Genomic DNA, 144,179 nt, shown 5'->3' with positions numbered 1-144,179 from the left:
CACTCCAACTGGGACTCCTCCCCCAATCACCATGACGACCGCAAGCTCCATCTTCACACCTCGCAGGTGCTGCGCAATGCTACAGGCTGCCTCAGGTAACAGCAGCACACACACACACACACACACACACACACACACACACACACACACACACACACACACACACACACACACACACACACACACACACACACACACACACCTATAGTTGACAGTAATGGCAAGGCACTGTTTGCCTTCCTTTCTCTTCTTTAATCTCCCACTCATTCATAACAGTACAACACTGAGCCGTGAACTCTGTATGTGAATCTGCCTTCTTTGTCTTCTTCTGTTTCTCTGTTGCTAAGATTTTCCGTAATGAGACAATTTTTTTGTGTGTGATAATGAATGTTGTCTCCTTTGAATGTTCACCGCTGTGTGATTATACATGCATTTATTCATAAACTCTACACAATACTCTGTGCACAGTTGTTCCCCTATCTCCCTTTCACTCATTCACTCCCTCTCCCTCCCTCACTAACTTGTGCTGGGAGCCATAGCAACAACTCCTCCAATTGTACGAGTTCTTTGTGCGTCAAGACTTTTTGTTGCCGATGAAGTATGTTCGTTTTTTAAAGCTGGAAATAATGAAGGACAACTCACAGTTGTGTAGAACACTGTGAGTTGTCAGAGGTCGGAGGAGTTCAAGCCTCACTGATAAACACACTTAAAATGGATTCATCAGATGGAGAAACTCTAACAGTGTGCAGACAACAGGCCAGTTTTACATAACCTTTTAGAAGACATTTGTCTATTTGAGTCAAAGAACAAGTTTGTATTTGCATTCAACTGTTTAAAGAGTACATCCAGTATAACGTTAATCGATACACCTTTACCTCGTAGCCACATTAGCTCTTTGTATGGTCAAACATGTCAGTCATCCTTTGTTAAATCTAGAACAGATAATCCCAATTATTATTTGACACAAGGTGAAATTCAGCCTTTTGTGGATTGCTCTGCGCAGACTTTCAGTTTTTTACGAGTATGTCCCAAGTACAGAAGGAGCTCTTGATCCCGTACAACAACATCTGTTCTCCTACGTACAGTACAGACAATAACAGCAAATCCACAGAGGACTGAAACTGGTTTAGAAAAAAACCTCGGCGGCCGCCTGTCTTTGAGCCGGCCCTCCATCACCTAGCAGCAGCAGCAGCAGCAGCAGCAGCAGCTCTGGATTAGACCTCACCCCGCTCGCTTTGCAGAGCTTCTCTCAAGCTGTATGCATGCTTATCTCAAGCTATTGAGTGTCTCTCAAAGGCATTTCAAAGCTATTCTGAAGATGTTACAAACAGGTTTTGGTATGTTCTCCAATAAGTGTGTGTGCAAGGTGCTACATTGTGTGCATGTGTGTGTGCAAGCAACATATCAAAGCAAAGGCTCCCAGGTGCTCAGGTAATTGTTCCATTTGTAATCACTAAGAATAACCGCTTGGAAAATAATAGTATTTCCAAATGTCTTTTGAGGCAGAATTCTCTGGTTGCTGTCTGACAAGTCAAATATAAATCTCCTGCGAGTCAACGAGAGACTGAGTGAACACTCGCACTATTCTAAATGTTATTTATTTCAACAGTATAACATCCTCAAAGCTCTTGTAAATGTCTGTATGGTTTCTGCACTACAATAGTTCCTCACCTCAGAGGACATACAGTCGTGCACCACTTTGATATATATTCTAATTTCTAACCACAGCTTGCAGTGCCAGGTGCATTGCTTCGATGCAATTAAATAAGCGCTTGGAAAGTAAAATCCAGGCTAGTTTTCTGTTACAAACCTCTCTGCCTTTTGTTGTCAGCACTCTAATGGATCAGAACAGGAACTGCCATGGGGCCCGTGGTACAGGACAAGATGATTATACATAATAACTCAATATCACAAACACCTGTATAAATCGAATTCAGTCCACTAATAGCTTGCAACAAATATTACATCGAAGGGAAAGTCCTAATGTCGGTGAGTGTTGTGCTGGGATGAGTCAGAGCGCTGCAGTGCTGATATAACTCTAGCTTTGCATTTTTTACATTTGTCTAAATGTTTGTGGGTGGAATTGAGAGGATAAGCCAATAGGTTATTGTCACTGGAAAATCAATACTAAAAGTGAATGTAAACTGTCCAAAATTCAAACTGATGCGTTCTAATGTTGAGTAAATTCATACATTTTGCTAGTCATATATATCATTAAATGACACATTATTAAAAATAATCCACAAAATAGTTAGCAATGGTAAGAGAGAGTCAAAATCAGTTAGTTCACCCAACGCACGCATTCCCATCTAAGCCCCCTTGATATGCAGATGGGAAAGAGTTTCCTTTTGAGCTTTTTGAGTTTTTCAAATGTCTCCTTTCAATTATTTACATGTCACAAACTAAATTTAACTCTGCTGAACTGTCACTGTCAAACTCTTGAAATAAAATCTCATCATCTGCCTGGCTAGATACCAGTGGGGGCAAAAACGAAAGAATTTTTTTTTCCTTTTCTTGAAACAACTCATTTTTTGAAATGAATGTGTTCAATGTTGTGCAAGAGAAGACTGCAGATGCTTCCTAGGTTTTGTGAATAGTTGTTTAACGCGTAAATGTCAACATTGTTGATGTTTATTATATTTGTTTGTGTATTCCAAAGCCTAAAACTTTTAAGACCTAATAATCCGTTTTTTTCCAGTGAGATGTGTAGATCTTTAACTGTTGTATCAAAACTATTAAATCCTCACACACTAAGGAGTCTATAAGACTTTAATATGTGTGTGTTTGTCAGTGTGTGTGTGTGTACCTGAAGATGTAGGGGAAAGATAAATGATGCTGTCAGTGCTCTGCTTCACATTGTGAAGCTACAGATCAAATTTTAAAAGCTGTTAGAGGAGAAGAAGGCCAGGAGGAGAAGATTAGAGAAGAAGGGAAGTTGGAAAGATAAGAACAGAGAGAATGAAGAAGTGGTGAACAACGAGCGGGAGAGACTAACAGGATCTCAGAGAACCTAGCGGAGACACAGAGAGTAATGAAGGTGTTTCTGCTGCTCTCCAGGGTTGTTTTCTATCTCACGGTCTGTTGTGGGGGGGTTAAAGTGACACGAGGCCACAGTGTTCAGGTCCCAGTGTGCCTCAGCTCAATTTCAGACCTCTCACCTCTCCCATTATCCCTGTGCTGTGTCTGTGTGTGTGTCTATCCTTCTTCAGTGTATACAAGCCCTGAAGGCTGATATATCTCTGTTTTGTGTATGTCTACCGATGCACTATATGTGTATGTTTGTACACGATGTGGTGGAATGTAACAAAGTACATTTACTCAAGTACATTTTGAGTTACTTGTTCTTTACTTATTTAAATGTTATGCCACTTTATTATTCTTCTTTACTCCATGTTCTGTACTTTTGTTCTACTACATTTATCTGGTTTATCATTTACATGTATCCTTTAACTTTAGTTAGACTCAAGTTATTAGCTGATAACAAATATAAATCAACTAATACATAAACATGTTAACACATCATTATAGGTTTAAATATACAACAGAATGATGTAAAGTAATTAAAATAAGTTCTACATTTACCAGCTGGGATGAAATTAATGCATACATTATTATATTCCAGTGTTTTTAATTCATATTATTTGGAAATGGGCCATTATGCATAACGAGTACTTCCACCTTTGGTACTTTAAGTATATTTGATGCCATGTACTTTTGTACTATTTTTACTTAAATAAACGATCTGAGTACTTCATACATCCCTCTAAACGCGTGTGTGTTCACAGGCAGGCACACGTTTCCCTGCCTCGAAAAGCAAAGGTGTTTAAATGAATCAATCTCAGAGATCACACCCGGCAAGGGGGAGATGCATATGATAATGGGAATGAACTGGGTTAGGGCATCAGGTGTTTCAAACACGTTGTGTGTGCTAGTGTGTGATGCCTTTCATGTTTGTTACTTTGCGTGTGAATATATAAAACGTGGGCCAAGCAGCTAATGATGCTGATGGATCCATATGCTGTCTAAACAAGTGGTGGGCATTTAAGGCCCCTCCCTATTCACCCGTTTGCCCGCTCACACACACATGCCGTGTTATCAGGCCAGACACATGGTCTCCTGTTTAGGGTTTCTATATCCTCCATTCAGTGGCTGTTTACCTCCCTGCAGGTTGTTGGTTTACAGCCAACCTGCTGTCTCTATACACTGGTGTGTGTGTGTGTGTGTGTGTGTGTGTGTGTGTGTGTGTGTGTGTGTGTGTGTGTGTGTGTGTGTGTGTGTGTGTGTGTGTGTGTGTGTGTGTGTGTGTGTGTGTGTGTGTGTGTGTGTGTGTGTGTGTGTGTGTGTGTGTGTGTGTGTGTGTGTGTGTGTGTGTGTGTGTGTGTGTGTGTGTGTGTGTGTGTGTGTGTGTGTGTGTGCGTGCGTGCGTGCGTGCGTGCGTGCGTGTGGGTGTGTTCTCTGCTTATCGGGATCACCCACTCATAAACACTTACAGTTTGCTTCCCTTCAGACACCCACAATGAAGTGTTGGATTAGATGATTCAAGAATAAGTAGTCACAAATAACTTTGTATTCCATATTTCCTTTATTGATATTAATAGTGTGTTTGTCTGTTGATTACCGACTGCTGCCTCACACACACACACACACACACACACACACACACACACACACACACACACACACACACACACACACACACACACACACACACACACACACACACACACACACACATACAAGTGGTCAGATACTTGTGCAGAGCTACCACACAGCAGCTGTTTGAGACGAAGTCACTCAGTGGTCATTTGTTCCTTGAGCAACACTAGAGAGCCATCTGTCTGAGACTCACTCTTGTTCACTTCCTTCCCATACATGTTGCACGAATCCTCAACAAGTAGAATTGTACAGAGTGACTAGCGTGTGATTTGCTCTGTGACTCCCAACTGATTTCTTCAGGTACACTATACCCTGGAGAGGAAAACAACGTCAATGTTGACCATGCTTTAATGACTGTAAAGAAAAAATCCTGCAGACACCAGGAAGCTTGTTAGTGAACTTTTGGGCACTTCGCTACTTTTCATAACGTACTATTGTTGTTTACCATTTGACTGTGATTCACCAATCAGGCTACTAGAACATTTGACAATCTGATTCAGAAAAATGCTGTTCTTTAGAGATAGATTCCCTAAAAAGACATGTGTGAAAATATTTGTGAGTCTAAACAAATTCCAGCATCTGACTCTTGATGGATATTAGATGATGAGGTCATGTTTTCTTCTTTTTCTAGGAACATGTAGGGAGTTTGGAAAATGGCTTTTGCTTATTTGCACTGGCAACAATGGACCTCTCCTGTTATTTAACTTCAGCTAAGTTAACAACTTTTAAATTCTGAATAGGATGCTTAATCAAGTTCTGTGTTTTTTTGCTCAGTAGGTAATTATTTAACGAGGTAGGCTAATGAGTTAGGCTGAATTAATGAAGAGTGACATCAGATGAAGTGTTAGCCTGTAATGGACTCATTAAATAGTAGAGATTACCGGTTAAATCTAAGGACGTCATTCACACACACACATACGCACACACGCGCTTTCAAAGTAAAGTGTTTTTAGTGTTGATGCAAAGACACACTGCTAAAAATGTCACCATCCATACTCATCCTTCATTTGCTTATGAAATATGCCGTTTGATCTGCTCTCTATCTCTCCATATCCCTCTCTGCGAGCGATAACCATATGCTCAGATTATGTTTCCAGGGTCCATAAATCCCTTATGTTAGAGTGAGGAAGCTGACTCAAACAAACAAGCTAGCAATATATACATATTATTTGAAGCAACACAGCGAGATGTGAGGACACCTGAGAACACATTACACTCGGAAAAAAAGTTTGCAGGCTATTTTCTGCACAAGAAATCCTGGCCTGTGTGCGTTTGTCAGTAACTAGCACAGAAGGAGAGGCGTATTGTAGAAAGGCACAATATGTCATGCTTCATTACAGAACCACTAGACCAACAGGCACACAAACAGACACAGGCACATCCACACCCTTTCTCACCATACACACAAACACACTCATGGCAATGTTCCTCTCCGTGGGGTATTGTGTCCACACAGACAAAAGCAGAAAATGTAATTGCGGACATGACATCGTACAAGAACATCAGAATATTTGAATGTCTAAGTATTTAAAAGATTGCACATAAATTAGCATGAACTGTCAGTAACTAATGCGCTCTAGGGACCTTGAATCTTTTGAGAGTAAATGGACATCTTTATAGATATATTGAAAGCTACCTATGCTATGTGCCACATTATGTCTTCAAACTTGGAGCATAAAAGTATTGAGAATTGCTTTGTATTTTATAAACGTCATTGCCCAGTGCTGTTTAGCAAGGCCATGAATGAAATCAGTCAACAAATGTAGCCTTTCCTTCAACTCATTGATGCACAATCCACATGGATGTCATTGGTCTAAGTTTATAGCTTTAAGTCTGAAAAAGAAAACATTGTGTGTTGAATACAATTAAGGAAAGTAATAGGACATACAGTTTCAGAATCATGCTTCTACATCCCATGGTCTGAGAAAATTAAAGCCACTTTTTCAGCAAAGTTTGACTAAGTGACAAACTGAGCTTGCATGAAATGGTGTGGTTAGTCTAATAAAAGATTAAATGGAAAGCTGATTGGGAAGGCCTTACAACTGCACCCTTGTATCTCTATGTAAACACAGAAAGAGAAAACGGCATGTAAAGCATGCTTTAGTCAAGAAGCAGCAACTTGCAAAGTGTTGGTTCATCAGTAAAAGCTCCTTAGCGTTATTTATTTGTTCCCTTTCTGTACTAAGTCGGATCATTCTGTCTCTAAAGTTAACATTGGCATATTTTGTATCATAGCCGGGTCCCTTTATCCATCCATTGATAAGAAATCAGATAAAAAATGTATGGAAAGCTCAGAAGTCAGCATGTTTAAGGCGAAGCGTTAAATAAATAACCCCCACTCTCTTTCTTAGGTACTTAAACATCAGTCAAGGGGAAATGTTTTCACGGAGGAATCCTTCTCTGTTAAGCGGGATTTGCCTCGTGTGCTTGTTTGCACATTAGCATTCAAGGCGGGTGAAAATGACTTGACCTTCTCTCAAAGTTTTAATTGAGTTGCTGTGTCTTCGTCGCTCTCGCTCGTTTCTCTCTTTCTCATCAGTACAATAAATGATTGACCTCATCTCATGGAGTGGTGGCACAGCTGTGATCTCTTTATAATGCCAATGTGATGGATGATCTTATTCATTCATACCATAACGTCGTCTGCTCGTTCACACCTCCATTGTCTGCCTCGTCTGTTTTTCTGACATTTCACCTTTTAAGAGAGCTGTTTAAACTCGTGAACAAACTTCAGTAATTGGTTTGTTAATTCCTTTGATTTCTTGGCCTCTGTTATGCCAGCCGTCTGCACCTATATCTCCTCCTGAATAAGGCGGCATATAGTGTTAAAACCAAATATAATATACATCAACGCCATGGCAGTATATTCACACAGTTGTATTATACCTATATATAATGACATGTTTGCAAACTTTGCTAAATGTGCTACAGCATCACGGGACATTTTCAGGAAACCTTTAAGTCATTTCTTTATGTGTGTCATTTACATACGGTACCTCTTCTTTTACGTCTAAATGTTTGGCATTAATACTTTTTCTATCTCTTGTCCTATTTATTCTATTATTATTTGAAGTATTTATTTAATTTATGTTTTGTCTCACAAAATGATATTCATTGTAGCACTGAGCTACACGACTGTATGAAAAATAAAGACAAGTTCAAGTACAGTTAGCCACAAAATATTAGCCTCTCTGCAATTCAAATTAAAGAAGTTAGGCTACAAACGTATGGATCAATAGTGTAGTTTAACAAGTAGACATCATTAAAACGGGACCTGAGTAGGGTTGCAAAATTCAATTTTCAAAGATGGAAACTTTCCATGGGAATAAACGGGAATAAACTGGGAATTTTCCAAATTGAAGGTTGGCTCTTCATAGGGAACTTAAATATACTTGGAGAAAGTATATTTTAGCATAATCTTGACTAAAACAAACAGATGCCATTCAAGTACACTTAAATATCCATGCCATAGCACACTGCTTACTGCATGGCTATTGAGACCACACCCCCTACAGGCACTGTGCATTCCTCCATCACATGCAGGGAGAAGGGCTCTTTTCATTTAACATTTTGAATGGGACTTTGTGGGGATTTTTGGATGGGGGGTGCATTTTTGTTAATTTTTTAATCGGGGGATGAGTAATATTTAACTCAACATTCCTGTTTTCGTTCTTCAATGAAACAAATACATCGGAAACTTTCCGGAAATTTACCGGAAATGTTCCGTCCCTTTGCAACCCTACTCCTGAGTAATACATGTCTTGTATTCCGTTAAAAGCAGAAAATAAATGAATACTGAGGCAGCCAATAGTTTTCTTTTCGTGATCTCTGCAACAATTGGAGCCCTCCATTCTGGCCCCCAGAGGATGTACCGTGAAAATAACCTCATCCACTTAAGTGCACCTGCCTCACCTTAGCAATGTGTTCCCATTCTACAGCCATCAATACACTAATGGTGACAATATTGTGTCATAAACATTTTAAAGGACGCCTCTCTTCCATTGTGACTCAGAACAGAATTGACAAGAATTGATGTTGCACATTGCGACTTTGCTAAGGAAATATGGTGAGTGGTTTTGAGTATATAAAGACACACAGACTGTGCCGTTATGGCTCTTATATTGATTTCCCTAAAGTCTGTCTAACATGATACACGCTCTATTCTCACACAGAAATATTTCTTGCCTTTGTGTTTCAGTGATGCCTATTTTTGAGCAGTGATTGAGGGAGTTTATAAAGATGTCTTTGAAAGTGAACTTGAGGAACTTCTAAGACAAAAACCTGTGTGTGAAGTTTCCTGTGTTTGGAGTACAAACCTGTCGTATTATATATGTAGCACAAATACAAATTCATTTTAAAAATGATCTCCCCTTTCTCTGGCTTGTCTCCTTTACACGCATGTATTCAGGTTGAAAATGTATTTCCTTTTTATACATGCATATTTTATAGTATCGACCGTCGTAACTAGTTTTAGTATATGTTAATGTGTAAGTAATTCCTAATGAATTTACATTAGTCATACAGATGTATAATTAAACCCTGTAGATTCAGTCACTGCAGTGTAAGCATTCTTATGCTATGGTCAACGGATAATAAATCATGTTATTTTTGAAGTTACATACAAATAGCTGTGTCTATTTTTTATTTTGTTGAGGAAATTAAATCCAATATTGAGTCTCTCGTGCAACACACCTCGGTTTCATATTTATTATATTGATACAGGAAAATTAGTCAATGTCTTGGACTGAGTGAGCCTCAGCTCCACGTTGAAACCCAAACAAAACCCAGCGCCACCCTTCAGTTCAATTACAATTCTGCATTAAAAGTGCATTATACTGGCAAGTGTCCTAATAATATACGGTACAATATTGTGAAAATGATCAAAGCAGCGTTGGTGTTTGTGTCGGCTGGGAAGTTCAGGATCCAGCCGTCTGACTAAAGCGGCTTTTTCTTTGGACTCTAGTCAAGTGCTTTAAATTGAAGCGAGCCTTCAGGGGCATAGATTGAGATGTATCCCGAATTGCAATGTTCCAGTTTCAATTGTTTAGTTTAGGGAGAGCTGCCAGTGTTCCCCGGTTTGCTCTCTCTTTGTCTGCCTTTGTCTTTCTACACTTCTCGTTTCCAGCTTTCTTTCTTTCGTTCATCTGTCTTCCTGTCTTATCTTAACTCCTCACCAACTCTCTTAGCTTTGCCCATTTGTTTTTACTCTTTCTGTTTGGCAAACACATACACACATATTCTGACCAGTGTTTCTGTGTGTGTGTGTTGCAGGAATGTAAGCTCCGCAGGTGAAGAGGCGAGACGAAGGATGAGGGAGTGTGACGGGCTGACAGATGCTCTGCTCTACGTCATCCAGACGTCTCTGGGCAGCAGCGAGATCGACAGCAAGGTGTGTGTGTGTGTGTGTGTGTGTGTGTGTGTGTGTGTGTGTGTGTGTGTGTGTGTGTGTGTGTGTGTGTGTGTGTGTGTGTGTGTGTGTGTGTGTGTGTGTGTGTGTGTGTGTGTGTGTGTGTGTGTGTGTGTGTGTGTGTGTGTGTGTGTGTGTGTGTGTGTGTGTGTGTGTGTGTGTGTGTGTGTGTGTGTGTGTGTGTGTGTGTGTGTGTGTGTGTGTGTGTGTGTGTGTGTGTGTGTGTGTGTGTGTGTGTGTGTGTGTGTGTGTGTGTGTGTGTTCCTGGACATTTGGCTTGTGTTTTTATGACGTACTTGACAGTGACTGCATAAATTCATCCATTCTCTTATCTGTCGTTCCACCTCGACCCATTCTGCACTGTAATAAAAAACGGTTCTAGAGTAAATGTGTATTTCCACATAAATCCTGAGGTTTTGCTGCAAGAGAGAACATTGTTCCCTTCTCTCACTTGTAGACACACATTTATCTTGCTCACAGTAGGTGAGAACAACCATGACTGCACTTCCTTTCATTGGCAGCAGCCCCAAGGGAGAGGAGTTTTATTTTTCAACTCTACTTCATCAACATGTATGCAAAGTTGAGCGGGTTTATGTTGCCGTTGTGATTTTCCTTGTGAGGATGTAGGCGTGGAGTGTATATGTGTGTGTTGGTGACGTAGTGTGCGGGCCAGTCAATACTATGTACACAGTGTTATGGATGGCTGACTCCTCAAGGTCTCCCCGTCTCACAGCCTCTTTAAATGACCATCCTTAATCACTGCTTAACTGCCAGCCCCTCTTCACCATCTGAATGCAGTCACCATAAGAGTACTGCTGTCGCCACGGTAACAAAGACTGATTGGCAGGTGAACCAGTATGTGGTCACTGCTGAAACCGTTCTGCACATTAGCTGTGTGTTCATTTTGTACTGGCTTTAAAGTAAACCTATCATGCTTTATTTGAATAATATATTGTAGGGCCATACCTATATAAAACAAGTTTGCGAAGTTTTAAAAAAAAACACCAAACAGATCATTCATTTTAGCGATGCCTCATTTTGCTCTATTTACTCTTTTTTTAGCCCTGTTTTTGCAAGGGCTGAATCTGTGAGAAGTCTTCTTTGCTGCTTTTGTGGCAGACTACAGCACCACCTACAGGCCTGGCATATGTACTACCGCATCTCCAGCGCTTTCGAACGGCAATGGCCGTGGCTGTCTCCTCCTGATAGGTGGAGAGTTGACCATATAGGCGGAGCTCCTCGTTTCTGACGTCAGAGATATTTCAAATCTGTATTAGTCTGTATCAAATCCGTTGCAGCCCCCGTTTTTAGAGATTTGGGTATGGAGGAAAATAGAGAGGGTTGTGTTTTCTGACACTTGGTGAGTTCCCTGGAACACCGGGGACACATATTGATGTATAAAAGACGTACAGAAGTGCATTTTGCATGATAGGTCCCCCTTTAATTAACAGACAAATAGAGCCTTAGAAGTCAAAGGCATATGATTGATAACCACCAGCTCCACTTTACCTTTACTTTGTGCAATTACAAAAACATTTTTTATTTCTGACATTGGTCGAAGCAGATATTGCTGAAAAGCACCAGATGAGGTTGTTAATGCAAGTTTGGCTTACAAGTTACATTATACCTGATTGTCTGCCAGTTTATGTGCCCATATTACTATATAATCAGTTTGGTCTCAGTTTGTGCTTTCACATAAAATCCCTTCAGCAGCACTCTCAGCATTCTCCACGTTTCACATTTTGATCATTGAGACGGTCTCGGCTCTTTCCTCTTTGCCTTTCATGTTCACAGATCCAGACATAAATGTGGAAGATCAGAGGAATATGCACTACATGTAATGTGACAATTATGTTTTATGGTCGATTGTGCCATTACACACAATCCACAGATTACTACTATTATGCTTTAAGGAATTACACAGATGTGTGAAAGACTTAAATTGGTTTCACAGTATGTACTGACACACAGCTAAGAGACAATTAACTTAACAGATACAGTCATTTAAAACGATGGACCTATTGTACTAAGCACATCAATCTACTTACAAAACCAATATAATGCTGACATATTATAGATTATATGATGTTGATTTTTAACATTAGATGTCTTTTACTACTGCAGGAAGAAGTATGCTGCAAGACCATTAATGTATGTCGTTAAGTGCCCCAGATGCATGTTATGGACACAGACATTATAAAAGCTCAGTGGGGAAGGAAGCACAAGGTCAGAAGGACAAATCCTTTCTTAAACAGAAATACATTTGGTCTTTTATGAGTTTAATATTGTAGATTCTTACGCAATCAATGGCAGTGGAATTTCTATTTTCTGGCTGATGTTCGGTAACTGACCTCAACCACTGACAGAAAATAAATGCCACATATTCTTTTAAAAAAAACAATCAACAGTCTTTTTAGCCTCTAAACCACGTAAGGTGAAAGAGCAGAGCGTAGCGAATAAATGTGAAATACCAAATCGAAACATGAAATGTCAAAGTAAATTGTAAATAGATGATATTACTTCTCCTACAGTACACCCTTCTATAATAGCATGTGAATAGTATTTCAGACATGACTGCAGCTCACTGGAGTGAGACATTGTTTTGTTTGGTGCGTCTCTTGAGGCTGTTCAATTATACTCCTTAGTTGTTTTTGTGTGTAGCGACGGTCAGACAAAGAGAAGATTGATGATTTGTCTTTGTTAATTTCCACTCTGTTGACTCTGTGACTCCCCTTTTGTCAGTGACACTAAACACACGCAAGGCAGCACACACACTCTGTGGAAGTACACACTTAAGCCTAGACACCATACACTGTAAGGATTTTTTTTTGTCATGTGCACACATCCTGGTGGGTTCGCAACTAAACTTACTGTTTAACGGGGCGTGACAATATATTGGTCTTGTTATTTTTCCTCATTTACCTGAGTTTCATATAATCTCATTTCAAAGTCAAAGCTAACAAAACACAGAAGCACATTTCCCGTAACACAATGGCTCTTTTTCTTTTCCGTCTCTCACTTGCTCCATCTGTCTGGCTAGTGGGTGGGGGTGGAAGGCCAATCAAATAAGAGTGTGAGAGTGGGCGTTTTTTTTATCAGCACGCTTTGACTTTCAAGCGAGATGTTTCATTAAATGGCATCAAACACAAATCTCAAACCCAAAATGTATTTCTATTTAATTTTCATTTCCTTTTCCTCCTCCCCCTCCTACCTTGCTTCATCTCTCCTGACCCTCTTTATCTCCAGACTGTGGAGAACTGTGTGTGCATCCTGAGGAACCTGTCGTACCGTCTGGCTGCGGAGACGTCTCACGGCCAGCAGGTGGGGCTGGAGGAGCTGGACGGCCTGCTCTGTGACGCCAACGGCCGCGACGGAGAGAGCTCTGGCTGCTGGGGCAAGAAGAAGAAGAAAAAGAAGGGATCTGATCAGGTAAGGACATAATAAAACAATGGATATCTAAATGGATGTCATCGACACTAAGAATAAAATATATGCACCTTCAATAATTCCAATAAAGGCAAAAGGTTTTGGTGTTGGACGACTCAAAAAGCCTTGAGGTTTCTTGGCACAGATTCCAGAGGTGTGTAGTACTCTACTGGGGTCACAGTACTCTTCTCCTTTGGTGTTTTGATGATGGTGGTGGAGAATCTATCCCAATGATCCCATAGGCGGTGAATTGCGTTGGGATGATGTTATTGCAAAGCCTATAGCAAGTATTCAAATACATTTTGTACTAAAAGTATTCAGGGAGCCCCTTGTGCATTGTATGGAAGCATCTGCATTCATTATGTGTCTCCACTTGTTTATCCTGGTTTTTACTTTCATTTGTCCCCCCATCTGTATTTATACACATGGGTGCAAAAAGAAGACCACTTTCATGATGAATCAGGAACGCCAGGAACGTTAGAGTGGAGGAAGCAGTGCCTTCAACAGGGACATGTCTAAATGATGGAAACAAAGATGAAAATCACTCACTTGTTTGCAAGCTGAGTTGAAAAGCTTTGGCTTGTATGCCAATCTTTGTACTGTAGTTTAAAATGTATTTGAAACTTTTTAACTATATTTTTTTCATAAAAAGCTTCTTCAATCTCAGTTTATTTTTACCTTCCCTCTTCCTTGCTTTCAAGTCTTTTATTTTTGATATAAAGTTGGACTTCTCTCTCCAGGGAGCAGACCTCAGGTTTTCTCCTGCAATCAATCCCCTGCAGACTTCTTAGACTAGACTGTGAGTGCGCATTATCCACCGTCCAGAAACCAAGACAAAAATACAGAGTGTAGTCGAGTCATTAAGACCCAACGGACTGATATTTGAGACGCTGTGTCTTTTTCCCTCTTCCCAATGGGCTTTTTGGTATCTTCTTAAAGGTCCCCTATTATGCTGTTTTTCATCAATATATTATAGGTCTCAGATAAAAAACATGACTCTGAAGCGTTTGGCTCCAAATACCAAACACATCATTGCAGCATTACCCATAATCCCCTCTGTTTCAGCCCTGTTTCAAAAGTGCTGATTCTCTGTCTGTTACTTTAGATGAAAATAAGGAGCCCCTCCCCACGCCCCTCTGAGAGATATTTGGTTAAAAATAACACAATGGTGCTCTAGGAGGAGATTCGGGTGATAAGGGGGGGGGGGGGTTACCTTGGTTGGTGATTGGCTAATGGTTACACGAGCAAAAACATCGTTATGACCAGGGGTGCACATAACTTTTTTGCCCTGGTTCTCAAAGGAACACCTGGCGATGTTGCTTGGTGCGTGTGCATCCTTAAAATGAAATAAACCGTACCTTTTGAGGGTTTCTTGACTTTATGAACGGGGGGGGGGGTAGTGAGCACGCTCATGAACTGTTCGCTGGAGCCTCGCAGTGGGGTTACTGTGCAGAGCGCATAAATCTATGCCTCTATGGCATACCATCCAACTTCCTCAATAAACTCCAACATATCCAGAACTCGGCTGCCCGCCTCCTCACCCACACCCGCTCCCAAGACCACATCACTCCCATCCTCCAGAACCTCCACTGGCTCCCCGTCCGTCAAAGAATCCACTTCAAAGTCCTCCTCATTACTTACAAAGCCCTCAACAACCAGGCCCCCCTCTACCTCACAGACCTGCTGCACCACCACACCCCTTCCCGCTGTCTCCGCTCATCAGAAGCCAATCTCCTATCCATCCCCACCCGCACCGATCACCGGACCTGGGGGGACAGAGACTTCTCCGTCGCTGCCCCCTCCCTCTGGAAATCACTCCCACAACCCATCAGAGACTGCACCGACCTCACCACCTTCAAAAAACTCACAAAAACTCACCTCTTCAATCTGACTTTTCATGTGTGATTGTTTTTGTATTATTTGACTTTAACTTTAACTATATATTTATTTGTTGTTCCTTTCTTCTCTTTTCTTTTCTCTTCACTATTATCTGTAAAGCGTCTTTGAGCACCTGTAAAAGCGCTAACAAATTAAATCTATTATTATTATTATTATTATTATTATAAAGCAGACACTTCACGCGATAACGAGGGGTAGAGCGAGGGATCGCAGATGCCGTCGTGCTTGCGGACGGATAAAAAAATCAACCTAAATGGCTCGCGAATTATACTTTGGTGGCCGTTAATATAGCCTACCTGGTCGGCCCGGCCAAGTAAAGTCTATGTGGGAAACCCTGCTATCTTACCAGTTCTTTATGCAACTCGCAAATATCTTTCTCTCTCTCTTTTCTCTCTTCTCTCTTTTCTATCTCTCTCTCTTTTCTCTCTCTCTCTCTCAATGTTGGTGCGCAAATGCGCCTTTTTTGAAATGATCCGGTGCTCTTTTTTTGCGCATGCGCACCAGTTGTGTGCAGCCCTGGTTGTGACATCACGAAGTGGCCAAAATCTGATCAGCTGATTTTCAGACAGGTTTTTATATAAATGGATCAGAACAAAAAGTATATAAACGTTCAGAATCTCTTTAAACAGAGGGGACACATGGTTATGTATAAAAGACAAGAATAAGTGGATTGTGCATATAGGTCCCCTTTAAAGCACATGACACACATGGACACACACCATGTACACAGACAGACGGAGAGAGAAGAGACAGGAAGAGATTCATTATTTATAAATAACGTTTAAAAAATAACCAAACCTGAATCCCACCTGAGCTCCAGCTTTACTCAAAATAACGGCCAATTCAGAGCTTAATCAGGTCAGATGATAGAACTCTTTGTCTGTGTTTGCATGTACGGTTTATACATTCATTTTTGCATCCATTTAGGAATAGACAGTAATACAGAAAGAGCACCATGCCAGTAAGAAAAGGGTAGGAGCCAAGAGACTATACAGAGAGAAAGACTTGTGGTACGATGTGTGCTCGTAAAGGATGACGCAACGAGAGATGGATAGAGGGACTGAAAGAGAGAAAGAGACTCTGGCAGTTATACGCTAATGTAGCCTACTTAATAATTTATTAGAGGTTCAGATACCAAAGCCAAGAGCAGCATGGGAGCCTGAACTGCACCTAAACACTCCTAATGGATACTGGAACACACACACACACACATTTTGACTATCCGGAATATTCTATATATATTCTATTTAGAAAGACGGTATGGAATTTGCCTTTTTATCTGATTTGAGTTCTGCCCACACTAATGAAAAAATACATTTAAAAAAGTTTGCTATGTTTAATCTTTAGAGAATTGTAGATACGCAATTTAACATTATACATTCCTATTTGGTGTGTAGGATGTCTCCAGGCAACAGAGAGTACTCCAATGTGAACGAGTTGATATCTCTTATTATAGTGCCTCTACACACTTCAACTTAAAATATGCCTTTGATTGTACGATCAGAGAATCTATGTATAGATGAAAACATGTACACACACGCACACACGGCCTCACACACTCCACAACACCTCTCCGAAGACACACACTAGCATAGTTTACCTTGAGACGGGGGCGGGGGGGAGGCAGCAGAGCGAAACAGAGAAGGTCGATAGGGAGAGGAAAAACTGAGAGCTGGAGAGAGAAGGATGGAAATAGAATAAGAAATTAGGGAGTGAGCGAGGCAAGCAAGAAAGAATTCAATGGAGAGTTGGAGAAAAGGGGGACAAGATATTAATGACAAGCTGGAGAGAAAAGAGCGGAGAGAAATAGAAATAAAAGAGGAGAGAGAAGGAGAGTTAGCTGAGAGGTGTGGGCATGTCACTCAACAAAGAGGATCAAACATCAAGGGACTCCATTCTAGTGGAGAGGAGGAGGATGGATGTAAAGGGGAAGAGGGGAGTGGGAGCTTTACGTTGATTTCTCAAAGCGAATGTTGGAGTGAATCATTCTCATATATTTTCTGTTTTCACATGCATCTCCTTCTACTGTTTGCCCTTTCCCACCTCTTTCTTCATCTCCTTTCTCTTCTAAATAGCAGGGCAACAGGGAGCGATTTACTCAGTGTCTCTTTGACTTTTGAAGAGGTCAGGGTGTACTGAGTGGAGATGTAGTAATGCATGCACTTAGACACATGAGAATACTCATCCACAACTATCTTTCTTTTGTGAATGCTGCTGCATTGGTCTGGAATCCCAGCTTCTGCTTGCTGTGGTCAGAGTTGAAACGCTTTAAATTGCCATTGCTGGAAATAATGTTCCATTGATAGAGGTTAGCTTTAAAACACTAAAACCCGCTCATTCTGTGTGCTCTTTCCCAGTGGGATGGCGTGGGCCCCTTTCCGGACACAGCGGAGCCCCCCAAAGGAGTTCAGATGCTGTGGCACCCCACCATCGTCAAGCCCTACCTCACCCTGCTGTCTGAATGCTCAAACCCCGACACCCTGGAGGGAGCAGCCGGCGCTCTGCAGAACCTGGCCGCAGGCAGCTGGAAGGTAAAGGATTATTACAAAATGTCCCAACCTTTCTGTCTTTCACACATCGTTGGATACTAGTGGTGAAATCATAGGAAATATGATTCAACATGAGGTCCTTCGAACAGGTAATCAAACCACACTGTTATGAATGTGTGAAATATCTGTGGAACCAGCGCATGTGTATAGGAAAGAGGCGTGTACAGTATGTGGGTTTTTTATGCAGATAAATATCTGGTGAACAAATCATGGTGACAATTAGGCAGATTGAGTGTGTGTGCAGACACAAACATTTTCAACCCTGATCATTCGGTTCATTTGAGTTTTAATTCATATTCGGAGGCTGATTCAGTCGCAGTATGCCGCATGCAGAAGAAAAACAGCTCAATGACCGAATCAAACAGAATAATGTTCTATTTGTTCACTCCACCATCCAGCTGACTTTGAAATATTTCAAGCACAAACCCATGATTTTATGTGTTCCATAGTATATCATATCGTTCAGCAGCAATGCAATTGCTGTAATAATGTAAAGGCTCAAAGCCTGAACACACAGGGGAGTAGAGCCAGGGTTCAACAGCAGCTGAGTGATGGAAACAGCGAGATGGTAATAATGAATGAGTCAGGCGGTCATATTGGAGAGTATTGCTAGCTCTTGCCTTGAGGGAGGTGTATATAGGGTAAAAAGCAGAAAGTGTCATGGCTTCATCTTGGCATGACCTTGGGAAAGTGCATCAGACATTGTTGGTTGTAAATAGGCTGTGTGGGAATGTTGATGGACGTGTTTATTGGATCAAAAGGTTGTGGTTGTGTTGCTGTACGTGATAACTTTGACTGTGGAAGCACACTGTGGGATGTCTCTGTGGTGCTGTTAATGTGTGTGGGAACTGTCTGTATTTGATTGTGTGAGTGTTTCCATCGGTAGTGGAATCGACAAAGAATGTGTGTGTGTGTGTGTGTGTGTGTGTGTGTGTGTGTGTGTGTGTGTGTGTGTGTGTGTGTGTGTGTGTGTGTGTGTGTGTGTGTGTGTGTGTGTGTGTGTGTGTGTGTGTGTGTGTGTGTGTGTGTGTGTGTGTGTGTGTGTGTGTGTGTGTGTGTTGGAGTATATGGTGACTTTGAGGGCTTACTTATCTCTTTTTACTGAGCTTTTGGCTAATAGATTGTGATTATTTTCCTCAAAGGTATTTTTTTCTAAAATGATTAGTTTGCCCATTTAAAGCGATAAGAAATTGTTTGAACATTGTTTAACCCTAAACACACCCTGAATCTGTAAGCTTTACACGTCACTACTCTAGATTGATAGATAGATGGACTTTATTCTCACCAAAGAGAAATTCAATAAAGAGACCAAAATAGACACTACAGTAAAACGCATTATTATTTAGGTAGATTATATAGATAGATATCCAGGTCTATCCAAACTTAGCACATCCCCTTTCCTCCACAGTTGACCCACAAGGCACAGCACTTGAGCCTTTAAGGTACGAGTACTCAATTGAAACGTACCTTGATGGTAATTGAGGGAGGATAGAGTGGTCTCATAGCTCAGATCTCTTCTCTCTAGTTCACGCAATTCTCCCTCTTCCAGTATATCACTTACTAGCCTGTGTAATGCCTCAGCCTCTCTTATAATGACCCTGAATATAACATCTCCCACTCGACCTCGCCCATTGTGCTTCATCCGTCTCTTTTCCCCTTTCTCTCTACGGCGACCACTTGATACACAATCTGCTGGTCTGTCAGGATGAAAGAAAATAGTCAGCATAATGAAAATAAGACAGTTAAAGAATGAAAATGTCTGGATAGAAAATAAACAGACACACAGGGCACAGGCATGGACTCAGTGAGTTCCTAACAAGGGGAATCCGACAAGTGTCATAAGCAAGTAAGGATGATGGTTTGAATATTGTTTGATGCCTTTCCCTCTCTTGTCTTTACCAAGCGGTGTGTGGACACTATTTTATTTCAGATTTTACTCTTGCCAGGCTACTTTTCATGCATTTAACCATCTTTCCACTGATTTCCCCCCCCCCCCCCTCAGTGGTCAGTGTACATCCGGGCTGCTGTGCGCAAGGACAAAGGCCTCCCCATCCTGGTGGAGCTGCTGAGGATAGACAACGACAAGGTGGTGTGTGCCGTGGCCACCGCTCTCAGAAACATGGCCCTGGACATCAGGAACAAGGAGCTGATAGGTGAGCAGTGGAAGCACTTCCACACAGATGATATCAGCCTGTTGTCACCTCACTGGCATTTTTGATCTTTTCACTATCATGAATATGAACCTGCACTGTTTCTCACATATACTCTCTAATTTCATTCTCTCGTAGCCTTTTTACTGCTTCTCTTTCTGTCACATTGTTCTCATTTAGAGTATGCATGTCAAGCTTGCGTTACAGTGATGTAACACAAGGGTGAACCCTGTAGCTAGTTCCACCAATTAGTCATGATTCAATACTAATGTCAGCCTGTAGTCACCTCATTGTAATAAAGCATGATGACTCACCTGACTAGGATCAGCTCTATATAATGAGCTGTAATTTTTAACGAGGCTGTACATGTGCTCATGGTGTCTAAAATTAACCTGCAGCTGTCAGCATTCACATCATCTTGGAAATAGGATGGCTGTGTAGTTTCTTTTTGAGAAAACTCATCTTAAAGAAGACCAAGTTGTGTTTGTTGTAGAAGCTAATAAGTAAAGACATCAGGGGGTAAGTTAGGGGATAACAGAAATATCAATATGTGTGCTTAGAGGAAATGTGTGAAGAGAATGTGAGAGACACTGAAAGCAATAGATATGATCAAATCAGCAGCTTGCTTTGGGCTGTAAAAAGCAAGCTGTAGTCAAGAGTCAGCCTCATTCAGGCTGACTGATAGCATCAGAGATCTCAACCTCCCACATTAGGAAACTTTTGTATTGTGTTCCTTTCTTTGTCTAAAAATGTGTGTGTGTGTTCACGTACAGTATGTGCACATGTGACATCACCTCTCTCCGTCGCTGGTATCTCCGATTATCTCGTTTTCCTGGTGGGCTCAGTGGTTTCTATAGCAACCCTGATACCCTTGTGGAGCCTCTCTGGGTTTTTGTCTGCTGTAAGAACGACAGGGAATGCCGCCGGCAAAGCTCAACACGCCCATAATGTGAAGGTCTCTCAGGCACACAGCAGTAGATTACAGGATAATGAAGCCTTCACAAAAAGACACTTATCAGTCTGATCTGAAGGGTCTTTGCTTATGTTTGTTTGTTTGTTTGTTTGTTTGTTTTGTTCTACAATGCACCTGCAGATGTGTCGGCAAGTCAGTTGAATATCAAAGGAGGTGGAGAAATCCTTACAGGTGCATCATTTGTTTAAAAGGTTGAAAAGGACCTTCACATGTCATCTCTAGGATTGCCATTCCGTTAAATGCAAACTTACAGATATCTGGGTTTATTTAAAAGTATTTCTTTTTAATTAAAACTATAATACAGTATTATATTCCTACAGCAACTTCCTCTTTGAGGTGGCTTTTTTAAAGTCTTACTGAATCACTTGCTCAAACTGAAAATATATTATTTTTCATTTGAATTTAATCATTTTTGCCGTGGAAATCATTCAATTGTTCCCATATTTGATTAAAATATTAGAGCTAATATGTTATTAATTATTTCGTATTTTAAAGCCATTAGCTAGAGAAGAGACAAATAAAGAGGAGATTAATACAAAAGAGAGGCAGAAAATGTAATGAATTTGTGCGTCGTAGAGAAGATGGCATGCAAAACACACAGGCTAATTGAATAATGTAATTACTTGTACATTCACAGAAAAAATAAATTCAAATTTGTTTGGCATTTTCATTCGAATACCGATTGAGTTATTCCGCATCAGAATAACATGGTTTAAATCCTGCGTGTGATAATCTCTCCCAGTGTTATTTCCCAGAGGTCTCAGAGACAGACAATCAGATAAAGATAGGCTGATGAAAGAGAAAAAACAAAAAGAGATTATGGACAATCATTCCCATGTATAGTTTTGGCTGGCATCATCTGTGCTTTGTTGGCAGATTTGATGAAAATCAGATACACCTGGACAACAAATCTGAGATCTTGAGAGAGATTATTGTGGATTTGACAGTCTTGAAGTTAACATTATTATTAACTGACTTATAAAGCCAATAGGTAGTTGGGACACAGGAATTTCTTGGGTCAGTTTTCTTCAAAAACCAGAAAACCTCTTAAGCCATTTGAGTATGAAGTGTTTGAAAAACTCCTAAACTGGCCTTTATCATGTTCTTATGTCCAGCAGACAATATTCCATACACATTACATCCAAACATCTTGTTTGTCATCCAGCTTTTCTTAACATTTCTGGATATTCAGTTTCATCAGACACTGTTGAGTTGTCTCTTCGTCTTTTTGGCCAATAAAAAAACAGCATTATTTTGATTTTACAGTAAACACAATTTTTTTATTTTTTTTATTTAATCAGGTGAAAACATTGAGACAAACATCTCATTTACAATGCTGACCTGGACATGAAGGCATCAACGTCACACATTCTTACACATAACACAGACATATAAAATACAGAGAACACAACTAAGTAAACGAAAAGACGAGTCACTACATTGTGCACATTTGGGACAGTAAGTAAGGTACACTACTTATTACTGGTAGAGCAGCTGGTGGTAAGGACCTCAGACAACTTCAATTTAAAACAGGATATAGGGACAAGTGCCATCAGTCTGAGGCTTGATTGAAGGTCATTCCAAGACCAAGGACCATAATAACAAAGACTCCTTTCTCCAGCCTCAGTCCGCACAGCAGGTACCTGGAACCGTATCCAGGCACTGGTTCTGAGGTTGTGAGACGTAAGAGTCACAAACTGGAGCAAATATGGCACATATGTAGAGTGGAAGCTTATCTAAAATGGCTTCATACATTAATAAAAACCAATGCTGCATCCTACGCATGCTAAGTGAGGACCATCCAGTTAGGCTATACAGTGTGCAGTGATGAGTCCTATAGGGTGCATTTGATATATATCGCAGTGCAGCATGGGAGAGTTTGGCCAAAACAGTGGGACAGGCAATTCTATAGATTGTATGCCCGTAGTCAAGCTGGGACAGGAATAAGTTGAAAAACAACGTTTAAGTCTGTAAAGGAAGCCAAGAGTGAATTTACATTTCTTAGTTAGAACTTCAATTTGGTGTTTAAAGTTTAGATTTCTGTCCAACCAAAAGCCCAGATATTTCTAGGTATCGACAAACTCAACAGGGACGCCATCAAGGGTGTCAATGGAGAGGCAAGAGGACGCTGACTTGGGAGCAAAAAGCTTAACTAATGAGATACATTCAGGAGCTGCAGAGTGGGCTTTTTATTCTCAGTGGGATTGTCTTCTCATGCATCCATTCATTCAATATAAATTGGTAACATGTCTCTGTTAAGCTAGATATAATTTATTATGAAATCAAGTAAAATGTATCAATATTAGTTCAATATATTCTGTTTACTTTCATAATCAGCTGGGATATTGTATCTGTTCCTATATGTTGTTGGTTAATGAGGCAGAAAGCAACAGTTAATGAAACACAAAGTCAGAGAAACACAGAAAGTCTCAGAGATGAAAATGGAGAGGGGGAGGGGGGGGGTGAGAGAGATCAGTTAGGGTCGAGCCTTTGCTCTTGGCAAGGTTTGATTTGATACATGTCGACAGTAAAGAGATAGAGGCCAGGGGTTCCTAAGAGACAAGCTCCATTTGGCCCGTGTTCACAAGCTTTATTCACCACAGTGACTCCAACCTCAGAGCAAAACACCTTTTTATTCTGCAAAACAACAGTTCAACACCAAGTGACAAAGCAATTTCACAGAGCGGTTTGTGTGTCTTTGTCAGATCAAAGCTCCACCCTATTATAATATCGTTTTGCATGGCTAATTTCGCGTAAATCACCTTTCTGAAAATGACTGGCTAAATCCTTGTCTCTTAAAACTTGTGCGATAGTGTGTCAGAAGCTGTTAGTGCCGGTGTGTTTGGCGGCATCGTGGGGGAATAGTAGTTTGCATTTGAGCTCAGCAGAGTGAGTGGAGATGAGAATTATCTTTCGCACACAATAACCTCAGTGTGTCAAATCCTCTGGAAAGCACTGTTAGACTGGAAAACAGGAGGGAATAAGCAAGAGAGGCACATATGATGAAGAAGAGCAGAGAGACTGAATGGGTTTGAAGATGAGAAATAAAGATGTCGCCACATGTGTATGCTTATATTCCAATTCCTCTTTAATGTGATTTAGTGGCATATTGATGTCGCTGAGAATGATTCTTCTCATCTGTCACCGTTTTTGTCTCTCTCCTGATTTCACCCCCTTCATAGTTTTTGATTTGCATAATGCACTGTACGCCTGTGTAGCAATAAACGAGTCCCATTCACTGCTACACAGTCTGTCAGCGCAATTCTTCCCTATTTACTTACAGATGGTAATTTGACACACATGAATTGGGAACAGCACTGGAATGCCAAAGACTGCAGCCATTCACTACTAAAGGTCCCAATAAACACATGCTGTGGTCGCAAACACATCCGAACAAAGCTTACTGTTTAATGAAAGGTGAAGAATGCACAAAATAGATATTAATCTTACAGTATACTGGGGATTGTACTGAATAAGAGATGTACCAGAAAAATACCAGATTTGCTGGCTACTAACATGAAACAAAGCTCAAAATGGTTTCCTTTGGCTTCACACCACCTTTCATGTTTGGGTGCACGGCAGAGTTTGAGTAGATGTAGAATCTCATCGGTTCTGTTTGCATCACAGCAAATAAAAACACCTTCGGATGACTGTGCTTTTCCTGAATGCAGAGAATAACCTATACATAGTAATTGTTTGACTGTTGTAGTACTGGTGAGCACTAAAATAAGGAGTATTATTTTGAAAATAAGCCTCCCCCTTTCAACATCGTAGGGACAGTCAACGAGCGAGAGATTCAAACGCAATCAGCTGTTTCTGCACGCCTCCCCCTGCTGCTGATTTTGACTGATTATCCGGACTGCGCTGATTAGTAAATACAAAAAATGCCTTCTTTTTGATGACAGTTTTATTTCATTGTCTTTACTTTGAAAAACGAGCACCTAAGCCTTGTCAAATGTTCTCCAGGCATTTTGTTGCCTTTCCGTGACTTTTTCCACCCCTCTTACCCTCTAGCAAACCCATCAAAAACTCACTAAGACACACCTTAATGATCACACAGACACTGAATTAAAAAAGGATTCTAAGGTGGTTGATATCGCTGGTGTGGAAGATGTAATGTAATGTAAAAAAAATAAAACATTCCCACATCTAAATAATGGCGACCCCCAGCATTTATCTTGCAAACCCCTCATGTCTGGACCCCAGGTTGAGAACAAAGGCTTTACCTTTTACATTTGATTTGCCTTCTTCTCTTGTCACCACACCGCTTATTGGCTGCAACGTCCATTCCCACCCCCCTGCCCTCAGTTTCACTTCACAATGTTGTTCCCACCTTCTTGTCTTCAACATGAGTATTATCTCCATCTCATTTAGCTTCTTCCTTTCTTTTCCTTCCTCCTTTATCATCCTCTTCATCAGTTCATCCCCCCCCCCCCCCCCCCCCCCTCTCCATGCTGTTTCAGACATGAGCTCATAACGCCCATCCTTCCCGCTCTCGCAGATTCCCTCTTTGTGTCTTGCATTGATGACATCAGTGCTAGGGAGTGTTACTGTGGAAACTGAACTAGTGTGCGTCAAGGATGTCACTAATTGCATGATTTAAATTAAGTGTGTGTTGTGTGACAGCTGTAACACGCATAGCTGGGCTGTTGAATGGTTGATCAAGCACAGGGGCAAAAAAAGACATTCCACGTCTCACATATGTTTTGTTTTTGTGACCCGCACCAAGATTGCACCTTGGCGAGCTTAGCCAACTTTGGAAGACTAACAAGCCAAAGGATAAGAGTGGCCACTGACTCACTAAGTTGACACACACTTCTCTGCCCCTGTTGCATTGGTAGTTTATGAAATATCTGTGTCGCCTTCAGAATGACTCTCTTGTGAGCGAGCGTCTGGTATGTCTTTTATCGGCACACTTTGTCTCTGGCATTCTCCGTCCTCTGCTCCACTGTGCCAGACTGGGAGCATGACAGACAGAGGAATAGAAATATTGAAAAAAGAAAAATAAATATAGGGGAGGAAGAGAGGGCTGTCATGCGGCGATGATTTTTTTTTTTGGGTCTAACAGCTGTCCCTTGAGGATCCGATTTATTCTCTGGCAAAGACACATCAAGTTTTTCTCAGTTTTCTATTTCAAAGGACTTTATCATATTCAAAAGTGTGCCCGTGTGATTTTATTCAACAAAATGCATCCACTCACTAATCATCATAGTGAAGTTGTGCTGTGTAGCTTTAACCAACCATCGAAATGCAACCACCCTTTGACAGTGTGTGCATCTACAGTATAGGTCTCACCAAGCAGGCTTCTTCTTAGTGTCAGTCTTTAATGAAGCCACAAGTTACTCGCAGAGGGGAAAGAAATCCCTGCCTTTCTGTATCTCTCCCTCCTCTGCAGTTCAGGCTGTAAACCTGTCACCCACAAACATCAAAGAGACACAGAGGGCGAGATATAACTGGTGTGAAAAGCAGCAAACACAAGAAGGCAGAATATTTTACGACAGGGAAGGAAGCGACGCCATGCCGCTTTCCAATTTACCTTGATTTCTGACCTGCTTAAACCTGCTGTGTTTCATCTGTTAGTACTCTCCTCTGCATTTCTTTTAGTTTATTATTCATTTAAACATTTATTTATTTATCTATACATAAATTAAAAAGGAACTCCTCACTATGCAGACTATGGAGGTCATTCATATATTTTATGACATGATGAGGATGACAGGTTGTTGATAATTGATTCCTGCAGTGTGTGTGTGTGTGTGTGTGTGTGTGTGTGTGTGTGTGTGTGTGTGTGTGTGTGTGTGTGTGTGTGTGTGTGTGTGTGTGTGTGTGTGTGTGTGTGTGTGTGTGTGTGTGTGTGTGTGTGTGTGTGATACTTCTTTTTGGCTGCATTCCAACTGAGCCAGAACTCATTAAAATACTGTATACTGTATTTTTTCATGATTTGGATTACATAAATGGGGGAAAAGTCAAATGAGTGCCAATCAAATGCTCCTCCCTTCCCCTAACTGACCATTTTGATGTTTGAGAGCATCTCCAGTGTTTGTGTGTTGCTATAATTCTGGTGTACAGTTTGAGCTCTCACGGGCTGACATCCAAAGCTCATAACTTTTATGTTTTCAATAAAGCAATTTAACCGCAAATCATAAACCAACATCTTTGTTGCTTTGAATCTGGCGCCCCCTCTCGACAATGTGATGAACTACTTAATAAATCACTCCCGGGAAATAAGAAAGGCATTGAAATTCTCCTTTTGTCGCTGAATATTTTAACCGTAGCTACAGTATGGCACCTCCTAATTGTGTTATAGTAAAAATGTCGCTGATGTCGACCTAACACATTGGGGTTTCATTATTTTGAGTGCTTCACCTTTTAAGAGATACACTCAATACCTCCACCTGGCTTCACCTGAGAGTATAAATCAGATTAGTCCTTGAAAACAGCATTCTCAGTTTCTTTCATAGAAATCAAAGATTATTTCCCTTTGAAACTACCCTATTATTACTGTGGTACGTTCCACTGTACAATAACATGGCTTTGATCCAGCCTTAATCACACCCATATAACCCAGAAAGGCTTCATAAAAACAGATCAGCCAGAAGCTTTTGGTACCATAAGAGTACAGAAGACGACTTCAGGGACCCAAACCCCGATACCTTTATCCTCCGAAAGCCATTTCATCTTGCCCCACATCTCCCTCAGACAATTACCTCCAATTTTACTTCAATAACACTCTCCCTTCTCCATCAGTAAACAATCAAATCACTCTATTGTTGAGGGTAATTGGATCTCTTTAAATCAAATCAGCCATTATGGCCCTGATGAAGCTCGCCCTGCTCAGCGGGGGTTAGCTGCACATGAGGGAATGCTGCACAGGAATACATTAACACCTCTGCCTCCCTGGTGAAGATGGATATATTGGAGGAGCCGTGTAATACAGGTTTATTAGACTGTGCCGTGATCAGCGCAGGGCTTGTTTCCCTCCTTGAGGACATGTTCCAGGTGAAGATCACATTTCAGCGCCACGGAAAGAAGAAGTGGCGAGATTGCACTCCAACATGCAGAGGTGCTGTCTGTGTCAGACTTTTATGTAGAAGGTGTCGACACCACCTCATAAAAAGTCAATTTTAATTTGCTGCACAGATCTTTTATTTCTTTCCTCCCCGCACGACTACCTATGATCACTGTGAGAGTACATGACAGTTAGTACAGGAAGTTCCTTGGCTTTTAGTTATATGTACAGTATGCTGATTGAATGTACAACACATTCAGATCAGTCATGTTTCAACTAAATACCTCAAATCTTCAATGTGGCCTTCAGAGTAATTCTATATTTAGTAGCTTTTTAAAAAAAAAGTCTTCATCAGGGTAATGAGAACATCAAAAAGATTTAGCTTTTAAGGCATCTTAAATTTTGCATTGACGTTAGAAAAGTGCAGCAATTCCCACTTGTTTATATACATCTATAATTAATCAATCTGCTTCTTCTGCAGGCTCTGGGTATCATATCTAGACGTAGGAAAGAGGCCGGATGTTATTTCACTGGAGTGGTGTTTTAGCACAGCTTTGCTTCAGTTTGGTTAAGTGAAGTCTTTGCTTTTATAACTCTATTAATATTTGTTCTGTGATAAAACTGTAAAAAATAAAAACATGAGGCAAAAAAAGACATTTCAAAGTTAAGATTAAAAAACATTCTCAAGTGTCTTACAAAAACATCTTACATCAAAACAAACGTAATAAATATCCCCAAAACAAACAACGCGGGAGCCAGATACTGAGCAATGTTCAGCTGGGATGTTTATTAGTGTGCATGCTTTGCTGTGTGTTTGTGTGTAGTCAAGGTGAGGTGTGTGTGACACCATCAGTCACGCTAGCAGTCAGTGATTACCAGGAGGCAGCGTCTTCCTCTAACAAGGTTTGTTATTAAAGTGTTGGAAATAAGGATGGCCTATTTCTTTGATTCTTCAGTTTTTTGCAAAACTTCAGATTGCATTTGTTTGTTTTTGTATTTGCTTTCTTTCTCCTTCAGTCATTCCCCCTGTTTATATTCCCACTATCTCTAACATGGGTGCCCACTATGCTGTTCCCCCTCCTCTTCCTCTCTTCTTCCATATCACCGTCTCAGTTACTCGCCCCCCTATGGGAGGAATGTGACGACGTTGCAGAGACCGATAGGGATATGCTTGCTGTGTGTGTGTGTGTGTGTGTGTGTGTGTGTGTGTGTGTGTGTGTGTGTGTGTGTGTGTGTGTGTGTGTGTGTGTGTGTGTGTGTGTGTGTGTGTGTGTGTGTGTGTGTGTGTGTGTGTGTGTGTGTGTGTGTGTGTGTGTGTGTGTGTGTGTGTGTGTGTGTGTGTGTGTGTGTGTGGGGGTGTGTGTGTGTGTGTGTGTGCGTGTGCACGTGTACACATATGCGTGTAAGCATATTTCATCTAAGTGCTGACAGCAGACTATTAGAGAATCTATCTGTAAGCAGGAAATACTATTATAATAAACAAACACATACACGTGGATATATCTCTACAAATGAAATTGTTATGTATACTCATCACCTTCCTTTTCTTATTACTTAATTCCCTGTAGTTAGTCAGTTAATAAACTAGTCACTCACTATATCACTCAGACAGTTAATCAATTAATTGTCAGCCATTCATGCAGTAAATTATCTGGCAGTCAGTCAGTAAATTAGTCATGCAGTCAGTCAGTAAATAATTCATTCACTCACTCAAAAATGAGCCGGATCATTAAATCATCAGTGTATGAATCAGCCGGTAAATCAGTCAGCAAACTCTGATTCAAGTCAGTCAAATAATGAGTCTCCCTCTTTGGATGCAGCTTCATTTTCTCCCCACAGCCAAAAGACAATGACCGCTTAACCTCTGCTCAGCCTGCCAGCCTGAGATAACACTTTGCCAATTAACTCACAACTCCATCCTTACGGAAAGAGTTTGCGTGTGTCTTAGTGTGTGATTGTGCAAATCTGTATGTGCGTGCGCTGCGTATGTGTTGAAGCCTCCATGTTTTTTAATGAGTGTGCCGTTGGTATATTCAAACGTGCACAACAACAATGTTTGTGGAACAAGGGCACAAACTGTATATAGTCATGCATCCATCTTCTGTTTCGTGAGTGTGTGTTTTTGCCTTCCCTTACCCCATGAAGGTTGAAGGTATCATCTGATTTTCCTGCTGTGTATAGCTTGCAGCCCAGATCACTTCAACTATTTAGAGGTAAGACGAGCGAGGGATTTAGCACCAGCCTGTAAGGGCTCATCGGATGTCAGCGATAGATTGTTCGGGGAAAAACATTCAGTGTTATGAAAAACGGTAACACTTTATTTTGATAGTCCATAATTAACACTCTATAAGTTGACATTCAACAACACTGTTTCAACAGACAAGTAACATGCATTTAACTAACTGCCAGTAGGATATAAGGTACATCTCAAGTGTTGATCTATAGATTTTACAAAAAGTGTCTGTTGACTGTCAACATGTTTTTTACAACAGGTTATTAACCGATATTCAACCTTACTATCTGTTCTGTTGATAGGTTATAGACTTTCTACTGTTCTCAACTGTTTTTCACTTGAATTGGATAGTCTTAACACATGCCTACAAACGCTTAGTGGAGAATGCCTACTAAAAGTATCCTGATAGTCAACTCTAGATTAGTTGGCGATCAACAGATAGTTAACTAAACTCTAAAGTTGCTTATCTGTTGATCATCAACTAATGCTTAATGTAATCTTTATTTGACATCTTGACTCTCAACAGATGATCAACAGATAGTCGACATTACCCTGTTGACTTTCAACTGACAGATTGATTTTGAGTAGTTGATTGTCAATTTTGAAGATGTTGACACAATCTACAGATAGTAAGGTTGAATATTGTTAATACGCTGTTGACATGCTACTAAATGTCAACTGATGACTTATAGAGTGTTAACTGTGGACTATCAAAATAAAGTGTTTAGGCTCTGATTTGGTTGTGATTGGGTCATATAAAGGAAGGAACACATCTGTAAGCAATAAGGATGTCTTACCTTTACTTTTATTTTTCACTGAGAATTAATAAATCCAAAGTAGCACCATGGGATGCAGAAGATTATACCGTCTGATGCATAGTGGCAGTTCTGTAGGTTTACTGTGAAAATGAGTTGTTATAATACGAAGGAAAACCCATAACTGTTTTTCGTTTATTGCAGATTGAGCATTTTGGCTTCACTTTTTCTCCGCTGCCAGTGAGGATGCAATGGTTTACCTTAAAGAGATTTGACAGTTGATTCAACACTTACAGTAGCACTTATTTTTTCTTTACTCAATCTGATTCAACGTTTCTGTTGAGGATTGCGTTTGCAACATTGACTCACTTAGCAGCTTTTCAGTGTTGTACACACACAAAGTGGCATGCTCTTTAAATGGCATGCTTAGGGGTTTTCAAAGTGTGGATAGGTGAGCCTCCCCTCAGAGAACATAAGAACAGCCGCGCCCCCCCTCCCAATTATTATTGCTGTTATTATTATTATTATTATTAGTATTATTATTGTTGTTGTTGCTATAATGCAGGGGTATTCAATTGCATTTCAAAGAGGTCCAGTAAGAGAAAATGTAATTAAATGCTCTGTTTTCGCTGTCTACCTTCCGACATTTGAAATTACTCCGACTGTTTCTCTCCTCTTGTCTCGTCTCTGTGTGTGTGTGTGTGTGTGTGTGTGTGTGTGTGTGTGTGTGTGTGTGTGTGTGTGTGTGTGTGTGTGTGTGTGTGTGTGTGTGTGTGTGTGTGTGTGTGTGTGTGTGTGTGTGTGTGTGTGTGTGTGTGTGTGTGTTTGAATCTATCGTGCTGACTGCATCCTTAAAACATTAAACAATCACTTTTTTAAACCTTTTTATTTTTATGTTTTAAACATATTGTATAAAACTCACCCACTACTTGGACTATTCCTTGCACCCCTCTAGAATAAGCCCGAATGGTCTCAACCATATTGCATAAGTAACGTGCACTTGTTATTATAACAAGATCGCAAGGACGCTGGTAGCGATCGGAAAATTGAGTGTTGTTCAGTTTGTGTGTTGTGGAACATGCGTGTCCGTGCATGAAAATATACCACACACCCAATTACAATTGCATGTTCAATTCACTACCCTGGAAGTTAATACAGTTGTTAAAGTTGGAACAGCCTGTGGACAGCCGTTCTTCCTTGCATGTCAGTCGCCGACACCTTCTTACAGAGGACAGGCACATCTAGCTGCAGCACGACCCGTATATTTCCGCACGCCGTGTTCTCAAGACATTTTTTTTTTAACATTTTCAACATGGTGGATAAATCCTTATATGCTCCCGGCAACACACTGAACGTCAACTTTGCCTCCTTATTACACTCACCCCTACTTTAGTGGGAACAATGAGTCTGCGTTTTTGATGCACACAGGAATAAACGCAGATCATACTCTGGCTGCAGCCTTTACCGGTACTTGCTTTTGATCAAAGTCAATGCGGAAAACCTGCACTCACACAGGTAGGTGGAGGTGAAGGGAATAAGCACTTTTACAGCCTTTTTGGCGAGTTGGGGGAACTCGGTCTCCACAGACAGCCACAAGTGGGCAAGTGTCACTTTACTCGTCTTTTTCTCGTTCTTTTGCGTCTCACGCTGCGCCTCCCCTGAAGCTCTCTGGCGCCCCCCAGGGGAGGCGCGCCTCACACTTTGAAAACCGCACATACTAAGCACAGAGGGGAAAGACTGATTCATTCATGTGGAGATGCTCAGCTGACGGACTGAACCTTTTGAATGTGCATTAGAGAAAGAGCCCTTGTCCTAGTGTTTCTATTGAGTGTTCAAAATAAACCCAATTTAGCCATTGCTCATTATTCAACAATCACCTCTGTATCCAATTTCCTAGAACATGACCTGCGGGGCGTTTTCCCAGGGGGCCCAAGATGATTCAAGAGTAATTGACAGGTTTATGATGGTCAGGGCATTTCTTACCTTTTGACTGCTGCTCATGTTTGATGAATCTCCACAAAGCACCTCAGTCAGCACAATCTCTTCAATTCCTCTCCTCTCCTGCATTCTTCCACTCATCACCCACTGGCTCTGATCTCTCCCTAATTGGCCCCTGTCCTCAGTCATTTTCGGGGATCTCACTTTCACTGCAGGAAATAACAGTTACATGTTTCCTGATTACAGTACAATAAAGTCCCCTTGCCTCCAAATGCTATAGCTTCCATTTTCTCAGGACTCTCACTTACTTACTTCCTGATAACATCTCCTACATTTGTTAATTACCTCCTCTCTTATTTCAATCTCTCCAACAACTCATTCTCTAAATGTCAGTTTTTTTTCATTTTCTTCATATGCCAGCCTCTCACTAAAATACCACAAGTCGCCATGTTTATTGGATTCTCAGGATGTTTGGATTAGTGAGTGTGCGTCAGAGGATTTGCAGTGTACCCCCTCAAACTGAAGATTTATTAAGTTATCTACACCGCTCACTTGCTGGACCAGACTTTCGCTGTAAAAAAAATTGTAGAAGGGCAATTTCACGTTCATGTCAGAGGTGGTTTGAAGGATCTTTACTGTACATGGGTTTTATCATCGTACAGTCATTACGCACACTAAATATAAATGCTTGTCTAAACCCATCCCTCTGTGTGAGTATATATAAACCCTGATTCCCATGCATTGTTTTTCACTTCATTTGGAGAACATTTTTGTCAAAGCTTGACCCAGAAGCCTCTGTGTCTCTACTATTGTTCACAAAAACAATACAAAAACTATTTTTAGAAAAAACATTAATGTTTCCAACTAAGTGTTTACACTGTACAATGTGCACACACGACCATTTTGACAATGTTTTGTGTTCCTCTCCTTCATTTTCTCCATTCAACAGGTAAATATGCCATGCGAGATTTGATCCATCGGTTACCAGGCAGTAGTAGTAGCAGCAGCAACAACAACGCCACCAGCAGTGGGACCTCCGGGACCACAGGACCTCCCAGCAAGGCCATGTCCGACGACACGGTGACTGCCATCTGCTGCGCGCTGCACGAAGTCATCACCAAGAACATGGAGAACGCCAAAGCCCTGCGTGATGCTGGGGGCATAGAAAAACTCATCGGCATAGCCCGCAGCAAAGGAGACAAGTGAGTCGGCAAAAGTTCTGAAACCATAAGAAGTTATTGATTTGTTGAATAACAGGTTAGACAAACTCATGTATCATTGTATAGGCACTTATCCAAAGATACGCATTTGGAAACCCTTAAGGCACATTCACAGGTTTTGCAGGTGTGAAGTGGCTGAAAGTTGGACGATTTCTCTGTCAATGGTAGATCTCCAAAAAGACCTTACAGTGCTTCGAGTGGCTGTAATCTTTACAAGCTCAGAACCAGAGAGAATATAACCTGCATTACAGTGTTAGTGGCACGCTACTGAGTTCATCCCTACGACTTAAAATAAATACATTCGCATGAGCCCCAGAATGGGTTAAAAATCAAATCCTCATGGGATGCTAATACAAATCTGAAGAAAAAAAATGTATTGTAGGTTTACAGAAATGTATGCCATGTGTATTTATAACCCCAGAGCAGATGTGCCTGTGCTGCTGTGAAAGTGGTTGTTAAGTCATGATGATGATAAGTACTACTAGATTTTAAAACCGGGATTCCTCTCAGGAAAGGTGAAGAACACTTACTGTAACTCTCACAGCAAAAGCATTGGTTTCTGACACAGAAATGAAAACAATCAGGTGGAAAGTGTACTAAATGCTAGATATTGTTTATGCACTTTTCTCTGGGTAATGTTTTAATTTGATCTGTCTTCCCTCATAATCAAGGCCAACCAGCCCTGAATAACTAAGCCTGAACCCCGATATGTAAATCCCAGAAAAATATATAATGAGATTCTCAGTGTGGTTTTGCGCCATACCTGTCAACCCATCATTCAGCCCATCATTCAGCCCACCCTGTAGCCTCAGTAGTGACCAGGTCTTTAATGTGGCCCTGCATCCATCACTCATCGCTGCACCTGCCTCCCTGTGACCGCTCATCCACAGACGCTGGTCAGAGAACATGGAGCAGGAATGTAACCCCTGTCGCCATGGGAGACCCTGCAGGGTGTTCTGCCTCGCTGCTATGGCAACTACTATGTCAGGGTTTGCCATGAGGCCCGAGTGTTATCAGACGCAGGTCAAATGTTTATTTACGGTTATGGAGAGAGACTCAGTCTGCTCAGGGAACGGTGCTCAAGGGGGCCATTACAGAGAGAGATGAGGTGCTGGAAGGAACCTTCTTACAGCCAGCGCACATCTCACAGGGAGGGTGGGTAGCTGCTAATGCTCCCACACATCTTCATTTCCCCACGATAGGTACACCGAGGATAAAAGCTCCTTATCAGCAGAGCCATAATAGATTTACATAATCAGACACACTCATTTTGGGAAATTGTCCATTGCAGCATTTTCACAGACACTGTTTACTAACTTATTTTCAAACTGAAAAATACAATTAATAGAAAAAAGAATGATACACTTGTAAATATTGCCTCATTCTTTCCAAAAGCTGACACTTATTGCATCATTTAAATACAGCTCATATCATAAATTCATAATCTTGCAAGGATTACAATAGTTAATAACATTTGTGGTTGCATGTTATTATCTTGTTATCGCCTTATTCACGCATTACTGTGATTCATTCCAGTGAAATTGGAGAAAGCTCTCTGTTGATACTATAACCTCAGACTGGATTTAAATCTTTAAAACTATTTTCTTTTGTTCTTACTGGTGGTAAAAAAGAAGCCTGTTTTCAGGAGGACTTTTGTAAGCGTGGTTGACAAATGTAAAATGAGCATCCTTTCTGCTGCCATCTGTAGCTGTTAGAAAGGCAGGGTTTCTGAACTGGCTCCTACTGGAGTCATTTGTCAGCTAAGTGGCAGCGTTGGGACCATTAACATGGCATAGAGGGTCATTTTAAACTCATCTGGAAACTCTCTGTTTTCCCCGAAAGAAAATCATTCTCTGCTGAAATGAGCAATGGCCCCCTTACTCTTAAAGTGGTCACAAGTGCCACAGGCCTCCACAGCTGGTAAAGACAGGGGACAGAATAACAGAGCAACATTATCCACAGGGAAAGTCCTCAGAGAAATAACTCTCTCCTCCTCTACCTATCTCCAGACACTCGGCCAAGGTGGTGAAGGCAGCCTCTCAGGTCCTCAGCAGCATGTGGCAGTACAGAGACCTGCGCTCCCTCTACAAGAAGGTAGGACGAAGCACAAACTGTGTGCCCAATTCATCTGACCCTGTTTGTCTCCTGCTAAACCTTTTATTATATTTCCTGTCACTCTCTACCCCAACAGTACTATTTAGTGCATAACAAATCATTTTTTCACTTTCCTTACCACTACTTTTTGTCACACACTCCAAGGCAAACATTAATCTTCTACTTACTCTCCCACTGTCATAGACAGCCTAGTATGGCTTCTGGCTGAAGGTATGAGATCCATTCCTGCAATAATAATCCCATTTCTAAAAGATAATATTAACATAAAACATTATTGTAAAACAGAGAAATGAAATCAATCTTCATATCGTCAGATAATCAGCTTGAAGCATAATATCTTGGTTAAATTGACACCATCTATGAATTAATTAGTGCTTTGCAAATCTCCTGGGGATCTGATACAGAGTCATTGATGTTTCATCTCAATAAATTGCACTATGTATGTACCTTGCTATGTCTGGATACCCCTTTGTTGTAAAGAAAAGTAATGCGCTTTAGTAAAAAAAAAGATCTCAATGTTGCTGGCAGTAGCGCTCCTGCTGATTATATTAGGCTTTTGACAGACTGCCTTTACCATTAAACAAGTAATTCATTTATAAGGTGAACTACCTGCGGATGAACTATATTAGGATGGGGACTTTTCCATTTGACTGCGGCAGGTGTTGAGGATGAATCTCTGCCGGTACTGTATAATGAAGCACTTAAACACAACTGATACATAGTTAAAGTTAACAGTTACTCCTATCTGAATAGAAAGCTGAATTTTTTTTATTTGGACTGCTGAAGATTTAAGAACAACCTGTATGTTCTAATATACTAAGCTGAAACCTCACTGGATGAATTCCGCCTTGTTTTTTGCCCAGGACTATGCCTTGTCAGGATTTCCTGTTGTCTCCAGACTCAGTGAGAAGTGATGCCGCTTAACTAATTTCATTCTGCTATCGACAACCCAGCCAGACCTTGGCACAAACTCCCACTATCAGTCAGCGTTTTGTTGAGGTTTATGGTATTGATTTGATGTTTACAAAATATACAACTGGGAGAAATATGACCATGAAACTATCATCTTCATCACTGTGAGGGTCATTTATTATAACCGCAAAATCATGCCTAATGTGCTCGATTATGAACGCCCTGAGTCATGCAAGACAGTATAAAGAGTTCATGACTGTCAACCAGGAGGCCGCAATTTTTGAGCTATTTAAATTTACATTACAAAGAAATTAAGAGATTTGAACCCAATATTTTACATAACCAAGTAGTTTAGTTGGCTTAACATTAACGAGGTGTTTGTTTTGAATCCAAAATGTTAACACAGGTGTACTGCAAAGGTAGCAGAGCATTATGGTTTGACTCGTAGTTTGATACAAAGTTGGGAATAGGAGGGTTGGTTGTTTGCGGTTGCTTTACTTTTTAATGGTTTTGAGGTTTGTTTTGTGCAGTATATTTAACCATTGTGTGTGAATGGAGGGTTTTCTTTCTTTGTCTTGAACTGTGTGCGCACGCTTTGGCCTTGAGGTCAGTCATAACCACCTCCACACACAAGAATAATGGAGCTCAGTTGGGAACTTTCACAACTCAGCAACAGTGTTTACAGAGGCAGGTGGATCAATACCTTTGTGTTAGTCTCTAGCCCATTGTTGGGTTTTTCAACACAGACATACAAACAAGCTAACATTGTTCTAACGGTTATTTAGTCCATCAGCAAGACTGAATGGCGTTAATGCTGCTGGCTACAGGGAAACTGCAGCTCATTATTCAGTAACTTGTAACTCACGGAGAATGGCACAAACAAGAAAGTAGTGAGAAAACTGAATAAGGTGTAGAGAAATGATGAGCTGTGTGTGTGCTGCTCCCACTCAGACACACTCTTTTATCTGTCTCTTTCACACACACAAACACAGTTGAAAACCCACTTTCTCCTCCCTTGGGATCTTTTGTTCCTATATAAATGACAAAGGTCCACACACTCGTGCATCGTGATTAATAGGTAATGACAGATGTTCTGTTCCTCTCACTTGTAATGAGTGTTTTGAATGAATAACTTCAACCAAGGTTATCTTCCATTCAGCCCGCCAAAGCTTTAAATGTGCATTCCATTAAGATGCAGAAATATGAAGTAACACATTCCAAGTAGGTGTCCTTGGCTTTGTATGTGTTATTTCATCTCTGTGTGAAGGGAACAAAAACACTAAGGAACTTGTTTTTTCATGTCTTGGAGATGCATGTGTGTATCAACAACTTCAGCTCTGCGACAAAGACATCTTTGTATATGCTTGCAATGAGGTGTTCTAGTCGACTACCTTTCGAAGCCCTATTCCCAATTATTTAATCTGTTTTGTGGGCAAGTATTTATATATTAAGTATTGTCCCAATTTCAGCTTTTAATGAGAACTTTGTGGAAAGACATTCAGGAGAACACCAAGAGAGATTCATCGAGAACCACTACTTGCTTCACTTCAACAAGTAATTTCTTCTTCTGTTGCTTCCTTCCTCAGATACTCTTGAATATCCCGCAATTCAGTTTTCAAAGATCTTGTTAAACCTCTAAAAATGAGGAAGACTGAGCCCTCATTCTACAAACTAATGAACAAAAGCAACATTTTTCATGGTATAATTGCATTAGAAAGAAGAGAAATCCATTCGTGCCCACATGAAATGGTCTTCCACCTGATTTTATGGAAAAATAGATTCGACCCAGAATGAAATCCAGCGAATTCCTTGCATGATGACTCTGCAGTGGGCTGTCCGAGCCCCAGACTTCTGACTGCAGTCACTTCAGGACAGGCCGCCCCGTGGCATCAGCCTCTGCTCGTCTCATCCTGACGACTGTGGCCTCTCTCTTCATTCGTCATCCTCTCGTCCCAAGTATCCCACTGAACACTATCCCCATGTGGCCCCTTGGCGCCTCATCTGCTTCAAACTTCTCTAACCATTGCCACAGAACAGTGTTACACTCCACTGGATGGCATACACTCCAGCTATCAGACATGAAGACTTTTCTTGGCACCTAGAAAAAGGTTGCCAACTACTTATTTATTTGTACATGTTTTACCCCACCTATCTTTACCTTAGGAGCCTTTTTTTGACGAAAAAGGATTTGATAAAGGCAGATATTAAAAGAAAGACTTGCGTAAGATTGACACACAATCAATCTCTTTGTTTTGGATCTGTCTCATTTAAACCAGATAATTACTGAAAGACAAGACTTCTCACTCCCAAAAAATATATATCCATCATCTTTAAATTGATGTAAAATATCGTCTGCAGCCTGTCCTGTTTTAGCCACCTGTACTTTATCATCATCTAGATCAAAAGCCTGCTTAAATTACGCTGTTATCTAGAACTACTTTTATTCAAAGCAGCACAACTTCAATTGTCTGACAATGTCGCTCTAAAAATGATTTTAAAATCCTGATGGACACCATACCTTACTGTTTACTTCCTGAATTCTTCCATGTACACAGCTCGGTTACTGACCAACCTTATTTTAAAACTGTGGAAAGTGTTGTGCGTCACACTTTGACTTTATCACACAAGTCCAGAGCTCGCAATAAATGACTGCTCTATCCCTGCATGACGTATTAGGTCATTACATTACATTACATGTCACTTGTTAGACGCTTTTATCCAATCCCCACAGGAGCAATTTGGGGTGAAGTGTCTCAGGGACACAACGACATGCTGACTGCAGTGGGGTTTGAACCTGTGACCCCCTGACCCCAACACCAATGCACAACCCACTGCACCACACGCCTCCCTAGGTCATGGGTGTTAGCTGCAGCAAAAATCCTGTTAGTCTCCAATCCAAACATGGATTAGCATATCATTTAGACGAGAGTGGAGTCGGAGGATGTCTCTGCAAAATGTTTGTGAGCAAAGGCGAAGAAAGATAGATCCACCAAAGAGGAAAGAAAAGCGAGAGAAGTAAGGATAGAAAGTGAGGTGAATGCTTGAAATGTAACAGTTCAAAAATAAGCATTTCTTAGTTATGTGTGTGTAGTTTTAGAAAAGGGGTGTTGGGTCAATTATGAGACAGTTTGAGCTGTGTTGGCGAAGGGTTGTTTGCTTTTGAAGTCCTGAAGTAATGAGAGCATTTTGAAACATACAACTGTGTAGTGGTAATAGACTGGGGTACATGTTTGTTTCTGTGTGTGAGTGTCTGAAAAAGTGTGTTTTTGTCAAACGTTAGTAAGAAGAGTTAATCACTTCCTACAGCAGTGCCATGGGAGCAGTCTAGTCTGGGACAGATGGAGAGAGAAAAAAATAAATGCAACAGAACGGGGCTGCCCGGCAATACAAAACCAAAAGTTGAGAGCCCATAAATAAACAGTAAGTCTGTATTAAAATAGCGTCTGAGATGACTTGAAAGATCAGTGGTGTAGCAATCATCAATAAACCAAAGTGAAAATCTGTTTGTAGCAACACTAGCACTGACTTTAAGATAAATCATGTATTACAGTCTCTGGAGTGCAGTAAAACTTTTACCCAAGTTTATTTGGATTTTTGACAGGATGTGTGTGTGTGTGTGTGTGTGTGTGTGTGTGTGTGTGTGTGTGTGTGTGTGTGTGTGTGTGTGTGTGTGTGTGTGTGTGTGTGTGTGTGTGTGTGTGTGTGTGTGTGTGTGTGTGTGTGTGTGTGTGTGTGTGTGTGTGTGTGTGTGTGTGTGTGTGTGTGTGTGTGTGTGTGTGTGTGTGTGTGTGTGTGTGTGTTTGTGTGTGTGTGTGTGTGTGTGTGTGTGTGTGTTGTTTCATCTATTTCCTAGGAGGGAAGCCACAGGTCACTTTGTGAAAAAAGAAATTAGGAACACAAGGAGAAAATGATCCGTTTCCTTAAACTAACATTCTTTTTCTCCCTGGCTCAAACCAATGAGCAGAACACAGATTGTAATGCTCTATATTCACACATTTACACTTTGTCATATCAGCACGTCATTTCGGGCTACCTTGCCTCATTTCTTGATAAGAATAATCTTTCTTGGGGACTTAATCAGACATACTCTCTCTCTATTTTCCACACACACACATTATTCTCATGTCACACACATGTCAGACAAATCCCAGAAACAGAAACAGGCGTATGACAGACGGGGTTCTAGGTCAGAGAGATGCTGTTTGTCACACGTGATAGATTTACAATTTGTTCCAGGGGAGTGTAGTTCAGTATGTGGGTGTGTTTGTGGAATAGGATTGAGCGATACATTTGTGTGTGTTGTGAATGTGTGTGTTCATTGATTGCACAGCCTTGCCATTCGCAGAAAATTATTGAATTCAAAATGCCCCGAACGTTCCTGTAAAATCAAAGGAATACATTCTTTAAACATTTCTTGATTTTTGAACGAATGCTCAAAAACATTTTTGAATGAATGCTCAAAGACTAGAAAAATAAACACCTACTTTTTTGATAATTAATTAATTGTTTAAGTCATTCTGCAAAAAATTGTAGATTTTGCTATTTTCAGCCTTTCATTTGTGGTGATATTCTGAGTTTGTTTAATTTTGTTTTAAACTTAATATCTGTAACTTTTATGCTCACAATACCAGACATTTAAAGAGACGACCTTGTGCATTGAGAAACCAGGTATACATGTTTCACTATTTTCTAACATTTTATACAATTTTTCTTCCAATATTTCGTTTGCACAATCATTCGCACAGTTTGAGTGTGAGCCTGATTTTATTAATTTTTAGACTGTAGAATTTGTGACAATCGCTCAAATACACAGTGCTTTTAATGATTTGTTGCAAGAATGAAAATATGACGTGCTTTTCGTCAGCTAAAACTAATTCATCATCCACTGCCACACAGCGTAAACAGGGAAATCAGCTAGGAAGAGAGGAAAAGCTTCGGTAGACATCAAACCTAGCTGAGGCCTCAGAGGCTGCCTCACTCTGATGTTCACCTGTAGGAGACAGTGATAGACAGACCAAGAGGAGATGGGGGGATAGTTGATATAGCCTTCTCAGTGGAGGCTAACAACAGTATTTACGGATATACTAAAAGCAGAAATGCAGCACACGCTTATGGTTTTCTTGCCCTTTCCAATAAACATAACAGTAGCAGAAAGGTCAAATCCTAAATCAACAGAACCACAAGCAACCAAAATAAAGAAAGCAAAGGTTAAGGTTACATTATTCCAGGGGGGGTAGAGGGATCACGTGTGAGTGAAGAGCTCGCTGCTATAAATCTCTAAATCTGAGTGTGAAATAAGTGATAGAGAGAAATGGATTGAAGGGCTGAAGAATGACAGTGTGCAGTGATGGCCAAGGCCCAGAGGGGAGCCCCCCCACTCATCATGTGTAACCTTTTACAGTTTCTGCCATAATTGCTGTCTGGCATGAGCGCCGCCAGACACACACACACACACACACACACATCTCATTTGTTGGGGCAGTAATCGCTATTTTCCCCCGACCTTCAACTTACCATCCAGTGATGGTGAGAGCAACAGGCGAAATGGTTGCTTGGCAACACTTTTTTTCTGCTCTCATTTTTGCTGTAGGGGCAGAGTAGCATTGTTAAAGGGGGTGTGAGAGATAAAGGGGTGGGGGTGGGTGATGGGGCACCAGAGAGCTTACAGGTGTGGAGACACATGATTAAGTTACAATGTGAGGTTACACAGTATGCACACATTGCACCTCTGACAGAGTGCAAAGTGAGGGGGGAAAAGCTGCTGTCGGATTTGGTCCCATATTAAATTTTGATGTTGATTTAATATTTATTGAACAAATTAAACCTTACTGGCTGGTGGGCCAGACAGCACACACTAATTTATGTGCCAGGAAACAATATTGTTTTACATTTGAGTGGATTCCACAAAGAAACTGAATTATGAAGAATAATGGATTTGACTATTTTACCAAATAAACCTGATAGAATCAAGAGCTGGAACAAGCTGGTATAGCATATACATTATCCTGTGTGCAATACAATGTTTTTCACAACCTTAAAGTAGTAGTAGTACTCGTAGGCAAAGTTATGCACAAAGAACATCTCTCTGACATGTGTGGCTGTGACAGAACATGTTTATATATCCTCCTCTGTACGCTCTTCTCCAATTAGTATCCCTCTTGTGAATTCATTTATTGTAGAGTTGAACTATTCCCTGTTTTGCTCGGGGGCCCCCTTAAGGAAGCCTGCGGATCATTACTGGCCCCCATTTGTGCGCCACATTTATGGGCGGCAGACAGCACACCTCACTCTGCAAAATACATTTGTCATTCAATATTCAGCGACCGTGTGTGAGCAGCAGGACACTTTGTCCAATTGCGTTGGACCCAGTGTTCCATAAGGAGGTTACATGGTGTATAACGAGATGTGTTCGGGGGGGGAAAGGAGAAAGAGAATGTAAAACAAGGTGAGTGAGTCGGAGACCAGAGGAGATGGTGATAAATAGATTAAGCTGAATGAAGGAAGGGAGCTACCTTTGAACTACTGTGTGTCAGAGGATGCAGCTTTCTGTCAGTCCTGTGCCAGGAGTCAGGGGAGGACATGGGACTCAGTCCAGCCTTCCCTCTCTCTCTGCCTCTCCATCTGCGCCTCTCCCTCTCATTACCCCTCTCCTCCTCTCGCTATCTTTGCTCTCCTGTCATTACTCTCCCTCCATCTTCCTCCTCCTCATTACTTTCTGTCATCTTTTGTCTTTCTCAGCTTCTACCCCGTCTCTCCCCCCCTCCCTCATCTCTCTGCCCCGTCTCCTCCATCTCTCATCCTCCAGTCTCACTCTACTGAAGTGATTCACCTCTCCTTTGGACTCAGTCACAGCAGCCTAACCAGTTTTCCCACTGCAGAGCCCCCAGGCACTAAATGTATGATGGAACATGTCTGCATTGGCTTTTATCATGTGCATGCGCTGTCCCTTCAGAGGTACCCAATCATCTAAATGCTAAATTGAATTTGGTTCCAGCTCTGTGATTGTTGTTGACTTTCATAATCCATTTATATGAAAAGGGCTTTGCTCCAATCACCGCTAAACTAATACAGAAACAAAGCTATTGCTTTAGCTATAATTATGCATGTGGATTTGTTAGTTGTTTTTATTTTGTTCTACAGCGACAGTGGGATTTTTACTAAGCTCAGGCTTGATGCAAGTGTTTCAATTGGTGGTGTATAAAAAGTGTGGGTGTTGTGATGGCTAGAATGCATGGTGGATTCACCTACCCCAGTGGTAAACCCAATAAATATAATATTGATATTTCTCAACAAAATATTCATGTTTCAGTTAAACATGCAGACTTCAGATTTAGCTCTTCAACTGAATCAAGAGCAAAACCCATGAAAACTTTCCATTTCCTGCCAGGTATAATTTGTCATAATTTTCATAAAAAAACATATATTTGTTTCAAATGTTGCAAAAAGAATGGACCATGTGACCGTAGACCTCTCTTTGTACACATCGATGTATAATGTGTTTCACTGTGAACACTAAACAAACACTTCTCCAAATGTATATTGGTCTTGAAGACGAATGATAAACAGTTTCTTCTTTGTTTGTGTTTGTTTTGCAGGATGGTTACTCCCAGTATCACTTTGTGGGCTCTGCCTCAACGATAGAGAGGGACAGACAGAGGCCCTACTCCTCCTCACGAACTCCCTCCGTCTCCCCCGTCAGGACGTCCCCCAACAACCGCTCTGGTGAGGAACACATATGACATTTACTATGAATAGTATATACTGTATTATATGCTTCAGTGTTTGCGTGTATCCCTTCTTCTACCTCAGCTTTCTAAACGTCACATGTTGCAAAGTGATTTTCCCCACCTAAAGAAGATTAAAATTAAGAGGTTAGAAAAAATAAATAATGATCTGGCAATGGGGCCTTAAGAAGTTCAGGTGCCGCAGTGGATGACTCTAAAAATTGTGAGAAAAATAGACCATAGTGCTTTTTACCCAAACAGCAGTTTCCATGGCAGGAGTTTTCCACAGCAAATCATCCACCTGCCCTCAACTGATGTAACGTCTTGTAATAATTTGTATTTGAAAACTTACATTTGGATGAAGGTGAAGCAACATTAAGATAAGAAAATTAGAAATGGTTCCTTTGGTGAGTTTCTATTATTTGATTGATTTAGTTTAACTTCTAATGTCAGCATGTTGGTAGATGTGGCATGGTACATATTAAAGCAATCGATTAATAATGTATAGGCTACGTTGTTTCTTTAAATCGTTCAACAACAGAAGTGTTAATCAGAAAATTGTGTTTTTACGGTCAGTTTCATAATACATTCTAGATACGGGTCAGTTATAAATGATTTCCCCTTGTGAAAATGGTCCACCTTTTTGGAATTGAGTTAAGCAAGAGGTGCAAAGATAAAACTAACTAAGACTTAAGATAATGAACACATGTATGTTGGACATGAGTATAGGCAGAAGGTACACGTCACACATGGATTCTAATGAGCTCTAACTTCAGACATTTAGCCACTAGCATCAACATTTACCAGTCGATCAGTCTAAATAGCTGTGCTCTCCTCACTCAGGCTTTCATGCTGTATAATTATGGTTAGCCTTTAGCTGGAGCCCATTGGCCTTCATGCTTAGCAAAGGGCACATTAGCATTAGCTGTTAGCATCGGTAGTAGAAGGGCCTTCAGCTGAGCTTTCTCCTCACCGGGCTTAGCAAGCTGATGAGGCAGAAAAGTGCTTTTCCTTCCTCCCGGCTTAGAGAGGTCTTCAAGGACCCGGCTGAGAGAGAGACAGAGGGAGAAAAGTGTGTATTTGTGTCTGTGTGTGAGGAGACAGAGAAAGAGGGAGGGAGAAGATAAACAGCGAGGGAGATAAAGAGAAAAAGCAAGGAGGCAAGAAGAATTAGGGATTGAGGGATGGTTAATGCGGTGAGAAGGATGTGAAGCATGAGGATTTGACTTTGGCAAGCGACATTGAAAATAAGGAGTTTTGAGATTGTAGTGCGGAGAGAAATGTGTGGATGCCAGTGGAGGAGGTCAGAGAAGGTGGGAAATATCTCCCATCTCCTCTCCTCGCCTGCCCCCTCGTCTTTCCACTCTACCGCCCCTTATCGTTCACCCGTTTCATTCTTCTCCTCCTCTCTGCAGTTCTCCTACTTTCTTCTCACCTCTCCCTCTGATCTCTCACTCTCACTACAGGCTGCCTCAATACCCATATACACACACCCACCCCCGCATGCATCTGTATCTCCTCTTTGCATACGCTCCAGACTGCAATCCGGCCCTTAGAGATGGATCAAAGCAGAAGGAGTAATGATGGCGTGCAGGCACACTGGGAGGGGAGGAGAGGAAGAGTCAGTGTAAGGACAGAGTGGAGAAAGAGAGAGGGATAGAGAGGAGTAAGGGAGGTTTGCAGGCTAAGAGGAAGACAGAGAAACAAAGGAGGGGTGAGACCTCTTTATCGATCATCCCCCCACAGGGTCCTGCTGTGTTTTGCACTGATAGAACGAGTCTCCCAGCTTCTTATATCCTGCGGTTAAAGCCAGGTCCCCACGGTAACCAAAACAAGTAGTGATGGCGGTGTCTCCCGCGGTGTGTGACAGCTCTGAGCATCCGCCTTAATAGAATTCGCTGCAGAGGTGACAAATGCTGAAAATTAAATGTCAAAAGTGTCAAAACATTATAAAAGCCTGTAGCTCCTGTCTCCCCTGTTTGCTTTGCTAAATGTTTGAGATGTAATTCAACACAGCCATTTTGTCGGACAAATGTGCGTGTGTGTGCATAATAGAATATCTCGGTACAACACGAAAAGGCTGAGTAACAGAGACAAGGTTAGGATGCTACTTTGCTTTTTAATGTCAAACTTGAAGGGCTGGTTAAAGTCATTTCTTTGAAATCTCACTTTATCTGTTTGAATACCAAAGTCCCTCCTGAAATATTAAATCCTTTATTATATCATGCCAGTCACATTTGTCACACACGTGTTTTGCCCTGCCTCTATTATCTGGCTATAATAGAACAGCCAAAGAGAACAAAGACTTTTTTATCCTGATCTTTGGCGAGCCTTACATCTCTTTTTTTGTCCAGAAACGTGGGAAATGTTTCTGCTTAGGCAACTGAGAGTAGTGCACTCCATTAACTGTGTGTGTGTGTGTGTGTGTGTGTTGGGAAGTCTCACACACGCATGCACACACACACGCATGCACACACACACACACACACACACACACACACACACACACACACACACACACACACACACACACACACACACGCATGTATTGAGTATTGAAGCAAGTGTTTCTCTCCAATAGCTACAGTCCTCATCTGCAATCCTAAAAGCTGAGTTAAACGGGGGCCTAAACAGCTTGTGTTTAGAATGTCCTTCACTTCTGGAGGTATATATACTGTGTGCATATATTCACTGCATGTGTGTGTACAGCAGGCAGTTACAGGAATGTTTAGCTAAGCATGGCTAAGGGTCTGATACACAGGTAGGCAGGATTCTGGCAATTCAATGTGTCAAGATAGCAGGGTAAGCACCATAAGTATGCCATAAGGGGATTACATTGTGACATGCTGAGTGTGTATGTGCGAGAAAGTGGAATAAATACAGTGCATATATATTATGTGTGCTGGGTCTGTCCTCCTGTGCATGTATAGGTGCACTCAGGCATGTGTGTGATGATGCGTTCATGTGTGTAAATTATATGAGTAGATCTAAACGCTGACAGACAGAAATAGTGTGAGGTTTTAAAACTGAAAATAGGAAAAGGAATAGCATTTATTGTCACAGTAACCGATAAACTAGCTGCAACGATTACCCGACTACATGAAACACCTCCCATCAGTTATATCTTGGATGACATTGAGAGTGCATGGAAACTATCAAATACATTTAGATAGCAAAAAAACTCACACATTTCCACCATGTATTGTATAAAACATTTTGTAAGATTTATATAATCAACACTGTGAAATAGTACCATCTATTTTTAAGTCTGTTGAAAAAGAGCACCTAGGGAACATGATGCATGGGGTTGATTGCAGCGTACTTGAGCTCATTGGACTGGGAGGTTGGGATTACTCACACAGAAATGGAAATGAACATCTACTGCGATTTTCCATCCACTTGCCATCCAAAGTGGATCGGTAGCAGCACTATGATTTTCTGTCATTACTTATTTTGGTCCAGAAATTTTGCGTAAATCCCGACAGTATGAGAAAGAGAAGAGAGACAGACAGAGGCAAGAAAAATAAGCAACAAAAGGGGAGTGAAAGAGAAAGAGGGTGAAACTTGTCTGACAAAACTGGTCATTATTTGGCCTCAACTTGAAGATCTGTCAGCCTTTATATTTGATCACCATGACAATTATTTTTAATATGGCTTAGAAAGTACTCCATCATTGGCGTACCTGTATGTCTTTTTTGTATTTCTATTGCCTGAGAACTCTACTTTTTGGGTTTACATTACCGGTCATGCCATTTGTCATCCTTTATGAGGACCAAAGAATAAGTGTGTGTGACGGAACCATGTCCAGTGATCACAAGCAGATACGAGCTGACTGTATCAATCTGTGTTCCACCTGTCAAGTCTCAGATCTGGATATATCTTTTGATATTTGGTTGTGGTTCCTGATTTGAGAAAATATGTACCACATACAAATTTGATATTCAAATAATGTATTCAAAACCTGGTGTGTGTATGAATTCCCAAAAGTCCTTGATGGAGGTGACTCCTTATGCTGACAAGCTAAATGATGAATAATGACTGTGCATCTTGAAAGACCGAGACACACACACTGAATGTACATGCTGTCCAGGGACTATTGCTCATTATTGTGTGTGTGTGTGTGTGTGTGTGTGTGTGTGTGTGTGTGTGTGTGTGTGTGTGTGTGTGTGTGTGTGTGTGTGTGTGTGTGTGTGTGTGTGTGTGTGTGTGTGTGTGTGTGTGTGTGTGTGTGTGTGTGTGTGTGTGTGTGTGTGTGTGTGTGTGTGTGTGTGTGTGTGTGTGTGTGTGTGTGTGTGTGTGTGTGTGTGTGTGTGTGTGTGTGTGTGTGTGTGTGTAGCGAGCGCTCCAGCCTCCCCCAGAGAGATGATGAGTCTGAAGGAACGCAAGTTGGACTACGATTCCACGGCAACCAATGCTGGTTTCCATAGCAACAAAGGAGAGCACACATCCCGGAAAGACGGCATGGCAGGTGTGTGTGTGTTTGTGTGATGGAGAGACAAAATGAATGAAATGATTCCTCTTTATCCTTCTTTCTCTTCTATTTTCACTCTCTACTTCTCCTCTCGTTTTCTCCCCTTCTTTTGTCCCACATAATTGTTCTTCTCTTACTCACACACTTTGATTTTTCGTTATCTTTGCCTGTCATTCTTTTCCAGCGTCTTTCTCTCACTGCTTTTTCACTATCCCTCCTCTCTGTATTTAATTTTTAATTTGAATTATTATTATTAGCAGTGGTTATCCTTATCATTCATTCACTTAACAGTGTTTTCTTTCTCTTTCCTGTCCATTCTGCATCCATCCAGTTCAAGTGTCCTGTGGAACATCTACATTGTTCCGAAACTCTTACCTGACCGCCAGCGATGACATCAAGCAAAACCAGGTGGGTTAATAAGGACTCTATAAATATACTTCAAACTTTACACGTTGGCACGTACAAACAGTCACACACCAGCACGGCAGGTTTTAGCAGTGCATGCTTGTCGTCAGGGCTCTCATAAATTGGCATATGCTGTCATGACAAGGTGGTTATTAGGAGAGATAGCAGCAGGAAGGAAGATGCACACACACACATTCACATAAAAGGTGTCCCACTGTGATAAGAGAGCGTGCAGCAGAAACCACCCCCCCCCAGCTCTGGCAGCGTTGGGATACTACAACCTGAAGCCCCACCCTGCGGGCAATTAAAATCATCACCTTGGTTGGTTGCGCTAATGATTTGCTTCTGATTAATGACTCCGCTGGGGAGGAGGGAGGAGTCACAGACAGCAGGATAGCCTCTGAATAGGATTATGACATTGTCAAATTCGTATGTTGGATCTTATGTATTAAATACATAATTCCTCTATAAGTTTTTTTTTTCTATAAGTCCACTTTAGGTTTAACCAAGGATGGTTAACTCAACTAAATACCTGACATTTCTGAGAAAAGGGATTTTAACACATACAGTATGACTTCATTTTGAAAAACACACACACACACACACACACACACACGCACACACACACACACACACACACACACACACACACAATCACTAACCTGTGTTACAAAGTTAGAGATGAATTGCCCCCTTCAATACCTGCATGTAATAGAGAATTCACAGTAAGAGTTCCTTCCTTCAGGTCTTTCCTATCTTTGTACAAGTACTGCCTGCCTTTCTGAAACCTTCTCCCCCATGTGCTCACTCTCCTCCCGCCACCCTCCTCTCCATCTCTCCCCCTCATCTCCCTCTCTGATGACTCTTCATTTCTGCCTGCTGCACTTAACCCCCACCTACCACTTTTCCGCCACTTCAACCCCCCCCTCCCCCGAACCAGGCTCCAGCCCAGCCCTGCGTCGTGCTCCCTGTGCCCCAGCAGGACAGCCCGTCATCAACCTTGCTAAAAGACTACGACCCCTACCCTCCCCCTCCTTCCTTCCCCCAGCCCCAGCCGCCGCAGCCTCCCCCTCACAGCCAGAGCCGGAGCTTTAATGAAGTGTACTACGAGGACCAGGGACCCCCAGCTCCTCCCTCCCAGCCCCAGCCGCAGGTCCAGGCTCAGGCCGAGCCTCAGGCCCAACCCCAGCAGCCCCCAAGCTCCAGCGCCGCCCCCCGGGACCCGCGGGAGGACCTGCGCATGCATCTGGGCCTCAAATCTACCGGCAACTACGTGGACTTCTACTCGGCCTCTCGGCCCTACAGCGAACTGAACTACGAGACCAACCACTACCCGGCCTCACCCGACTCCTGGGTCTAGTCAGACCTCGACCATGGGGGGGCAAGAGAGAGTCTGTGTGTGAGTGTGTGAAAGGGATCATTTTTGAAAGAGATCAACAGCAGATTATCACAAGTAGACAGCAAGTGGCGTGATGAAACTGGATCTTGTAGCCAGTGGCAGCACATGTGTGTTCACCAGAAGAAGGGGGAAGCTAGACGGGGTTAAGTAAGGAAGTCAGGTTGAGTGACAAAGAGAGACTGTGCATGTGCATGCGGACATTTTCCCTTTTTCTTTTTCCCCCAGACAGCTTTATTTCTTCAAAGTCAGCTCCATTGCGCCGGTGAGTGGATAAGGGGGAGTAGGTATGAGGAAGTGTGTTTGAAAGGGTGAGAGAGGAGTGGGCCGGAGAATATAGAAAGAGATAAGAGGACCAAGCAGAGACCTAGAGAGAGGAACGAGATGGGATCAGGAAATAATGGGGAGCAGATGAGGGAGAGCTCTTACTCTGTAGGAGCAGAAAGGGTCCTGACCTTTTTTCTGAAGACAGAAGGAATGTGAGGGAGGCAAAGATGGCATGAGGGTTCTTGAGTAGGTCAGAAGGAATGAAAGCACAGAAAAAGATGAAAGCACATGAGGCACAAGGCAAGAAGTGGATGTTTACCATTTCACCCAAGTGACAAACGTAGCACTGCTTTTATCCCCCCCTTTTTTGTTGCGATAGCCTTGCCGCCTACAGATGCTTCTCCAACAGTTTTCAAAGAATGTCATCTTCAAAAGACTTTTTTTTTAATCATTATTTTACATCTTTTTTTATTTGTACTTTTCTAAATTTTCACAAAAGCATTTTTATTTTATGTGTACAGTTCAAAGGTGATATAGTGTGTATATTACACATGTTTTTGATGGGGCCACTTGTGAAAACATGATTTATTTCCCCCCCATACCCGACTACTGACTGAATCAACAAAGCAACAAAAAAGAGTGCGAGTGCGAACACGAGAAGCAGAACAGACATGCTCATGATGGATGTCAGTGGACCCTTTTTTTTTTGCCCTTTTCCCCGCCGGAGAGGAAACCCTGCAGTGTTTGTGTTCTTCTCCATCAAATGAATTTTGTTGTGGACATGTTCAAACGTCAAGAGCCGTTCAGGGCTGCCACAGCATCCGATAGGCAGAACAGCACCGCTCCAGAGTCCCTGATGACAAAAGTGCTTTTTCACTGCCTAAAGAATATTTGTGTATGTTTAAAGCACACTCTCTGTCTTTGGAAAATCTTTTCCTTTTTGGGAGCTGATCTGTTTGACTTTGTCAACTTTCAGTGGTTTCTCATCATCACTTGTGCATAACAACTGGTCCGTCTCAGAGCCACCGTGACATTTCAGTGTACAGTAGAGAGAAAGAGAAAGAGAGAGACATGACATTGTGCCAAACTTTGACACCTAGTGGACTGGTCCTAAAGGACTTTAAAGGGACATTCTGTCGAAGTTTACAGACAATGACTGAATGACTCCCTCTGCTGTTTGTATTTTCTTGTGTTTTGATCAGGTGAAGCCGTAATTATTGCTGGGGATCATGGGTAACATCTCCCTCCCATAGATGTACAGACCTGCCTCTCTATGTTGGCTGAGCATGTGTGGGCGTGCTTGTGTAGGGACACATGTGTGCGTGCGTTTGTGTACGTGTGCATGTATGTGACAGGATGTGTGGCCCGTGTGTGTACACGTAAACTTGAGCGAGCGTATCTATGCATGCATGTGTGTAGTAGTGTGTGTGTGTGTGTGTGTGTGAGTGTGTGTGTGTGCGTGTGTGCCTCTGTTGCGTGTAAGTGCGTGTGTGTTCCTGTATAAATCAATGTCCAAACAAGGCATTCCTACCGACAGTTTGTCCAGTTTTACAACATGAAAAACCAAGGTAAAAATCACTAGAATGAATTGTTGATATAGAATGACAAATCTATGAATATATGAATATAAATATAAATATATATATAATTTTTATGTGCAGATGTCAGTGTCACTAAATGCAACAAATGTTCGCGGAGAAAAAAATGATTATGTGGTATACAACAGAACTCTTGTTCACTTGACCTGTACGTGGAAGCTGCTGATCGGGCCCCCCCCCCCCCAACCCCCTCTCAATCGAGACAAAAGAGAAATCCCACCTGAAGATGCTCAGGCTCTGGTGCGAGTTGTGTGTTATTGTGTGTCCATGCTTCTTAGATGACCCTACTGAGAGACGACCGTACTTGAACACAAGGAAAATAAAAAGACTCTTTGCAATCAAACACCATTGTCTCCGCCACTGTTAATCATTTAATAACTGATGAAAATGTGTCAAACCCTTTCCTTAATTAGAAACTATCAGATGTTTTCTTCACGTGTACACTATAAAGTGTTTTCCTCTCAAGCAAATCTGAATCATGTGATGCATGGTGTAGGTTCATCTGACACACTTTGATGTGTTTTAGCTTTATTCCCGTTTGTGCTCGTTCTTTCAGTCTCTTTTTTTGTTCAAAAGGACTTTAGTGGGCTTTGAAGAGTTAATAGCATGATGCCAGAACCATTACCCTCCCACGACTTCCTATGGTTTATGAGCATGACTTTTAAAAATGGTTCTGCAGAACACAAATTACAGGTATCAAAGTCATGTGCATATCAGGTCAAACCAAGATACACTTACAATTGATGTCAATAAGAAGACAGCGTGGATGAACATGACTCACATATATAAAGCAATAATCTAATACACTTACCTTAAACAGCAGGGGTTTAATATTTGAATGTTACGCTGCCTCTGAGTGACAGCATTGAGACTCATAGCGGTGTTAATAGTATAAAACATGAGACGTAAAGCTAATAGAAGGGCTGCTACATCCATCAGCCTCTATTGTCACGTTAATGACAGTGGACCGACATGAAAGATCCACTAATGGAAATTCACATGTTCCACAATACCCATTTTTGTATTTTTCCCATGCTTTGTTCCCTTTCTGCGTCGCCCCCTCCGACTTTGATCCCATTCATCCAAATATCCTGAGATTGAAGTGAACTTGAAGCATTAAATGAATGAGGCTGAGCAGCATTTGTTACAACCCATTGGAATTCATGTCTCCCCCTTCTCTCCCCCTGCCTTCTCCCTCTTTGATGCTTTTAGGCCTGTGAAATGTAGTGTTGGGTAATAACTCCATTGCGTTGATTATTAGCCTTCACAATAGTGGCTAGCCTCTTCTGTGTGAGCACAATCCCATAGTGGAAGGCCGGTGTAACTTAATGTGGCATGAAAATAGCTCCTCAATTTCCCTCCGCACAGCCTCTCCAGAAAGCCCCCTGTTTCACCCTGCTGATGCCTCCGGCCTTCACTGTTTCACTCCTTCTCTCCCAGCTTTCTCGCCCTCTAATTCTCATTGCATCCCTGCCCATTCAGCTGTCAAACACCTCTGGCAGGACTCAAAGGTGTGTGTGCGGGTGTACACGTGTATGTGCGTGCAGGTGCTTGTCAGCAGAGAGCCAGTGGGGAAGATAGGTGAGACACAAAGTGAGATGTTAGGGAGACTGAGGTGTAGAGGGGAGCAGGTGGAGGGTCTGTGATATATACTCTGAGGATTTGAGTGTGAAATCAATTTGTGTTTAGGAAGAGGTAAGGCTCCATGGAGCCACTGTTTGCCACAGATAGACCTGGAGAAACTAATGTTCTCATTTGAAAGGGAAGGGTGCCTGAAGGAGAAGGAAGGTGAAAGAAGGGAGAGGTTGGAGGATAATGGAAAGGTAGGAAAGGACAGGGAGACTTTTAACAGTACGGAGAAACTGTAGGAATTATATACCGAAAAACATTAGAGGCATCAGTACTCAAACCATGAACCTTAATAACCTTATATTATAAAATAAGTATGTGCAAATCAGCACATTTAAAGAAATCACATAGCAGTAAGAGCAATACGTTGATTTATTACTTACATTTTAACTAAATTGCAGGTCGCATAGCTATTTCAGCGAGAATAACAGCCTGGTTAATAAAAAACACTTCCAACCAAAGAATAAAAGCACTGATCCGGCTTTCCACCTACAAATAACCTGTTTTATACTGCAGGCAATGATGGTTGGAATGCTAAAAAGAAGATGTTTGGCTCCTGTTTTACTGGCCAAGTGTGTGTAGTGAGCTTTGCCTGTTTATGGAGATGACTGAGAGGCTGCGCCCGTAGGTAAAGAGAAGGATGGAGTGAAGAGGAAAATTACAGAGGACTAAGATGAGAGACGATTGAAGGGATCAGGTACGGAGAGGAGAAGTAATAAAAACAGGATTTTTCAGACAAAAAAAGCCCAGAGAGAGGTCCTCCCAAATCCCCACTTATCTGAATCGAGTACATGCACTTTTCATTTCTCGTTCCCTCTGCTGTCATAAAGTCTGCTGCATTTCCTTTCTAAGCAACAGAAGAAGACGAAGATATGTCAGCGCCTCCCCACAGCGAGATGTTAACTGCTGTTTGACATGGGTGTTATCATGGTTCACTTACACCTGTGGGATGTGGCAGGATGTTTTAATTTGATCCTTGCCAAGAACTCTTTCACACAGCACTGAGACTGAACAGTGCTGATTAATCCATCCGAAAATAGCCTCAGAAAATCAGCAGTGAGAAATCTTTGTGAAGAACTCTGCAGGAATAACAAGTCTGAATAAAAAGCTCACAGTTTTGATTACACGTTAGTGGTTGAAGATATTTTATGTGAGAATGTGAAAATTACATGTAGGGATGTTATTGATTTTAATTAGTTGACACTGTGTTCCTATTTCCTGTATTTCCCTTGTTAATCCCAGGGACGGACAGTCATACCCCATTCTGCGGAAAACTTAGGTGCACTGCCTGGTGAAATTAGCTAAATGCTAACATCAGCATACAGTCAAGCTCACAATGACAATGTTAATGTGCAGTAAGAAGAAAGCTAAGCATGGTCACTATCTTCAGGGCCTTCTACACATGCAATGAAAGCAACTACACATCACCCTCATTCTATGTGAGAACGTACTTCACCCTACCGGGTCCTTAGTAGCTTAGAAACTCTCTGTAATATCTGATTGAGCTCATGCGTGGGAGCCGCTCAGTGTCACATTGAGGGAGGGTGTGTTTATGAGATTTTTGTTACGGCTGGCATGAAAAGAGAATAAAACAAACATCCAAAATTCAGAAGAATATGCATTTGCAAATGTCTTACTTGAAAGACACAACATTTGGGATTTCAAAGAAAAGCAGGAGACACTGTTTAGATACTAGGCGTCATTGGAACCGCCATGTTGTCGGCATCATGTGCTGTCTCCTGCAGTCATACCCCTCACCTAAACCACAAAGTACTTCCAGCTACTCAGAACACTTACACATGGACAATCTCCTGTTGTGCTCTACATATGTGGAACAGAAACTCAGGACATTGGCTACAAATACAATATACCTTAGATAGCATGTCAGCATTGAATGCAAAAGTTAGAGTGGCTTTGTGAACAATTTATAAATGTAGAGAACCTGTTTCAGCACACAGAGAGATAGACAGTAGATTTGTCCTAATTTAACACTGCAGGCCCTGATGTCGATCCAGTATGCAGAACAAAGCAGAACCAGGACACCTTTCATCATGCTGAACAGAACACATCAATAAAAGCTAAAACCATACTGAGATGAATGAGTATTTGAACTCTCATGTCTCTGTGGTGTCATTAAAATGATGGCTACCTCGGGTGCACCTTGTCTTGAAGCAGCTTGAGGACTACTGTCACAGTGAGTATGCTCCTTTTCTAAAATGAGCCAATTTAGCATTTGATGTACTGCTTCACTAAACTTGACCTCAGACTCCTTGTGGAGGAGGACCACAGCAAAGGGAGAAAACCTGTGCTGATCGATAAAGCATTGCATTATTGTTAATCAATCTGCTCTTTGCAGCGCTTCTTCTTCTCTTTCCCGACCTGACTTTTCACCCTATGTCAGTTTGACTTTGAGATACATGGACACATGTATCAAAGTGTACACTTATGGAGTGGTTCTCTGTCACACACACACACACACACACACACACACACACACACACACACACACACACACACACACACACACACACACACACACACACACACACACACACACACACACACACACACACGCACACACACACACACACACACCATAAGGCGCCCTTGTCAGGTATCGAATAGTCAATGCTGGAGAGCAGAGAAGAAGCCTTGCTTATTCATGTGTGATAGTGCAGCAGAGGACCCAGCTGGCTCCCACAGAGCTCCAGCAGTGTGTGTGTGGTGTGTAAGAGAGGGAGAGAAAAGCAGATATTTTGTATGTGTCTGAGGCATGATTGCATGTGTGTGAGAGAACAAATATATATGTGTGTGTGTGTATACACACCTGTCAGTTTGAGAAAACTCACTCACCTGTGACGTCCTCATTCTGTCTCTCTGTAAGCCGTCTCTGAGAGTGCTCCTCTCCAAGGCCCAGGCAACACACACACACACACACACACACACACACACACACACACACACACACACACACACACACACACACACACACACACACACACACACACACACACACACACACACACACACACACACACACACACACACACACACACACACACACACACACACACACAGTCATATCAGCCATGGGCAGGTGTTGAGATCACTGACTTCTAAAGGGGATTTCACCTATGGCAGTTTGAATGTGTGCCATGTATTTTCACACTGAGTAATGAATGCTCACCCTCTTTCTAAGTCTTGCATGTGTGTGTGCACATCAGAGGGAGACAGGTCGGAGGGAGTCTGACAAAAAAAGAAAGTCTGAGAGGGAGGGAAAATACGAGCTGCATGTGGAGCTGTGTATATTTTGCGTCGGAGCTGTGCAGTTTCTAACAGTGACTCGTCAGTTTTTCTGGGACATCACAGGTCGGGCTTTGTTGGAGGGACAGCGGTGATGAATCCTGTAGGACACAAACTCCCACACACACAACTGGAGACGCTTCTGTGATGCAGTAAAGCTTCATTCTTCCATCTAGTGGCCACACATGCACACACATACAATGGGGCAAAAAAGCCTTTCGTCAGCCACCAATTGTGCAAGTTCTCCCACTTAAAAAGATGAGAGAGGCTTGTAATGTTCATCCTAGGTATACCTCAACTATGAGAGACAAAATGAGAAGAAAAAAAATCCAGAAAATCACATTGTCTGATTTTTAAAGACTTTATTTGCAAATGATGGTGGAAAATAAATATTTGGTCAATAACAAAAGATCATCTCAACACTTTGTTATATACCCTTTGTTGGCAATGACAGAGGTCAAACGTTTTCTGTAAGTCTTCACAAAGTTTTCACACACTGTTGCTGGTATTTTGGCCCATTCCTCCATGCAGAATCCTCTAGAGCAGTGATGTTTTGGGGCTGTCGCTGGGCAACACGGACTTTCAACTCCCTCCAAAGATTTTCTATGTGATTGAGATCTGGAGACTGGCTAGGCCACTCCAGGGTTGCGTTCCAATAGTCCATTTAGCTTGGGAACCTTCCTAACCAAGTGAAATGACCCGGAAGTCCCTCAGTGGCAGCCATGTTAAGTGCCGTTCCAATTCTCCAAATGAAAGGAAAGGAGGTTTCAAACTTCCTTTATAACCTCCTTTAGCTTAGGAACCACTGGACCTCCCTTACCGTAGGAGAGGAGAAAATGCTGCCCCACAATGCCTTGCAGCCGCAGCATTTGCGTCACACAACAGTCGGCCGGTCACGGAAACAAACGATTATGACAGAGAAATTATATCATGAAAGTTACGGTGCTTATTAAGCATTTTAAAACATATGTGGTAAGTTGCCAAAGTGCTTTGTTTTGAACGTTCATCAGTATTATAATCAAAAAGAGAAATTTGAACATTAGTTTTTACTGAAATGATCAAATAAAGTCAACATTTCACTGAGCTGTGTGGAGTTTGTTCAACTTTTAAAAGATGTTTGAATGGTGATGTACAAAGTGATAGGTGTTAAGGACTAACGTTTATAATAAATACATTTGTATTGATTTTAAGATATTTTCATGCAATCATACATATTGGGATCATTTGTATTAATGTGGACCGGAGGGAGAGGGTGACGAGCATACATTTCACTTTCCTTTTTTATTTCAATAACAACTTTGGTCATGAAGAATATGTTTCTCTGTTGTCCACGTTCATAAAGCATAAAACAACAGCATCAGAGCACGGTGCAGAGTCTCTAGATGAGTCCCTCGTTCTTATTAAACATCCATGTTGTAGTCCGTTGTATAGAACACTGTAGTTTCCATAGTTTCCCCACAGCAGCAGACGCACACAATGAAGTCCGCTGGCGCATCATAAACACGTCGGATAGTGAAAGTGCATTCGGATTCTCTAAAGTACCGCAGTCTCTTCTCCTAAGTCCTTTTGAATTCTCCTATCCACTATCCCTTAACCCCGTGACGTTTCACTCAGAGGTCAAGGAATAGGAAATAGGGTTAGAATTTAGGAGCTGATTTTTGGATTATCGGAACGCAACCCCAGACCTTGAAATGCTTCTTACGAAGCCACTCCTTCGTTGCCCGGGCGGTGTGTTTGGGATCATTGTCATGCTGAAAGACCCAGCCACGTTTCATCTTCAATGCCCTTGCTGATGGAAGGAGGTTGTCACTCAAAATCTCACAATACATGGCCCCATTCATTCTTTCCTTTACACGGATCAGTCGTCCTGGCCCCTTTGCAGAAAAACAGCCCCAAAGCATGATGTTTCCACCCCCATGTTTCACAGTAGGTGTTCTTTGGATGCAACTCAGCATTCTTTCTCCTCCAAACACGTCTACTTGAGTTTTTAACAAAAAGTTCTATTTTGGTTTCATCTGACCATATGACATTCTCCCAATCCTCTTCTGGATCATCTAAATGCTCTCTAGCAAACTTCAGATGGGCCTGGACATGTACTGGCTTAAGCAGGGGGACACGTCTGGCACTGCAGGATTTGAGTCCCTGGCGGCGTAGTGTGTTACTGATGGTAGCCTTTGTTACTTTGGTCCCAGCTCTCTGCAGGTCATTGACTAGGTCCCCCCGTGTGGTTCTGGGATTTTTGCTCACCGTTCTTGTGATCATTTTGACCCCACGGGGTGAGATCTTGCGTGGAGCCCCAGATCGAGGGAGATTATCAGTGGTCTTGTATGTCTTCCATTTTCTAATAATTGCTCCCACAGTTGATTTCTTCACACCAAGCTGCTTACCTATTGCAGATTCAGTCTTCCCAGCCTGGTGCAGGTCTACAATTTAGTTTCTGGTGTCCTTTGACAGCTCTTTGGTCTTGGCCATAGTGGAGTTTGGAGTGTGACTGTTTGAGGTTGTGGACAGGTGTATTTTATACTGATAACGAGTTCAAACAGGTGCCATTAATAAAGTTAACAAGTGGAGGACAGAGGAGGCTCTTAAAGAAGAAGTTACAGGTCTGTGAGAGCCAGAAATCTTGTTTGTTTGTAGGTGACCAAATACTTACTTTCCACCATAATTTGCAAATAAATTCTTTAAAAATCAGGCAATGTGCTAAATGGACTATTGGAACGCAACCCTGGAGTGGCCTAGCCAGTCTCCAGATCTCAATCCCATAGAAAATCTTTGGAGGGAGTTGAAAGTCTGTGTTGCCCAGCGACAGCCCCAAAACATCACTGCTCTAGAGGAGATCTGCATGGAGGAATGGGCCAAAATACCAGCAACAGTGTGTGAAAACCTTGTGAAGACTTACAGAAAACGTTTGACCTCTGTAATTGCCAACAAAGGGTATATAACAAAGTGTTGAGATGAACTTTTGTTATTGACCAAATATTTATTTTCCACCATCATTTGCAAATAAAGTCTTTAAAAATCAGACAATGTGATTTTCTGGATTTTTTTTTTCTCATTGTGTCTCTCATAGTTGAGGTATACCTCGGATGAAAATTACAGGCCTCTCATCTTTTTAAGTGGGAGAACTTGCACAATTGGTGGCTGACTAAATACTTTTTTGCCCCACTGTCCATGCATTCATGGCTGCATGTGACAGAGAGAACCACACAAACACAGGTGACTGGGTTTCAGTTGCAGCATGGTTAACATGCTTGAAAGCTATTGAATGATATTGAAACTATTGGCTGCCTTTATAAGAAGAGTGTTTCCTTATGAATCGATAATCGAACCAAATACTTTCTTTAAAGTTCTGTTGTGTTTATAAACGTAAGTCAAATGTGTCGGAGTCAGACAATCCTTTAACACAAGTGTTGCATATCTCAGACAAGACTAAAGAATGTGGTGCCACAGCAGTGTCTGGACCTAAACATGACAAATCAAAATAAGATTATTATCTATTAGGGCCAGAATTACTCCTTAGGCCATTGTTGAATTTGAGAATGACATCTGTTAACTTATCTTTTTAAATAAGAGTTCACAAAGTCTGAAAATGTAAAGTAGAATGAACTATTCCTCTAATTATCAGCAGACTGCTTCCTGAACTGCAAGTGAACTCCTGGCCTTTTGATTGGTTGTCAACACCCTCCACAGGGACACTAATGCCTTGGCAACAGATTATCTCCCTTTGAGGATAAATGTGATGCTGGGATCCCCCCCTCCTCCGCCAAATCACATGCATCATCAGCTGTGTGTGTGTGTGTGTGTGTGTGTGTGTGTGTGTGTGTGTGTGTGTGTGTGTGTGTGTGTGTGTGTGTGTGTGTGTGTGTGTGTGTGTGTGTGTGTGTGTGTGTGTGTGTGTGTGTGTGTTGAAAATGATCTGATTGCATCTGTATTCTTAATATTTGTTGTCGTGTGTGTCAATGAATAATTCAAATGTACTAAATTAAAACTGGTGTGTTTGTGTGTGTGGACTGTGAGTGCAGCAAACATCACTTCTTCTGATGGTCCGAGTGAAAAAGACAGCTGCCACTTCACACTGCAATTATGCCATTACAGAGTTGATGATGGTCTGCATGCCTCACTGTGACCCCACACACACACACACACACACACACACACACACACACACACACACACACACACACACACACACACACACACACACACACACACACACACACACACACACACACACACACACACACTCTCTCTCACATAGTGTAATCACATGTCCCCACATGTAAATGTAAGCACACTCATCAGATTGATTACTCTTAGAACATACCACATAAAGCACATTGTAGTGCAAACACCTATTAATTAACAGCTGCTACACAAAGACAAAAACACACATGGTGTCCTATATAGAAACATAATAGCTATATGTACACTGAAGCATACGGTCTCAATATTCTAATGTATTTGTTCAATCAGGAACATCATTCGTATGTCCTTTTTCTCAGCTGCCTTAGTACCTTTTGGCTTTGCAGCACATCTCAGCTCTGCCCAGGGACAGTGTCACATCAGCCTATCACTGACTTGATTTAGGAAAACAGAAGGGGGTTAAAAGTTCCCACTTTAACGCACATACATAGAAACCCTTTCTCTCCCTTTTCGTACTGTTGGATTGTCTAATCCCACTGATGCCCGGCTGCTGCTTTTTTTAATTTTTGAGACATTGCGCTATAAGCGAGACTTTCTAAAATACTTTCAGGTTAGCGAAGGAAGCTGACTATCAGAAGGATTAGCTTAATAAATGTTTCGGTCTTAGAAGCTGTAGGTTGACAGCTGGTAGCACTTAAAATAGTGTCTTTCTAAAAATAAAGTATCAGCGAAACAGCATTTATTCCCACCATTAAAATATACCTAATGGGTTATTAGAGTCAGACATTAAGTAGTGAGTTTAACTGGATCCTAAAATATATATTTTTTATAACACAAAGCACCTGACTGTTTGATACAGGCTTTTTGGACATCTCCTTAGTGGACTCTCACATTGTGTTTGTGTATGAGACAGTCGTTTTGCAAACATGCATTCAGTATGGTCGTTCTTGTACTTTATATGATTTTTGGGGATGATGGGATGAAATAATTCAGATGGATAAACAATTGGACTACAAATAACTAAATAATCATATCATAATAAAAAGTAATACAAATTCAAATGCATGGATTCAGAAGCAGAATACTGTAATCCTGGGTGAAAGCATTCATTATATAATGAATCCAATAAAAAATAAGAAGATAATTGCATTCAAATAAAATCAATAAATACAAATATGTATTTCCAATAATAAAAATAATTAAAAATATTTATAATCAAATAAAGGTATCTTCGATCAGGATATTTATTATCAAATTATAATTTTTATTTGGTGACTCATTCTTTTTGTTTCTTTCGTGGTCCATTATAATAATAAAAAAGTAGTTTGGATCCATATTGCACCATGGATCTATAAATAGAAGATTGCACACAGAGCCCTATAATATAATCTATCTATACAGCGCTGATTGCTTATTATTTGACTTTAACTTTAACTATATATATTTATTTGTTGTTCTTTTCTTTTCACTATATCTGTAAAGCGTCTTTGAGCACCTGTAAAAGCGCTAACAAAAATAAATCTATTATTATTATTGCACACGGTCTCTACGACTGACGTCAGCGCGCCGCTCACGTTGTTTCTCCTCCTCCAAATGACGTCATCACGAATGGTTTTCCAAACAATTCTCAGGACAAGCCACGTTGACGTTCCAGGCTGAAGTGTAGTCCAGAGTTAGGCAGAATAAAGCAGGATTTGAGCTCCACGCCGCTGTTTGCTCTCTCTTCAGACTCAGGATCACAGCAGACATGTCGTCCCCTCCGAAGGAGAAAATGGAGAAAGTGGAGACAAAAGGAGGACACCTCCCTGCAGGTAAACCCCCACGCTGCTAGCCTGCTGTTTCTGAAAGCTTCCTGTAAACTGAAGGCCTTTGTTTACTGCAGCCTCTCAAATCAAAATGTCACATGACGGTGAATAAGGCTTGTGCAATCACTGCAGTTGAACGCTGTTAGCATGTACGATTGACAGTAATCTGCTATGTTGCTCAATTTCGCACATTTCCTTACTTCCGGATTGGTGAAAACACACATTGTAGCGTGTGTTTATCATGGCAGCTTTTAGTAACATAGTGTATCAAAGCTGGATGGCGATGACGTGGTGGTCGCAGTGTCCAGTGGTGTAGGGCATGCTGAGTTTAGGTGTACGTGGACATGAGGCGATCACTGGGCCTCTGCTGCTGCACAGAAAGATAACATATGGCCCTTTGCCCCTACCTGTGACAAGGGTCCGTCCCCCGCACATACAGCTCACTGTGCTACAGCTAGCAGGTGTGTTCATGGAGGCCAGGGGTTGAACTGCTCTTAGCTCAGGGGCCACATGCAGCCAAATGTGATCTCAAGTGGGCAGGGCCAGTAGAATCATAGCATAATAGCCCGATGTTTTAGTGCAAAGTACATTCTGAAAATGTCAACATTTTTTAACAAAACATTATAAACATCCTCACATTTCTTAAGTAAAATAAGTGCAAATTCAACAATTGTATGCTTCTGTTTATCATTTACACTATGCAGATCACAGTGTATCAACAAAGGCTTAAAAACATTTGGTCACAACCGGCATCTGGAACTTGACAATATAGTGAATAATATTTGACTTTATCAAAACAACTTGTCAACATTATTTTTTACAATCATTTCCACATGTGTGTTGAAATCCTGACACACCACCGTACAAACTGGGAACTATTAGGGAAGAAGATTAAGTTATCCACGTGCCTTTTTAAATGTATAAAATGTATACATACAAGTTGTGAGAATTACAGTTAATGTCTTCTCTGTCATTTTTACACTTTGCAAAGTCACCCCACCCTGCTCTGCAACTCTAAAATGTATCCATCTATACATAAAAATAGTTCAAATATATTCTAGTGAAGTGCCATTAGTAACTTTACAAAATGTATATTTTTCCTAACGAGACAAAAACAGTATGGCTCTACTCTCATATATCTTTCTATTCACTCAAGTCATCGATAATGAACGTGTGAACTAATGTCTCTTGTCCCTCTGTGTGTTGCAGTAAAGGCAGGAGGGATGAGGATAGTGCAGAAGCACCAGCCGGTTGCTGCTGCTGCTCCAGAGCCTGTGCCCAAAGATGATGATGAGGGGGGGGATGAGGAGGAGTACGTCAGCAGCAGGTAAACACACACACACACACACACACACACACACACACACACACACACACACACACACACACACACACACACACACACACACACACACACACACACACACACACACACACACACACACACACACACACACACACACACACACACACACACACACACACACACACACACACACACACACACACACACACACACAAAAAGAGTACTCAGGTCCTACTGGGCATGGGTCCAACAGGATAGAGGCTCTGAGCTGTGACTTGGCTTTCTTTTTGCAAAGTCCATCACATGACTTCAAAGTGATGCAAAAATATAACTAAAATAGATCAAGTGCAGTGTATAAGCTTGCTCTTCCTCCATGTTCGTGTGAGCCTTTGTAATCAAATGAGGGGTATAGTGTAGCACTGCTAGGGGACACAAGTATTTCATGGTGGGTGTGTTGCTCAACCTAAGGAAACTCATTTATATATATATATATATTGGATTCTCGGGAAAACTTCAAAACGTCTGCAAAGAGATACAAACTGACTCCAAGTGAAGCTGAGTCCTGCCATTTTGTGTCTCTTTTGAGTCTGAGGCCCAATCCGAAACCGCCCCCTACCCCTACACACTACCCCTCCGTTCGCGAGGAGGGTCCGCCACATTAAGTGCTGTTCCAAACCAACAAGTGTGCAGCGGTGTGGAGGGGGAGTGGGCTATCAAGCCCTCAAACAGCGAATCTGCATCAGTGCTGACTGGAGACCGGTCTCTACCTGACCGGAGTGAGTCAACACTGTGTGTGTCCGTCAGGAAACACGCTGTGTACAAGTAGTTCCAGCAAACATCCACTGATAAACTGCGATGTTAACAACCTCATGATAACCTCATATGTTTTAACTTAGGATCATACCTGTGTTTAGTCTAGAAAAAGGTAAATGTCTGCATTTTATTATAAAGTTGTGTATATTTACAGACTGTTGCAAAAACTAAGAAGCTTATAAACATCAGGTTTAAAACTAAAAGAGCTTTACAAAAACAATTAAAGATGTTTGGAGTTTTATTTGAGTAATTAATTTACATTTTTTGTCAAAGAGATGCTGATTTGAAACCGCAGTTACGGCATTTCCTGTTTCTGCCGGAGAGAGGGGAGTTTGTCCCAAAGCTTGCCGCTGTATTTACTCCCTCCATCTGACAGGAGGGAGCCTCATGTGCCACTCCACGGAGTTCACTCCGTCACGGAGGGGGAGTGTGTAGGGTGTAGGGCGTGGTTTGGGATTGGGCCTCAGTGTCTCTTATTTTGGTGGGACCTTGGACAATGGAATGCAATGTTTTGTTGTTTTTGTTTGTTTTTGCCTCTCCTTGTTTTGTCTACCCTCCCTCACACTGTAAAGCGTCTTTGAGTCCGAGAAAAGCGCTATCAAAATATCATTCATTATTATATCCAGGCCTCGGTGGCCATTGTGTCTTAATCCGTCCATGCTCACAGTAAAGACAGGCAGCTACATGCAATCACTGCTGAGCTAAACCTGTTTCAGTACTCTCTTCCGTTAAACTCGGTGGTGATTTTTGCGGTGTGAATCACACTTCCACACGCCCTACAAGTTGTCAAGTAAGCAATTTAGCCACTTCCACATTTCCATACGGCTGTACTGTAGGCAGTTTCGCAGCAGACTTGTGCAATGTTGCCAGCCAATTTGGTAAACAACATAATTACTGCATAATTACAGCATTAACTTGAACAGCCCATTCAGCAGTCGCTATTGTTTGCTATAAGCAGCCGCGGTTTACATGTTTTACATCTCACTGGCTCTGAATTCAGAGAAACAATAACTGTTCTCCATGATTATCTATGTTGGCATGTTCGGCTTTGGCTTCTTGAATCCATTGTTTCTACTGATGTCTGAGTTCTGCGAGGTGGGGAAAGTTGATGCTTATGTTGTACTGTCTGTTATTGTGTGTATGCCACATACTGTATGTCAAGAGCATTGCCAACTGTCAATAAATATTGTGTGTGTGTACACTTTAACACACAACCTCATACACACACTGAAGTATATAGGCTGTGTTACATGTTCTTCAGCTACTGTGTGTTTGAGTGTTTGCTGTAATTAAGAGCAAGCCTGTCATTGGCAATAAGTCATTTCCTTTTGCTTCCGTTTCATTTGTGTCAACACAAGTGACATAATAGACAAAGCATAAAAGTGAAAGAGGTAGATAACGATAATAGAAAAGCAACGTGCAAGCCTGGCTTATTCTTCTCATGGTTCATTCCTGCTCTAGAGGCCGACTCTGGTCAAAGTGAACATGTAAGGGATGTTTTGATGAGATAAAGATAAGATGTACTTTATTAATCTTGATTTGGGATTTTTCGTTGTTGCAGCAGATCAACAAATCAATTCAGTTCAAAATGAAATATATACTTCCTTATTTGCCCAATATCTAAGTGTTTGTTCAGTGAAGATATACCAAAGGGTCCAAGCTTCCAAAATGTGCATTCAGACTTCCAATGAATGTCTTTGTGCAGTTTGTATGTCTTCATTTTTGATTTGCATTGCAGTCTAATTTAAAAGATGGTAGAAAAACCAAATCAATGTCTGCTCTGTGATTTAACATTTTTGGGGGGTGAAATATCTGCAACTCTTTCCCCTCATGTAAACGAGCCACATACCTCCCCAGAGCCATACAGGGTTTAAAAGTTGCCCTAGTATTTATTCCCCTTGAAGTCAAAGAAGAGGAATCATTACTTGGGTTGTGTAAATAAATTAAGCAAATGGTGATTTTGAATCCCTGAGGAAAACCATTTCAATCCTTTTACTTGATAAACTCCTCTTGGCCCGGCTGTGTGAACGCCTCCTCTGAAATATTTATCTTTAACTAAAAATGACCCATCCAAAAGAGGGGCTGAGTCACTGCACACATCAGTGAGTGCAGTCGGCGAAACACACACACACACACACACACACACACACACACACACACACACACACACACACACACACACACACACACACACACACACACACACACTGTCGGTCCCTGTCCATGTCACGCTGATGGACGTCTAGCAGGTGGCTACTGGGTAAATTTCGCATTAGAAGCAGCCAGTGAAGCGTTGTAGTCAGGGGAACACCTGCCGTACCCAATCTAGCCGAGATGGACAGATGGGGCAAAGGCAGAGAGATAGGTGGCTGGGATTACTGCGAGGAGAAATATTATGGTATGGAAAGCGGGGGATGCCATGGCAATATAAAGATAAGAAAAGGAAAGGTTTCACTTAGTATGAGAGGGAGTTCTAGGAGATGGGTAGGGTTGATAAGACAAGAAAGAGAAGCTTATGTCAGATTAAGCTGGTGACTGGGCTAACGTTCAGGTGAATCCATGTGGAAAGGGAGGTAAATGCATGCTTGTTTCATCACTTAGCATTTCTCACTAACAACACATGGAAGGTAGACTACATGTCACCTCTCCACCATGATTTGGCGAGAGGTGGATATGTTCCAGAGCCTCAGAAAGAGGAGTGGGTGGTGCCGCCTGCACGCTCCACTTCATCGCTGCACACGCACGCTGGATGTATGTGAAACGTGCAGGAAGCTGACAGCTCCTGGTGGAAAGTTGATGGAGAGAGGGTGTAGGAAACAGGGTGAGGAGGAGGAGGAGGAACAGAGGAGCAGGCATCAGTTTCTATGGCAACCACCACCTCGCCCACGGCAACAAACTTCCTGCTCTGTTGAAGCAAATAGTCACGGGTGGGGTAGTGTTTGGTTATGGTGAAGCGTGGCTTTAAAAGGCGGAGAATAAACAACATGACATTAAGGTTTATTTCACTCTTTGAATTTTTTGTTAAAATTAGCATCCTGTATCTCCATCTGTTTCTTCATCCCTCGTTCCACCTCTCCTTTCCTTAAACTCTAACTCTCCTGACACAAAGCGACTCCTCCCAAGGCCTCCCTGCAGCTCCATACTGCCCCCTGCAGGTCTCTCTACACCTTAATCATAGCAGAGATCCCCGTCACCTTCTTTCTCTGGGTTCCTCCATTCTATCAATTGTTCTATGTGTATGAATGCCAGGCTGAAACTCTCATCTGGCTCTTTGTCTAACTTTAAGATTGTATTTACACTTCTAGAGGCGTCCGATAAACAATCTGCAATAGGCTTGCCACCTTTCATTCCTGTCTGTCTGTCGGTTTGGTCTTATCTGTCCCCCGTCTCTCGATCCTTCATGCCCAGTCCCATTCAAATCAAGCAAAGTTTGATTCTTCAAAAGAATCCAGATGTCTTTCCCCCTTCATCCTTGGTTGTCTTTCATACCTTTGCAGTCAGGTTTTCAATATTTCCGGATTTATCTTCTGATTGCACAATAGACATTGAATAGAAAAGAGACCTGTGACAGCCCAGCCCACGCTCTCTCAGTGTGTGAATACACTTCCTACCTTTCCTCAACCCCACTGCGTCGCACCTCGCTGGAGCTTAAACTGAAATTGAGATCGAAGCGGCTTCATGTGCTGCATGTCACTGCGGCAAGGTGCGAAACACAAGTAGTCGTGCTGAAATGTGTTACGTTTTTTTATTTTAAATAAAAGGTATTCAAAGAAAGTTCCTTCATTTTTGTTTCAGAAATATTGGCGTAGCAGCTGAACGCTAGCGAGCTAGTTAACAGCTAGAAGAGCTTGTTAGAAGAAATCTGCTACCCTATAATGCTAGCATGTTATTTATCAGTTAACTATCATTTGTGTAATGGAAACACATCCTTCTGCTATAGCACCCGCCAGATGTGTATACGAGGAAACATATAAGCTAGCAGGACCAACTCACTACTTAATGAACTGACTTGCTAATAGAGAACCTCTCAACCCTGCATTATGTGAAATCAACAGATCCACGCATGAGTTTAATAGCAAGGTGTAAATCTTCTCATAAAGGTAAGCGGCAGAAGGCTTTTCAGTGCCACGGCGTTGATTGCAGAGATGGAGGTTAGCCAGATGTGTTGAAAAATCCATAACTGTTAATTGATGGTGATTAAAAAGTTGTGCACGGTTCATAAAATAAATAAGGAAGTAGCAGATGTTTTGAAATGATGCTTTCTGAGTGCTTCAGTTCTCTCTGCTGAGGCTGCAGAAACGCTTGGTCTTTTCCACATATTTATTCTGTTAATGAGGAAAGCCAGAAGTTGGTCACACTAGCTAATGCCTTTGAGTGGACTTTTGAAGGTGCCGACCACAACTGTACTCTTCTGCCGGGGGGGGTGTACAAATCAGACGGCACTCGTTTGTCATGTCAAGGTCGATACTTACCTCGGGTTCCGCATTCCTCCTCCTCATCTTTTTCTCTGCCTCCACTCTTTCCCTTTCTCTATGTCTGAGTGAGCGCTCGCCTGCCTCCGTCTCTCCTCCATCCTTCCCTCCTCTAACAGTCTATTATTATACAGGAGATTTGTTCCTCTGTCCTCCCCTCTGACCTGCCTTCACCCTCCTCCACCTCCTTCCCTTCTTCCCAAATCCTTCCCTTGTATCACCCCCTTCCTCTTTAACTCTCCTATCCTTTCATAGCTTCTCCCCCCTCCTCCTCTGTCCTCCCATGCTTTCCATCCAGGAGCCCCGGTGTTTGGCCAGGATGAATGGGAGCTATTTAAGCTGCTGGTGTGTGTGTGTGTGTTTGTGTGTTACCAAAGAGAGTCAGTCTGTGGGTGTTGTGTGTTTTGACAACCTGAGATGTTCAAATGTTGGAAGTTTTGAAGTAACCAGATTGGAAAAGTTTTATAAATGCTGCCATAAAGCTTCACTCTTGGCTTGCACACATTACACACACACACCACAGAATAAACTGGACACACACTCGGCGCTCTGTGTAATACAGTGGGGGGGAAATTATTTAGTCAGCCACCAATTGTGCAAGTTCTCCCAATTAAAAAGATGAGAGGCCTGTGATTTTCATCCTAGGTATACCTCAACTATGAGAGACAAAATGAGAAAGAAAATCACATTGTCTGATTTTTAAAGAATTTATTTGCAAATTATGATGGAAAATAAGTATTTGGTCAATAACAAAAGTTCATCTCAATACTTTGTTATATACCCTTTGTTGGCAATGACAGAGGTCAAACGTTTTCTGTAAGTCTTCACAAGGTTTTCACACACTGTTGCTGGTATTTTGGCCCATTCCTCCATGCAGAGCTCCTCTAGAGCAGTGATGTTTTGGGGCTGTCGCTGGGCAACACAGACTTTCAACTCCCTCCAAAGATTTTCTATGGGGTTGAGATCTGGAGACTGGCGAGGCCACTCCAGGACCTTGAAATGCTTCTTACGAAGCCACTCCTTCGTTGCCCGGGCGGTGTGTTTGGGATCATTGTCATGCTGAAAGACCCAGCCACGTTTCATCTTCAATGCCCTTGCTGATGGAAGGAGGTTGTCACTCAAAATCTCACAATACATGGCCCCATTCATTCTTTCCTTTACACGGATCAGTCGTCCTGGTCCCTTTGCAGAAAAACAGCCCCAAAGCATGATGTTTCCTCCCCCATGTTTCACAGTAGGTGTTCTTTGGATGCAACTCAGCATTCTTTCTCCTCCAAACACGTCTAGTTGAGTTTTTACCAAAAAGTTCTATTTTGGTTTCATCTGACCATATGACATTCTCCCAATCCTCTTCTGGATCATCTAAATGCTCTCTAGCAAACTTCAGACGGGCCTGAACATGTACTGGCATAAGCAGGGGGACACGTCTGGCACTGCAGGATTTGAGTCCCTGGCGGCGTAGTGTGTTACTGGTGGTAGCCTTTGTTACTTTGGGCCCAGCTCTCTGCAGGTCATTGACTAGGTCCCCCCGTGTGGTTCTGGGATTTTTGCTCACCGTTCTTGTTTCTCATTTTGACCCCACGGGGTGAGATCTTGCGTGGAGCCCCAGATCAAGGGAGATTATCAGTGGTCTTGTATGTCTTCCATTTTCTAATAATTGCTCCCACAGTTGATTTCTTCACACCAAGCTGCTTACCTATTGCAGATTCAGTCTTCCCAGCCTGGTGCAGCTCTACAATTTAGTTTCTGGTGTCCTTTGACAGCTCTTTGGTCTTGGCCATAGTGGAGTTTGGAGTGTGACTGTTTGAGGTTGTGGACAGGTGTCTTTTATACTGATAACGAGTTCAAACAGGTGCCATTAATACAGTTAACAAGTGGAGGACAGAGGAGGCTCTTAAAGAAGAAGTTACAGGTCTGTGAGAGCCAGAAATCTTGTTTGTTTGTAGGTGACCAAATACTTACTTTACTGAGGAATTTACCAATTAATTCATAGAAAATCCTACAATGTGATTTCCTGGATTCTTTCCCCCCATTTTGTCTCTCATAGTTGAGGTATACCTAGGATGAAAATTACGGGCCTCTCTCATCTTTTGAAGTGGGAGAATTGCACAATTGGTGGCTGACTAAATACTTTTTTTCCCCACTGTATATTGTCATGAATTTAGCAGTTAATTTTCTATTCATTTATTTCTCCTTTTCTTTTGTTCTCCTTTTAGTCCACCAAAGGTTCCCGTGATTGTGTCTGGAGTGGTGACAAAGGTAAGACACACACACACACACACACACACACACACACACACACACACACACACACACACACACACACACACACACACACACACACACACACACACACACACACACACACCCACCCCTACACTTGAAGGACTGTTGAAATAAGCATGATAAGGTGGTTTATATCTGGGACATGAGTTCTACAGGGAGTGGTAGCGGCTTAGCCCAAGGCAGAACAGGGGGGGAGAAGAAAATGGAGGGACTAGCAGGGCAGTCCTAAACATGTAAAATAACTATTTTTATCTTTAAATGTCAATTTCTCAACCATGGATTGAGACAAACATCATTCAACTCGTTGGGAGTTTTTTGATCATTTTGTTTGTGTGTAAGGCTTTTCACAGACTAACCTTTGAAAAGTGGGTCAGAGTCTGTGAAGAGCCTTGTTTGTTTTTGACTGTAGGTCTTGGGAGTTGTGTTGGAGCATGCGTGTGTGTGTTTATGTGAAAAAGTGCCCTTGAGTATCCTGCAGAGTGTGTGTTTGTGTGTGAGTCAGATTGTGTTTGGGAGATGGCTGCGATATCAGCAAGGTGGCAGGCATTCATCTATCCCCCGATCCTCCTCTCGCCCCCCTCTCACTCCCTATCACTGCCATCAGACCCCGAGGCTAGCACAGCACAAAGCCTCCCAAAAGCCTTTTAGGAGCCAAGTGAAACACTTGTGTGTGTAGAGATTTTTAAATGTAAAAAAACTAGCTTGGTATTCTCTGTTATATCTGTCTGTAAAATGACAACATACAATTCTCTCCAGAATTTCTTATTCTGTTCCCTTGAAAAACGTACACTGTTATCCCTAAGTCATCACACCTAAGTATAAAGAGTAGGTGATAGAATTTTAAATTAAGAATATTTTTTATTTTATTGTACTGCCATTGCTCAAAATCAATATGTCGTAATACATTGTTAAAGGGTCTGCATATTGGGTGAGACCCTTTTCTCGAGAATAAATTAGCTTTCTTAACTTTCTAAAGATATCCTCAAATTCAAGTTTGCAACATTAGTTGAATTTGAGCAACTCAAGAAAGTCAGTTCTACATTTTGTTGAGCCACATGGATGTAAGGAAAAAATGTAGTTTATTCTCCTATTTGAACATATTTTCATTTAAATATTCAAATAAAAAATAGTTGCAAATGTACATTTCAAAAAGCAATTTGAACTGTGTACTTTGGAAGTAAAAGGAGGCAGGAAAGTGGCTCGCCTGCCTGTCAACATGACTTCCAGTCACAGTTTGGCGCATTAATACAGTTAATGTGTTCCCTGCCTTACCTCTGCTTCAGAAGGACAGAGATAGAGGACAGAAGCTTTGAGATCATAAAAAGAGAAGACGGGCAATTGGAGGTCAAATCCATCCACATGCCGAGCATTCGCTGTGGAATCGGCTTTGAATGAAAAGCAACCTTTACCCACTGTAAATTAGTTTTCCCTCATCACACACACATGCAGGAGAAGTAGTGCAAAGCCTCTCACACACACACACACACACACACACACACACACACACACACACACACACACACACACACACACACACACACACACACACACACACACACACACACACACACACACACACACACACACACACACACACACACACACACACACACACACACACACACACACACACACACACACACACACACACACACACACACACACACACACACACACACACACAGGATGAGGGTCAACAAGGATGGGTGAGACGGGTAAAGTTCAGTGAGAGGCAAAGGGCTGATTAAATATATGATAACACTTTATTCTAAGAAATCAAAAGATATAAAAAGTAGGAACCATGTGTTTGTTTCCTATGCATGATGGAATAGTAACAGCCACATGTTGCAGCTGAATGCCAAACCCCACATTCACTTAATACTACAATCCAGTATTTTAGAGGAACTAGTTAATACTTTGATATCATTTCAATTAATCGTGGAAGCTGCAGAGTGATCAATGCTATAGCTTTAAGTGTAGTTAAGGTGAGGAACAAAATATAGTCTGACACAAACTGGTGATGAACTCGGCAGGAAGACACGAGTGTGAGAAAGGGAAGAGCGAGTCATGTTTGTAAGGCTCAGATTAGAATTCTGCACTTCCTCATGAATCATCAAATTCCTGTTTTGATCCGATTTAGCAGTGAGGGGCTGTTTATGGGCTTCTTGGGACAACAGATTGAGTTTGCAGAGCATGAGAGCGGGGACAGACGAGCGCTCCACGCTTCACTTCAGGGATTTCCTCGTTATTATGATTATCAGAGGGAAAGGATTTAAAAATGGGACATAATGTGCACGGTCTGTGTGTGCGGGCATACACAACACACTTCAAGACATTACATCACATGGACACTTTCCCACACTTATTGTACACATCTGTTGTGAGTAAATCCTTTGAAATGATGTTTTCAAGATCATTGTATTTTTTAATACAATCATCTTATTTTGTCTGCAGTTTCTACTTATAATCAGCCTCTTTCTTACTTATTTCTATCAATCAAATCAAGATATCAAAAGACATCATCTTGGATCTTGATGCCGCTTTTTTTCTGACATCTTATAGACCAAAGGATTAATCTACAGAACAGGCAGATTAATTGAAAATGAAAATAATCGTTAGTTGCAGCCCTACTTCAATCATGATTTTCCTAGCTGGAAAATATATAATGAATGGGATTTAAGCCTTATCTGTTCCCTAATGATTTGTGCGCTGCTACCAAGGAGGTTAATGCGTTCTGTGCAGTTATACCTGCAAGAACACCAGCTGTTCTGTTTGCATGCTCCTTAGACTGAGACTATAAGAAACCCTTTATTCCCTCGGCTGTCATTGGACATTCTGCCACCAACTCCATCACCTAGTCTTAATGTAAAGTAAATATTATTTTTTTAATACAACGAGTGGACCCAAGCCAGTGGAAGAACTAACCACTTTTATTAAGACTGTCACTATGAAGCAATTTTGCTGTATGAATTTCCATTATATGTAAATGTAATGGGGAATAAAGTAGTCTGAATTATTATGGTAAATACTCAACACTAAGTCATTTTGCAGGCGAGGCTGTAGTCTTGAATGTACTACAAATATTGACTGCCTGTGTTGTGTTCAGGGCGATAAGGACTTCACCCCCGCAGCCGCTCAGGTGGCTCATCAGAAGCCCCAGCCGTGCGTCTCCAAGCTGCCCGCCTCGCAGCACATCAACCAGCCCATCCACCAGCCCCGCAAGTGAGCTGGCACCACGACGGCTGTGCTAACTCCACCCACCGGCCTCCCCTGATGGAACACATACCATGAAGATGTTTCCCCACCAGGCACAGATCTCCTCTCAGTAACCACAGAAGTTGTTTGTATTACATGTAAGAGGAATTTATGCCAATACAGCCATTGTAGAAGTTCCCCCCCCCCCCCCCCCCCCGCTGCTCTGTTTAGTTTGTGTCCTCTCCTTAAGAGGGATGGTTGTCTTAAGGTGGTATACACGGTGGATGGGACTTCTACAATAGCTTTAGTTCAAGGATTAAACATAAATGAAGAAATCTGAGTCTGTGGGGGGACTCTCACTGCAGCGATGTGCCAACTGATACCGCACCTACCAGCCAATCACAGCAAGCTATCAACCAGGCCTACTAACCAATCAATCACCTGCAAGTGATGAGCCTACGCTCCCGCCTTATACCTAAAATCTCCACAGGCCAAAAGAACCAATCCACAAATCACAACCAGTATTATGTTATTAACACAAACCAAAAAGAGCCGAACTTCTATATTGCAATACTCAGTGTGTTGTCATAATGTACGGCTACTGCATAGACCAGAGAGGTCAAATAGATCATTATGACAAATTATTAGCACAGACACTGAGGTTAGCTGCACTAAGTCCATTTGACCATTTCAATAACTCTTATCTTTAGATAAAGGTAATCTGCCTGCAAAAACATTCCATAGAAATATATATATATATATATATATATATATATATATATGAAATCTATATCGGTCTTACAAAATATTGATACACGCAGGCACACACCACCCTTTTCCTTAAGCACCCATCCCCTTACACTCAAGTGTCATTTGTTGCAACACTAATGTTCAGGTTTTGATGAAAGAGAGAAATTAATAGATGTCTTGCCAAGAAGGAATTGATTTCCTATGTTGATTTAATTCAGTTTAAAAGAGTTGTATTTTTTGTTCTCTTGTTATTATTCTTGAGTAAATTGTTCAAATTGTACAAATCTATGAGTGGAATTAGGTATTAGGTGTGGTTTAAATGGAAAATAAAGATATGGACTATCTTAACAAAAAACCTTTCCCAGCTTGTCTGTATTTGAATGAGATGAGGGATGACTGGACAAAAAGGTGGACATTTTGTCAGGAGAAAAAAAAAGATCGTAAGCCCTGTACTAACCAAGGAGAAAATTACAGTTCTAACATTTTCAAGTTGAATGCAGTCCCACTTGATGGATGGTGTCCTGGGTATTTGCACATACCACGGTGAATTAGCAGTCTGCGCTGAGGGATTTAGGCTCAGGTGGTGTTTTGAAATGAAACAGAAGCACCTCTCCAAGAGCTGTCTGCTGTTTTCCCCTCCGCTCACACACACACACACACAGCGTGCACCAGGTGTTAGTGCATGTAATCCATTTTTACACAAGCATCTGCAACCAGGTGTTCTGTCAGTTCATGTTAGCCCAATAAACCAGCCAGCGAGGCTTAGTTGGTATGAGCCTCTGAAGCACCCTATTACAGCAGGTACAATCTCCTTGACTGCATGGTTTTATATAGTTCTCTCGATGTGGCAGACCTCTCATCCCCTGCCATGCTGCATTAGACTGACTGGGAGAACAGCATGAGAGCGAGCCAGGGCTAAAAATGTAATCTAGTGCCATGCTCCGGAGTACTTACTTGTATCAGTATAATTTGACAAAGATAAATTGGGAAACATTATTTGGCAGACCAATGGATTGAAAAGGAGACAAAACTATTGCAGCTAGTAAAAACAGATACAATATTAAGCACATAACGCCTATTCAATTTGAAATAATAGGTATGTAGGTTTACTGTTTCTGGAGTTAGTTTGTGGTCTAACAGAACAACAAATTGCCCATGAGCAGGGAAGTGCTCTCTATGTGGGTTTATTTAGGAAGGAAAAATGTACACTGAAAAAAACAGTCAAGGTTACAGCGCCAAGTCCTAATTTAGAGCCACTTTATTAGCGGTGAGTACACACCACCAGCTGGTAGCCATGTGGTCCTCAGGAACATAAAATCTGGCTCCAGCTTGTTGAGACCGGTCATTTCTGTGACACTGCCGGCTGAAATCCTTCCAGAGATGCTGTGGTTTACTCAGTCAGGCAACAGTGGTATTCAGTCATTTCTATTGGGACCTTTTTTTGGATGGGCTCATTGTCATTTATTGATAAGGCATCGGGGCAAAAATAACAAATTCAAGGTGACATTTTGGCTCCAGTTTCGTTAAGTCAAACAACCTGCTTTTCTCACGAACTTCCTTTTTTTTCTCCTGTACCTAGGGGAGGCATTCCACAAACAGCACTCACGGGATTTTATAAAACTAAGCTATTTTCTAAAGTGTTACTTCTGAATATGTCTAATAGAAAGTATAATTTAATGCAAAAGTTTTGGTAAGATTATAATTTTTCGTACTTTTTCTCAGCTCCACCACTTGCAGTTAATTTTCAGTTCTCACATTGTAGATAATCCTGATGCTGATTTAATTGAGACATTTTCATTTATTCATACTTTTCAGATTTTCAGAAATGGAATTCATTAAGAAGGACCTACTTTATCCTTGATTGCATCACGGTATCATTTCACAGAATACTAAAAAAGAGATGAAAATGATATATAGCTCTCATACCTTCTGCACTCAGATTACTTTGAGTTCTTCCTAAACCTGGAAATATATGGAGACAGTCATTGTGGCCATAAGGATTACATTTGCATGTGTTGTTTATGACAAAAATCTCGTATGTAGTTTACTATTATTCAGTTATCCCAAGAGAAATGTAATAATTAATTAAATTTAAGCATGTTTTTTTTTCTACTTCCCTTGCTCAACATTGCTCCTGGTTTATTTCCCGGCACTTGATAGCAATGCCACAATCTGAGGATATACTGTCATTTAAATGCAGATGTCCTTAAAGGTGTTACACTAACCAACCAGCAGAGGGCCTCAGTTCAGGATTCCCCCTAAATTCAGAGACCGAAGCACTCAATCAGTGCTGATTTAGATTCAGGTCATACTGCCTAAATCGCAGCCAATTGGATCAGATGATGCCATTATATCTGTCAGTGTATCCTCAGTGTCACATCAGTTGATAGTGTTTATCGAGCCATATCCTAATTTCTATGAGGGATGTCGGTCGGGGTGTGGAAGAAGAAGGCGGGAGGTGCATCGCTGACCAATCCTGTCGCGCTTCATAATCTCAGTTTACAATCTGAGCCAACAGCTGTGAGCCAAAGCCATGACCTAAATATTATCAGATGCATTTAGGGCTAATAGGTTGTGTCCTATCACTTATACACAACCCTCTATAATCTGAACGCTGTGTAAGTATATCTTATCTATTCTTATAAGTATATAAGAATAGTATATTCTTATCTTCAGTGTATAAGAATAGATCAAACAAACAAATGATTACCAGGATTCAATGACGTCATAAATGTGATATCTTGCCATCAATAAGTCATTTATAAGTTATAGTAGGTCTAAAAAACAAATGCCACAGTATAGTGACTGGATGTATAGTACTCCATTAATAAAAAGTCAAATTATAACACAACAGAAAATGTCATAAAGTAATAATATAACATGTTAAAAAATGCTCTATACTTACTCACAAATAAACAGCATTGAAAATAGATGTCGTTTTTATTCATGGTCAGCAAACTTAGCCTCCCTCTGAACAAACTCCACACTGTAGACATTGTCGGCTGTGATACTGCATTGCCAGCAAAAAGCCTCTTTCCTATAAAACATTTCCTTATGTTGATGTTAAATATGTTAATCCTGCTACACTCAGAGTTTGAGTGAACAACCCGCTGCAGTTTGCTCCTCTTTTGTCGTGTTCAAATGACTTCCTCTGGGGAGTATCTAAGCAGATTGCCATTCAGAACTCAATGAAGTTTATTTGAAGAAGTGATTTGGCTGCACACTGCCCTTGTAACCCCTTAGCAACTCATCACCATGTATATTAGACACACACTCTTGGATGGCACTTAAGCTGCAATCGCCATGAGAAGTTAGGACCGTGAAATTGTGTTCTAAAAAATCCCGACAATGTAATATCATTACTCTCCCCGTGGCTCTGGCTGTTTGAAACTCACAGCTATTTTTCGCCCCATTATTTTTGACTTTTTAATTCTTAAAACAGAGCTGACCTCATGCTCCGTAATTATTATTTTTTTATCAAAAGGGTCCATTTATTAGGGATTATCACTTCATTTCTACTTGGACTGTCACATTGGCCAAAGCTCACCCTTCTCTCAATGTTAAACAAATCCCCATAATGCTGAGGTTGCAAATTCAATCAAGTAAAACATCTCCTTGTTTTCTTATTATCTACTCAACACAACATGGCTGAGGCATCAATATTTGTCTCAATCACATTTAGCAGTTTATTCCGTTACCATCCTCCGTACCCTGTGTAAACCAGTGTCCATCTTAGAGTCCCATTCACCCTGATGAATGTGGTATATAATGTAAACACGTAGAAAAACATTCACTCCTTCCCACTTGGTAAGATGTGAGTGTGACATCACAATAGTGCTCCACATTTCAGTCGTGAATCTTAAGACTAAAAAACATTTTCATATATCTGTATGTGAAAAAATCTATTTTGATTACAAAATAAAAAAAGTATTTCATTGAAAAGCGTTAAAATCTCTAATATAAAATATATTTACGTAATACATTCATGGGTTTTCATTATAAAGCATAAGAAAAAGCATCTACAAATATTGCTGCCAATTGCCATTCGAATTTAAATAAGCTTGTGTTTATCTTTTCAGTCAATATGACGCACCCATTAGTACTCTTAATATTTAAGACATTATCCCAGAACATAATAAATCTCTTCCAATGTTTCGATATAAAGATGAACACATTCTGAAAGAAGTTTCTACTACAGTGTAACACAGTACAAAAACACTGCATCAAGCACTCAGAGTGTATCAAAACATAGACCAAAGCAATAAATATGAAAAATAAGTTAACCAAAAGCATTTCAAGTATCAAATCCCCTGGGTATCACTGTTTGACATCATAAAGGACACTGAGCATTGTGCATGTCTAAAGCTGCTAGCTGCGAGGCCAAACTGACAGTCAGTCTTCTGTCTCATGTTAGGAACACTGCTGGCAATTCAGATATTCTAGAAAACAAACATTAAAGCCAAAACACTTGCAAGTCTGGCTAGACTTTCTCTGATTTGGGCGTAGTGTAAATGTCTTCTTCCAGAGTAAATATATTATTTCCTTTTCCCAGCATCCAGGTGTCTCTTGGTCACCGCCTCCAGCCGCCTCCTCTCCGCCTCCTCGGCTCTCTTCCTTTCCTCTTTCAGCTCCTTGTACCGCCACTTTGGTATTTGCAACAGTTGCCCCCCTCCATCTTTGGTGCTGCTCTTCCTCCGGATCTTTTCTGGTTCATAAGTAGGCGTGGGGGCCTTGGTGACCCTCACTTTGGGGACTCTGAACCCCGGCCTGACGCTGCTCCTCCTCAGCACCATGTGCAGCGGCAGCAGGCTGGTCCTCCGCAGCTCCAGAGCCTCGTTGTTCTCCCCCAGCGTCAGGCTGGGGCTCCGGTGCCGAGGCAGCAGGCTCTGGGCCTGGAGGCTGGCCCGGCGGTCCACAGAGTGTTTGGCCACCAGAGTGACCCTGGAGTTCTGGAAGAGTTTGAGGTGGCTCTCCACCCGGTCGGGGTTGATGGAGCGGAGCTCCTTGACGCGCTGCCGGCGGATGATCTCCGGAACTGAGTAGCGCCGTTTGCCCACAGCGGGGGGGCTGTCAGGACACACCTGAAACAAAAACAGTTTTTGTTATTAAATCAGTATTAGTAGCACAGCATTAGTGATTATAGTGATATTGTTTTATTTTATATACTAAAAGCCTACTAGTCTCCCTTTTGTTTGCAGTATTGCAGTTCTGGAAATCTTCCATCAGATAAGGCTGCCGTGAATTATTTATATCCTCTAATCATTTCCAGCAAATCCCGTGAAAAAGCAGAACATTTGCTGATAGAATAAATGATAAACCAGCACCAGATTTATACTTTAATAGCACCATTACCATAATATTATCATTAGTTCATTTGATTAGATTTAATTCTGTTTTTGTGAATGTTTCTCCTTCAGGTCTCTGCACATCGATTCAATTAAATAGCAGTGATGAAAGAACGACGAAATAAATGGAAGAATAGTGCACACTGTTTCAAAATCACATTATCTTTGCATAAACTTTGTATTATGTTGTACTAAATGTCAGCCTTGAGAAAGGGGATCCTTTAAAATATATAAATAAATTCTTTTTGGTCAAGTTTCAAGTCTGTTTAAGGTAAGATAAGAAAACAAGCCCTGATATCTCCACCATGCTGAGTATGTACAATCACCACGAGGGAAGGCGCAGAGGTGAGCAACTTTAACGAATTCCTTATCACAAAAAGTGGTTAAGGCTTCACCTTATATTAGCTTACATTTGCAAAAAGCATGTTGGTGTGAGGGAGTAACTGCGGCACAGTGTGATGTGTTCTTGGATCTGGTGGTGGGCTACTGTTTAAAGCTGACGAATGAATAGGTGTATAAAGACTGAGAGCTCTACTACTCACGGTGTGGCATGCCACAGCAATAAAAGGGCTCCTCATGGCAGTGGTGATAGAAACCATGTGGTCGATGACTCCTTCCTCCTCAGGCTCGGTGACGTTGGCAAAGTGGAAAACGCTCCGCACCGTGTCCGACAGGCGCTTCAGACAGCCGCGGGGCTCCTGGGACCTGGACACCAGCGAGGCCAGAGGGGACCACTCCAGACTAGAAGAGCAAATGTAAAATAAATCCACTGAGCAGAGGCACTGCCATCGTAAAGTAACTCATAGTCTGTCTACTTTTCTGATGATGTATAATATGTAATGTTCTGTACCTTGGTCAGGTATTTTGATGCTGCCCTGACCCTTCTTATATCTTACACATACAAAAATGTTTTTGACCTTGTGTTGCCTGTCTAAAATGATCACTTCCTGCAGCAAAAAGTGGAAAGTGCAGTGAATGTAAACATGTCAAATAGTTTTTTTCTTCTATGCTATTATCAAGGCTCAAGCGATTCAGGACAGCTATAGGAAACACTTTAACTTTGTTCATTGTCCGTTTTCTTTTCTTTTTTAACAATTTCATTACAATTGTATGTGGGCCATTGGGGCAGAGAGACAAATTCAGAACAGAAACAACTTGAACAACTCATTATGTTACCTGTAGTTCTCACAGTACTGGCTCGGGCAGGGCCGCTCCATCAGGCGCGTTATCACCCAGGCGGTTTCATAGCGACCCGTAAAGAAGGCCCACTCCCTGGCATTGAAGTGGCGACCGAAGTCTCTGGCATTCAGGGCAGATCCTGGACACAAAACAAACTGTTACTGTCATATGTGGGAGAAAAGAAAAGAAAGTAGGGATAGGAAGAGTTCTCAAAAAGGAAGAGAGGAGCAAAGAAGTGCTTAGTGTGCTCAGGACTCACCACTACCAGAGGGCTATGAGATGTGTTTAAGTGCCAGAAATTGCATAATAATCAATAGCAGTCCCGGCCTGATAGCAGTAAATCTTGACTAGAACTCCCTGTGTTGATGATTTAGTATCATATCTGTCTGTTAGTTTCATAGTTATTGCTAAAAAGAGAATAATCACCCAATAACTAACATTTGGATCAATGCCAAAGCTAATTCAAATTGTCCATCTGTGTACCCATTCCAGTGAAAATCTGCTCGTATTTTCCTGAGCTGCCCTTATGACAAAGTAATGGCAAAAATAAACAACATATTTTGTGGTTGTAATCAGTGGAAACTGCCCGCAAAAATCAAGGTCATTTTTCAAATCCAGACATAACACTGACATATGTGTCATTTGTGTGTGATTGCTGTAGAGTTTTTCTACATTAGGTGTAATCCGACACATTTGACTAACCTGCCATCATGAGCGAGCGCACACACTCCAGCCTGCCCTGCATGGCAGCTTTCATCAGGGCCGTGAAGCCGTGGCAGTTCCTCTTCTCGATGTCCAAGCCAGAGAAGTAGTTCAGCAGATAGTTGGTGATGGTTATGTGGCCTTAAAGAACAGAGGGGGCCGAAGGTAGTTACTGGAGGTCACGACGTACTCTGTCTTCATAATGTTGGCTCGAATAAAAGCTGCTAAAGTTTATTTCACACTAGTCCATCATGTATTGGAGAGGTGTGATCCACATCCCTATGCCTGTTCCTTATTCGCTTTCACACAAGACACTCATAACTTCTGTTCAAAAAGTGAGATCCGACTCTTTTATGGTTGTCTGTGTCAGTATTAGTACCGATCTGCGTGTGTATGCAAATGTGTATGTGTGCATGTTTTCAAGTGATTTCATTGCCGCCTGTGTTTGTATGTTTTTAACAAGCTGTGTGTGTGTGTGTGTGTGTGTGTGTGTGTGTGTGTGTGTGTGTGTGTGTGTGTGTGTGTGTGTGTGTGTGTGTGTGTGTGTGTGTGTATGTGTGTGTGTGTGTGTGTGTGTTACCTGCTTGAGCGGCAGTGATGAGAGCCGTGTTTCCCTCGTTGTCCTGCCAGTTGACGTCAAGGTGCGGACACTGAGACAGCGCTATGACGACGTCCACGTAACCTTGGTAACACGCAACCAGCAGCCCTGTCTGAAACAAAAAGCGACAGGAGAGGAGTTTAAAGACGAGAGTAACAGTGAGAGGCTTTTGTTTAGAATCAGCAAAAATGTCCAGGGAAAAAAAACTTGGCAAAGGAGTTGAAGCAATAAAAAAATGCTGACATATAGGAAGTAGTATCAGTACAAACCCAGAAGACCTCTGTGCACCTTTCCAATTGAATATCCTTAAATAAATGTTAAATCTGTTGACATTTTACTGAAGACTGAACCGTCTTGAACTCGGAGGGAAAATAGACTGTCTCCGTGTGTGATGTTGTTGTGTACTTTTGTGTGTCTGTGTGTACAAGCTAGAATAGGAACCCTTTTATGTGTGTGTGTGTGTGTGTGTGTGTGTGTGTGTGTGTGTGTGTGAGTGTGAGTGTGAGTGTGTGTGTGTGTGAGTGGGTGGGTGTGTGTGTGTGTGTGTGTGTGTGTGTGTGTGTGTGTGTGTGTGTGTGTGTGTGTGTGTGTGTGTGTGTGTGTGTGTGTGTGTGTGTGTGTGTGTGTGTGTGTGTGTGTGTGTGTGTGTGTGTGTGTGTGTGTAAATGTTAGTCTGCGGGTGTGAGTTTATGTGAGTTCGAGAGTCCTGTGGAAAACTCCTGTTAAAGTTGGGTACTTTCCGGAAGGTGCACTCTTCATCAGCCAACACAAACAAGTTTACCACCAGAGATGGGAAGAAGCTGTGAGTACGATTTTGGAACACAACGTTCTCAAGTATAACATAAACACAGTGTCGCTTTTTTACACATTCAAACATAGAATTATTTTGGAAAGAGATGTCTTTTACTAACTTACACAGACATTTATGAAAAAGTCAATATTTTTTAATGATGGGATTCGTTTGATGAGAATAAACGGGACTAGGGAATGATTTAGATGTTGAGAACTCTAATTAGACGCATATTTTGTTTGCCACATGCAGTGCAGTATATCTTTCATCTTCTCTTTTCTTCATACCTTCACAGGTGTCTTGTGAAAAAAGGCTAACACTCTCATGTTCTACCTTATTCTGCCTTCAAATTGAACTCAGGAGATTGTTTTCAAGGTGAGAAGTAAAACTAAGATATTATTGATGTTTCATTTGTTAGCGTGGTTAAACAGTTTCTAGGCAACTTAGAAAAGAGTGGAGACTATTTACTAAATAAAAACAGTAAACGATGTATGAGTGTATTTTTTACTGACGAGACTTGTAAAGCAGCAGCTATTGGAAAAGATTTAATTTGCAACAACGTCAATGAAACAACAATATGCTATTCTTAGCTTCCTTAATTGGCACGCCCTAAATGGACTTTTAATTAGCGCTTTATTAAAGCCAGGTGTGCTGGAAAATTCAACAAGTCAAATCTACACCGTGTAAAAACACATAGACAGTGCTGGATTCTGCCTGCTGACACTAATCCAGGCATACTGTGTGCATTTTCATTTAGACAATGTATTTCCAGTAAACATATAAATCCCCAATTCACTTTCACAGCTTAAAGGCTTTTCCAATGCTAATGCTAAAAACAAAACCTGATGACCTATAGACAATGTGCTTGACAAAATGGACTTTAATACAACCAATGTATTAAGTGCATATTTAATATCATGCGCAATAATTCTTTAAAAATGTGACTTTAAATCCAGCAACATTTGCAGGAAAGAGTGAAGTATTTTACTATTTAGGTAAGTTGTTACAATTTGTAATGCATTTTATATTTCTAGAGCAATTCACTGAATCGTGAAGCGTCTGCCGTAACATGATGTCCTCATCAGGAGAGCCCTCATAAAATCTGTTTGATGCTTTTCCCCTTCTTGGCACAAGCAGCTCACTCTGTAACCCGTTCCGTTATTATTTCTAACTCTGGTATAAATGTCATCAAAAGTTCTGTCTCGTTGAAATGAAAACAAATCATAATGACAGAGAGGGCCTGACGGTGTGGAGAAAAACGTACAAGCCTCCCCCATATTTTCTTCTTATCAGGTTGCAGAATGTTTAAATGATCCTCAATTAAACAGGATTAAGACCATCTCTACTTTATGAAGCATCAACCAGTAACCAATCTGCAAGAAAAATCATCTCACAACATGATGTTCTGCCCAACATACTGCCTTTCTTTGAGTTTCTGTGCATCAGACTGGACAACTACTTTTCAGGCTCAGTGAGAATGATGCAATGCAGCATTTACATTACATGTACAGTGATGTGTTTTGCCTGTTAGAAAAAACTGAAGTTAAACTTTTGGCTGAAACAAGCCAGGCTGTAAGCCAGCCGGAGATACTGTCAGGCAGGAGAGTTCAACATGGAAAAGGTGACATGAAGTCCTGAGGAATAACTAGTGGGCTTTCTGAAAGAAGTTCACTAACACTGGCACAGCTCCAGATTGCTCTTTCTGTTTAGACAAACGCATGTAGACCTTGTCTGTCTCTCTCTCACACACACACACACACACACACACACACACACACACACACACACACACACACACACACACACACACACACACACACACACACACACACACACACACACACACACACACACACACACACACACACACACACACACACACACACACACACACACACACACACACACACACACTCTTGGCAAACCTCCAGCCTCACTGTTGTATAAAAGCGCTTTGCCCTGCAGCTCGTCTGGAGCAATCTCAGTCGTCTGGCAATCTCTTATTTTCTCTGAGAACCTTTTTCACACAATCACGCTTAAGCATTGAACTCCTAAGCTCTAATTTTCTAGTCAGCACATCCTTATTTGGAGTATTTGTAACAGCTATTGGGCTCTGATGCATCTTAATAGTGGCTGCTGGTGATGTAGGTGACTGAAGAATCTGATAGAAGAGCACCAGCTAAATGCACACAGCATACCATTTGAAAGACACATGAATCGATGAGAAAGCAATCATGTGCTACACGATATCAGCCACTCAGGGACTAACTCTAGGGCTAAAGGGATACAAATAACAACACTAGCAAGTAGCTCAACAACCCTGAAACAATCAAGAGAGGTACTTCCAGAGTGTGTGTGAGACTCTGACCATGATAGGCATTTAAATCCTTACCTATAATTTTTGAGGGGATTATGTGTTTTGTATGTAGGCCAAATGAAGATGCACACTATGGTAATTGTAAAGCTTGTACTTGTTGCTGATGGACGCGGACCTATGCCCTCCCTGACCCTAATCTCCTCGGCTCCATGACACAGGCCTGGAGCTGTGCTCTTGAGCCAAAAGGGCTTGTGGTGTAAAAGTGGTACTTTGTCTAATCTCTTGATGCAAACACTATCAATACTGAAACATGCTCTTCCAAATTAATATTACTTTTATCAATGTGCGTAGCAATATTTAATGTGAGTTCCTATGGGCTTTGATTATGGATGCAAGGCCCCACCATAACCATCATACGTTAGCAATAAGCTATCTTTCCCTCTAAGACGTTCAGCATTTAGTAGGATCCATCCTGCTGTTAAGATTTAAAAACGAAATGTATTTTTGGTAAGGCAGATTTCAACCAATTGATGTAATAACAAACCAAGGTGATCAGTAGAGGTTTCTTAGCAAAACTGACCCACACACACAATCTGGTCCACTTATTATTAGCCCATATACACAGACAAACAGACCAAGACAAACACACACTCACAAAGTAATCTGGTGAATATCCAGAGCTAGGAATAGAAAGGCTTAGCCCTATCAGTCGGCAACACACAGAGGGGGAGGGAGATGGCAGAACTGTGCATCTGAAGTTGATGAGAGGACGTTGTAATAATTGGCTCCAACAAAGATGACCCGACACCTTGTATTATCCTTAAAGTTCCTTAGAGACATACAATCGATCACAGCCAATGTTCAACTATGTTATTAATTGCATTTTAAACAAATAGTGTAACGCAAACTGAAGTACATGTCTGAACTAGTAGCATAGCATTTGAATTGAAGTTATCCCTGCCAATTAATCAAATGAATGGACCTCATCAAATATTAGTTATCCTTATTTGTCCAGTATCTGCTTTATTATTCTGCTCGTGCTACAAATTGTGGCAAATCTCTTCTACTGAAAACTATTATATTTAAAATAAGAACTGGTCGAGGCTAAATCCTGCAGCGGCAGACCTGCATCTCTGCCGCCTGCATAAACAAGTATCAAACATTCATTTGGCATTTGACAGTACGTTCTTTGTGCTCAAGGACATGCACACACAGGCAAACACACTCTGAACCACCCTCATCACATACAGCAGAGGCACTGACGCAGACCTACTGGGCCATGTTTCTGTCAATAGCCTCCCTGTTAACTGTGCGTTTCTTTCTGCAGCTGAGTGTTCACATGGCTCTATCAAATCAGCTGTGTATGACTGTTGCTTTGATTTTTCCACTCATCTGTGTTCGCCAACAGCCGGCATCATGCTTGCTATCTGCAGTTCCACATGTCTGTCTCTCCCTACGTGTGCTTCATTTAGTCTGCTTGCCTGATGGTCGCACTGTACTGTATCTCTCCGTTAATGATACTTAGTGAGTGTTAGTGCATGCTTGTGTGCGTGCTTGAGAGAGAGAGAGAAAGAGAGAGACAGAGAGAGAGTGTATATATATATCATCAATAATATGTAAACATTTGAAATGTATGTTAATGTTGTTAATTATTTTGTATTGTGATGCTTTGGCAACATTGTTTAATTTAACTTTCATGCCAATAAAGCCCCTTTGAATTGAATTGAATTGAATTGAGAGAGAGAAAGAGAGAGAGAGAGAAAGAGAAAGAAGTCAGGCAGGGTGGCCTCATTTAAGTTGATTGAATTCTGCATGTGTGTGTGTGTTTATTGAGTTTTCATGTGAAAAGCTCTCTGCCCTGAACAGTGTCAGATGTGTGTGAGGACATTGATACAGGGTCTGGCTGTGGTTCAGGGGGCTCGTCCACTGATCGTTAGAGCGTCAGTACACGTGTCGAAGTGTGTCCGTGAGCAAGATACCGAACCCCAGATTGCACCCGAAGGCATCGCTATCAGTGTGTGAGCGTGTGAATAAGCGTTAGATAAGATGATGAGCAGTTTGGCACCTTGTATGGCAGCCTTGTAAATGCTGAGTGGTCGGAAGACTAGAAATTAGCGATAGAGATGCTCATTATATATCATATAAATGTGAAAATATATTAACATTCAGAAAATATATCTACTTACTTTCTTCAATGTTTTAATTTTTACAACACAGTTCCGATAGATCGGAGAGTTGTGTGGCGCAGTGGGTTGTGCGTTGGTGTTCGGATCAGGGGAGGACAGTTTCAAACCCCACTTCAGTCAGCATGTCGTTGTGTCTATGGATGTCCCGATCACCTTTTTTTGCTCCCGATCCGATTCCGATCATTTGATTTTGACAATTTGCCGATACCGATTTTTCCCGATCCGATCTTTATGCAATGCATTAAGAGAGAGAAAAAAAAAAAAGCATTCAAGTTGTCCCTTAAGGTTATTTTTTTTATTTAAATTGGATATTCTATCCAACATGGATATAGCTTATTTTTTTCACAGCAGCATTGGATCAGTTCAGTTGTGCAGCATTGGATCAAAACAAAATAAAGCTTTCAGTACTCGTTAGCTTACTGCTACAATTAGACACTGCGCCCACTCTGTTGCCAGATTTGAGAGAAATAAGCAACCAGGTCTATGAAAACAAGCCCCAAAGAAGCAACACATACATGATGTTGTGTCATTTGAAACCAAAACTAAGGCCTCAGGATGACTTTACGACTTGAACATGGGCATTTTTGTTTTGTAACAATTAATATATAAAAAATCCCGATCCCCAATTTTTTCTCTCCCGATTCCGATCTTTTCAAAATCACGTGATCGGCTCCGATCCCCGATCACGTGATCGGATCGGGACATCTCTAGTTGTGTCCCTGGGCAAGACACTCCACCCCAAAATGTCTCCTGTGGGGATTGTCCACAGTATTGAGTATGTAAACGTCTAACAGGTAACATGTAATGTGATCCTACATCCTCTATGACAGTCACAACACTGAGAACATACTGTGGGGAATCAGAAGCCAACAGCATAATTACTGTGCCATAATCATATACAAGGAAAATTAAATAAAAGTACTTAAGAGCGACTTCATGGCTTCTCATTAACTTTATTGCTAAATGTGGCTGTGTTGTTTGTCAGTTTTTCTCTATCTTCACAGTAAAGGGACTGTCTGTTTATGCCTGGCATCTGATGTTGTGAGCCTGATAACAAGTTTGAACATGTTAGCTTGCCAAAGGAAAGGATGAATGTATTTTTTTTTTTAAAAGGCTTGATTGAGTAACCAAGAATGTATTCCAATAAAAGTTTAAAGTTGTAAACGTGTGATTTTATTAGGCATCGGCTATCGAGACAAACACACCCATGTGGACACTTTAGTGCAAAAATCTATTGTTCCTGCTTGCCATAATATATCCAAACACATTCTTCATTCTTATATCAGCCACATGTCTAAAATAAACTTGTTTTATGTTGCAGCAGAAGGTGAAAATCTACCTGACTATTATTTACATCAAGGGTTAATATCCTGTGTTGGTCAGCATTAATTAACCTTGATAAATGGCAATTAGGCAAAACACAGACTCCCTACCATTCTGAAGCTGATCCTGACCACAGATTTTTTCTGCGTCTTCAGGGCCTTTTGACTTGGCCCAATATATCACGCTGGACACTGCTGATGAGCTGAAGGGGAAATGACGTACGCTGCATTCGGTAAGTCCAAGCCTAGGGATGTAACACCCGTCTTTGTTTTGCAAATCACATAGAGTCAGGCTGTCTGCTATATTGGGATGTTGACATCTGTGTCAGGATGTTGAGCACACACACACATGAGCTAATGAGCTTAACAGATTCATATCAACATGTGTTTCCACTGGAGGGGTTTCCTAACCTGTATTCTGTCTACAGTACCCTGAGGTCAGAGGGCATGGCAAAGCAAACGGCGAATGGACTAGCACACATCCTGGTTATCTATGCAAACACATGACTGTCTTTCACTGCTGACACACACATATTACACAAGCGCACACAAGCCAACTGGGTCCAGGCATGTGTTTTAGGATGCCCACTTAATTAACCCCCTCCATCTTGCATGTCAGAAGAGAAATATTACATTCCAATGATGTCATTTCTACTCTTCCTTTCCATGACCTCATCAGTAATTACATACAGAGAAATGAGGAGGGACAGGCAGGGATAAATGATGGGGAAATAGTAGAAGAGACGAGGAGAGATGGAGGTAGCTTTAAGGTTAAAGACAGATTTGTTATGTAAGGTCCTGACCAGCTGGATGGAGAAGGTAAATGAATAAAATACACTTTCTCCCCCAGCAACTACGTTTCACTCCAAACTTCTCGAATGGAGTTTTTTAGTTGCCGATGTTAAAAAAAACTACCGTAATCTTCCATATGTGAGGGTAAAAGATGTCCTGGTAATGAGAAAAAGGGCTTTGTCAACTTGTTTCAGCAAAACATGGAGGAAAATACATGGAGTCACATCAAAGCTAGATTTAAGGCATGTGATTCTTCTTCGGCATTGTGCCCGTTGCTAGCTAATGCAATAACTTTTAGGGAAATGTCCAGATGAAAGAAAACTAGTCTGGCGTTCCATCATTATGGATTTATCTCTTTGCCCTGTCCCGCAGTTCTTTAGCAGGACTGAAGCGTTACACAAGGCTTGAGGGATACATACAGTACTATGATGCACTGCAGATAAGATGTTCAATATTTGTTTTGTTTTGATTAATTACCTTTAGTAATAAATATTAATTTGTGTGTGTAATTTAAATTCAACAGACTGAAGTTGGACATGATTGATTTTACGTTGCAATTGATGTACGGTAAGTCTTTGATACAAGTCGATAGAATATTTCCACCAACAGAGCTGTTGCTTCCCTATTGTGGAATTTATTGCTTTGGGTCATTAGCAAGACTGTTCAAATTGCTCTTAGACGCACTAATGCCATCATTTCATTGGTCGATAATGTGTTTACCCATACTCCCACACATTGAATCCAAATCCAGAATAAAAAGCACACACACACCCTCACTTGAATTGACCTGCATGGCCACACACACACACACACACACACACACACACACACACACACACACACACACACACACACACACACACACACACACACACACACACACACACACACACACACACACACACACACACACGAGACTGTGTTCTGTTAACGGTGAGAGACTTCACTGTTTTTGTAGAGTTTGAGGCTGCTCGCTCTTGCAAAACTGAGGTCTGTCAACAAACACACACACACATACCTGTCAGAAAGTACCAGCTTGGTATGAAAAATTATAAAGTATAAAGGTATGAGCTTATTATAGAAATAAACTGAACCAAGGGAATAAAGAACATATATAGAAGATTTAAAACGTGGCCTTCTCAAGCACACATCACCTCTTCAATAAATATCAAATGAATATTCAATTTTATATTTGATTGATTTTTAATTGATTATGATAAGTATGTTGCAGCCTCATTGGGATACTGGTGTAATAGCTATTTTTAGACTGGCAGGACAGCATGGGCCTTGAACAGTAAGCCACTCAGCCGAGCTCAGGCTTCATTATCTGAATACCTAGGCTCCTGAATCTGGGGCTCTTAACTTGTTGCACAGAGGGACAGGAGGATAACCAAGGCCGTCCATCTATGTGTTTCAGTTAGGTACTACAATAATAGAACTACACTTAATCAGCTAGTTAGTAACCCTGAGCAATTACATTTAAAACATCCAAAACCAAAAATGTGGCTACTGGATGTAAAACTTTAAGAAAGTATTATCCCGCACATTAGGCCAGGCTCATGACTTAAGGTCATTTTCTATATTAATGTGGAAAACACTTGGTCACTAAGTTCACAATTGCAAATGTGTTTATTGGTGTCTAAGGGGTATGTTTCCTCCATACATTTGTGTTGTTGCTCTCTTTGTGTTTTACATGTAAAAGTTGTTTTGAAAAAAATGCTTTACATATTAAGTTTGATGATGATTATTATTGCTGTGTGGTAGTAGTACTACTCAAATTATTATTATTATTAGTCTGTTTCAAGTTAAGTTTCCATGTGCTAGTTTGATGTCAAAGTGTAGGTCTATTCTGATTTAGCTGCTGTGTGAAATAACTCTGTGTCTCTCCTTCAGCCTCGGTGCTCCATACCCTGTTATTCCTGTCCTTCTCATTGACCTCCTCCTTCACCCCGTGCCTTATCATGATCCGGACGATAGCAGCGTTGTTGGTGCAGCACGCCTGGAAGAAAGACAGCGGCTCCGGGCTTTCCGGGGAGGGGGTGCTTTCCGAGTCCGCGAACACATCATCCGGCGGGTAGAAGGAGTCGTCCGACGCGATACTCCGACAGTCTTCCAAGTTCTCAAAGTCAACTTCTTCGAACTCATCTTCATCGTTTTCCTCCGCTCTATCGTCCTCTTCATCGTCCTCCTCGCACGAGCCCAGGTAGTCCTCCTCGTCATCACAGTGTGACAGCGGCTCCTCCACTATGGTCGGGTGAACCTGGGTGATGTTTCCCCCGACCTTCTGCTGCCGCTGAAGGTGCTTGAGCCGTACCGACGAAGAGCCTCCTCCATCCCTGTCGTCCGTGATCAGTACCATCTAACTCCCGAGCCTAGGGCACTGTCCTCGGGGCAGAGTGCAGCGTGGGGCGCGAGGCGCGCACATGGGACAGCCTGTTTCTCCAGACAAGAGGGTAACCAAATTATCTACCTTAAAAAGTAATTTACGGGGGGCTAAATTTCACAAACTCCTTCACCTGAATACCGGCCTACTAGGTGAGCATGCCGCGTGTAGTTACCCATCAGTCATATACAGAAAGTTGACAGCCTGATGTCCATCTGAGCCGTGAACGTCACAAGTATACTCTTTCTTCCCGCGCCCCTAAAACGAAACCATGTTCAATTGTAGTTCTCCGGTCCGGTAGCACTCGCAGGGAAATGAGATTCAGGCTTTAGCAGTGGGTAAAGCTACAGCAGAAAGTTAAAGTGCTGCGTACACGAGCGTCCCATGTAGAGAGACAGCAGCCTGTAAACCTAGTCGCGTAATCCGATTAGATGGGACTGGGACCTCTCTCTCTCTCTCTCTCTCTCTCTCTCTCTCTCTCTCTCTCTCTCTCTCTCTCTCTCTCTCTCTCTCTCTCTCTCTCTCTCTCTCTCTCTCTCTCTCTCTCTCTCTCTCTCTCTCTCTCTCTCTCTCTCTCTCTCTCTCTCTCTCTCTCTCTCTCTCTCTCTCTCTCTCTCTCTCTCTCTCTCTCTCTCTCTCTCTCTCTAGAGATTCATTTTACTCTATAGAAGCAACCCTATAATAATCTTAGTATATTCATACAAGGCATTTTATGTGTATTTTTTCTAGCATATAAAATGCCACAGTGGCTAATTCAAATGAGTACAACTACAGTATTGAAAATGTATTCTTCTGAATTATTTATTTTGAGAAAATAATCCCCTACTCTATTTGTATTAATTTACGGTATTGTTACGGTAAAGTGATGCTGTCAAGATATAAAAAAATGCTGGTTTTCCCCATGTGATTTTCATGAATCACATGGGGAAAACCAGCATTTTTTTATATCTTGACAGCATCACTTTTCTGTAAACTCACAGGACTTTCCACTTTTCAGGTTTATAAAGCAGATTAAGTCTAAACAAAGGGATTAGGATATGTTGTAATGTTTCTGGCACGTGGGTTACATTTTCTATTATCATATATAGTATGATTCTGAGGCAATTCATTTTACCCACAGCCTTATCGTGTTCGGCCACCTTCCTCTCATTTTCTTTGGCTACTGGCCAATTGGAATAATAGAGATATTCACCATCCAGACAATTGGTGTCACTGAGATATCATTTTGATATTGATCACATTACCAGCATCAGATTATTTACTGGCTTCTCTGGTCATGTTGTTCACCTGTGAATGAGTACATGCTGAGAGGTACATTTGCATTCTGTTTTGATGTTACCTAACATTTATCTCATATTGTTGTTGTTCTCACTATCCACAGAAAGGTAGAATAAAAAATAGGATAAAACTAAAAGAGAATATCATAAATTGCCGTCACTAGATGGCCTTACTGTTTTGTCCATCTATTGAGAATGCATGGCTTTGCAGAGTTTTGTGTAAAGTCTGCAGTTCTGTCATAGACATATTTACAGAGATGCTCCTTTTTCTCTCAGTAATTAATAACATCAGTTTGCTGACATCACCTGCTGTGGAAAAATCGAGTGCATAACAGTCCCTGTGTGTACCCATTATTATTCTACCTTCATCTGCCCCCAGCTGAGAGCTCTGCTCTCCTGTGGCTCTTTATCTCTATGGTATCGGTCGCCAGCTGTGCGGGTGACAGACTCTGTTAGCTCTGCCAACGATATATATCTGAGCAATGTTGCACCGTCTGGTCAAGCCACACACACAAACACCAGAGAACCAAGTTTCTAAAATAATTGTCTCGATCTTCTGTTCAAACCAGGTTTCTGGTCAAGATAGACGTAGGGAGATGGTTTTTAACACCATTTAAAATAAAGTAACTTGTGACCTAGCTTATTATGAGTCTCTCACTCAACTAAATCTTGCTGTAAATATTTACGGTACTAATATTCATTGATGTAAATGGAATAGAGACATTATTAGAAACACCTCTCAGTATACATGAATACAACTAAAAAATATGCTTCCATTAAAGAATGCTTTAGGCTTTAAGCTAATATTGCTTGGTAATAAAGTGTTTTAGAGGATACTGAATAACCAGATCCAATTTAATTTCAGGAATTCATCAACATTTTAGATGCAGAAAACACTGCAAACAGTACCTTGGTAACCACTTCATAGTAAGAGGAAGACCTATGTTTGCTTTTTGTATTGCTCAAGATTATTCCCTGTGTGATTATTATGAATATGTTTTATTTATATTTTGTTGTTTATGTGCACTCTGAGGAACTTGTAGCTGTTCAACACATGGGTTCAACACCTCACCCTCCTGGCCTCTGATGCTAAGGGAGCATTTCCTGCTCCGCCTATACCAGATTGGTTGGCTGACGTTGAGCTGGAGGTGACTGTAGTTGCACCAGCCAATGAAGCTCCACCTCTGTACTCCTTCTCTTTGTCGTCTGTGATGTAGCTGACACTGGAGAACTTCTGTAGGTGGCATGAACTAGGGTTGAAGAAGAAGTCAGAGGGTGTACAGGAAAGGTGACAGTCCTTGGGGGGGGGGGGGGCAGTATTGCTCACCAGCACGTTTGTCAGTTGCTCTGCATTTCTGAGGACTACTTGTGAAGTAGTACTATGTCATACATTTAAAAAACTCGACTATGCATTATTTCAACTTACTATACCATGCCTTATTTCGACATAAAACACCATGTTTTGTTTTACTATGTCCAAATAAGGCATGGTATAGTATGTCCAGTATGTAGTGTGTAGACAAAGAAGATGTACCTTTATTGATCACTGTCTATAACGTGATGAAATAGTATTCTATACTATTTAATTTTTTGCATAATTTCGACAAACTATGCTACTCTATGTAGTTATTTCTGAATATTTCGACAAAGTAGAGCCTTTCGAAAATATCAGGAAAAACAAAATAATTTCGTATGTTGAAATTATCAAAAAATGACAGTATTATGTCAGAAAAAGTAATTATGGGAAATATGGGAAACGGTCTTAAAATAGAATGTTGAAACATTTATCAATGAGTCAATAACATACACACAATGAAAACGGGTCTAGTAATGTTTCAAATATAGCATGATAGGTCCACTTTAATACATTTATAAAATCACTCTTGGTTTATAAATGCTAGCATCCCAAATGAACTTAATGAGCATATTGACCTTGGTGCTGGTATTAGACAAGCTTCTGCAGTCATTCCCCCATTTGGTCGTTTATATATTCCCCCTAAGACCACAAGCAGCCAGAACACACCAACACACCTCTTCGATGGCATACCCGAAGCAGGAGTGCAATACAAAGATCCCTGTGATCTCTTCTTGACACAAGTACTGAACTGTTCAGGTTTTTGTGGGGTGTGTGTGTGATGATAATTGTGAGTGTTGACAACAAGGTTTTAATGGGTCCGCTTGTGTCTTAGATTTAGCAGAAAATTATGTTTTTCCACTTCATAGGAACGACTTAATGTAGTGATAATTAGTAGAGTGATTAGAAACACTTCATGGATTATTGCTCAATCAGTTCATGGGGTCGGGACAGACACCACTTATTATTAAGAGGCTCAGGACAACACTTCAATTCAGGGACAGAAAAAGCTTTCACTGCCAGTTGAATAAGAGCAATCGAAGTGGTAATTAACTAATTTTAATCAGCCAGCAATGGACCATGATTTTGTGTGATGTGTGTTCATGTGTGTAAGAACAACGCCCAAATACAGCCTGGCCAAGTCAGCATTATGTATAGCTCGTCCCTCAAATGCTGTTAGAGGCGGAATCACTAATGATACAAAATACAATACAAAGATACCTAGATTGAAACATCTCACTGTGATGGTGAGGAATAGTGGGGAATGTGCTTTGAACTGTCATTATCCCAATAGCTGCAGGAACACTAGCTCAAAGAAAGAACATCTCTCTTGTAATACCAAATAATGACATCTTTTCACTAGGAGTTCAGGTCTCAATCATTCATTTGCCATGTGCCAATCTGTGTCACTGTGGGGATTGTGAGATCATTGTTCCATAAAGAACATAATGGGGAAGTGTGCTTGATTGACAGGTCCCTATCATATGCAGCCCTGGAGGTTTCTGCTGGCTCCTCCCACCTCAGCACCAAGATAATGTGAGTTGTAAACCCAAATCCAGCGCATTAGTTACATTAGACACAGAGTAGTGAAAGGTGTTTCGGTCTCACCCATAAACAAATGCATCAACACGCAGTCACTGTGTCGATGTTGGTCACATAATTGTTATTCCACTCGTGAGGTTGCTTTGGCAAAGTTTGACGAAGCATGAGTCGTTGAGTCGATATCATCCTGATATATGAAGTCTAAAGGTTTAATCATCCCGTGTTGGAGCTCCCTGGAAAACAAAAAAGTAAGTTGTTAGACATCTATGACTCGAATTTATACATTGTAAGCAATAAGTAAACAATTAAAAGTTCATAAGGTTCCTACAAAAAAGCAAAACTTGCAGGCTGTATAGCAACTTGTTGTGTTGTTTGGTCAATGGTGTACCTGGTGTCTCTTTTGAGTAAAATTAGATAACTCATAAAAACTAACATACTAATTCAAACAGTGCCTCACAATAGATCTGGAGTACAGTATTAGCTGGTTGATAAAATATCCATGTTCTATACCTTCATAAAACAACAGGCATCATGTTTTCCCTCATCCTTACCCTGAAATCTGTTACACAACAGCTTCAGAGACGAAAGCTGAAATGGAGCCTTTGTGTCCATTCTCTCTTCTCCTGTCTTTCTCACACGGCTCTGCTACATTTGTCGTGTCCCTGGAGATGTGATGTTATGGATAAAGCTTGAAGAAACAGTGAAGGGTTGTGCAACATGGTCCACCCTGGAGCAGAGATTCCTGAGACACTGACATCTTTGCAATGACATCATGTTTCTCCCAAGTAACACCATCCTTAAACAATGGGGCACACAGTTCTGAAGCTGTACTGTATGACCATTGTACTGGAGAGAGGATGGACCTGAAAAATAACTTTTAGTGGTATAGACATGTAAGGATGGGCCTACAAAGATTTCATTTCATTTCAATGTATTTGAGAATACTGTTGTGACTTTTTTAAGGTCTTTAAATACAGATTTTTGGGTGTTTTTACTTGAACTTGTTGTCTTTGTGTTATAATAAATACATGGTAATAAGCTCCACGGTGGATTGTCTAGTTAAATCACAAGAATTTAAAGTACAATGTATTACTTTGCTTAAAGAAAGAAATGCAGAGGTAAAAAGGGTTATTGAAAAAGAAAAAGGCAGTTTCTGATATGTGAGAATCTACATTATTTTGTGGTACTTTTTTTACACTAAATAAAGTACTTATATATCCCTCAATGAATCTTGCAACATAAAGTGCTTCCTGACAGTTAAAATAAACACAGCACAAATACTTTTGAAGTCACAAGGTTTGTGTTGGGCATGTCAGCGATGCTCATTACGGCAACCCCCCATACTTCCCTGTCCACTGGAAAGTACCCACTTGTTATCAGGGACTTTCTGTGGAGAAGACACTAAGGCCCCGGAAGTTCCTGATCGTATTTAAAGTTTCAGGATTCCCGGTAAAGTTATTGCAGGTTTAAGGAACGCAGGAATCAAAGTTTAAATGTACTTCTTCATTTGCAAATAATGTTCTGATACATGTTGTTCAAGTTTAAAATCGCAGTTGTTTGTAAGGCTGGAATGCTAAATCTTTGTTAGCTCATATCTCAGTTTCACCTGAATCAAAACAATCTGTTTTCCGCCCTGACAAAATGTCCTTTTTACGCTGCGTCATTTGGGTGGATAGCCTGCAGTTTTAAGGGATTCCATCTGTCCTTACTTCCCCTTTGACTCTCAGCTAGGATTCTGCGAGGGGTAAACTTGTTTCGCAACCTACTGCCAACTGCCTGAACTGGGAATTCCCACTGACCGTGTTAACTGCCCTGCTCGATAAAATACAGAGTTGAGTTTCACAACTAGAGGTTTAAGTATCTGTGTGTAAGGGGTAAAGAAACAGTCATATTGGGCCCATGTGACCACAGATTGTGCTCTCACACCGACACATGAAACAACATATATGAATTATGATAGATTGGGTGTGACATTTATGCATACTGGTGTGAACCTTAGAGATTTCTTGGTCGTCCATGTGATTGTGTGTGCTTTGAGACGAGGGTAATAAACCTGTATGAGCGTGCATTTGAACTTGCCCATTACAAATATTGCACGGAGGAGTGAACAAAACACTGGGGGGGGGGTTTTAGCTCTTTAACACAAGATGAAAATCACGCTCTTGTGACCTCGGAGCTTATCTCCTCACCTCTCCTCTTTCCCATCTGCTGGGTGAAATGAATACAGCACAGAGGCCAAGTGCTGCGAGGCTGCAAGCTGAGGTTGTGTGTATGATAGAATAACTGGCAAACCCAGACATAAGGGAACAAGCAATAAAAAGCAAACACACTCCACCTGACAGTTTGGGTAAGGCAGCTTTGTGCCTCTCATGCTGCTCATTAAAAGATTCCAGCCTGACTCAAAATAGCAGCTTGTTCGGTTGGGCAGTGATGAATAATAACCCACTGTGTCTGATGCTAACAATTAATGGGCCCAATTTCTAAGTAATGAAACAACAGCTGTGCTTGAAGGAGCATTAGCACGCCCATTTATTAATCGAACGCTATCATTGTGTTACTCCTTTCCCTTTCTTTCCTATCTTCCATCGCTCCTTCGCTCACTTCCTGCTGATGCAGAAGTTGGAAACCTGAATCATGCCGTTCTGCTTGTTGCTGTCGGGAAGAGAAACCAGTGCAACAGCTCATGTCAGCAGCATAAGGATGAGTATAGCAACAGTGAGTATAGCTCTTATAACTATCTGTGCCAACACTGACTGGCACAAAATGTTTAAAGCAGTGTTCAGCGCATCTCGAGTCATCAGTGCAGAAAAACATTGGCAGCTCACCTTCAGACTACTGTAGACTTTGAATGTATTTCTTGCATTTATTAAATTAAATATGTCTCTTGTCAATTATGACATGTCGTTTTCAAATGCTGGTCAGCAATTCCGCTGTTAATTGAATGTTCATCATCAGCACCCTGTATAAGATTAAATAAACAAGGGGAAATTAAACATTCTGGTAGATGCCACATGAGGGTTTTTGAGGTTACATAAGTCCAACTCCTGTTGCCTCTCGGTTATTACTTGCAGATATCATATGACCTTGATGATTCAATAAAATAAGGATTTTTTTATGAGATTTGACTGGAGCTATATCCAAGGGGAATTGATTCAAATGAGAAAAATAATTAGGCTGTTGGAGAAAAAAAGAAGTGGGTAGCATCCCTGTTGTTGATGCATATAAAACAGCCTCATTTTCCACCGCCTACATCCACTCTGCTTATTGCAAGTTGAAGTATGCCTGGTTTTCATGAGCATGCTGACAGCTATAATGCTGAGGAGAATGGACACACACACACAGATAACACTTACACTTGTAGCTGCAGGCTGCTGAGGAAGTTGTCGATGTGTTGCTGTGGCATGTCTCCGTCCAGGTGAGCCAGGAAGGTGTAGAGTTTGACGAAGGTGTCGAAGGGGATCCTCGCAGCACCGCCCTCCTCATCCTCTGTCAGGATCTCACAGGCAAACTTCAGAGAACTCACGAGGGTCTGAGGATGTGGCAGAAACAAGAAGCTGACGATAGGAATTTGTCAAAAGAAACAGACACACAAATACATAAATGTGTTTTCAGCGTTCAAGGACGGTTAGGTCTTGTTGGAGCATCACACACTTCAAGTATACTTATCCACACACACACACACACACACAAGTTACAAGCAGTGAAAACGAATTCAGTGCAGAACATGACTGCCCTCATGTGGTCAAAACATAAACAATCTCGTATAAGCATCCATCCAAAGTACTGACACTAAGCACATAATGCTGCACATGCTTTTGCAGATTCTACGTAATCGTCTGTAAAGTTCTTCTTCTCCCTAATCTGTCTCTACTGCTCTATCTGCAACTTTAAAGCGAAACCATTGGCTTAAAGGCATCACAAAGATTCCGAGAAGGAATTATCTTTAGAGCCTGGGGACCTTGATGGGGAAGTCTGGATCACAGACGTCTGGGTCTCGTCTAAACACTGGAAAACTAAACTGTGATATTGAACAAAGAAAAACACTATAGGACCTCCAGCTGTGCTTTGCCTCACAGAATGTTTTTTAACACTCAAAGGAAATGGTATCAAGTGGTGTTAGCAATTATATCTGGCCTTATGTAACAACTCACCCCTCCCAGAGCACTGCAGCCCAGAGAGAACAATTCCATCCAGTCGATGTCTGAGCCAAAGCTGCCCAGCGACAGCAGGCTCTCCAGCTGATCCACGGGGAGACACAGGCCCTTCCACTTCTTCTGCACTTCCTCCTTGCTGCATGTTTTCCTGGGGGACAGCTGAGAGGGGAGGAAGTGTCAGTTTACGGGAGATAAGGAGGACAAATGAGGTTATCTAGTTTACCAGATGAGTGTAAAAATCCCACTTTTTTATTTGTTGAAATAAACTTCAGTACTGGAGCTAGGGAATCACACAGCCGTACTAATGACCTAGCAGGATTTCCTTTACCGCTGGATTTTTCTGTATGGTCAGCTTTGTAATTAAGACACAGCTACAATGTATGAGCTTTAGTATCCCAGAGCAACAGGACAATTTGGGGCCATAAAGGAAGCAGACTTTTTAATTAAGTAAACAGAATTTAAATACTAAGATAACTGACATAAAAACTGAATGAGATGGCTTCCTGGAAAGATTAAAACTGTTGCTAAAGTGTTGGCCTTTAAGGAAATATTAAATATTCAGATCCTTTAATGAATCCACTACACCAAAATGCCAGTACAAGCCCCGGGTGATGTTTACTATAATATGAGACTTTAATGATTCACGTGAGGAAACAGCATAAGTGGAATATGCTGATACACACAGAAAAGTATGGATACTAAACTTAATGCAGCTATTAATTACAAAGTACAGTATATTAACTAGCCTGTACAGGGCATTACAACAGTTAAGCACAGTGGAAAAATGCAATTTATTGATTTTCTTTCAAAAGCAACAACATAAGGCAAACGATTATGTGATACTTTCTATGAGATTAGGCCCTGATGTAGAGGACGTACCTGTTTGTGAAGAGTCTTGAGTAGACCTGGAGTCAGCCCAGTGTCAGTTCTCTGGGTGGCGGCATTCATCTCCAGCCTGTCCTTGACTGGCAGACACTCTCCTTTAGACAGCGCACTGAAGTATCTGAGAGAGGACACACACTTACATAAACATACACACAAACATCCACACACCTAAGCACCATTCCAATCAGACAAAGTCACAAAAGCAGACTATGTGCAATGACGCATACATTAGTCCAATTAAAGAAATGTTGTTTTTAGGAGCATCAGTTGACTAAATTATAATGAGTAGTTTGTCTTAAGTTTAACGATTTGCATTTTGCTAAAAGGCGTATTTATCTTACTTCACAGTTTAGACAAGGTTTTCCTTCAACTTTAGAGCATTTCAGCATCAGAGGCGGCAGAGCCTGGTGTTACTTTAATAGCATCTAAACATCTTGTAACCCAGGAGACATTTGAGTTGTTTTTGTTTCACCATATGGCTCGCTTTATTGTCTTTTGCTGTAAACACTGCCAAGCTACATTGGCCAATTAAATAACAGATGATATGAGAGTCCTGAGGGAAACAAACACGCACTTTATCTTTCAATTGCATCCAGTACTTTCAAAGAGATTTCTCTTAGTTGAGAACGTCAGATAGTTTAACCGCTGCAGTAACACGGAGGCCCCTGGGATCCAATTACAGCCAGTCAATGCAGAGATGAGAGATGCACAGGTGAAAAGGGCCTGTCTTTTCATTCAATGATGCAGCCTGTGAGTTATGCTTTCTTCTTAAGAGATCACGATTGAAATAAAACACTAGCAACAATCCCTTTCAACACACATTTAAACTTACCCCGCAGACCACACCAGCAAATCCTTGGGCTGTGTACGGATGGCTGCCTTAGTGAAGTTTTTCAGGATGTCTGGCAGCTCGGGGGGGATGTTGATTTGCTGGGAACAGTACATTGTGTCTGGAAGAGGCATGGCTGCAATATAAAACATTGCATTATTGTCAAATTAGCAGATGAGATGTGTCAGATAGCAGATCCAAGAGGGATGGGAATAACTGCAGCCTGCCACAAGTAGAGTAGGAAAAAATAAGCTACTTTCGATTGCAAATACAAATGCATTATCTATTGAACGTCAAATGGATTGTTTACGTCAATTCTACCGGACACAAACTAGCCAAACGGCACTTTTACAACTCATTTTAACTGTCATAATATATAGCTTAATTAAATAACATTACCTGGATAGTTCAACAATAAACGTTGGCAGAAATGTGGAAAGAAAGGCTCGAATAATGTTATAACACAATTGTGATGCGTGTCGCGTCGCGTAGCAACGGCGTTCTTCTTCTGCAGGGTAGCCGTGATGCTGCGTGAAGTGCACTGCTGCCCCCTTGTGGTGAGCAGAGTCAGTGGACAAAGCACATTTCATGTTTCAACAATTCCATATTTATTAAAATAATTTCACTAATTTGCACAAATAGCATTCCAATAATAAGATTATGTGCAGCTGTCATGCCCAGGAAATATGCATAAATCTTATTTCTATGAAGTGTGTTTTTTCATATATTAAGACTGTCTGTTGTGAACTGCAACATAAAAGTGATAAAAAACTGGTGACACAAAATAAATTGGGTGATTCACATTCAGACACAAATCATGACAGATACCATTCTGTGTCAGCATACACATTTATTGAAGTGATGCCATGAAACATCATTAAGATTTTATTATTAAACGGCTTCTTGAAAATACAGGTTTACACAGACTGTGATTAGAAAATAATAGTACAACTACCAGTATTTGGTAACCAAACAGACATGAACAATTAAAAAAAGCAACTATAATAGACCAGAGACAAATTCATTCATGCACATTCACACAATCACTGTCAGGTCAAATACGCCAGTGCACATTTAATCTAGCACAAGTGGAATAGGTAGAATCTGCTTGTGAAATCCCTTTCAGATTCATCTAACTTAAGATGTAAGGGGAGTCATGTTATACAATCACAGCATTCCCTCTCGCAAGTTCCTACGCTGGGCTAAATTAAATGTGTCTAAAAAGTAATTATCAAAAAATGATAAGGATGGAATCTATCAATAACAACACAGGTTATGTGGACTACATAATGGACTAGGAAGGTGCTAGTCCCCCTTTTCCCCTTCCCAGTGTCATCTCTTTCTCCACTTGATACAAAAATAAAGCTGTTCTTCCCCAAAAACCCACCCTGGACACTGTCCTGTGCCTATAAAACTATTCAGGATCAGATAGTACTGGAACTACACTGTTCCAGACTTATTTCCTCATAAGCCTTTTTTCTTTTTATATCATCTTACCCCTCCTGGACAAGACCTCAGCCAATCTATCATTAGATTGGCTTCAAATGCAGTTATAAGTTTGACAGAGTTTAGGTAAACTACTGAGAAAACTGTCAACCTCAAAGCACAAATTCAATATTCAGACCAAAGACATTCCTCAAAGATTACTGAACTATAAAAAACAGATCTGTCCATGGCTGGGATTCCCACGAGCATTGTAGCGCTACAGATTGTAATGTGCAGGCAGCATGTTTGAGTTAATGCAAACTCATATTTTAAATTATGCAAAGACAATTTTTAAGTTTTCCTTGAACTCCACTGTCTAGCAAATGTATTTAGTTGCCGGGCATCCAAAAGACCAAGGTCATTGAAGGAATTGAATTGTCTAATTTAATCTAATGAGAACATGTGAAGAGCAACACTTTAGGACTATAGACACCAATGTTTGTTAGAAAGATGTTTGTTGGTCATAGGATTTTGGTTTTCTCAATGTTTATTTAGTACATACCTCAATGTGATTTTAAAGTGTGATCCTGTGGTGTTGATTTATGGTTGTTTTTAATCAAAGCCTGGATCATTTAGTCTGGTTAAAATGTTCTTTGTTCTGTAGTTGGATAGTGATTATTAGAGCACTGATATGCTTCTGGGAGACCAGGCCTTACCCGTTACAGACACCAAGCTAGTCAGTCAGGGTTTAAGTGTTTCTGTGGTTTTATCTCTTTCCCCTTTTGTTACCAGCAGGGGGTTTCTTGAGCTGGAGGAGGGGTGTTTGGCCGAAGCCTGCAGCTGCCGGGTTAGACACGCCAAAGGTCAGGCCAGCCGACGTGTTGAGGCCAGGGTTACTGAAGTTAAATCCTGAGGTGCTGCTGCTACCGAAACCTAGAGAAAACAAGAGGGAGGACGCAGGACAAAAAAGACAACAATATATTAGAGAAACCAAAAGTAATGGAGCAATTAAAGAACAAGAATAACGGTTATCCAGATTCCAGCATTTGCTAAATTTTGAACAGAAGCCGTCCAACCCAACCCGAAATGCCCAAACTGCCAGCGCACTTAGCTAAAAGACTTACTACAAGGATAACGTTGTTGACCAAGCCTACTAGCAGAGAGGAAACCAGAGAATCTCATTACACTGACTGCATCTGCACATTGCTCACAGTAGCTTGACTTTTCTTGATGACGCTTACTCAAAATGTTCTCAATTCAGAGAGTACACTTTCAAAGCCTGCTCAGACTCAGCTGTACTGTAATGCGTTGGGGCCAGGTGTGAGTGAAGGGGGGTGTATACAGTATGATGTACCTGCACTCAGACTGCCTCCTGTGGGCTTACTGGTGGAGAAGGCAAAAGAAGACCCCCCAGTCCCCACCCCACCAAATCCTGGCCCACCAACAAAACCTGTGGGAGAGAGTGACATGGAAGTCAGTTTGAGCTAATCACAAACTACACTAGGAGCAGTGGCTCGGGAGTACACACACACATCTGAGTCATTCCATGTCAAATCAGATTTTTGTTGGTTTTAAAACTTAAATAAATAGTATATCATCTACGCCTCTATCAGCAAATTATTTAATTTAATCAATTTATTATTTGAAAAACAATAAATTATTGATCAGCTTAAGTTATTATTATTATTAGTTATTATTATTATTTTTAAAAGTGTGAACAAATATCTAATTAGGAGGGGGGCAGCCTAATTTAGCTTTTTACTTTAAAAATGGGCCAGTAATTAAAAATATTACATATGCTTACGTCTTTCTGTGCCCCTACCAATTGTTGTGTCTAACAGTTTCATTTCTACACCTTTAAAATGTCCTTCTCTTAATATTCCAAAATTCTCATGTGCAACAAACTTTGTAAATCTGTGTAATATTTTTTGTTGTCAAATAGCATAGAAATTATTTAAAAAATAAGTAAAACAAAAGCCTCCATCACATTTGACATGAAATAACCCATATGGAAAACAGATATGCGAACCCTAACCGATAGAGCCCTCCACAGCTTAACCTCTGACTGGAGACTCAGTGCACTGCGGGGGGAAGCAAAGGCCGAAGAGAGAAAAACGTAATGAGAAGGAAAACCAAACACATCGACTACATGAGAACACGCACCTGGTGTGCGCTCAGACCACTTTTTCCAACACTGCCCAGATACTTTTAACTAGCTGTTGTAGCCAAGTGAATATGCCAGGTGACATGCAACAGTAAGTTGCATTTCTTTAGCAATGTTTTGGTGACCTGTGGCAAATGTTTGCTCAGTTGTTCTTGTGGTGTGAACGCACTTGACCACCTGCGCATGGAAGAACAGAAAAAAAAAAACACTGCCAAGCTTTAACCACACCAATCTCACACACACTGCCTACCACTACTTTCATTCAGGAGAACACAAAGACCTCAAACACAAGGGCTTCTGGGGAAAGCTAGGCATTAGGACAACTGTCTACGGTGTAAGGGAAGGGCAAAACAGGGAAATATATTTATATAAAAAAAGAGGTTATACCTCCAAGGGTAGAAGAGCCCAAGCTAGTGCCCACTGCCGAGGCAAAGGGGTTTCCGAACCCTACCCCCAAGGGTGCCTGGGTCCCTATGACACAGAGAGAGAGCATATGCTTTACTCCTCTAAATGTGTGTGTTCAAAATCATCATCTCCTTTGACAGAACAGTTGGTAAAGACATTCATTATGAAAAGGACATGTCATTTGTAATTTTATATCAAGATTCAAGTTTCCCCATGTATGTTATACCTCGCAAAGACAGAATGTCTGCAACATATAGTGGTAGCGTTTGAATATCACAAGATTACAGCGCTCAGTGCTTAAGAAATATAATACAACAGTATAACTGCCTTAAGAAAATGCATAATGCCATTACACCTGCAGTCAGCAAATACTATGTTACCAATAAATGATATTACATTTTTTTTTTAAACCAATAACATTCCAGGTAATGAATACAACGTGGGAAATGTGCTGCTAGTTCTTTCACTCAGAAACTTGTCTTTTTTTCCTTAATGCATTTTTTTCTTTTATGTAATCAAATTTGATAAAGTTTCCAATTATATTGCATTGTTAAATGAACTTCAGTCGAAAAAGAAACAAGGACAACCGTTTCTTTGAGTAAAAATTGATTTATTGTCAATTTAATATGCAATTCCACTGACATAAAACACAAACAAACATTTTAGAACATAACTGATTGTTAATTGCTAACTGCTACTGCATTTGACAAGTTTCCAAATTTTCAAGATTTCTGAGAGTGAATGAACTAGCATACGCCAAAAAAAGAAAAGAAATGCATCACACAATTATTGAATATAGCTTAAAAGGCACACCATATTATATATTAAATATACTGTATCAACAGGCATTGGTTATATAGGTTTAAACACATTCCTCTACAGGTCAAAGCACTCAAGATTTAGATAAGAAATGTGGATTTGGCATCTGCCTCAGTGTAAACTCAGTGATATGTTACAGTTAGCCTGTGGAAGTCATTGTTGTCACGTGATTAAAATGAGCTGTGTGTGAACCCTTTTAACCAGTGTATTTAAAAAGACATTACAACCCAATTCTAGTTGTTTTAAACACAAACCTGCAGCTTGAATTCATTTACACATGATTGCAGGCTACAAACACTCTTTGTATGGACTCGGATCAAGTCTGATTTGTTGAGGTGACATGTATAGCTTTTCGGAAATCACCCAAGACCCCCCCATGACACAATCTGCAATACTAGTACCGCCTGAAAATCAACTACAAAAAAGCATAAAGCAATGGTCAAAAGTCAAATGATTTAAGAGAAAAATAATAACATAATAAAAAAGGTCAATGACAGCCAGCAACTCAAAAGACCAGACTCTCATTTTCGACTATTCGAGCCTATTTGAAAGAACTGCTGCGCTGAAGCGTAACACCACACGGAAACTAAAGAAACCATTTACACAACCTTTGAATAATCAATGAGTTTCACAATAACTCTCATTGAGTTGAACACTGTTGCTGGTACTGTGCCAACCAATCCAAAACTAATTCACATTATAAATTCTTCACTTCAAAAAAGGGGGAAAATCCCCTGCTGTCGAACAAACAGCAATAAGATGGCTAAATATTTACCATCACCTTCTGGGTCCATCCAGCTTTGACAGACCAATAATTACAACATCATTTATTCTTCATTATTATGCCAAGTACGTCTGTAGAAAGGTGGAAGACTATGTTTGAGCGTGTAAATAAAAGTCAAAGATTCTATCCACCTTGGAAATCTAGCTGACAAACATCCAGCTCGGACCGACGTTGTATCTTAAACGTGTGGAGAGGTTGAAATGTCCGAAGCAGCAGTTTCTCTCTCAACAAGCAGCGTCAACAGAGAATCCACTAGGTTGGGTTTACCAAGCACAATTGTAACTAGCAGCAATGTACAGATAAGTGCTGCAGAGAGAACTGTGAGTTGATATGAAACTTTACAATGTTTTGTTATCCTCACTCTTGGAAGTGCCATTAATGCTATCTCCGGAAACTCCATTATTACAACTCGAGTTACATTCCTTTCATCGAACAATGGTGGGAAATGACTCCAATAAAAAAAGATGTGGACATACAATCTGACCCTGCTGATCTGTCTGTTTTGTTTGGCATCAATGTATTTTAGTAGACCAGTGTGAACAGTAAGACCAATCCTTTTCTTTTAAACTCACTCAAACCAACCACAAAGTAGAATTTCTACAATACTCAAAAAAAAAGATACTCAAAAAAAAACTTGCCTTGGCAAAGGTCCACACAAAGTACCACCATCTTGGATATAATGAAAATGAAATTACAACTTGTTCCAGCACTGTAACACTGACAGTAGCCCTTAGGTGAAATAGCTTAAATCAAGTAAGAATGGTAAGCAGTATTGAACAGTGAGTTAATGCAGACTTTTGTTGCCACTGTTGACTCGCCATATTGTTACTGAACCTTCATTTGGCTCGTTGTTCACAGCACTTGATTGAAAACAAACACTGAGCATCCCTGCCTTAAGAGCAGCAATACGTGACGAACACCAGCGATATTTTACAAGGTCAACAGCCTTGCTTTTACTCTAAGACAGAATAATTGCAGTAATGGAAAGACAATATCTTAGTTTCAACGTTCAGTTCAGGCAATTACATTGTTCATACTTTCCGAGTCTTTTGGCATCTTTCACCTTCGGCCTATCGAGAGACAAATCTGAACAGACGTTTGGCCTTCACAATCAACCAGCACACAACAAGTGTTCGGGTCAAACACAAATCTGACTGGAGTTAGCGCCACCGTGCTGCATGGTTAGTGTTGCGAGTGCTGCGATACTGGCCACCCCAATAACAGACTTAGCACCAACCAAAAATAAAATTGAAATAAATAGGTAAATAAATACTGAACAGAACCAGACAACAACTTGTCTAGCCTTGGAGTTGAAATGAAATGACTTATTTAAATATATAAAAAAACTATTTGACAAAATAATTGGAGTTACCTTAAAAAAGACAATCGTTTTACCTAGTCCCCCACTCTGGGATTAACTGACTTGCAAAGCAATGACTTTGAATATTTTACAGCTAGCGAGAATACGCAGAGAACACAAACTAATGATTAGAAATAGATTTGGCATTATACGAGATAAAAAATGGAAAGCAGCACACAAATCAATCTCTTCAGTAGGCACCAAGGTAGTGTCTCTACATACACACAGGTATCTTACGTACTGTAGCTAAAGGGCTTGATGTGAAGAGCTTGTTTCTGCACATTAGGGTTAAGCAATACTTGGCATTTAGACTAGATGCTAATTCAGAGAAGCGTCTGCATGTCCTGCTAAGACATCAGAGGTATAAGAATGTTCATATGACACTGACCAATAAGCAACATTCATTGTCTGGGTAACAATTGAGGAATATTGGATCTGATGATAATGATAATTATCAGCAAAAGGCACGTTCACACCGCAGTACTTTTCCCACTTTAGTTCCGAAATGTCGCGTTCACACCAAAAAGAGCCGGAACAAAAATTTGTTAATCAGAACCTTTTTTACCCTCTTCTCCGTCCCTGCTAGAGAGCAGGTACTTTCGTGGGAGAAAAAGGTTCCTATTTCTGATTGGCTGGGCGGATTGCAAACCACGGCCAGTAAAACTCCCAAAAAGTTTTGTGAAGCCGCCATTTTATTATCCTCGCATTAGCATTAGCCCAGCGCAGAAACGCAAAGAGATTAACTTGTGGCAACACAAAATAAAACATGGGAGCGGTGGAGATGAGGAGGTGTCAGCGTTCTGGCGATTTACTCGGAAGGCTTCAGTAGAAGCTGCTGGGAGTCCCAGCAGCTTCTACTGAAGCCAGTCCCCAACTCCGGGGACTTCCGGCCGGGGACTTCGGGTGGCAGTATACGCCGTGAAGTTGTTTGCGGCCTGCCAGTAAACCCAAAGCAGAAGAAGAAGAAGAATTGACGTGAGCGGCTTCATTTGCCTAATCCTCCCCGGGGGACTTATTCCGGTGTGAACGCGATCTGTACTTAGTTTATGAGAACTAAAGAGTTCTGATGAACCTTTGTGGGAAAAGTACTGCGGTGTGAAAGCGCCTAAAGACTTTCAAATGAAACCACACTTGAAATATTGCTTTCAAACTTCGTCTTTCCTAACCCCAACAAAAAAGGCAGCAGGAACATGCTAACATACACAGTAGCTTAGTTTGTTCATAGTAGGTAAGTGCCCTGATATGCCAGTAAAACGGCCTACTAACCGAAGCCTACAAAAAAGGCTGAACATCTGTTTAACACCTCACCGATGAATGTGGCAACAACCATTATGGAAACTACTTTTAACATAGTTAACATTTGTAGTATATTGTGCAGGCTTATTTAAGTATTTTTGGGATGCGTACATCATCAAGTTATAGAAAAAGTTGAAGACACTAATCTGTGAGTAAGCAGTAAACTAAATTCAACAATCAATCTTCACCTGTCTGCTTATGCTGGGTGTTAACACTCTGTTGAATAATATTTTAAATATGTTTTTGTTTGTACATCCTCTACAGAAGATGGAAATGATTGAACAGGTTGTATGACACATTTGAGGAACATATCTTACATTTCTTTAATAAATAAATAAGACTGGCTTTTTGATGTAGGCATTTAGTTCAATTATGGTTCATTATAAGTATGGTAGCCAATACATGTAGGTTTGGCTTGAAGTAGACTATTTTGGCAAGTCGAGAGAAGCTCCATGCTTCAATGAACATTCAATCTTTATTTGACACTGTTCTTAGAAATGTCCTTTATCGTCGTTGTAAGCGGATGCCATTTGGCTTCTGATCGATTCCTTACATTAAAGAGACCTCTCGACAGTTAGACTGAAGAGAGTAGGAGCTACATTATAATCTGTTTACCCTCATAGACCAGATAATTGGCAAGTACATCTAAATTACACGGCAAGTGTCTATTGCTTCTAATCCCATCACATAACTTCATTAAGTTGGCTCATTTCAGGCACCCTAAATTACATTTCATTTAGGAGCTCTGATTGTAACTTCAAGATTCAAGTGAGTTAAATTGAGATAGCTGGACGCTCCCATTATAAAAAAACGCATTCTAAGTCGGCTTCATCTACCTGCTCTAAAATACTCTTGGAGATGGTACAGAGCTAGATTAGATAAAGTAGGTTACTATATCCTTGGTAGTGTTTGTATGTCAAGATGGTAAGGCAGCACAAAGGTTTGTTGTAAGAGTTTACCAACAGATTTCTCATCTTCATTCTTTCATTAGAGAAATACATACACATTAACTTGGCACCAGCTAGGTCTTTTTTTTTAATCGTTTCAATTCTGTCACCTTCTCACCTTTCTACTCGCACTATTGCCTCATTATAAAAACACTGTTTTCCTGTCCCTCCTCTCCCTCTTTCATTTTAAGATGAGAAGAAGAACACTTTCTAGAACTTGTAGGCAGTCAGACCTGGAGTTGGCTGCTGTTGCTGGGTCAACGTGGCTGCCATGGCAACCGCTGCAGCGTTGGGCACATTAGAGAAAGGGGCCGGCCCCGTCGTGACTCGCGGCGTGCTCTGCCACTTCCTGTTTGACGCCCGTTTGGACTCAAAGACGTCCGTAGAGTCTTCTAGAAAGGCCCGGCGGTAGGAGAGGTATTGGTGCTTCAAGATCTATTATGACAGACGAAAGGGATAGAGAGAGAAACACATTTTCTATTCAAATACTGACACAGTTGATAAAAGTTGCAATCATTTTCAAACAAAGCTAGAGGGAAATAACTGACCTTGACATTCTCATGAACAGACTGGAGCTGGGCAGCCTGTGCGACAAATGTCTGGTACAACTTCTGCATAGCCATGGTCAAGTCTGGAAACAGAAGCGTACACGGTATAATAATCTGAGTGTTTATTGTGGATCCGAACAGAGGAGTATTTTTCCGTTACTCAATGTGGGAAAATGCCTTCCAGTTACAGTCATCAGCTTTAATATTGATATAAAACTAGTTTATCCGATTTCGCTTATACTCACAATATACATCCTGTGAGTCACGATGATGAGAGCAGTTTAACATTTCAAGACACATTTTACCTAGTTTACAGTAAAGTAAGGACCCATCTGTCAAGGGAGACAAATGTTCTTACCCTGAGGAGTGATGTGGGAGCCACTGCTCTGCGTTGTCAGGTGGTTCTCCAATTCTTCTATCTGCTGTCGGTACTGCTGCAACTGAACCTCAAACTGCTCTACCAGGCTCCGGAAATAACTAAAAGACAAGAAACATACACACATCTTTTTTAGAGACAAGCATTAGGGGCATAATGACTTAACAGGCCATAAAGCTGAAACTGCTGCACACATACATCTTTGATTTGCTTCAGGACTACTATCTGGGGGCTAACTTACTCTGATGGAGCATTGTTCTCATGCTGAAGTCCAGGGGGGGTCTTCTGTGTACGCAGTGCTATGTCAGCATTTTTCAACTCCTTCAATACAAAGGAAAAAAAAAATCAGAGGCAAATTTTTTTTAAAGTTTCTTCAGGATACTATCCTTTTCTTGGAGGGCACTTTGCACTTTTCAGTTCATGAGCTGAGAGTAACAGACATGGTAAAGAAGCTATAGGTATGCCACAAGATAAGGAAAAACTTGTATCCATCTTGGTCTAGCAATGGAGCATCTTTTCTTGTCATTTCCCATCACAGGCAAGAAATTGATAACGTTGACAAAAAAAAAAAAAACTTAAATTCTGTTCTTGCACAATATATAGCCATTCAAACATTTTCAATTACCCGTGCCAATAAGGTCCATTGTTTAGTTTCGTCTAATACGTCAAGGACTTCCTTTTAACCCCTCTAATTTCCAAATTCAAAGACCCGTAGTAACCATATACAACATAACATTTGTATTTATATAAGATTTTTGCTTCAGAATAAAAAGACACCTAATACCACTCACACTAAAGATTGTGTGTACACATGTACAGTATTTACCTGCGCTGTTTCCATCTTGAGCTTGTCGATGGCCAGAGCTTGGCGCTGCAGGCCGCTGGCGCTGACAGAGAGAGACTGTTTGAGGCTCTTGATGTCGTCTTGGACTTTAGAAATGGCCTTAGATGACATCCTGCTGATGTCTTCCTGAACCTGTTTCTGGTCTTTAACAAATTTTCTATGAAAATGAATGAAAGAGACAATTGATAATAACTCAACACAATTGTTTTGCCAGCAATACATTTTGGTGCACTAGTACCAATTTCTAATAGACAATATAAACACATACAACACTTACTGGAAATTCTCAACATCCTGACAAATAACTGGTGGTAGGTTCTCATCTTTCAAAGCTTTACTGTCCCTGTGAGAGAAAGAGTGCATTTCATTACAACACGCAGAACATTCCTTGCTGATCAGATATACACATAGCAGAGTAGGAAGCCACTGAATGGCTCCCAGTAAACAGTTGTTTACACTATGATCCATTATAGCATATAGAGTTATTGAAAGTTCTAGCATTAACTTTCAGCAAAAAACCATACACATGTTGGTAAGCAGGACTTACTTTGCATTGGCTCCAGATGATGTGTCGCTCTTATTCTCAGAGGACGTGCTGAAGTCGACTCCACCCAGGCCAAGACTGGGGGCCGGGGCCACTGCTGATGCAGTGGAGGAAGCTAGCAGAGAACCTAACGTTAACCCGCCTCCAAGAGTCTGACCCAAACCTGCAACACCAAGTAAACACAAACATAGGTTTTAATAATGGGTAACATTGTTAAGACTGATTACTAATAATACATAGTCCTTAGTTAAGAAAGTTGAGTTACTATAAAAACACCTGCAGCATTAAAATGTAAACATTGATGACCTCATTGAAAATCTAAAGGCATAGCAATGTGCAAAGGTCATTAACATACTCACTGACCAAAATCAACAGAACCCATTAATTACTCTCAGTTAATCTATATGACTTCATACTTGCATTGGACAAGCTCAGTGTGTGTTGCATCTCACCTGAAGCCAAAGTGTTGGCGAAGAGACTTCCGCCCAGTGTTTGGCCTGTTAAGGATGCTGCTGTGGTGGTTGCTGCGCCCCCAAGACCCAGGCCGAAGGCTGAAGTCTGCTGTGGAGCTGTGGCTGTCAGGACAGAGCCGAACGATAAGCCTGCCACTCCAGGAGCTGCCAAGGGCGTGGAGGTGGTGAGGGAGAAGGGTGTTGCTGAGGCGGTGGGCTTGTTGAAGCCCAAGCTAAAACCAGTGGCTGCACCTGTAGCAGCAGGTGTACCTGAGAGAAAATAGGCACAGAAAGCAAGGTTATAACCTTATTTCATTAACTTACAATTAAGTTACTTCAGAAATATACCAAAAAACAAACATACCTAATGAAAGGCCTGTAGTGGGTGCAACAGCACCTAAAAGAGAACAACATAAGACAAGGGGTAAGAATGAAGTCACGCAGGAGTTTATGATAGTGTTTAGCACTGGGTTTTTTAAATCTGTGTAACAGTATTACCTGATGCAGGTGTGTTGAAAGAGAATCCTCCAGTAGGTTTCTGACCGAAGAGACCGCCTCCAAGTCCGAGAGATGGGGTGGCACCTGTGGTGGCAGTAAGGGTTGTGGCTGCTGTACCGAGGGCTGTGCCCATAGAGAAGCCACCGGCATTGGCTGCAGGTGTACTACAAATGCAAAAGGAAGACAATTAGTCACATGACCACAGCTCCTTAGTGATACCAGAGTCAAGACGTAAACAAAGAAACAGTTGTTGGACATTGTCCAAGTAATGCAATATAACGTGATACTTGTAAATAATCAATAGAAAGACGTAAACATGCCCTCTTACTTTTACTTTCACTTTCCACATCTTACTTGTTGCATATAACACAAAGAGTGCAGCTTATCAATACAAGTACAATCTAGTAAAACAAAGTGAAAGCTTTGACAATGTAAAGTCCCTTTTGCTAAGAATGTCACTCAAAATGTGCCTTTTACTACTCAACTGACAGATCACAACTTTGAACTTATATCATTATGGTTAGGTTTCTCTTGCAAACTTAATAAGAAGCAACTCGCCTCGCATTGTATTGTATTGTTCTTTACAAAAGTAAGTTACGTTAACGATTCCGGCACAGTAACACCGGTAACCTTAATGTAAAACGAAACACGTTCTTACAAGCTAACGTCAGATTAACTTTGTCTATGCTAACGTTAGCAAAGGCGGCTATTTTAAACATGTCATTACCTGGTTGCGCCTCCAAATGAGAATCCCCCACCAGGGTTGACGGCTCCCAGGGTCCCTGTTCCAAAGTTAAATCCAGACATGTTGTCTTAGAAGCAACGCATTAACACAAACAGGTGATTTGGACACTCATGAAGACACTCAGCATCACAGCTAACACGCTAGTTAGCTTTGAAAGATGCCCGCGTGAGGGCCAAATCTTCGGTCTTGCCTTTAAAAGACCAGATCAAATGTTGGCTTTTTCAAAAAATGCTAAGGTTCAATGCGCACCCTTCCGTTGCAGTGTTCGCAACCCTTTCTTATGTGTTTCAGATCATTAAAGACGCCTAATATTGCATGACAAATCCTCGCATGGTTTTACTTTTCCTATTACCCGCCTGGTGTTTCCTTAATGCTGTTGCATTTTGGGTAATCTCTTTTCAAACTACATTTCCCATACTCCCTTTCGCTGTTTTTTTGTCCCGTGATGCCTCACACATGCGCAAAGTTAGTATTTCCGGACGTTAACAAAACCACGGCCTTGCTTTCAAAATAAAAGATAGCATTCGAAAGTTAAAAAAATATAGTAAAGACAAACTTTATGAATTTGAAATGGTGTTCAAATTCAAACACGATCTGCACGTCACAATGCTGTTTCGCCCACACTTTATTTTTTGGCCAGTATTTGTAACTTCTTATTGTTCTGCATAACAGTCATAAGAGCTCTTTAATGTCTAATGTATGTTATACTGTATGCCTTTTGTATTATATCTCTTTTCTGTGTTTTTTCACAGAAAATTAAGAAAATAAATAAGAATTGAAATACATACATATTTAAAAGACATTGGAGAAATTCCTTCGTGACCATGTTGTGCTTTTATTTTGAAAAGTATGCAACATCAAGTGTTGACGTTATTTCCCGGATCTTTACGCGGATGGAGGAGTACAATAATTGACAATAAACATAAATCTTATGCCTCCGACAAAGTACAGGCCGTTTGTGCAGCAGTTTGAGGCAAGAAACTATCAATGATACAGTTATCTCCGGAAGGCGTCGTGTGAAGATTTGCAGTCGCTGACAGCTGTCTCTTTTCGGGGAAATGGAGCATATCCGAACGCCAAAGGTAGCTAACATTTGTAGCTATTTGCAAATGGATAGGATACAGAAGTAACTCGGCCTGTCCTGTGGGGAGTTTTCTAGTTCTCCAGTGTGGTTACGTTGACAGTTTATATCAATGTTCAGACTTATCTTTGTGGGTTTGAGGAATAACAGGTGTAGCCAGCAGCTTGGTGTCAGACGTGACGAGCATCAATGAGCTGTTTGTCTTTGCTTTTCCTGTATAGCAGATATATTGATAGAGTTAATGTTACACTGTCAAACCCGGCAGTGCATCCATTCTGACAGAATACTGACAGGAGAAGCTCCATCTAACCATAATGGCACATTGATGGATTGACCATGCATACATACAGTACTGACAGCACTCCTGTGTGTCTGATATTTTTGTGGCTGCTCACAGCCTCATCACACCCAGACTGATCCCCGTAGGACTGGCAATCTTATTGCATCATCTACACGTACAACCAAAACAATCACAAATTGGGAGTTGCCAAACTTTGGAATGCTCCTAATCACATAACTCCTAAATCCCTTAGCCAACTGAACACCAGTCAGAAGGCAAAAACTAGCAAGAACTGAAGATCAGTGTGATGGGCTACAGGCCTTGCAGATCATCACTAGATCATACAGTATGTGGCTGCTATCTGTTTTGGATACTTTAGAAAGTAAATGATTTGCAACCACATTTTAATATTGCTAACATGAATTTATCTGATAAATGTCTAATTATGTTTTGTCCCATGCAGTTATAGAGTTATGTATTATAACGGATAACGTTTATACACTGTGCATAGCTTCAGATTAAACCTAAAATTATAACACTTTGTTGTTTGTTTGTTTGTTTGTTGTTGTTTTGTTTTTGCAGAATTGTAGTACAAAGTCAACACAGCAAAGAAATGTGCCAATTACGGATTGCACCATTTAAAAGCTCAGTTGTATTTACTTTGGCATTGACAACAACTGAATATATCCTACATAAGCCTCTCTACCTCACAGATTGGGACATGCTTTCGGCCCACGCCTACTCTATTATACTAGGTATAATCGTGAGGGTGTGTGTATGGAGAAAGGTGAGCTTCCTTCCTCAGGATCGGTCTAATGAGGGTAATGTAACACATTACAGTTAAAGTGCACACAATTCTTTAGTTAACATTATTTGCCTGTGAAATAAGGGTGTGCTGGGATACGGTGGGTGTGATTGCATGCAGACAGGGTGTGGCTGTACTGTCTCAAGGTTGTGTGGCTGAATTAAAGAGCAGAGGAAGATTTCTTTATGTATGTGCACCCATGTGTTTTCACTCGGTGTAAAAACGTCAACTTGCACTGTATATTTTTATGACAGTATTTGGTTGTATTATTAACTTAGTGGACAACCTGATCCAGATGTTGATGCTATGTTAAAAGATTCACATTTTTGCTATTTTCGGGCTGTGTGGGAAGTATTGAAAGTACTTTGAATAATAGCTTAGATTTTATTGTGAGATTACAACCAAAATAAAACACAATTCACTTTGTTAGACTCGCTCACCCCCCCCCTGACTTCCAGTATGTGCTATTAAGCCGGTCTATTATAGAGATGTGTCTCAAGGGTTGCTGGGAGACAGAGATAGGCTAAATTATCATATCAGAAAACGACAGGAAAACGGAAACAAAGGAGAGGATGTCTGAGTCAACCAGAGAACTGCTGATGTGATGAATCATGGATTTAGACTGTTAGCTGCTTTTGCTCTCTTACAGTCATTTTGCCACAGAGGGAATATTCAGCATATTTTCTAACAATAAGCATCATTTCGTATTCCAGTGGGTTTTTATGGAATGCAACACATGTATTTAAGACTGTCATTGTTACAAATTGCACAAAGTACATCACTATTTTGAGCCTTTGTATAATGCCTGTCATGCTGGGGGATGTATTGAGAAGGCATGTGATATGCATGTAATAATAATGACAATGTGTAATAAGCAACATGCATGTATGTGTATCCTAGACTGGAGTTGTATCTGTTAAACCTCATTTAGCCTGGTGAATTGTGGTTCTTAACACCAGCAGTATTAAACGCTGTTAGTTATGTCTATTGAACCTGAACCTTCTTCCTGTGTAAAATGTGTGACTTGAGTAAATGTTCTACCATAAACATCTTAATGATGTACTTGGAAGAGTTGGGGGCACTGCAAGGCTCGATGTCAGCAGTAAAATAAAACATTGAGAGGACACTGAGAGTACAGGCCAACGTCCAGGCCTTCCCCTATCATGAAAAAAACAATATACAGAAAAATATATGTGTAGTTGCACCATGATTAGGATCCACTCAAAAATCTAATGGGGTCTTCCTAAGTTTAATGAAAATCGGACGGGATGTTTTTGTATTGTCGTAGCAGCTTTAAAATAAGCTGTGGTCTAGACTAGAGGGAATAATCAGTTAGGTAACAAACGTACAGCAACAACACAATATTCGCATTAAAAGCAATAATACTTGCAAGTATGACGTCCCCTCCAACGGAGAACGTACTGTTCTCAGTGAAACAGGCTCTCTTTATAAGAGGACATCACAAAGCAGATTTACATTACAACTACATTCTGGGAGGCCAGCTGATACCCCCTCTGATACTGTATTAGGGCTGCTCAATTAATCGTATTTTAATCGCGATTACGATTATGGCTTGCAACGATTACGAAAACAACGTAATCGAAATAAAACGATTATCTTTTTATTATTATTATTACTTTTTTTTTTTTTTTTAAATAATTTTTTTTTTTTGGTTTTTCAGTTAATTTCCTTAACAGTTTAATCCCGCTGACCAAAAAACCAAAAACATAACCTTCTTAGTAAAGGTAATTACAACTGGGAAAAAGGGAACTATAGAAAGTAATAGACTTGATCTCCTTGCAGTAGCTAAAATACTTATTTAAGAACTATCCACTAACCATATTCATGCTCATTGTGACATCACATCTGTCACAGTGTTCAGCAAAATCTGACTTTTGCCATATCCAGAAACCATTTGCGACACAGGATTAGCTGGTGGCTAGCTGGAGCTTTTTTTCTTCCTTTCAGTACATCCTAACACCAAGTTCGAGACATTTAAAAGAACCTTGACCTGCTGATTAATGTTGTTATTTGCGTGTGTGTTTGCAGGTGGAGCAGGTGCGACTGTTGGATCGCTTCAGCAACAAATTCACGAGTGGTACACTGTACCTCACAGCCACACATCTCATCTTTGTTGAGAGCAGCTCCAACAACTCGACGTCTGCCGCACAGGAGATCTGGGTGAGTAGTTTTGGCAGTGACTGCATTCTGCTAGTTATGCAAATGTTATTCCCAGCTACCTTTTTTTCACTATCTTCTTTCAGTTAGGCTAACCATGTGTGTTTTTTTAAAGATATGATATATGCAGTGTAATGTTGCCAGTAGCTTCTCATAATATCCTCGCTGCTTTTTTTGTCCCATTGTTAGTCTTGAATTTAGTGCTGATTTAAAAAAGAGACATCAGCATGGCCACCACAAGGAAGTCTGCAACGTGATGTCGTGGGCCAATAGAGAGCATATGCAAACTTGTGTGTGGTAAGAGGAAGTAGGGTAGGGTTTCAAAAGTAGCTTACAGTTGCAAGATTTATGACTAGGCTTCTGTGTGTTAATGTGAAGTGTTTGTGTGTCTGCCTCCATCCATAAGAGGCTTACTGATGCTCACCTTGAGAACTGGGTTACATTAGTGTCTGCAACACTTAGTAGGCCATCCAGATTATTTGATTTGAATGTTACAGTGGTAAACAGTTGCGCTGTTGTGGTGTGCAGTGAAGAAATACTTTGTTGTATCCTGTCATATGACGGAGGGAAAATAGTCTCAGGGTATTGGGATAAACAGATGTACTGGTCTGCATTGTGGAAAGGTTAGCAAGTTTTAAAATGCTTTGAGCAGCAGATCTCGGGCCACGACCCCACTCCCCCACCATCCTTCCTGCTTTATGTGAGAATGTTTTCATTTGCTCTGTTTTTGGGCTTGCATGCCGTTATTTTTCTGCGTATTTATCCCTGCGTGAAGGTGCCTGTTAGCATGTGCCAGCTAACTAATGCCGGTGTTTGTGGATGACGTTTAGAGTGAATGTGTTGGTCAAAGAGAGTGTTTGTTAGACTGTTATTGTGCCTTGTAAAATATTAAACGGCAGTTGAGTAACTGACTCTCTCAACAGCTGGTGAGATCTCTGTGTGTGTGTGTGTGTGTGTGTGTGTGTGTGTGTGTGTGTGTGTGTGTGTGTGTGTGTGTGTGTGTGTGTGTGTGTGTGTGTGTGTGTGTGTGTGTGTGTGTGTGTGTGTGTGTGTGTGTGTGTGTGTGTGTGTGTGTGTGTGTGTGTGTGTGTGTGTGTGTGTGTGTGTGTGTGTGTGTGTGTGTGTGTGTGTGTGTGTGTGTGTGTGTGTGTGGTCATTACTGATGCTGATGAATGTGCATCTTAATGATCTCCCATCGCTGGATTCCTTGTGGAATTCAAACTAGCCTCATTGAATATGGAGATGTACTTTCTTTGTCCTTATTGCCCTCTGTACTTTATAGCAATACACCAATTTATGATCTTGTGTTAATGTGTAGCAAGATTTTGGATTTTGTTCAAAATACCTGTTCTTAAAATCCTTGCCTGTCTATCAGTATCAATGTTTTTTGGTTCCCTAATGACAAGACTACAAGCAGTGTACTCTCACTCTAATTGTTTAATAATGTCTTTCTGTATTCCTTATTATCATTATGATATCAAATCATGATCTAAAGCCAATCACTGAAGATCTCTTTCTTTTTTCTCTCTCTTTGCAGATCTTGCATCACCACATAGCGTCTGTGGAGAAGCTCTCCCTGACCACCACCGGCTGTCCTCTGGTCATCCAGTGTCGCAACTTCAGGCTGGTTCATTTTGTGGTGCAGAGAGAAAGAGACTGCCACGACATTTACAGCTCGCTGCTGCGTCTTCTACGGCCTGGTGGGTTTCAGTTTGTCCGTCTAAGATCTTTTTTTATCCCTCCATATTTGTCTATTTGTTAATTCTCTTTCTCTGGTTTCCTTCTCCTTTGTGCAGTATCCTACGAGGAGCTCTATGCCTTCTCCTACAACCCCAAACAGAACGACCAACAGAGGGAGGAAGGATGGCAGCTCATCGATTTGGGGGCGGAGTTTGAGAGGATGGGTGTCCCCTGCGACCAATGGCAGCTCACAAACGTCAACAGAGACTACAAGGTAGATAGTTGGTTTGTCAGTTCTTCAGCTCAAGTGTCCAAGGTGTGGATCTTCTGGCATTTTCTCGTGCTTTTCTGTTACATCTGATGCTGCTTCTTTTGTGTGCTGAGAGGTAGAGGAAGAAGCACAGGGTGTACAGTTTCATGGTGTCTCTTTTGTGTCTCACAATTATAGTTAAACCTGTGGTTTGCCATCCGTTTATATAGGAAATACAACGTTCTCGTTGCCGAACAGCATAAGTTAACAGGTTTGGTAACTTTATTGTCCATGCAAAGAAAGAGAAGCACTCGGCCCAGTTAAACCTGAAGTTGCTGACTGTTGTTGACCTTGGCACCATCTCTCTGCACCATAAACACCACCTGCTACAAAGACAAATAAGCTGGCAGTGCGTTCTTTGATGTCAAATAATTGTGGCATGAAAGGGACGCTATTATTATAGACAGTTGTAGTTTAGACATTCCCACCCGTTAGTATATTTTAAAAAAACAAAACAATTATCGCATTAGTACTTAGTTTGTCCAGAAGAGGGCGATAGAGCTCCACTGTTAGTGCAAACCCTAGTATGATGGACATGCAGAGTTTCAATATGAAAAAAAGAAATACTGTTTGCTAATTTGTTCACAATGAATGACACACAAAAACATAAACAACAACATAAAAAGGTGCATGGTAACAATGCTAAAATAAATAATTAAAAACAAAGGATATCAACTAACATAACATCACTTAAATTGAACTCAATACAGTTCATAGAATAACATACACATCATAAAAATTTTTATAGTAACAATATGAAAAAATGAATGATACATATATATCGTAAAATTATTATAAAAAAACCGAATATTAAATAAAATTGGGCTCTAATTTTTTGGATGATAGGCAGAGTGGGATACATTACGACACAAATAATAGTTTTTAAGGTATAATGATTTGCTGTTTTAAAAACTATGGGCTAATAGCTTCACCGTTCATACTAATACTCGTGTGTGTGTGTGTGTGTGTGTGTGTGTGTGTGTGTGTGTGTGTGTGTGTGTGTGTGTGTGTGTGTGTGTGTGTGTGTGTGTGTGTGTGTGTGTGTGTGTGTGTGTGTGTGTGTGTGTGTGTGTGTGTGTGTGTGTGTGTGTGTGTGTGTGTGTGTGTGTGTGTGTGTGTGTGTGTGTGTGTGTGTGTGTGTGTGTGTGTGTGTGTGTGTGTGTGTGTGTGTGTTCCAGGTGTGTGAGACATACCCACGGGACCTGTATGTTCCCATCACTGCCAGTAAGCCTATCATTGTGGGGAGCTCCAAGTTCAGAAGCAAAGGACGCTTTCCTGTTCTCACATACTTCTACCAAGAAAAGAAGGTACTATAACAACCTAAGCAAAGTGGAAAGCAGATTAAACCTCAACATTTTTTTTTAAGCCTTATTCATTATTGAGTTAAAATGTGTATAGGTTATCCACAAGGTGTAGCTAGGGAAAATGCCCTAGGTTTCATGTTATTGAAAGTGTTCATTCCCTGGTTGGCCTGAATGTGATATCAAATTTCATTGGAATACACCTTTGGGATGACGTGGCTCTAGAGGAAATCTCACTGGGTGTCAAACAAAGATAAGATTTGACCTCTCCCACAAGTATGCAGTCAAAACATTTCCTTGAAATCAGCCCATTAGATTTTAAATGTTAAATAAGGATTGTATTAGGCTGCTGTTGTAGTAGGGAGGTAATGATAGGTGTCATATGGTGAATTTCTGTAATATTTTAGCAGGAATACTTTTTTTTGTTGTTGAAATCCTCGTTCTAATCAGTGTACTCTGTTCCTCTGACAGGCGGCAGTGTGTCGATGCAGTCAGCCTCTCTCCGGGTTCAGTGCGCGATGCCTAGAGGATGAGAGCATGCTGCAGGCCATCTGCAAGGCCAATCACAACAGCCGATTTGTCTACGTCATGGATACTAGGCCAAAGGTAGCCACCAAACTAATCTGTGTTCTGAAATGCTTTTATCTTTGCTGTATGTATTCAAAAGAAATGTAAAACTTCACAATATTTTCTAATACCTTTGTGTTTTTCCGTCCTGCAGTTGAATGCGCTAGCTAATCGAGCAGCAGGCAAAGGCTACGAGAACGAGGACAACTACTCCAACATCCGCTTCCAGTTTGTTGGAATCGAAAACATCCACGTGATGAGGACCAGCCTGCAGAAAATGCTAGAATGTAAATCCCATGATGCTACACACACTGGCACACTGGCACACAAATAACTTTTATTTTGCCGATTTGAAAGGGCACTTTAAATTTGTTGTCAGACAAAGCATAAGTATCCTGAAATGAGTTTGTGTTTCAGTGGCTGGGACTCGCTCTCTCTCCATGAGCGACTTCCTGGTTGGCCTGGAGAGCAGCGGCTGGCTGCGGCACATCAAGGCGGTTCTGGACGCAGCTATCTTTCTCACCAAGGTAATCAAAGGGTGGTGTTTATTTGTGAATATTATGTTGCTGGACGACCAGTCATAAACATTTACTTGCTAGAGAGCTTACTTTCGCCAATAATCCAAAATCCTTTTGTCAAGGGAAATAGGGTTATGTTAAGTCCTTGTTGGGCCTACACAAATACATCATCCCTTAAACACTTTACTGCACATTTTATATAGTTTTTTCATGATATTTAAGTATCTTTCTTAGAGGATATGGCATATATAAATAGTTAAGTGATATTTAATGATGACACTTTTGGTATATCATCGCTTTAAATCGTGATGGACTTATAAACTGCTTTTTTTCTTAATGCCACAATCCCCTGCTCTCTGCCCCTCTTCTCCCCAGGCGGTGACAGTGGAAGGAGCCAGTGTATTGGTCCATTGTTCAGACGGGTGGGACAGAACCGCCCAGGTCTGCTCCCTGGGGGCGCTGCTCATGGACCCCTACTACCGCACCATGAAGGGCCTTATGGTACCAAACACACTCATGCACACACATTGCACTAAAGAGCAGATCAGTACAACTTCTACAAGTTAGTCTCTTTTACTTCAAACGTTCCTTTACACTTGTCTTAGGTACTGATAGAGAAAGACTGGATCTCCTTTGGCCACAAGTTTGCAGACAGGTGAGGTTTAACCTAGATATATTAAGCCTAGAGATTGAGTCGGTTTGTCATACCCTTAATATTTATTTTGTGACGGTTTTTGTGTGTTAGGTGTGACCAGTTGGACGGGGATCCAAAAGAAGTGTCTCCTATCTTCACTCAGTTCCTGGAGTGTGTGTGGCAGCTGACAGAGCAGTTCCCGCAGGTGTGTTTGAGCTACATGACTTTGGTTTTTTATTAGCAGTGTGGTTATTGCATTTATTAAATAGTAATCCTCTCCATAGGCATTTGAGTTCAGCGAGTGGTTCCTGCTGCAGATCCACGAGCACATCCACTCCTGTCAGTATGGAAACTTCCTTGGAAACAACCAGAGGCAGAGAGAGGACTTGAAGTGAGTTGAACAAACACATGAAAGAGGCACTCCTCATTGCTCAAAGGAAACCATGCTTTAAACAAATAACTTACAGAAACATTAATTAAATATTTGGTTGATTTGGATAGCAAATAATGTTTTGTCATCTGCTTGTGTAAGCCTTGATGGGCAAGGGAGAAAACCCTCTGACCAAATGGTTTCTAAGAGGGTAGAGAAATGAAACTCATAAATGATTTTATTCCTATTTAGAACTTCAGCCTCTTGTGGCTTAAATGAGAATTACAAAACATCATGTGCCCAAAAAGACGTCACCATATTTTTACAGATAAAAAAGAAAGTAAGGACTTTTTACAGATTAGGAATCCAAATACTTGAAAAGGATTATAAGATTGTTAAGGAAAATTGCATTGCATTAAGCTAAAACAAAATTCATTGTGGATTGATGATCTCATATCTCTGAAAAGCATATCCACCGGAGACACCGTTTTCAGCTCATGAAACGATTAATGAAGCAAAAACTTTACACAATTGGTATAAAAAACTTTTGTTATGTATGTGTCACTATAACCATCACATCACTTTCTCAGTGAGGTACTGAGGTACTCCAACTTCTGGCTCCACTCAAAGTTATTTGATGAAGCCCTCTGTATCGTGAACATCAACGGGGGGGGGGGATGTGCTAGTGGAGTACTTCAGGAAAGTCGACGGGGGGGGGCTAGTGGAGTACTCCGTGACAACAGAGCGTGACCATTATGATCAACTGTTTAGCACAGTTCTCCAGTGAAGGGGGGGAGTCTCCCTCCGCAGCCGGTTGGCGTAGTTTTGGCACAATCCCGTTGTACAGACCGACGTTAACAGCAGCCCTGCCTGTGCACACGGAGACCGACTCTGTCGTCCGGTGATCTAACCGCCTTCTGGAAAAGCTTCACAAGTACGTCGGTACGCAAATGCGCTTTGTGACTCAAGTGACGGTACCCATTTCGGATTGTTGCCACGCATGCATACCTGCGTACCAGCTATGTGCAATTCTGACTATATCTTCTATTTGTTTCCAGGCTGAGGGAGCGGACCCACTCTCTGTGGGCGTTTCTAATGAGCGAGAGGGAGAACTACTTGAATCCGTTCTACAGCCCTGCATACTCTAAAGCCCACCCTGTGCTGCAGCCCTCCACTCTGCCCTACCACTTCAAGTCAGTACAGCTCCTCTCCTCCCTGTAGTTATAATACAAGTGTATACATGGCATCTTACAGTCCTTATTTCTCAGGTTCTGGAGGAACATGTACCACCAGTTTGATCGGTCTATGCACCCCCGTCAGTCGATCCTCAAAACCGTTCTGAATCTGAGAGAGGAAGGCCGCAAGGCAGAGAGCGCACTGCAAGCGCTGGAGAATGTGAGTTTATATGCATTAATTATCTTTATAAAGCAAATATATTGAAGTCACTGATTTCTCAATGTATCTTTTATAAATTCAGTATGGATATGAAATAAAATAAAATCCCATTCCTTCAGAAACTATGATTGGAATTATGTTTTTTTAATTTGAATTTATATAAAATAACAAGTGAAAATATCATGAGGGTGAACGGTCAACCCTTTGATTTGTCGACTCCCTGCTCTACGTTACTTAAATGTCTGATTTAAAAACATGTCTCTCTGTGTTGTTTTGTCTCCCCTCTCTGTCCAGCGGCTCCTTCAGCTCGGTGTGACCCCCGTTGTGACCTCTGACCCCCCTGCACCTCCTCCCACCAGAGATCAACACTGCAACAGCCTCCCGGCGCGGCCCGATTCACTCATCCTGGGGGCTCCCATCAACCACAAAGAGGTGGAGCGACAGGAGGAGGAGTTCGATCAGGAGGAGGTGGGTGAGGAGGCCACAGAGAGCACTGACACAGAGCGGTCAGTGGAGGGCAGCAGCGGCACCGACAGCAGGAAGCAGAGCTACGGAGAGCTGGATGGGACATACAGCAGCGAGTTGGCCAAAGAGGAGCCAGCTGCTGTGAGCCTGGAGTTTGGAGTGGCGCGTATGACCTGCTGAGACCAAACTGGGGGGGATTGTGGGATATCAACTGACGGGAGCAACTGAGTGAGAGGGCATTTTGAAAGCGTGTGCGTGGCGAGGGGAAAAGTCGTTCTGTATTTGATAACGCGCTGATTAGGCAATGGTCCTAAATGGTCCATTGGGAGTGAATGAAGTTGTATGTGTGTATAGTCAAAATCTCAATGGAAAGCTTCATTATGTCATATATTGCACCTATAGAAAAAAAGCTTGTTTTTTTATGAATGTTAAAAAGCACTATAGAGAATAATGAATAAGAGAATAAATTCATCCCAATAAAATGTTGACTTTTTCTAGTTTGTTCAGTTTATATAATCCAATCATAATCCAAATACTAGTATTTATTATTTTTCTGGCACCACAAATATTTCCTCTTATCCAAAACCTGGAATCCAGCCTAATCTGAATGTTAGGACCTGATCTGATTTTTTAAATTCTACATTAGTGAACATAATCTAGCACTGGAAATAAGGCTGAAAAATATGGGTGCACTACAAACTCTATCAGACTAAATGCAGTTGAAATGACTGTAGCTAGTCATTTTACATATTTAACCAATTTCGTGACTATAATTAATTGGACAGTGATGTTCAGTCCTGAAGAGGTTCAGCTGCTAACTCATTGACCATTTAATCCTATTTCACATCTCACATTGATCAGATAATCTGATTTACTAACATCCATTGATCCCAAAATCCTATTGGTCACCTCTGTCTGCCATGTCAATGACTGATTATTTATGACAGCTGACCCCGATCAGGGGTCACTCTCACAGACATACTTGGGAAAAACAAGGTCAATAAGTCTAGTTGTCAAAACACTGACAAATGCTGGATTCTTAGAAATGGAATCATGTCAGTTTTTTTAAAAAAGAAACAAAAAACAATCCACGATTTTCTTCTTTCGGTGGAATAGGACCAGGCCCTGTGGTGGTCCAAGGGCCTATAGAATACATCTGATAAACTAGCAATGTCTGTTTAAGGAAATCATAAAAATAGTTACTCAAGATAATCCACAGTTCTTGTTGTCAGCAGTTTCAAGTAAGAGTTATTTATTTCTACCGTATCACTGCGCAGAATAAAGGGCTCATCTACTAATGGACCAGAGTAGCTAGCTTAGCGATGCTACTTAAGCTAGCAGTATTTGTTAGCTGTAAACTAATCTACTACACAAGCTAACAATATTGTATGAAAATGACCTTTCATAATATAAATATATGCATTAAATAGTATGGCAGGGAACATTAAAATATGATGTTTAGAATTAGGGTATAAACCTTAAACATAGTAGCCTATAGGCTACTAGGTATAGGGTGGTCCTTAGTGCCATGTACATTTTCGAATTCATTCATTTTAAGCTCTAACCACCGGAATTCGTTATGATAGTCAAGAAAACTCTCCTGGTGAATTTTATTCAAATTCCAACAACATTCACCCCTCCCTCATCAACCTTAAAGTTTAGATTCACGTAGGGTGGTCCTTCAAATTGAAAGTCGGAAAGTCTGAGAGTTTTCTTGACTAATAGAATGAATTCTGGGGGTTGGAGCTTAGACTTTCCGACTTTCAATTTTAAGGACCACCCTAATAGGTATAGAGTATGGCTCTTTTTTACTCTCTTGTTTAACTACACTGAACAAAAATATAAACGCAACACTTTTGTTTTTGCTCCCATTTTTCATGAGATGAACTCAAAGATCTAAAACATTTTCTACATACACAAAATAACAATTTCTCTCAGATATTGTTCACAAATCTGAAAAAAATCTGTGATAGTGAGCACTTCTCCTTTGCCCGAGATAATCCATCCCACCTCACAGGTGTGGCATATCAAGATGCTGATTAGGCAGCATGATTATTGCACAGGTGTGCCTTAGGCTGGCCACAATAAAAGGCCACTCTGAAACGTGCATTTTTGCTTTATTGGGGGGGTCTGGGGGGGTCCGAAAACCAGTCAGTATCTGGTATTAGGGTTAGGATTAGGGTTAGGGTTAGGGTAATGTTGTGAATCGAGTGGCCCATGGTGGTGGTGGGGTTATGGTATGGGCAGGCGTATGTTATGGACGATGAACACAGGCCACTCGATTCACAACATTACCCTAACCCTAACCCTCACACCAGATACTGACTGGTTTTCGGACCCCCCCAGACCCCCTCAATAAAGCAAAAATGCATGTTTCAGAGTGGCCTTTTATTGTGGCCAGCCTAAGGCACACCTGTGCAATAATCATGCTGTCTAATCAGCATCTTGATATGCCACACCTGTGAGGTGGGATCGATTATCTCGGCAAAGGAGAAGTGCTCACTATCACAGATTTTTTCAGATTTGTGAACAATATTTGAGAGAAATTGTTATTTTTTGTAAATAGAAAATGTTTTAGATCTTTGAGTTCATCTCATGAAAAGTGGGAGCAAAAACAAAAGTGTTGCGTTTATATTTTTGTTCAGTGTAGGTTAGGTGTGTTGCCCTTGGACCATGGCATGTTCATTTCGGCTTGATGTTCACATATTTATGATGTGTTTTGGCTCAGCATTTCTCAAAGACCATAATCATTCTGTGTACATTCCAGAATGATGTTGGTGTCTTCATGCTGGAGCTCAGAAAGGATTTGATTTACTGTACAAGCTAACATCTTACTCAATCCGATTGCTTCAGGAAGATGAGATGTAAAACCTGCAGGACGTCAGCATTTACAGGGTGAATGATTGGTGTGAGTCTCCGCAAGTGCAACATCATTATCATACATTTTATTTGTGAAGTGCTTTGCATGACAGGAAAAAAAAAACTATAACATATAACTACTCTGGAGGCTCCAGCCTGTGTGCCTCTCTAAATACTTTATAGAATCTGTCTTAGCAGCATTTCAGTGAGCTAGTTCCCACTGAAAAAAACATGCTTCACTGTTCTCTCAAACCCAACTGCAGGAATAAATTGAGTTTTGTGCTTACACACATATACCCACATTCACAAAGCAATCAGACTAAGTGACCATTGGTCTCAGACAAATCAATCTCTATGAGCAGTTACAAGAACTTGCAATAAAGATAAACTGGCACTGCAGTGTGATGTTTGAAACCCTTGTGTCAGCTTTCTCCAAAGCTCCATACTCTTACAATCAGACGAAAAAGGCAAGAAGAATTGAGTACACACACAGAATAGACGACAGACCAGTAAAGAATCAGGTTTTCAACAACCTTAAGTTAACTTTTAATTCATTGGGATGGTTATGAGTTATTTATGTAACATATTTATATATTGGTTGCAAAAGAGGCTTTTTATAACTGTATGCCTTAGCTTGATTACAGACAAGTTCTACCTTGCAGTGTGTATTTGCTTGAGTTGCTTGGATAGCTGTAAACTTCAAGTTCATGCAAGTTGGACGCAGTTTTTCTATATTGACAAAGCAGTGCGGCAAGTTCTCACCTCTAACACCTTTTTACCCTTTTCACCTCTCTCTCTCTGTACTAGGTCTTCCTGTAGCCTACTTGTGCATGTTACCCCACATTAAATATTGAGCAGTCTCTTCTAGAGACAAGCTGCTGGGGGCTTTGAATCATTCAGATAAATACTGCACGCCATGCTGGCAGAGCACTCCTGAGTACAAGGATGTAATACTCAACATAAACGCTTGTAATAATCATGCAACATGTCTATACACTGTACACACAGACAGCCCACATAGATATGCAAACTGTATACATGCACACACTATATGTAGATGGGGCACATGGGGTTGAAAATGGGATTTGCTCTCCTAAAGCAGAACTCGATGTCAAAAGCATTTCATCAGTATTTGGTAATTGCACTCTCTATCTACTCACTGGTGTTATTCATTTTTTACTTTCTCTATCAAGTAACACACCCTTGTTATAAAATATAGTCATGGCATGTTTCCCAATAGTTTGGGGTGTAGTGTGCACCTTGAGGGTATATACTTTTTTCATGACAGATACTTGGAAATGTTACAGTTGGATAAGCCAAGATCTAACTAATAACTATAATCATGGCTCTATTCCATTTATGTGTTATGGTGTGTCATGTCAAAGAGCCAGCCCAAATAAAATTAGGAATCTGGCAAAACTCAATCTTACAGAGCCATCAATATTATGATGAATTCAAGTCGTAATTTTCTGTAATCATCTGCTGCAAAAAAAGTAATGTTGGCAAAATAATGTTTAATTTAATCAATTAATAATTCAGGACCATTATTCAGGTTATTATGTATGTTATGTACAGGTGTATTTTGTGGGCTCTTCATTCTTTGGCTTATAAAAAAGAAAAAGATAAAAAAACATAACACATACATTAAAAGTGTTTGGCCTGTGCTTAGATGGCTTTACAACATTTAGTGTCACTCCCTGTTGATTACTAAAGTAACTAAAGAGCACAGGGGGTAATCCTGTGGGTTTAACTTTACCCACACAAACATAGACATGTGCGCCAACAAACACACAAACTGGATTAGTTTAATCTGGAGCTGGAAGACCCTCTGTCCTAAAACATCCTGACTAACAAGACTCTTAGTGATGGCAACGATGGTGATGATAAGAATCTGTGTGTGTTTTCAAAAGGCTAGGTACATGTGTTTGCAAACAAACAGCTACACCTTTGCCTGTTTGCACCAATAATCCTTTACAGGCATGATATATGTGAACCATTGAATGCACGTCATGGAATTTCTCGGAGGCCATACTGAAAGGAAAAATATGGATATCCTGTCAACGGTATTTATTCCATCCTTGACAAAAGTCCTACACTTACATGCAGCCCTGATCCAAATGTAACCTGACTTGTTGGAGTAATGGCTGACACACTGCTGTCTGAAATGTCAAAAATATTAGCAAATGTGGCTTCAGCGTGGGTAGCAAGTTCACAGCAGGTGTTTTTTTTAATCATCTGTCAGACCTAAAATGTCTGCTGGTATTACTGATTAACGGTAAGGTGTTACGTGTTCCTAAGCCAATTGAGGCAAAGTTGAATTTGGCGTATTACCTTTACACACCTTTACACAATCAAGGGAATATTTGTATATATTTTTTAAAGCAAAGTAAACAGGGTGGTGAATCAGAAATGGTTTTAGTGGCTTTGCACTTTTTATTTTGAGAATTGGATTATTTATCTAAAAATAAATATGTAGATTAATGGTTTTGCAGAGGTTCAAAGATGATGGAACTCATGTGTAAAAAGATTAAGTGGATTAAAAGAAGAATAGATCATTACTTTTTAGACAATGTCATCTTCAATAATCTCATTCATTAGAGGCTTTACATGCGGAATAAAGGGTAAGAGCTGCAGAACAAATATTTCCTTAAAATGGAAATGATTTGCATCTGGAACATTGTTGCTATGGCTGTGTGCTTTTACTTTTTTTATTTTAATATGACCTCAGAAATTGAATAAAAAAATAGTTATTTCAAATTCTGATGTTCTTTCCATCCCCATATCAAGATGATATCCGGTATTCAAATGTTCTACATCCTATGCATCAATCCATCCTTTCATGCATTCCCATTGTACGCAAAGTCAATATTCGCATCCTGAGGCTCTTCACAAGCAGAGTATGGAGAGTTTGAAAGCACTTGAAGCAGCCACATGCAGACAGAATGCAAATGATACGCCATATTGTTGGATAACACAGTAAAAGAGGAAGAGAGGCAGAGAGAGAGAATGTCCTCTAACTGTCCCACTTAGTGCCGAGCTTCACTCAGGGGGCTGAAACGAGAACCCTATTTAGACAGATGGGGAGGGTGTGTGTGTGAAGATAACAGTGTGTGGACTTCTGCTGTTTCTAGCATGCATCTCATCTAAGCTCATTAAGGAAGCACATGTTGCATTTTCATAGACATGTCCATAAAAAAGCTTGTGGGATAGTTCTTTCGGCATTAGCATTTTATTTTTTTATTTAAAGTTTAATTGGTATCATCCTCTAAAACCTGTTGTTTCACCACCAAATCCAATCTGGCTCAGCACTGTAGAATGGATTAGGAGTACAATCAGATCTAGATTATGGTCCTATTTACAGAATAGACTAATATTGCATTCTGGTACTTTGCTGATGTCGGAATGATTAAAGCAGGATAACCATGTGCCTTTCCTCCCTAAGAAATCCTTTGTCTCATCATGTGAGCCCACTCATCAGTCTCTGCCCGCCATCTGCTGCTCAGAGTCAAGTCCATCCAATAGCTGACCTGCTAGCATGACTGTAGGGCATTCTGCTTAAGTATCTGATGCACCTGCACTCTGGCACACAGGCCGAGTGACTGACTTGTTGGCTAAGCGGACAGATTATCGTTCTTATATGGGGAAAGTGTAAGGAAGATATGCTTCAGCGCTTCACTCTGGGGGAAGCCCTCAAAATGTGTCTGAGTGGGTGTGAAGATATCTGTGGATCCGTGGGTGTGTGTGTTGCCTTTGGCGAATGAATGCAGACATTGTTTGATTGCAATGGGCTGGAAGAGGAGAGCTTGTGCCCAAAGCAACTAAGGAGGAGGAGGAGGAGGAGAGAGAAGGAGCAGGGGAGGGGAGAGGAAGTTTGTAAGTGGGTCGGGGTATCAGGGAGATTCATGGGGGGTTGGGAGGATAGAATAGGCAGCAAAAAGAGGGGAACTCCAGTGAATCCACTACAGGCGAGGAGGAAATATTTTGGAAGACATACATCCATAAAAGTGGAGATGGAGAGCTGCTATAAATCAATGTTGTGTTGTTCAGCACACTATAATACCTCAATGAGTGTTTGCACATTTGCAGAATCATTTGGTTCGTTGTCATACTAAAATAACATGTATTATATTAAGCCATGCATATTTAAGAAGAACATTATCAGCAAGGCAACACGTTAAGGCTATCCACTGCTTTTTCCTCCAGTTAGTAAACAGTTAACTGCTCTTGATGCCCCCTGACAGTCTGCTGGTTGCCAAGGTAGACACTAACAGTATAGCTAATGTTAAAAGAAGGAGGATTGTATGTTAATTGCATGAGTGGCTACAAACAATTGGACACACACACACACACACACACACACACACACACACACACACACACACACACACACACACACACAGGAATATAGGATGACAGTTAGATGTGGTATCATAGCTCTCATGCAGACACCTGTTCCTCACAGCCATATGGCCTATAAGTCTGGCCCAAACTGTACGTGTGTGAGTGTGTGTGTGTGTGTGTGTGTGTGTGTGTGTGTGTGTGTGTGTGTGTGTGTGTGTGTGTGTGTGTGTGTGTGTGTGTGTGTGTGTGTGTGTGTGTATATGTGTGTGTGTGTGTGTGTAAATTAAGTCATGCTTATAAATGCATCATTTTAAGCTAGTGTTTGCACGTAGCTTTGACATGACTTGCCTCACAGGATGTTACAGTATTCAAATATACTAGGAAAACTTTTCAGAGTAGCCTACTGGTAGTCATCTGAAGTTTTCCACTTTCATGACCCATTTTCCACGGACATGGAAGCAACATTAAATCCAAACTAATATACAAGGAGTATTTTTAATTAGCCATTCCATTACGTCTTATGATCCATTGCAAAAGCTCTCTAAGAAACATATTGAGCTCAGGTCTAATCCTTCATAATTCATCAGTGGATGTGTTATTTTGCTTACATACCCAACACACTGAGATTTACAAACACACACACACACACACACACACACACACACACACACACACACACACACACACGCACGCACACAGGGATGTTGCACGTGTGGCTTGTAAACTGATGAGTAGTGCAAAGAGAAGAGCAAACAGTGCATTGGTGACAGGGAAGGTAGATGAAGAGAGGAGGAAGAGGAAGAGGATGGGGGAGGGTGTGGAGGACAGACACTGGCGCCCCGCCAACGTTGACGAAAGCTGCTTAGCCCACCCAGTTGCCATGGTTACAGTAAGGAGCAGGTCCTAGCATGTGTGTGTGTGTGTGTGTGTGTGACTGAGAGAGAGAGAGAGAGAGAGAGAGAGAGAGGGAAGGGGAGGGTAGGAGAGAGGAGGGGAGGGGAGGGGAGGCAGGCATTGAGAGAAAACCAGCAGGCAGGCGTTAGAGCAAGTCAGAGTGGGAGTGAAAGAGCACCAGACAGCAGGGTCGAGAGAAAGAGTGAGAGAGAGGGTGAGTGTATGTGTGGACAGAGAGAGAGGACAGAGAGGCAGCTAGAGAGCTTGAGGCTAACGATAGAGTGGGAGCGATAGAGTGCTAGATAATGGAGCTGCAGTCGGAGTGTGTGGAGCCTCCTGTGGCCCCTCAGTGTGACCCCCAGCCCACAGGGAAGATCAACAAAGCTGCCTTCAAACTCTTCGGGAAGAGGCGCACCGGCTCTGGGATGGCCAGCTTCTTCTCCTTCAGGAACAAAGGGGCTACCAACAGCGGGAACAACGGGAACTCTGACAATGGGAATTCTTTGAATGGAAACGAGTCAGCGGCGTCGGTGGAGCTCGTTAGGAGCAGAACCCACGATGGACTAACGAGCTCTAACAACGATGCTGATGGACAGAAAGGGGAGGGGCTTGCTATCATAGAGGCAGGGCCGGTGAGGTCACTCAGCAAATCGCTAAGTTTCTTCTCTTTACTCCGACGAGGGAGTTTTAGGTCGAGTGAAAATGGAGGGACAGGGATTTCCAGAAGAGGGAGGGGCCTAAAGGGCTTTTTTAGCAGCATGCGATGGAGACGTAAGGACAAAACAAATGATGGCGAGGGGGAAGTGGTTGAACGGAAGCTGGAGAAGGATGGGGATGTTGCCGACTCTGAAAAGGTAACGGATATTACGCTCACCCTTGAACCCCCTCCTCATCACCAAGTGGATTGTGGGGATGCACGGGCATCACCCAACCCAGAGACTCCCACTACTAGTGTTACTATGACACCCCCACACTGTGTTGCCATGCCAGGGCCATCTGGTGAGCCAGACTCCCCCTTTCCTTACACACCCACTGACTCGCCGCTGCACCCCCCTATCCAAATAGCCAAAGCATCCATTTCCAGCCTCACCCCTTCACTCGCTACACCCCCTTTTGATTGTTGCAGCACGGGTGACCCCCCCTCAGAACCTTCAGTGGACCGCCTCTGCTCTCTCCTCTTCACTGACGTCACGTCCCTCAAGAGCTTTGACTCTCTGACAGGCTGTGGTGACATTATTGCTGATGCTGAGGAAGAGGGGCCAGTGGGTAATGGGGGCAGTGGCACCAGCAGCAGCAGCAGCGGAGGGGGGAGTGTGGGACCAAGTGTTGGGAGAACTGTTGGTAACACCAGTGTCCCGTCTCGTAGCTCCCCAACCAAACCCCCTTTACCTTCGCAGCGGATCCAACACATGTTCTCTGTTTCTGCATGCTCAGTGCCTTGTTCCCTCCCCGCACGGGCCCGGGCGCCCCCCCCACCTCAGCAGCACCCAGCCGGCAGCGGTGTGGTGGCCTACATGGGTGGGGGGGAAGAAATGGCAAGTCCAGAAGGAGTGGATGATGCCGACATGCAGGGGCTCTGGCACATGCTTCCCTCCACAGGTGACAACTCCCCCGCTTTGCCCCGATCACACCAACCTTCCTCCTCCACGCCCACTTCCACGTATCCCCCCCGTGCCCCCTCCAGCTGTCACCTTCCTTCAGCCCACAGGAGCACAGACAGAAAGATCCCCCAAGTGAAGGCACTGGGCCTCAGTAAGATTCCAGTAGGGGGTGCAGCAGGAGGCCGGGCAGCTAAACCCCCTCTCCCTCACACACATGGCCGTCTACCCACATCGCCCGGTGAAAAAGAGCCTCTCAGTGATGAGGGTTACTGGGACACACCCTCAGCGACGCCCACAGCCACACCTGATGAGAGCGGGCTGCAGCGGAACCAGAGGATTGCTCTGTTACGCGACAGTTGCTCTGGGGACCACCTGTACGACTTCTACAATGACCCTGAAGAGGATGAAGATCAAAACAGTACTCCCTCTCCATCCACGGAATACAAACTGAGCCCCAGCTCACCAACATCCCCTCCTTCATCCTCCTCCTCTTCCTCTTTCCAATCAATGAAAGGCAGCACCAGCCTTCCTCGGGAATCCAAGATCCCAGTGAGCAGCAGACAGACCCCGCCTCCCCACTCAGTAAGCCAGTCAGCCCTCTCGTCTGTGCTAGAGGCTGAATCCCCTCCACCAAAGACCCAGGCCCCTCCGGCTCGCACCAGGATCCCTGTATCCAAGGTGCCCGTCCGTCGTTCTGGAAACAAACCTGCCAGCACAAAGGGAGCCGCCAACAAGAAGTAGCTCTTGTGGAATGGGTGCTTTCTCACCTACTAACTTGATGACCTGAGTGTACATCACTTCTGTGCTGTTTATGCCGAGCCAAAGGTTTCCCCAGACCAAGAAAAATGTTGAGCTGTAGAGTTAACAGCCTGTAAATTCCTCTCAAATCTCGAAAGCTCTCATTCTTTATGTGTTTTGGCTTATGACGGGTTAGGAGAGAATACGTGGTTTTGTTCCCTTGAGAAAGTCACAAGGAGACTCCAAAAAGCTGGGTTAACACTTCACGGCCCTCACTGGAACTTTGGAGGTTGACTCTTGACAATCTTGGTCTCGCAAAAGACACACATGCCTTGTAACTTCCTGGAAAAAAATCCTGACCTGCTGAAAGCTCAACTGCACACTGCAAAACGAAAAGAAAATAAGCAGAGCACCTTTTATCTTTTACATTTTATTATGGAATTCCACATGGCATAGTTGCTCATATGGAACTAATCAAATCAAAGTTTTTCCTGAGTTTGTCATCTTGTCTAATCTGTAACAAATTACCTCCTAATCCTTTGATATTAGAGCCAAAGTTAAAATAATACTCTAGTCTGCATTTCACAGCCTCTGATAGTCTTGGACAGACTGAACAATATCCACGGGCTGGAATAACCCAGACATTTTTGTTTTGTTTTTGGAGACGCTCTTTTTGAGATCTGGTTTTATTAATTACCTACTTTGTAGCTACAAAACCCAATTTGTTTAACATGCCATGCAGAAGGCCACATGACATCCTGTGTTTTTTGGAATGGGAGACCTCCACAGTTTTGATTTGTATTTTTGTTATTATTATTATTATTATTATTGTGGATGGACTAAATCTTGCATCTGGATCTCACTTACACCCTCAATCTCTGGGATTTACAACTTTTGATTTACTTAAAGAAACGTGTAACACTATCGCAATACTCGACCTGGAGGGATCCATTGCACTGATGCTTCAACAGACACATGCACACACACATTTTCTATCCCTCTCCGCATGCAGTGCCCCACAAGGCACAAAGGTCAGGGAACATCATCGAACACTGAAGGACCGTACACACACTGTTCAGCCTTGGCACTGTATTTGTAGCTACACTGGATGACTTTCTTCTCTAAGGACACATGCAAAAACAACCAGTTGCTTTTCTTCGTACTTTCGTCACATGATTTCATATTCTTTTTATAGGTTTCTCCTAAAAGTCATACTGCTCAGATCTAAAACATGTGGCAGCTTCTTAATGCCCTGCTTTCTCTTCTAACACACTGTACAGGATGATGAGAGTGGGTTACAGGAAGAAGTACTTTCTGTCAGCCAGTTTCAGGGAGACAGAATATGTCTGAAAGCTTTTTATTTAAAATAGACTGTTTCCTGTATGAAAACACAAGTAAAGGAAAAAACATTTGAGTCAGGTTCAGAGTCCTTCACCCACCCTCTCCTGGCTGTTCTACTAACGCAGCTGTGTGTGAATGTAGCTTGACATCATTGTAGATCATTAGTCAGCATATATTTTCCTCTGTTGGACTGTGTTCCTCTTTGCCCCTCTTTTGTGGGGGCAAGACAAATGGTGAAGTTGACTGTTTTCTAAGACCCCCGTGCACCGAAAAAATGAAGACAAACCATCGCGTGTTGAGCCTCGCAAAGCGCCACTTGTTTTAAGAATGAGGGGGTGTTTTGCTGTGCTAAAAGGCCTTTGTCAGTGATTCAGTGAGACAAGTTACAGGGGGCAGAGTGTTCCCTACCCTTCAGTTAAAGAGAGGGGTTTTTGTAGGGCAAGACATTCGAGATCATGCAAGTTTCTCTACTGCTAACCACAACGGTACCAATGACACTTGAGGGTTATTCTAGTTCATGATAGCTTTCCATCTCAGTAGGGATGTGTTGATTGATCCACAACACTGCTCCAGGTTCAGATATCGTTCATCCTCCTGCTGGTGTAGTGCAGTATGAGGTCGTGGGGTAACATGATCTGCAGTAAGTGTGTTTCCCCGCCGTTAAAAAGTGCAGACTAAAGGTAATCTGGGGAGTAGAGAAAGACCATGTCAGTTCATATTTACCCTGCTTATAATTTGTTGTTTGCTATTTGTATTAAGTATGCAATCACTTTAATTCTCCATTCTTCAGATTGAGAAAAGAATGGAAATAGGGAATCAATGTAATGGCTGGATAATTAAACTTAATGCCACTGTCACAAATCCATTTATATTAATGTTTTTTCAGTTAAAGACAGAGAAGGGAGCGATGAACTAAGGGACTTGTCATTATGCATCATAGGTTAAAAATGTTGTTTTGCCAACACTTCTAAGTATCACAGGGACAATGCAAACTGACAATGACATTTACCACACACATATTGCCACCTTGCTTATTCCTTGAATTGTTCCCATTTGACTCTTTTCTTTCTGATTAAACATGTTATCCTTTATGTTGTAATTCGCTGCGATACAAAACACATTATGTTTTCCTTCTTTTTGTTACCGTCTGTCTGTACACAGTGCAACATCTTTCCACGTTTCTTATTTAATTAATAAAACTGTTTGCGCTGATAGACGAGCTTCTGCCTCTTTCTGACCACATCTACACAAGAATCCATACACTTGTCAGAGGCTTTGTATAATTAGAGTAAAACCAGTTAGAGATAGAGCCCCTTTCTCATCTACCCCCATCCTCCATGTCTCCTTCCCCCCACATCCCGGTGGTTTAAATCCCCACAGAGTAACTTGGGTGGGAGAAAGGGTGAGAAACAGAGACGCTTTTGTTGTGCAGCGTGTGCCATTTGTTGTGGCGTCACACTCGGAGAGAGGGGCTGCTTGGCTTGGGAGTTATACGTTATCGATAGGACTTTATTGATTGGCTGAGATGAAAGCCTGATGGATGTGTCATTGTCTGCTGTTAGTCTGTAGTGGGAAAAGATGTATAGGACAAAGACAGACAGCTAATATGATGACAAAGACAGGCAGCTGATGCATGGTGGAACTCTTTGCACCTGTGAGTCCTGAATATAAATGAAGGGAGGGGGGATCTCATTGTTTTGAGGAATACACATATTGCTCAAATAAGCTTATATGTTATTGTGGTTTGGGTGCCCATGTATTTGTAGTGGGAGGATAATTTGGTGCAGTGCGAATCCCCTTTGTAATGGTGCTGCAAACCCCCCCTCCCTCTCAATACAGCTCTCTCTCTCAGTTTCTGCACGCTGAGGTTGATGTGAAAGCCTTACGTAAGACCATAACACTCACTTGTTCCAGCCCACCAGATGAAAGCTAATGTTGCTGACAGTGAGTGTGTGTGTGTGTGTGTGTGTGTGTGTGTGTGTGTGTGTGTGTGTGTGTGTGTGTGTGTGTGTGTGTGTGTGTGTGTGTGTGTGTGTGTGTGTGTGTGTGTGTGTGTGTGTGTGTGTGTGTGTGTGTGTGTGTGTGTGTGTGTGTGTGTGTGCGTGTGTGTGTCAGCTGATCTAATCACTAATCTCCTGCTGCGGCTGGATGTGGACCGTCATCATCATTGTGAGCCATGTTTGTGTCGGCCTATGTATGTTTGTCTGGGTGCATACTTCTGGTAAAGGGGAGGATTAAGCATGTGCAGAACAAAAAACCTGTTATACAAGACACTGGAAAGACAGAACAAGGGAGGGAGTGAGAAAGAAATGAGGGGGAAAAGTGGGAGAACAAGATTTATTGTGCGAGTTGTGTGAGGGTTTGTCTTGCCTTAATGGTTTTATATAAATCTTTTATCTAGCTGGTAAATATACATTTTGAAGATGACAGCATGATGGTATGCAAAATGCAGTGTAATAGCAACACATGTAATAGCAACACACTCATATATCAGCTACATGACTCAGTAATGTCAGTTACAGCAATTGTTTGTTTGCTAACATTAGCAAGTATGTGCTAACATTAGCTAGCGTTGGCTAGCATTAGCCCGCAGCTATCACACCAGAGCAGAAAAGCTGAAATGGAAAAAGGGTGAATTTATGCTTACCTATAAGTTTAACCTTTTATTTTAAAGACTAGGAATGTGCTGTTTCTTCTTAAAGTTCACCCAGTCTCACAGCATTTCGTGTTTAGTCACAACATTTATTTAGTCTATTGATTCGTGTTCACCAACATGATTTTTGCATTTTTTTCGTGTCACACAGAACGATTTTAAAAGTAGTGTATTTCTATTGGTAGTTTCGTGCCTGCACCACGTCTTTTTGTCAGGTCGGGTCTTGGAAAACCGGAAGCTGTGTGGATCATAAAAACATTTTCTTACTCAATATGTTACCCTAAGCCTAACCCTTTTATTTTAAGTTGTATAATGTTGGAGTTTTTTTGCTGTCTGCAAGGAAAAGAAATGGGGCTCAGAACCTCAGAATACTGAAATCTGTATTTTCTTTTTTTCTTTTTTTCCTTCTAATTTGTTATTATTTGGTGCAGGCACGAAACATACTACCAGTATAAATACATTGCGACACGTTTGTGACACGAAAAAAATGGGGAAATCGTA

General features: G+C 41.4%; 7 protein-coding genes across 15 annotated transcripts in view; 4 read left to right on the top strand and 3 right to left on the bottom strand.

Annotated features, from left to right (window-relative positions):
• Nucleotides 1-53,436, top strand: part of ctnnd2a (catenin (cadherin-associated protein), delta 2a) — a 224,573-nt gene extending 171,137 nt beyond the window's left edge. For 2 of the 3 annotated variants that reach the window (XM_079661477.1, XM_079661476.1), the window contains exons 15-25: nucleotides 1-95; nucleotides 9,928-10,045; nucleotides 13,310-13,492; nucleotides 17,746-17,919; nucleotides 19,940-20,090; nucleotides 33,945-34,197; nucleotides 36,225-36,309; nucleotides 44,838-44,964; nucleotides 49,303-49,434; nucleotides 49,769-49,845; nucleotides 50,783-53,436. The exon at nucleotides 1-95 is cut by the window's left edge and continues 92 nt beyond it. In XM_079661477.1, the coding sequence (XP_079517603.1) occupies nucleotides 1-95; nucleotides 9,928-10,045; nucleotides 13,310-13,492; nucleotides 17,746-17,919; nucleotides 19,940-20,090; nucleotides 33,945-34,197; nucleotides 36,225-36,309; nucleotides 44,838-44,964; nucleotides 49,303-49,434; nucleotides 49,769-49,845; nucleotides 50,783-51,202 (1,815 nt within the window). In that variant the 3' untranslated portion in view covers nucleotides 51,203-53,436. The remainder of the gene's footprint in view (nucleotides 96-9,927; nucleotides 10,046-13,309; nucleotides 13,493-17,745; nucleotides 17,920-19,939; nucleotides 20,091-33,944; nucleotides 34,198-36,224; nucleotides 36,310-44,837; nucleotides 44,965-49,302; nucleotides 49,435-49,768; nucleotides 49,846-50,782) is intronic. The other variant, XM_079661478.1, reaches the window with a different exon arrangement.
• Nucleotides 53,437-63,776: 10,340 nt separating this feature from the next.
• Nucleotides 63,777-77,165, top strand: dap (death-associated protein). Its single transcript, XM_079661395.1, has 4 exons — nucleotides 63,777-63,989; nucleotides 65,193-65,310; nucleotides 72,791-72,833; nucleotides 75,967-77,165. The coding sequence occupies exons 1-4, from the start codon at nucleotides 63,926-63,928 to the stop codon at nucleotides 76,084-76,086; spliced, it is 345 nt and encodes a 114-aa protein (XP_079517521.1). The 5' UTR covers nucleotides 63,777-63,925; the 3' UTR covers nucleotides 76,087-77,165.
• Nucleotides 77,166-79,747: 2,582 nt separating this feature from the next.
• Nucleotides 79,748-94,857, bottom strand: ankrd33ba (ankyrin repeat domain 33ba). Its single transcript, XM_079661159.1, has 6 exons — nucleotides 93,946-94,857; nucleotides 84,612-84,741; nucleotides 84,032-84,172; nucleotides 83,327-83,468; nucleotides 82,693-82,891; nucleotides 79,748-81,886 (listed from the first exon to the last, which is right to left on the bottom strand). The coding sequence occupies exons 1-6, from the start codon at nucleotides 94,393-94,395 to the stop codon at nucleotides 81,341-81,343; spliced, it is 1,608 nt and encodes a 535-aa protein (XP_079517285.1). The 5' UTR covers nucleotides 94,396-94,857; the 3' UTR covers nucleotides 79,748-81,340.
• Nucleotides 94,858-97,466: 2,609 nt separating this feature from the next.
• ropn1l (rhophilin associated tail protein 1-like) lies at nucleotides 97,467-105,144 on the bottom strand. Of its 4 annotated transcripts, none has more exons than XM_079661162.1 (6): nucleotides 104,860-105,144; nucleotides 104,464-104,596; nucleotides 103,626-103,749; nucleotides 102,744-102,905; nucleotides 101,946-102,121; nucleotides 97,467-98,825 (listed from the first exon to the last, which is right to left on the bottom strand). In XM_079661162.1, exons 2-6 carry the CDS (start codon nucleotides 104,592-104,594, stop codon nucleotides 98,714-98,716), a joined length of 705 nt encoding a protein of 234 aa, XP_079517288.1. In that variant the 5' UTR covers nucleotides 104,595-104,596; nucleotides 104,860-105,144; the 3' UTR covers nucleotides 97,467-98,713. The 4 variants fall into 4 exon arrangements, 3 of the variants coding, with proteins under 3 accessions (XP_079517288.1, XP_079517287.1, XP_079517286.1); XM_079661161.1 differs by lacking the exon at nucleotides 104,860-105,144 and adding an exon at nucleotides 99,144-99,254 and having other exon boundaries at nucleotides 104,464-104,851; XR_013804327.1 differs by lacking the exon at nucleotides 104,860-105,144 and adding an exon at nucleotides 99,144-101,244 and having other exon boundaries at nucleotides 98,791-98,825; nucleotides 104,464-104,851.
• A 146-nt stretch (nucleotides 105,145-105,290) lies between these two features.
• On the bottom strand, nucleotides 105,291-118,076 carry nup58 (nucleoporin 58). 3 transcript variants are annotated; one of them, XM_079661156.1, is made up of 14 exons: nucleotides 117,650-118,076; nucleotides 116,923-117,086; nucleotides 116,789-116,821; nucleotides 116,425-116,694; nucleotides 115,976-116,135; nucleotides 115,706-115,771; nucleotides 115,411-115,585; nucleotides 114,826-114,905; nucleotides 114,567-114,685; nucleotides 114,209-114,291; nucleotides 113,894-114,095; nucleotides 108,437-108,520; nucleotides 107,240-107,335; nucleotides 105,291-106,818 (listed from the first exon to the last, which is right to left on the bottom strand). In XM_079661156.1, exons 1-14 carry the CDS (start codon nucleotides 117,727-117,729, stop codon nucleotides 106,652-106,654), a joined length of 1,779 nt encoding a protein of 592 aa, XP_079517282.1. In that variant the 5' UTR covers nucleotides 117,730-118,076; the 3' UTR covers nucleotides 105,291-106,651. The 3 variants fall into 3 exon arrangements, with proteins under 3 accessions (XP_079517282.1, XP_079517283.1, XP_079517284.1); XM_079661157.1 differs by lacking the exon at nucleotides 107,240-107,335 and having other exon boundaries at nucleotides 117,650-118,074; XM_079661158.1 differs by lacking the exons at nucleotides 107,240-107,335; nucleotides 108,437-108,520 and having other exon boundaries at nucleotides 117,650-118,072.
• A 455-nt stretch (nucleotides 118,077-118,531) lies between these two features.
• On the top strand, nucleotides 118,532-129,744 carry mtmr6 (myotubularin related protein 6). Of its 2 annotated transcripts, XM_079661154.1 has the most exons (16): nucleotides 118,532-118,749; nucleotides 119,611-119,815; nucleotides 121,883-122,014; nucleotides 123,549-123,711; nucleotides 123,808-123,965; nucleotides 125,180-125,308; nucleotides 125,774-125,908; nucleotides 126,024-126,156; nucleotides 126,287-126,396; nucleotides 126,763-126,888; nucleotides 126,993-127,042; nucleotides 127,133-127,226; nucleotides 127,306-127,412; nucleotides 128,450-128,584; nucleotides 128,660-128,786; nucleotides 129,081-129,744. In XM_079661154.1, exons 2-16 carry the CDS (start codon nucleotides 119,642-119,644, stop codon nucleotides 129,429-129,431), a joined length of 2,124 nt encoding a protein of 707 aa, XP_079517280.1. In that variant the 5' UTR covers nucleotides 118,532-118,749; nucleotides 119,611-119,641; the 3' UTR covers nucleotides 129,432-129,744. The 2 variants fall into 2 exon arrangements, with proteins under 2 accessions (XP_079517280.1, XP_079517281.1); XM_079661155.1 differs by lacking the exon at nucleotides 119,611-119,815.
• A 7,739-nt stretch (nucleotides 129,745-137,483) lies between these two features.
• Nucleotides 137,484-143,966, top strand: amer2 (APC membrane recruitment protein 2). Its single transcript, XM_079661229.1, has one exon. The coding sequence runs from the start codon at nucleotides 137,651-137,653 to the stop codon at nucleotides 139,685-139,687; it is 2,037 nt and encodes a 678-aa protein (XP_079517355.1). The 5' UTR covers nucleotides 137,484-137,650; the 3' UTR covers nucleotides 139,688-143,966.
• The last annotated feature ends 213 nt before the right edge of the window (nucleotides 143,967-144,179 follow it).

Source organism: Notothenia rossii (genome assembly GCF_949606895.1).
Source record: "Notothenia rossii genome assembly, chromosome: 12".
Taxonomy (NCBI): Eukaryota; Metazoa; Chordata; class Actinopteri; order Perciformes; family Nototheniidae; genus Notothenia; species Notothenia rossii.
This window is presented reverse-complemented; position numbering and strand designations above follow the sequence as displayed.

Coding starts and splice junctions, on each gene's coding strand:
- dap (XM_079661395.1), top strand. CDS start 63,926: ATGTCGTCCCCTCCGAAGGAGAAAATGGAGAAAGTGGAGACAAAAGGA. Junction 63,990..65,192: donor AGGAGGACACCTCCCTGCAG/GTAAACCCCCAC, acceptor TGTGTGTTGCAG/TAAAGGCAGGAGGGATGAGG. Junction 72,834..75,966: donor TGTCTGGAGTGGTGACAAAG/GTAAGACACACA, acceptor TGTTGTGTTCAG/GGCGATAAGGACTTCACCCC.
- ankrd33ba (XM_079661159.1), bottom strand. CDS start 94,395: ATGGTACTGATCACGGACGACAGGGATGGAGGAGGCTCTTCGTCGGTA. Junction 84,173..84,611: donor CATCACTGCCGCTCAAGCAG/GTAACACACACA, acceptor CTGTTCTTTAAG/GCCACATAACCATCACCAAC. Junction 82,892..83,326: donor CAGTACTGTGAGAACTACAG/GTAACATAATGA, acceptor TTGCTCTTCTAG/TCTGGAGTGGTCCCCTCTGG.
- ropn1l (XM_079661160.1), bottom strand. CDS start 104,612: ATGTTTTATATTGCAGCCATGCCTCTTCCAGACACAATGTACTGTTCC. Junction 102,122..102,743: donor GCTGCAGTGCTCTGGGAGGG/GTGAGTTGTTAC, acceptor CCACATCCTCAG/ACCCTCGTGAGTTCTCTGAA. Junction 98,826..101,945: donor AGCAGCCTGCAGCTACAAGT/GTAAGTGTTATC, acceptor TTTGTTTTCCAG/GGAGCTCCAACACGGGATGA.
- nup58 (XM_079661156.1), bottom strand. CDS start 117,729: ATGTCTGGATTTAACTTTGGAACAGGGACCCTGGGAGCCGTCAACCCT. Junction 117,087..117,649: donor TCATTTGGAGGCGCAACCAG/GTAATGACATGT, acceptor TTGCATTTGTAG/TACACCTGCAGCCAATGCCG. Junction 114,292..114,566: donor CTCCCACATCACTCCTCAGG/GTAAGAACATTT, acceptor TTCTGTTTCCAG/ACTTGACCATGGCTATGCAG.
- mtmr6 (XM_079661154.1), top strand. CDS start 119,642: ATGTGCCAATTACGGATTGCACCATTTAAAAGCTCAGTTGTATTTACT. Junction 119,816..121,882: donor GGGTGTGTGTATGGAGAAAG/GTGAGCTTCCTT, acceptor GTGTGTTTGCAG/GTGGAGCAGGTGCGACTGTT. Junction 128,787..129,080: donor CACTGCAAGCGCTGGAGAAT/GTGAGTTTATAT, acceptor CTCTCTGTCCAG/CGGCTCCTTCAGCTCGGTGT.
- amer2 (XM_079661229.1), top strand. CDS start 137,651: ATGGAGCTGCAGTCGGAGTGTGTGGAGCCTCCTGTGGCCCCTCAGTGT.